This window comes from Neodiprion pinetum, chromosome 6 (assembly GCF_021155775.2).
Source record: "Neodiprion pinetum isolate iyNeoPine1 chromosome 6, iyNeoPine1.2, whole genome shotgun sequence".
Lineage (NCBI taxonomy): Eukaryota > Metazoa > Arthropoda > Insecta > Hymenoptera > Diprionidae > Neodiprion > Neodiprion pinetum.
The window spans coordinates 5670328-5812954 of NC_060237.1; the positions used below are offsets into that span (position 1 = coordinate 5670328).

The 142627-nt window shown below is 42.6% G+C and overlaps 11 protein-coding genes across 28 annotated transcripts in view; 2 read left to right on the top strand and 9 right to left on the bottom strand.

Annotated features, from left to right (window-relative positions):
- Positions 1-16223: 16223 nt before the first annotated feature.
- LOC124222245 (paired box protein Pax-6) lies at positions 16224-82791 on the top strand. Of its 3 annotated transcripts, XM_069137356.1 has the most exons (11): positions 16224-16748; positions 17211-17691; positions 22769-22893; positions 40770-40935; positions 41838-42018; positions 56585-56772; positions 57341-57450; positions 77509-77768; positions 77951-78180; positions 78824-79125; positions 80084-82791. In XM_069137356.1, exons 3-11 carry the CDS (start codon positions 22881-22883, stop codon positions 80176-80178), a joined length of 1545 nt encoding a protein of 514 aa, XP_068993457.1. In that variant the 5' UTR covers positions 16224-16748; positions 17211-17691; positions 22769-22880; the 3' UTR covers positions 80179-82791. The 3 variants fall into 3 exon arrangements, 2 of the variants coding, with proteins under 2 accessions (XP_068993457.1, XP_046488981.1); XR_006883978.2 differs by lacking the exon at positions 16224-16748 and having other exon boundaries at positions 17071-17691; positions 78824-79229; XM_046633025.2 differs by lacking the exons at positions 16224-16748; positions 17211-17691 and adding an exon at positions 22407-22692.
- LOC124222246 (glutactin) lies at positions 65268-67413 on the bottom strand. The gene is made up of 3 exons (XM_046633027.1): positions 67315-67413; positions 66567-67166; positions 65268-66376 (listed from the first exon to the last, which is right to left on the bottom strand). Exons 1-3 carry the CDS (start codon positions 67396-67398, stop codon positions 65891-65893), a joined length of 1170 nt encoding a protein of 389 aa, XP_046488983.1. The 5' UTR covers positions 67399-67413; the 3' UTR covers positions 65268-65890.
- Positions 82792-83077: 286 nt separating the features above from the next.
- On the bottom strand, positions 83078-96927 carry LOC124222243 (zinc finger CCCH domain-containing protein 11A). 3 transcript variants are annotated; one of them, XM_046633022.1, is made up of 6 exons: positions 96820-96927; positions 96409-96468; positions 95703-95822; positions 95391-95568; positions 94595-94735; positions 83078-85129 (listed from the first exon to the last, which is right to left on the bottom strand). In XM_046633022.1, exons 2-6 carry the CDS (start codon positions 96466-96468, stop codon positions 84123-84125), a joined length of 1506 nt encoding a protein of 501 aa, XP_046488978.1. In that variant the 5' UTR covers positions 96820-96927; the 3' UTR covers positions 83078-84122. The 3 variants fall into 3 exon arrangements, with proteins under 3 accessions (XP_046488978.1, XP_046488979.1, XP_046488977.1); XM_046633023.2 differs by having other exon boundaries at positions 96409-96508; positions 96820-96916; XM_046633021.1 differs by lacking the exon at positions 96820-96927 and adding an exon at positions 96629-96759 and having other exon boundaries at positions 96409-96508.
- Positions 96928-99473: 2546 nt separating this feature from the next.
- On the bottom strand, positions 99474-110455 carry LOC124222242 (bridge-like lipid transfer protein family member 3B). 4 transcript variants are annotated; one of them, XM_046633020.2, is made up of 19 exons: positions 110285-110455; positions 109411-109612; positions 109096-109287; positions 108786-109011; positions 108510-108676; positions 108294-108453; positions 107939-108196; positions 107553-107795; positions 107408-107434; positions 106639-106731; positions 106372-106559; positions 106016-106253; positions 104534-105750; positions 104233-104367; positions 103724-103735; positions 102399-102764; positions 102189-102336; positions 101767-101780; positions 101086-101235 (listed from the first exon to the last, which is right to left on the bottom strand). In XM_046633020.2, exons 1-19 carry the CDS (start codon positions 110326-110328, stop codon positions 101224-101226), a joined length of 3942 nt encoding a protein of 1313 aa, XP_046488976.1. In that variant the 5' UTR covers positions 110329-110455; the 3' UTR covers positions 101086-101223. The 4 variants fall into 4 exon arrangements, with proteins under 4 accessions (XP_046488972.1, XP_046488974.1, XP_046488973.1 ...); XM_046633016.2 differs by lacking the exon at positions 101767-101780 and having other exon boundaries at positions 99474-101235; positions 110285-110453; XM_046633018.2 differs by lacking the exons at positions 101767-101780; positions 107408-107434 and having other exon boundaries at positions 99474-101235; positions 110285-110453.
- A 1054-nt stretch (positions 110456-111509) lies between these two features.
- Positions 111510-114090, bottom strand: LOC124221764 (uncharacterized). The gene is made up of 2 exons (XM_046632049.2): positions 113773-114090; positions 111510-113532 (listed from the first exon to the last, which is right to left on the bottom strand). The coding sequence occupies exons 1-2, from the start codon at positions 113808-113810 to the stop codon at positions 112269-112271; spliced, it is 1302 nt and encodes a 433-aa protein (XP_046488005.1). The 5' UTR covers positions 113811-114090; the 3' UTR covers positions 111510-112268.
- A 2843-nt stretch (positions 114091-116933) lies between these two features.
- Positions 116934-120299, bottom strand: LOC138190332 (uncharacterized). The gene has a single exon (XM_069136987.1). The coding sequence runs from the start codon at positions 118650-118652 to the stop codon at positions 117408-117410; it is 1245 nt and encodes a 414-aa protein (XP_068993088.1). The 5' UTR covers positions 118653-120299; the 3' UTR covers positions 116934-117407.
- A 147-nt stretch (positions 120300-120446) lies between these two features.
- On the bottom strand, positions 120447-122810 carry LOC124221285 (uncharacterized). The gene has a single exon (XM_046631151.2). It carries the CDS (start codon positions 122381-122383, stop codon positions 121136-121138), a length of 1248 nt encoding a protein of 415 aa, XP_046487107.1. The 5' UTR covers positions 122384-122810; the 3' UTR covers positions 120447-121135.
- Positions 122811-123797: 987 nt separating this feature from the next.
- Positions 123798-125958, bottom strand: LOC124221421 (uncharacterized). The gene has a single exon (XM_046631398.2). It carries the CDS (start codon positions 125541-125543, stop codon positions 124296-124298), a length of 1248 nt encoding a protein of 415 aa, XP_046487354.1. The 5' UTR covers positions 125544-125958; the 3' UTR covers positions 123798-124295.
- Positions 125959-126598: 640 nt separating this feature from the next.
- Positions 126599-129795, bottom strand: Oscillin (glucosamine-6-phosphate isomerase Oscillin). Of its 4 annotated transcripts, XM_046631399.2 has the most exons (8): positions 129753-129795; positions 129432-129670; positions 128812-128877; positions 128550-128684; positions 128140-128424; positions 127610-127968; positions 127291-127372; positions 126599-127002 (listed from the first exon to the last, which is right to left on the bottom strand). In XM_046631399.2, exons 4-7 carry the CDS (start codon positions 128671-128673, stop codon positions 127295-127297), a joined length of 846 nt encoding a protein of 281 aa, XP_046487355.1. In that variant the 5' UTR covers positions 128674-128684; positions 128812-128877; positions 129432-129670; positions 129753-129795; the 3' UTR covers positions 126599-127002; positions 127291-127294. The 4 variants fall into 4 exon arrangements, with proteins under 4 accessions (XP_046487355.1, XP_068993168.1, XP_046487356.1 ...); XM_069137067.1 differs by lacking the exon at positions 129753-129795 and having other exon boundaries at positions 129432-129742; XM_046631400.2 differs by lacking the exons at positions 129432-129670; positions 129753-129795 and adding an exon at positions 129097-129347.
- Positions 129796-136632: 6837 nt separating this feature from the next.
- Positions 136633-141325, top strand: Rtel1 (Regulator of telomere elongation helicase 1). Of its 2 annotated transcripts, XM_046632195.2 has the most exons (12): positions 136633-136884; positions 136962-137385; positions 137507-137762; positions 137892-138152; positions 138266-138579; positions 138666-138872; positions 138960-139122; positions 139244-139501; positions 139575-139814; positions 139912-140424; positions 140599-140743; positions 140836-141325. In XM_046632195.2, the coding sequence occupies exons 1-12, from the start codon at positions 136752-136754 to the stop codon at positions 140913-140915; spliced, it is 2994 nt and encodes a 997-aa protein (XP_046488151.1). In that variant the 5' UTR covers positions 136633-136751; the 3' UTR covers positions 140916-141325. The 2 variants fall into 2 exon arrangements, with proteins under 2 accessions (XP_046488151.1, XP_046488152.1); XM_046632196.2 differs by lacking the exon at positions 140599-140743.
- Positions 141081-142627, bottom strand: part of LOC124221850 (T-complex protein 11-like protein 1) — a 4735-nt gene continuing 3188 nt past the window's right edge. For all 7 annotated transcript variants that reach the window (XM_046632207.2, XM_069137116.1, XM_069137117.1 and 4 more), the window contains 2 exons: positions 142407-142573; positions 141081-142298 (listed from right to left, as the gene is read on the bottom strand). In XM_046632207.2, the coding sequence (XP_046488163.1) occupies positions 142072-142298; positions 142407-142573 (394 nt within the window). In that variant the 3' untranslated portion in view covers positions 141081-142071. The remainder of the gene's footprint in view (positions 142299-142406; positions 142574-142627) is intronic.

The following is a 142627-nucleotide window of genomic DNA, read 5'->3' on the forward strand; positions in this document are numbered from 1 at the left end:
ATCTCAGTTTTTCGACAAAAAAAAAAAAAAAAAAAACTTACCATAATTTCTCGCGATATTTGTTTCATGGACAATTTTTGTTTGCGAAAGTAAAAAACAGAGACGTACTTCACGAGACATGCCGGATTATCTGATGGATTAAGAAAGATCTCGGCAAGAAAATCTTTTCACTTGGCTCTGTCAAATTTGGAGCGAAGAAGTAAACAAATTTAGGAATGAGATCCAGAGTCTAATTGAGAAAATCGTACAACCCCGATGTACCGACGCACAAAGAGCGATTCTCGCCCCCAAGGGACCCTTATATAGGCAAAAACCCTGGTCTGCCACCAATAACGATTCCGTTACGCTAATACCTACGGCTGCACACTCGCGCAAGACTGTCCCTTTCGCCTTTTTCCCTGCCACCCCCCTCTCATTTTGTTAGCCTGCACGTGGCAGCGGAGTAAGCAATTGCGAGGATTAGGGCACACGTGCGCTCAAATGTGTGCCTAATTGCTGCGTCTTCGCGGTGAAGCGGTGCCTAACCTGTATGTCCACACCGTATTTAACCGCGCGAATTACCCGAGGGTCGATGCGTTTTCTCTGATCTTTTTTCGTCACCGTGGCTGTTGCGCAAAGAAACGGTGCCGTTGAAAAGTAGGATACGATACGTGGACGGAAGGTTCGAGGTTTGGGATTGTAATTTCTATTTCTCGTAGTTACTCTTTTGGAAGAAACGAAACTAAATTCAGGCTTGTAAAGAAGGGGAAAACATCGCAGCGATCTAGTTTCATTATTTTCGGTTCGGGATTCGCTGAGAGGCTAATTTGAGACTAACAGCGTTGTATCGAAACGAGTGACATCTGACATCGATATTGTAGGTCAGCCGATGCAAATATCCGCTTAAATGTCGAAAGCGGGGTAACGGAATACATTTTACGCAACGTGCCAACGACAATATTTGGCACTTTGTAGAGCCTTTGAATTTTCAAGTGGGTGTTCAATTTCTGGCCCGTGTCACAACCGTGGGTTTGGAAAGGCAGCGACGACGCGACCCCGTCACCGTATCTCCATATCGCGCATAAAATTACTCCTTTCCCGGAATTCGTTCGCTTCCTTGACTCTGTATTTTCCCCCACCTCTCTTTTGCGGTAAATTAAAAGTAACAAGTAATTACCCAACATCATCCGCAGCTCTGTATGTGTACGTGCATCTGTTTCACATACATATTCGAACGTCATTTCCATCCCATTTCAAGAATGATCTAATTTTTCACCAGCTGGTTTTCATCCAAGCTGAAAAACCCGCATGTATAGTTCTACCCATGATTCCGCACGCGGTACTCGGATCAAACCACAAGTTTCAAATAACATCATCAATAATTCCTCAGTTCGCCGATGTTTAACCGATCTGCAATACCGCTCGATAATGAATTCTTCGCCAACGACACTACAAGATATAACGTAACAACGCGTCGAAAATCAGTACAACCATGAACAATGATCGCACAGAGTATCTCCAATGATTCGTCATTGATTAGCAATAAGGTTTATGTCGAAAATAGACGATGTACACGAGGAGGTCGCAGGATGTGCGAGAGCAGCGTAGCCAATCGTCGACGGGGTTTCGCGTCGGAGGCGAGGGGCGGAGGGGGTGTGGGGGAGGGGGGCAACCACCCGTTTAGTGATATTTCACGGGGTTCGCCCGCAGAGGGTGGTGTTCGTTCTGCCAAGTATTACCGGAGGCAGTCTTGCAGAGTAGAGATAAGGGCTGCCTTCCCCAACTCCTCGCGGGTTCTCAGGACTTAAGACGCTCCGGGAGACCCGGGTGGTGGAGGTTGTCGCGGGGTGGTTTGGGGTTCGTTCAACGGTCCTGCGACCGAACGCTAACTCCGTATAATATACCCTCTCCTTTACCCTTTCCTGTTCGGCTCGGCCAATCTCGGCCATCCGAATATCTCTCGCAGACCGCGTCTTCGGAATGTCATAAGCAGATCGGCGCATTTTTGTACATATAAACTTTTAGCTTGACGCGGAGAGAAATGAATATACCGAAAGAAATTTCGTATTCGTATAGTGTTTCAGTTGGTCAATTGCATTCTGAATTTGTGTGACATTTCTTTACGCAATTTTGAGAACGCGGTGGCGTTGTAGTTTATAAAAATTGACCGGTGTGGACTGATGTACAGAAAAATCGTTGCGGTCAATTCGGAAATTCGATATCAGATATCGTCAGATTAATGCGAGACTCGACTCTGTTACGCAGAAGTCCCCGAGGCTGTTTTTTTTTACACCGCGCCTTCGTCTAGTTTTCTCAATGTTTATCTGCACAGCCTAGCAAGTTCTTTTTTTCCTTCTTTACGGAGAAATGCGAAAACTAAAAGATCAAAAAAATAAATTTTCGCTTAAAATGGGCTTGTATTCCGTATACTTGGATTAGGAAGAATTTGTAAAAGGGTTTGCGGAGACGTCACGAGACGAGAGTTGAATAAACGGGACACTGTCAAGAGCATGTCAGCCGATTGTCCGACGACTCGGTTAATTCACGCGTGTCTCTTTCCGTCCGTTTTCGCTTTCGGCGTTGGACGATGTACAGGCGAAGGGACACGAATTAGGGATGCTCAACGTTTTGCGTAGGTATTACACGCGGGCACATTCACCGAGAAAATTCGGCACACCTCGCACCGCGTTTCCCAGCAGATCGTTACACGCCCGACTAATAAGAAGCTCCGTCGGCACACGGTTGTTTTGACAAGAAACGGCGGGGCATCTTTCACGGTCCGGAACTTTCCGCCCGCGCTTCGCCGAAAACTCGAGGGGGACGAAAGAAAAGACGGAACGATATCTCGATGAGGAAGAAAGAGACAAGGCGATGGCGCAAAATTATGTCTAAATATAGAAGGCGCGGAGGGCTGCCTGCCGCTGAACGGAGCGGCGCCGTAACGAAATGCCGGAGAGAGAGCTTCATTATACGCGACGCCCGCACGCTTCGTTTGCCTCCGGAAGTCGAGCCCCTGCCGCCCCCTCGGGGGGGAGGAATTAATACAATCACGGTCGCTTCCACTCCCGGTCGCTCTGCACGCTTCCCTGGCTCGCGAGGTGCCGGTTCGGGGTCTGAACACCCCCGCCCTCCGCCCCTGTCCTCAAAAGTACAACCGAACCCCTATACGTTGGTATACGTGTGTAGGTGTACGCTGCCAAAGCCGAAGGAACGACACTCTTAACTTTCGGGCATTGCCCCGAGCGCCGATCAAATTGAACAGAAAAACGTGATCTGATTCGTTTTCACGGGTTTCGGGGTTTTTTCTTTTTTTTTTTTTTTCCCCTTCTCAGCATCCCTCGTGAAATGAAAATTTCTGCAATCCAGATGCGCACACATGTTTCTTTCCAAATTATCGATTCGTTCGAAATTTATCAGAGAAAATTTACTGCACTGTATACGAGAAAGTTTCACGAGAGAACATCAGATTTGTAGGATAAAATACGATAATTACTTCCTTTCAAAATTTTCCTTTTTATAATATGTGGCATTTGCATCGACATTTTTTCAGTTTCAAAGTCGAGCTGCATACGGTGACATATATGTGTGGACAGTTTCGTACCGGTATTTTCTTTACGTCTTTACGTTTCTTATTATTTTGGTATTTTATTTCTCATCCGCTCGACTCGCCCTTTTCCTTTTTAATAAAGAATAAACGATGGGAAAAAGAAGGAGGGAGGGCAGAGGTGGCAGCGGTGAAGAAAAGCATCGAAGTGTGGCAAATGAAAACGCGCGGCGGTGGCGGAGGATCTGGTCGCGCGGGTCCGCGTTGTAAAATGGAACGCGACCCGGATAAACGCGCGGACCGATAATATGAAATATAGCTATCTTTGATTATTTTCCCCTCCTTTCATTCTCGAGTTTCTTCTTCGTCCTCCTCTCTCGTTGCCACAATAGCCACACCGGGACGCCTGCGACCGACGATCAGATAACTTTATACGTCACATAGGTATAGATATAAGTGATCGAGGAAGTATACCTATAACATAAGTGCGTGATAAATTTCACCCTTGTAAGACACAACCGATCTTCGATTCTATCTAGTTTAATTGACTTTGTAGTTGAAAAAAAAAAAAACGGGGGAAACGGAATTTCTAACTCACAGACAGCCGTTTCATTTTTCTGTATCCAAAACTCTGAATTCTTCACAACTATACATATAGGTTTCGTTCCTTTATGACTAAATTTCCCATGTATAGGTTGCATGATACTTTATTATAATCGATCGTTTTCCGCACTGATGATGCGTGAGCGAACGCGAATCCGTACATACTTTGTACCAACACCGCTGCGAGTAGGTTCGAAGGTAGGTGTAGGTGATACGTGGGGGAGGGGGGGGGGGGGGGGGGATATCGTAGTGGATGCCGGTACACCGCCGATAAGACACCCCCGTAAAATAAACGACGTACCGTGAGTGTTTCGAAGTTTCCGAGGGGCACACAGAGCCGCGGTGCAGTGATGGGACGTCGAATGTGGACCATTTGTCTCGTTTATCGTCGAACGCCGCGCAGCTCACCCGCCTTTTTACCTCGCGGTTAAACCGCGCAGCGGATACGCAAACGGTGCACAAATATAGGGATGCGGTGCTTGATCAGCCTGATCTCGTGCCCCGTGCTAATACCGCTGCAACCATGACACAGCTGCTTCGTTTCTTCGGCTTTTTTATTACCAATTTTTTCGGCAACCCTTCATTTTTCGTTTCGTTGACGATGTTGGTCGGCGAAATCCGGCTCGAGGGTCTCCGTATGCTTACGTAATACAGCTTTGATAACAAAAAGAAATGGACAAGAAGAAAAAGAACAAGGAGAAATGGTGGGGAGTTTGAAATGGGACTAAGCTTGTATTACATACATAAATTCAACAAATAATCCTTAGGAAGAAAACAATTGACAGGAAAAAAAGAGTCTTTGGCGGTTACGCAGAAAGTGAGAAATGTTAACGATTCGCGTTTTAACTCGGTTCCCTTTAATAAGTATAATTACCCAATTCTAAGTTCCGGGAAGAAGTTGGGGTAGTAAATTTTCAAAAACCCATTTCGAGTATTATCGCAGTTACGGAGTTTCGAAAATGACTATCTATACATCTACCCTCCGCGGCCCTCTCCCTCGCTCATTTTTTACCTCTCACGCTCTCTCTCTCTTCTCTCTCTCTCTCTCTCTCTCTCTCTCTCTCTCTCTCTCTCTCTCTCTCTCTCTCTCGATCTCTGGCAAAATTTTGTGCGAGGAAAACTTAAGGCCGCACGCGAGAAAAGACGAGAAGAGAAGCGAAGAGAAGAGAAGAAAAGAGAAGAGAAGAGAAGAGAAGAGAAGAGGAGAGAAGAGAAGAGAAGACTAGAGGCTAGGAGAGGAGAGCCGGGGCAGGGTGAAGCCCCCCTTTAAACCTGATTGGATGCAGAGTTATCTCGCGTTGCGTTACTTCCGGATGATTGGTCGCTGTGGTCGTCATGACTACCTCACCACCCACCCACGCCACTCACTCACTCACTCGCTCGCTCACTTTCCGGCTCTCTCCCTCCCAGGACCCTCTCGCATGCCTGCATGCCACGATAACGCGAGCTGTGTGTTCCACCTCACCCTGTTTCCGTCTCCGTCTCGCTTTTCTAGATATACCGTATACCCGCCGCGCTTCCAGCATCCACCGCCCTGCTGAGAGAGAGAGATAGAGAGAGAAAGAGAATGAGTCTCCCCGTCCTCGCTTATGCCTCTATACAGCAAAATTCCAGCATGAAATAATTTTCAACACATTTTCCACTGTTCGGTCCCTTTGACGCCGTTTTCCTACTCGTCGGCATGGGCGTACGCATCGCGTACAAGGTATGTGGGTATGTTGTACGTGCGGCATGGCCGACAGATTCTTGTAAACTTTAATCGCGGAATTCACTTTTCACTTTTACTTTTTTCTCTGCGGTGTATACCACGTACCATACACCTATGTCCAGTGACAATTTTGGCGTCGGTCTTCTTACGACACGTCCCCGCCCGTGCGTGTCGCCACTTCGGTGCACACCGCGCGGAAAGGCCGCAGGACTTTGGTGTGTAGGTAAAAGGTGCAAAAATTGGAGAGGAAAAAATAAGGGGCAAAAAACGACTCCTCCGCACGTCGATATATTCGATAGGAAAAATATTTCACGGTGTAGGTACGTACGTACCTATACGAAGGCACGCCCTCCACCCGCGCCTTTGAATACGTGCGTCGCGGTATCGCCTATGACTATATACCTACTCCGATCTACGTCCGCGGCGAGAAGCCGTGTTACGAGGGCTCTGGAGCCGAGATAAGCCCTGACAAAACGTGATAAATACACGCCATATTTTATATCGCTATTGTATGTACGTAAAAAATCGACACCCCCCTCCAACCCTCGCCTCGCTCAATCGCTGCATCGCTCGTACAGATATTACGTACACCTCCGCATAACCCGAAACTATTCAAGTTGCACGGCGATTGCAGCCTGGGATGTATGTGATATACCTATGTCGAGGATGACGAAAGAACAGGATTGTCGGTGCTTTCTTCAATTATTCTCAAGATTTGCTGGAGAAACGGAGAAAATATCAATTTGAATCGACGTGTCTTTCTTAAAAGATTTATTAATCGTAGTTGAGAGTCTTATTGTTAAATAATTAAAACACAAATTTCGTAAGTGATAATTGGCCATTCTCCGACGTATATGTATATTGTTTTATTTTTTTTTTTTATGGAATATTAAGTATACTGCCATTGCCAGCACTTTTTATTACAGGTACCGAAGACCGTGCACAATTGTTGAATTTCGCAAAACACTTTCAAATTTTAGTCAAAGTAATGCTAAATAGAGAACTTATGCCCTCTGATTTTCAACTGGCAAATTATATCGGCAATCGAATGTTTGTCAAACGACGCGTGGTCGATGAAGTCACGAAGGGAAGAGAATAACGCTGGTAGATATGCTAATCGTTTGCGTGTAACGGGGAGAACGCTGTAATGGCGGGCAAACCGGAGGGCTGTGTTAAGTGTCGTTGGTGTAACCAAGGATATAGATATAAAGTAATATGCACGGTGCGTTACGTCGGTTGAGCGCCTTGAATCGAGCGTGAAAAATGAGTAGCTGCGTTGCATTTATGCTGGAACTATAAATCTGACAACGAACGACAAAAGTTTGGGCCCTATGCAGGGTGGGGGAGGGCGTGACCGTGTCCAACCCTGTTCCAGGCCGTTTCGCCAAAGCGATGAAGACGTCGCTACGCCGGCCATTCGTCGCGGCCCGATGACAACCGTTTCGGGGTATTTCGAACCGTTCGCTAAGTCACGAGTGCGAGGGCGAAACTGTCTGTTTGTTCAAAAACAAGCGCGTGCTCCCTCGAAGGGTTGAAACAAATTCGGGGTCCGCTCGCACTCCGCAGACCCAATCAACAACTCACCGACACTTATATATGGGTCTGCGCGTGTAAACCATTCGCCACCGCAGCCATGCACACCTATGAAAGGACGCGTGCCAATTACACGTTCTCTTGCTGCGGATCAGGAGTAGGTGGTATAAGTGGGTGTAGGTACGTGTGTTCTTTGGAAGGGTCTACAAACGCTGACTCATGGGTCACAGCTGACCATCGATCACCTGGTGATCATGCCGATCACTCGCTCCTATAATAACCCACCCCGAACTCAAACGAACCACGAAAAATTCCACGTCAACAGCTTCTGCGCTTTTCCTGATCGCTACGGATCAGTCACCTACGATCCTTCTTTGGTTCCGTTTGACGGCGAAGTTGTACAGATTCGTGCGGAAGAAGAATTAGTTCGACTTATCCGATGGTCGATCCTACCGTTCCAGTTTCAAATACGCATGATGAAGTATTCCGACTGCGATTGATTTGGGTGAAGTGGAATGTCGAATCTCGACGGTTTCTCGAGTATTCCATTTTATACAATCTTCGCTCGATCGCTTAAAACTTATCTCTAAAGTGGAAACTTTCACCATTGGATATCGGAAACCTCCGTAGGTTGTTTCAGACATGACAAACCTCGTTCCAACGGCAATTGATCCGATTTATAAAGTTAAAGAGAGCATTTGGTGAAAGCTACCTTGACCCGATGAATCGATGTCGATTGCGCTAGCGAATACCGCGATCGTCTCAACGGTTCCGAATAGTTGTCACCACCCAAGTGTAGCGTAACTCTAGCCGAGTATTCGACGTCCCGGAAAGCGAATGGAAGGATGTGTAGGTGTACGACGGGTAAAAATGTAACTTGGTACACAGTGTCCTAGGCTCGCCCCGAGCACCTGTCCGTCGCTCGTGGTATACTTTTTCAAATTCTCACACATATACCGAACGGCGAACTAGAGAGAGTTCGTGATACGGATACGAGTCAGACGGCAGTCAGTGTAACATGTAAGCATATACCTGACCCACGGTACTCCGTGTGTGGAACCTGTCCGCTTGTACAAGGCGTGTAATAAACCAGTCAAGGATAGAATGACCGCTTATTCGCAGGACATCGGAGCGTCGTTTTACCCAGTCCATGACAGCTGACGTACAGCTGGGAAATGGACCACCCTGAAGTCCCGGAGTGTCTTCGAGACGCGCTTAGTTCGGCGCAGCGTCATGGGAATTGATTGGGAATCCGGGTGCCAGGAGTTTTCGAGAAAAAAAAAAATTCATCGTTATCTTGAAACTCTGCACATGTGGCGTACGCGGCTGTTGGTCATGTACTTTTTCCACAGTAAGTACAGGCCACGAGAGATTATACTCGCGAAGGATAAGTACAAGGAATTTCGTCCAAGGGAAGTACGAGTCGAGTATTTGAATGAATCGCGGATCCTTTCGCGGTGAGATTATATTCCTAATCCTAAATTGAGAGTTTCACAACAATGACAATAAGAAAAAAAATCATTCCTCTTCCATCGCACGAAAAAAGCCGGATAACATTTCAATGGAAGAGTCGGTTGAGCCTCGAGTGTAAATACCAACGCAAGGGTCTCTCTCTCACTCTCTCTTGGTTTTCACCCCCGCACGTAAGACGGGGAAATCCCTGTATCCCTTCGCAATGGGATCGTATGGGGGTAGAAAAAAAAAAAAGAAAGAAAAAATGGAGTGGCCGTGCACGTGAGATCCCAAGGATTATAAACTCGTCCGGAGGATGAGTGCACGGTGCAGGTTAGGACGGATCGAGGTCCTTGCGGTCGTGTGACTGCATCCCGCGGTCTTGCTCGTGGTCTTGATCGTGAGGCGTAAGCCGCAGCGTTATTATAGACACGTTCGACCGCTGTGCCTTTGAAGCTCTTTCAGCCGTGACAGCGGAGGGACAGCAACGGCGGGGAATCCGTCAAGCGAGAATGCGAGCGAGCGAGCGAGTGGACGGATGGATGGATGGATGCGAGTCTTTGAATGCGTACGATCCACCTCCGCACAAAATCGCGTTACTGAATTGGGTCCTTACACTTTCCTGCCCCTCGACTCCCTTCTGCCAGTGGTTTTTCCCCGTGTGAACGGATTAAGTATCCTACCAACCAGCATCCGATTCACATTCGTTATACAGCTTCGCGGTATCTCTTCTCCAGATGAACACTCCCTGGGTGAACGGAGGAAAACTCGTGACAAGAATCGATGACTGAGGTGTCGAGCCACAGGTGAGGCGACACTTCAAAGCACTCGATGATATGCGTCGATGCGCTCAGTCCACGCAACCGCGTATAATACAGCCGCAACAATCCTGCCAATAAACAACGATCACAACCACGATGACAATCGGATCGGCTCATTTCTCTCCCGGAATAAAACCTAGATCTCAAGTGCTGGACTCTTCGCGCTTGTCCCCGTAGCTCGTTTCCCTGTGATTCTACGATCGAGGATTTTTACGGATCCAGCAAGCCGGCGTCCGTGTAACGAAATTTGTACAACGGTCGGTTCATTGACGAAGCGACTGATCACCGGAGCGGATCACACAGGGTGCCATTAATCACGCGTTTGACCCCCGAAGCAGGAATTTAGCGTGCCAGAGATGCATCGTCGCCTGGCACTGCGAGTTCTTTAGCGGCACATATGGCGAATATCCGATCACCAAAGAGGCGAGCTTGCATATTTTCATCGGACGATTAGTGGGCCACACTTGACCCGCCTGACCCCGATGTTCCTGTCGAAGCATCCCCTGCGCGAAAGGTCGCAAGGCTTTGTGCATTGGACGCGTGGACTGCGACTCGACTGTTCGGTGCGTAGAACTAGCTTTATTACACTTTTCCACCCCCGGTCGAGGCTGAAAGGACACGCGGAACTTGTGAAAGGAAAGGGACGCCGGTGAACATGCAAAATTTCAATGGGATGCAACCAATGCTCGAATGTCCATGTGCGTGGTTTTGATTCTCTGTGTTCTCTCTTACAATTCCGTTTCCATTTGTTTCTTTTTGTTTTTATGCTTTTTCTCCCTCACCAATGGCTGCAACGCACACAATCTCAGCATTTGCAGATTATTCGCGAACGAGAAACTCCGCTCGGCCAGCTCGCGTGTAAATCCGTTTAATTACGGATAAATTAATTGCCGAATCCGTAGATAGACGTCAACGCGGCTCGGCGTCCGCTAACGGCCATCGCCGGACTTCTATGGCAGCACTCTTGCCCGCCCCATAAACACCATCAGAGTCACTCGTATCTAATGGCACGAAATTTTCAACGCCTACACCGCGATAGTGTATAGCTGATGCTGGACGCGGTAATAATTTACGACCTTATACTACATGGCGCGTCAGCGCTTCCTACGTCAGCACGCCTTCCACCCCCGCCCTCCTCGCACCCCTCTGTTAACTAGTAGTATGCATCAACGCTGCCTACCGACGACGCCTGTAGATATATATATATATATATATACATATATATATATATATACATCCTACGTTATACGACAATCTACGAACAGGGCAGCATTTTCACTGGTTGAGAGGTAAATTATAAAGATTTGTTACAGTCACGTTGCTGGTATTATTTGCGGAGAAATTGCAGAGATTTTTTTTTTTCCCCCCGGAATTACGATCAAGATCAGCAGATTTTTGGCCGCAACGGAAAGATCCAGAGATCACTGACTCTTAAGATCGTAGCCGATCGTCTCGTATAACGCCCTGTACATTACTTACAACAAATTTTGATTACAATTTTTTTTTGCAGATTTATCGATTGGTGAAGCAGAATCCCCACCCCCGTTAAAAAGGTCCGAGTCGATGAGATCCGGTGACTTTAGCATTAATCTTCTGCCTAAGTTGTAACGATCGAAGTCAGGAAAGGCTGCATCAATTTGTGCGAAAATTGCGATGAATTGTATAATCGTGAAAAAGTAGAATCCCGCTCTTCCGAGTCTCGTACACGCGGCAATGTTGTCGGGCAGAGACCCGAAACGCTGTAGGGTTGAACCGGGCGACGAACAGGTAGGTTATATTCGTATCCTCGAGCGCGTATCCTCTCTCACGGTCCATTACTGCCAACTTTGATCACCGGGTCCGGTGGACGGCGAACTGTTATAACCAGTAACCACCACCGCCACGTCATCAAAGCATGAATTTCCCTCTATCTGCGGGGAGTTCTGCCTCCGGGATTTCCTCTCCGCAGTCTCTGTTTCGACATGACTACTTCGCCACAGGTCATCCCAAAATATATACCGTTATATATACGTCAACGGTTCATTCGCAGGCCGGCATCGGATATCATTCGGCCAAAATTCGAGTAACTCGATCATTCGAAATCACTCGCACACATCTCGCGTGATGCTGCTGCCAAAAGTTTAAAAGAATCTGTTTGACAATCGCCATCGAAATATCTGTAGTTTGCACAGTTCGATAGATCATGGATCCTTGATCATTCGTAGCACGCGCTCGGAACTGGAGAAAGATTTCTGTACGTTCAGTTGTCCAGTTAGGAAAACCCCGGACCGGTTGCATTCCATCGAAAAAATAGTTGGCGCGAAGTATATAATTCCTCGAGGGAGACGCCTGTTGCATGCCGGGTGATCGGTGGTGGTTTTCTCGTGACGTCACCCCTTCACCAAAGGTACAATGCCGGAGCCGTGGGTGGGGGTTAAATAGGGGAAACGGAGGGGGGCGAATGGGTGTGCCGGGGTTAGGCGTGGCCTCCGAGTCGCCGCCCAGCATGGTTCACGTGGCGCAAAAAGCTCTGCATGACATTTAACGTGGTAGAGGTGGTACGTACGTACAACGTACCTACGTGCATATGCCTGCCACATACAATACCATGTACGACACGTACCAAAAACGGTATCGAGAAGCCACGACCACGTGTCAAACAAACTTGGAATATTCGAGCTGTTCTTTCGGTGGATTATCGGTATTCTCAGAGTCGATGTTAAGTTTATCGTTACCTGCATAAGACTGGCCGAAACTACCAGACAGATAATTTTCATTCGCGTCAAGTGTCGCGTACTCAGCTGCTCGCTTGAGGAAAAGTCAAATTGGCGATCGCGTGAGAGGCGGCGACTATTCCCGTGGCGGTGGTGGTGGGGAGACTCGAAGAGATATGGAGGGGAAAAGGGTGACGGGGAGGGGGGTAATCGACGTAAAAATTACACCACGCGCTAACGGGCTAACGGGCAGAGAGGAAATGGATTGTATACATACGACGCGGTTTTGTACCTTCAACTACGGGATGGCAAGGTGGTCGCGCCGATTACCATGCTCATCCGTGTTCCTCCGCGTCCCCCTCCCCCCTTTTTTCATGAAGTTGATGGTGATACTGGTTACACCGTCATCCCATGCATCAGATACGTTTTATCCCTCCGTGACATGCTCTTCGTCTACGTTCTTTGGTCACATTTTTATTTAACCATTTTTATTTAACCTTCGTCAGCCTCAAGTGCAGAAGTACGTACAGTAGAACATCGAACATGTGATATTCTTATTTGAAAATTTTATCAGGCAAGGTCTAGGGTTCAGAGTCTGTGGACTGAATTGATCCCAATGAGATACTGATGTTCGCAACGTCCGACTACGCCAATATTTTTACACGTAAATAATTATATGTACGCTTGGTAAAATTTTCCACTCAACAAATTCCGCCGATTCTCCACACGTGAGTATTAACGCGCAGGTGTTTTTCACCGTCTTGACAAAGTGTTCCCCTTACACGAACGCGGAGGCATAAGGAATAGGCATGTAATACAGTATGCTGAGAAGTACGTGAAAACGGTAGAATTCGGTCTATATTTGGACGATACATCGTTACAAAATTCCTGACAATATTTGCTCCCGATAAGCCGCATTGACTATTGAGTATATGTACTCGTATGTAGTTTTATATATTCGGTAACATTGTCAGGACAACTGTAAAAATAAAAACAATAAAGACTCCAGTGGCGCCCAATCGTCTAATTATACGATTTCACCTGACTTCCGTTCCCGAACATTTCGCGTGCTAACCCAGCTTAATTTGCTTACTTTGTGTCGCAAAAATATATTTCGAGATGAGAAAAAATTGAATGAAAAAATTAATCTCTAATTTTCTCCAACTCTTGTACGTTACAATTCAAGTAAAACCTGAAAACAGAAATCAGCCGTCGAATATTACGAGAGGCGACACGATAGTTGTCGTCGACTTGTCAAGGAGTTGTCATTCCTGACCGAGCTGAATCCACAAAAGCATGTGCGTCAAACCTTTATAGGTGTACCTTTATAGGTGTAAAGTTGGTATTTGACCGGAGTTTAACACGGTCTTGTGTGAACACGTTGTGTGCTCAAGTGGCCACCTTCAAGGTATCCGTGCACGAAATGTTTTATCATACTAAACGTTCGACGTATTTGTTATGTACAAGCGAAGCGTACTGCAAAATATTACAACGGTTTACATTTACAGTCAACGACTCCGTGAAAATGAAAAAAATAACAACCCTGGAGGTTATATTATTTGCACCTATCAGGCATGAATAATTATTAATAAGATAAGAAAAATTTGGATACACTGATATTGACTAGGCATCAAATCCACGTATCAGACGTAAGTTATATACAAATGTCAGCGAGGATTATTAGGTAGAAAAGTTGGTAGCTAACATTTACGCGAGATCAGGGGTGGGTGAGGTGTTCGTGTATTACAAGTTAGTGAAACGTGGAATAAGAAGACGCAGCGACGATGGGTATTCTTCAGGTACATCGAACCCTGGGCGTTTATCTATCTTCAAAGATTATATATATATATATATATATATAGTGATACAAGACGAGGGGAGGAGAACAACTTGACCTTGGCTGATTCACGCGTAGCTGAGCTAACGCAAAATCGAATCGCGTTACTTCCACCCCCTGGATTTCCTAAAGCCGGGTTTACACGGTTTATACTTCAGCCGCTGCAGTACATTACGTACCGAGTATAGGATACATGTAAAATAGTTTGCGACGCGTACGAAGAGATCATTGGCCAAATCCCACCCGGCGCTACGTCGCGTGTTAAATATAGCCCTTTTAAGCGCGATTATACATCGCGGGGAGGATAACGATTAGACACGTGAACAAGTGTGACCGTGCAGGAGTAATTTACCAAAATTTCCAAGCGAAACCTATACCTACGTGTGAATACCACGCTCGACGGGTTACAGCGATGTGTACAATGTAAATCCAAGTGAACAAGCTTGACTTAACGTCGATTGTGTAAACCAAAGTTACACACAGAGCCAACTTGAGCCGATGAAAAAAACACACGGACGAGAGAAAAAGAGAACAAGAGTAAGAATTAAGTGGGAAGAGGAGAAGAAAAATGAAAAATAAAAAACTTTACCGATGAACGCGCAAGGTCTTGGGCAAACATCTGGGTGTCAATTGCGCGATATAATCATAGACATACGCTCGCATCTATGACATGTATACCGTCATTTCCGCAGACGTTGTTGATTTTTAAAATCGATCAAATATGCCCGTTTCGTTGTATTCCTGGTAAGTATATCTAGCCCCTGTACAATACCATCACCGTCGGAACAACTCGACGGTGTCGAACCGGCTCGACGCGGTACCTCCGAAGCGAAGCGTAAGGGATGAGTGCAGGGATACACGGGGATACGTAGAAAGGGATGATAGAAGAGAGGAGCCGAGGCAAAAACGGAGAAAGGGCGACGAGCTCGAAGCGAGGGGTTGCAGGCGAGCAGCGCCGAGCTCGAGCCACCCTCCGAAGCTCCGCGTCGAACGAGCCGCGAGCGAGTGACTCACCCCCAGCGCACTCTAGCGTTCATAACGCGAACTGCCAGCCACCCCTCGTCGACTCGACTCCCGGCACCCCCTCCCACGAAACACATTTTGCACTCGCGGGAGGCGCGGCGACCTCCTGGGGGGGAAAATGCCAATTATATTTTAATATATCTTCTAGTCCGGCGTAAGAAACCCGTGCACAGCTTCTGCTCGTCCCCGTTTCTGCGGGAAACTTCGAAAACTCCTCGTATAATATAACTGCGGACGATTCGCATCCCCCTGAACTCGGTGGGTATATTTTTTATTATGTCAAAACTTTGAATTGCGTCTAGTTTTCGATAACAATACGGATATAACGTTGCAACGCGTGTTGTCATTATACTTACACGTTGAAATGATCTGGTAACGTTAGGTACTGTTTTACGCAAAGCAAATGATGATCCGTGAGTTTCAACGATCGATGTAAATGTAAATCGATTCTTTACACATCGCGTTTCAGTAACCGTACGATAATAATCTACACAATCATACACATGTTCAGATACGTTAAACATCGGGCAATTCGACGATGCTTGCGAGGAATAATTTCTTACGCGTTGTAATACATAAACGAGCGCATGCGCCTTGCACCCCTGATCGAGCTGCACCATATATACGTATACGTACGCACACAGGCACGCGCGCGCGCAGTCATATTCGTACGTATATATACGCATACATGAACGTACACACATATACGCGTAAGTACGGACAAAGTTGGGGAGCGTCGGTGCCCCCTCCGCAGCCGGTGGGTATTCCGCATCGCTGAGCATTTCCACCATTCAGAATCGATGATGTCACGTGAGAGGGGTTAGGCATCCCTGCAAGGGATCCTCGCGATCGGTGGCAGGGGTTGAAGCCGGCGCTGCGATTGGTCGAGGGAGCGTCGCCCCATCCCTTCGTTCCGAAAGAGGGTGGCCCGCAGCCCCTTTCCGCGCCCCGCAGGACGTCGAGTCAGTCTGAGCGCGCGGCTGTACGTTTCGAGGGACAAGGAGCCGAGCGCTTGCTGCGCTCTGCGCTCGCAGATAGAGCGGCGGAGGCCTCGGAGGTGCGAGCGACGCCGACTCCCCCCAACGCCCTCTCCCCTCCTCCCCACCCTTCGCCGCCCCGACGACCGCCGACGTCCCACCTCCTCGACGAAAGCGAGCCCCAGCCCCAGCCCCCCGGCACCGGCGTAAAACTCGAAAGCTTTCGCGAGCTCTCAAACCCCAAAGAACATCGCGCGCGCCCAAAGACCGAGCACCTACCTATAACGTGGAAAGAGCGGCGAGCCGGACTAGAACATTGCGAACCGCGTCACATCCACTCACGCCGCGAGCGCACGCGGTACGTTGCGTTTAAATCGCTCCGTCTCGGCCGCCCGTTTTTTAATCCCCGCTAAAAAGTATAAAAACAAAAGTCACCGTTTCAGTTTTATTATAAATTAATTAACCGATTCGTTACGTTGCGTTCGTTGTGCGGTATTTACTGTTTCTGTATGTAATTCCCTGTGTGCATGTATTACACGTATGCAGGCTGCGGTTGAAAAGTATTATACGTCGATACCGTATGTGTATTATTTGTATATCGTGCAGCGCATGGTTCACAAAATGTGCACGTGTAGGTTATGTTATGTATGTACGCATTTGACGATTTGATTATACCGAACGTGCCTCGATGATTTCCGAAACTACCGTATGAATCGCACACTTTATTATATATTATACACGTATGCGTAAATTTGCTCACAAAGTATACGTAAAAAAATCAACCTAGACGAGTGTCGGTATTTGTTATAAAATATATATATATATATATATATACATATATTTATATATATGTAACATATTATACATACAAGCGCGGTGTAAATTTTTTTTTTTTTTTTTTATAATTCAAATTCTATAACGAACATGAGAAATTGTTGTAACTCGCCGACTGCAGCTGATGTGATTTAGTCATACCTTACGTACAGTGATCGTAATGAAAAAATTTTTGCTCTATCGTCAAATGTTTTTCTTCGCGTCAGTGAAAAGTAAATAGATAAATAAGAAGAAGAATAAGAAGAAGAAAAAACAGACTTATTCTTTAGATTATTCAAGTTCGTTTTTGTACCAACACAGTGAACCTGCGCGACATGTAAACGCATACATGTACGCAAGTTTCCCTGCAGTGACAATAATCATTTATCTCTCAAAAGTGAATCTCGTCTTTCGCGTTAAACTGGTAAACAAACCATGGACTTATGCACCGAATTGTACACATAATATGTATCATATTCACGGGATGAAAAATTGTTCATCAAAATAAGTGTAAAAGGAAAAGAAATCAAGAAGAAGAAAAAAAAAAAAATTACAACTAAATTACGAGCAAAAGAAATTAAATTTCACGCAGCACGAAGTCGTCGTACAAGCCCTTCGTAACTAATATTACACACGTACATAACCGCAGTGGTGTTCGAAAGCAGTGGAACAAGGAGTTAATCGCCGTCCGACGGGAGAAGTAAATTGGTACGTACCTATTACGGGTTAATTAAAAATTACGCCTCAAAGTATGTGCCCAGACTAAAATTGGTCAGTCCGTCGCTTAACTCATTCTCAATGCACCCCCGAAATACGAGAAAATATATCCACGTGACGGAGTTTAGAATCGATTATACATACGCATTACTAATTCTGCACCTGTCACAAATAGGCACCTATTATATTACATCCGTTAATTTTTCCACAATCAATTTTTAATCCAACACGGCTCCGTTAAATATGTTTTTGCAGTACGGGTAAAAAAAGATAAATCACCCCTAAAGTAGTGAAAACGAATTACGCAACTTGGCGTGAACTCGCGACGCGAAGCGGAGTGAATCAGCTAACGTGGCAAGGAGAGTCAGACGGTATGTGATCAGACGGCGAGGCCCATCGAGTGTGCGAGTGAAGAAGCGCGCGAGGGTCCAAGCACGCGTCTGTTTATCTCTGCAAGTCTGTAGCCGAAACGAGCTTTTTCATTTTTACTCGCGAATACAGAGATAAATCGGCTCGCTGAGTACGTGAGAGGATCGGTAGGGGGGTTCGGAATCAGGGAGAAGAGGCCAATCGAGCCGTAAACAGATTTGACGCGCGTACAATCAGCCGACGCATGGGACGTGATTCCGAGTTTCGGGGTGAAGGGTGGTGCCGCAGAGATATCTATTGTGGGCGAGAAACGATTTGCAACACAAAAGGAGGCGACCTTCTCCGCCTCCGTTGAGAGAGAGAGAGAGTGAGAGAGAAGGGAAAGAGAGAAAAGAGGAAAAGGAAAGGGAAAGAGATATCGGAGACACGCGGAGAGAAAGGAAAGAGAGCTGGGAGCGTATCGGATCAACGAGCGACGCTAACGGGGAAGAATCGGAAAAAATATCAACGAGGGTTCATCGCCGTAAGTTAATAACGCGTAAAAGTCCGCACGTTAATATACAATCCGCCGATTATTCCGAATCCCCGCAATCAGCTCATTGTGCCGTCGGGTACATTATACATATTTCGTTTTCAGCAAAGTCTAGTCAATAACGTCAACAATACGCGGCACTAACGACTCCGGGACAGCCGAATACGTCCGTACGAACATTGTTGAGGGTATAAAAGCTGCGTGTATTCGCTTATTTATAAATGCGTGATCGCGTGAGTTATTTCGGCAGACACCTGCAGCGACGTCGAGGCAAAAGGTGCCGCGTGAAATCGGCCTGAATGATCGTCAAGAGAGTCTGAATGTGCATTCCCGCCGCTGACGAACAATGGCGACAAGGTCCTTGAGCTAAGTGTACAATATGCGAGGCGCGAGCCGAAAATTATATTCTAGATTTTGTTCACGGTTCTTGATCCGTTCTGAGGACCTGTTTTTTATTTCTTTATTTTATTTTTTTTTTCATTTTTACTCTCTTCGCCGTGCAAAAATTACGATTATTATTTTTCTGCTTATTCTTATTCTGTGTTTCGGAATGAACAAACGAACAAACGAACAAACAAACAAACAAACAAACAAGCGAGCGAGCGAGCGAGCGAACGAACAGAAGTGAGCATCGAACGTCGACGAGACCGTGATATACAAAGCTTTTCTATAATTGCGCTTAACGGCTTAACGCCTCCGGAGGCAGCCGAGCTTTTTGTACTTCGAATTATCCTTAAGACCGGATTGCAGTGTGCGAAGGGAATAATGGGGGAGGGGGAGGCGGACGGACGCGGACTTTTTGCGAAGAGCCCGAGATCTCGAGAGCTTTTATTTAATCAGGACCGTGACGACGAGATTTAAATCTACCGAATGACTCACCGTTAGTTGGCGTGGAATATACGTATAAGCATACATACACGCGTCCTGAAAAGTAACGAACGAGCTGCGAAGAATTACCCCTACAGCGTTTATTCCCGCCTGCATTATATAGAAACGAATATCGAGATAGAGGAAATTAAATTGTGTACGTATATGTATATACATACACATATATATGCCTAAACGTGTCGTATCGTCATACATGTTAAACGCGTTAACGTACAAATAACACGGTATAAGGTATTACACGTATAATGAGTTTTATTCCAAGCCCTGCGTCACAACGTAATTCACACTGCTTATAAAAAAAAAAAAAAACCGACGACACGCGGTACAAGTTGTCAGATACGCGAACGGTATTATGCAAGTTTTTCCGCCAACGCTCCACCCTACGGTAAAAAGGCAGAACGACGCCAGCTTTTTACATTCTTCGTATAAGCCCGCGTACGTGCAAGCTGATACAATATTAATTGACAGTAAACTACGCAAGAACTCTCGTCGGGTTTGGTTCATACTCTCAAGGATAGAGGATACAATTAGCATGTATAATCATTAGCATTGGTAGGGGAGGTTGTCATTGAAGCACGCAACGCGCTTACAGCCTCAGGTGTCATTCAGTTATATTCTTATCTTTTTTTTTTTTGTTAATTAGGTTTTTTTTTCTCATACAATTTTGCGCTTCTATGACGTTAATTATGATCTTTGTTACTTGTTGTCAGTCGCGTTTATCCTTATATATCTATTTATTCCCCCCCCCCCGCAATGTTTTAAAATCCGCTTATATGCAGACACGTTTCGCAACAAGATAAATTTGCGCGCTTAATACCCCGACTGTGTAAACTGTAATTATACTTGCAGGCATGAGGAGAAATCTGATTATTTTACAAGCTTCAAATGTTCACATTCATAAGTATTCGTTCAAGCGTCGAATCAATGTATCGTAAATTCGGTGCAAAATACACACGTAATTATGCACTTGTTATTCCTACGTAAATTGTTAATTTTCTTTTAAATACGGAGGTAATAATAATAACAATAACAATAATAATATATTATTTACATAGAATTAAATAAAATAACGTTAGATTTGACATGAAAATCTCCAATTAAAATATACCCATGCTCCGAACTGTTACTGAAAAAATATCTACCCATGTCATGCAAAAAATATGCGTGTATTGCAGTTGAAAATAAGATTCACCTTCTAGATTCGTCCATGTCTTGTGCAGCAGCTTATTAATTCCAGCAATCACCCACGTATCGTACGGAAATCCGTGGCTCTCGAGTACTCGGTGTATACACAAGCTGATGATGTCCGTAAACGGACCGGAAATAGTGCGGGAAACGAGTCTTGCAGGGCATCCGATAATCCGTCCGTCGTGCCCGGCCCGATCGAGTGCAGTCGTCCAGATTCGTCGTCGAAAGGGTTGTAAGACGAAGAGTAGCTGCAGGTATCGAGCCGTACGCTTCAGGGCTTCTTCGTCGCAGCAACCGATCCGCAGACAGCGGCATTACACGTGTCACAATTTTCCTCCCTGAATAATCAATCATCGCATACATAATTACGCTCAATCTCGCTAAATTATTATACACCCAAAAACTGCAGGATCGTTAGATTTGTACAGAGAATTTGAACGTTTAATACGAAAAAAATTAACGGAGCCTACAGCCGTCGCTGAGAGACCAATTTCCACCGGGTTCAATTCCATGTTCAATTCCATGTTTCGAGTACTCGCAAACGTTGGTATAAGGGTAGGTATGTATGACTGGTAAAAAGGTGTACCTTGCAACCCGCAACATGTACGTACGTATAATACGTATATCGAGAAAGTCGAGTGTTGCAATTATCGCTCTCCGCGTTGCAGCGGTGCACTCCCAGTGCAGAAGATGCAGTGGTGAGCTATAGCTATGCACCGCATGAATGTGAGTGTGTGTGTGTGTGTTTGTGCACAGAGGTGCAGAGTAAAGCTCGGGAAATCTATAAACGTCCCGGTGGTGCTGCTACAGCCTGCTTCACGCACGGCACGACGACTCGACGTCCTCGTGCACGTATGCAGCCTCTCAAAGTGCCGTTGGCAAAGTGCGATAATTAGTGCCCCGATGACGGTGGCAGGTATACAGTCCTCCCATCCTCCCTCGCCCGTGATCCTGCATCACCGACGAACTCGGAGTAAACTAAATGCGGAAGCCCGGTATCCGTGTAACACCTGCAAGCACGTCTCGAAAAAGTAGTAATATCGAAGGAAAGTAGAATGTCGATAAGAGGGTGAGAGTGATTCACCTCGTTCTCTCCAAGCTTACTGACGATTGCATTTTTTGCTATTCGGTATTGAAAAGCGAAATCGATCTCGATCAACTGTGAGAAGTTGAAACGATATTTCGATTACTGTTGTCTAAGCTCGCTACTTTTCGTAAAATCATTTGACGATTCTTTACTCTGATCCCGACGAGTTCACCGAAGCATTAAAATAGCGAGTAAACGTATCTGGTATAAGCGTAGTCGTCGATAGAGTGTTAAGGTCCACCAGCTGGGCCAACTGTGACAATTGTGACGCGTTTAGGTATCAAGGATATATGTATCTGTATATATATATACACGCGCGTACAGTTTCGGATCGTCGATCGTGTGTCGGTGAGTAATGGAAACGCGAAGGCGTTGCGGGATGAACGCACACATGATACACCTCGTTACCCAATTGTACAATTGTACAATTGCACAATCAGGCGGAGTTGGGTAAACAGGACCGAACACACACACAGACACACACATATATACGCACGCGAATGCTTTACTAATTAAAATAGCGGTCGGATGTTGCACCTCGCGAACGCGTGTATAATAACGACAACGATATACCTGCATCTCGACAGCTGGAACAAGCTCACCGCATACCGAGTTCGAACGTTTGTATCGAGCTAACAAGTAGAACAGCCAGAGTACGACGACTGGTCGACTGATTTGTTTGTACATACGTACTCGTAAATTGAAGCAAAACGTCTTCATGCTTCCTACACACATGCGTTTCGAAAGTTCAAATTTCTTGTAATCCTGAACGAGCAGAAATCACAGTGCAAAACGATGAGCAAAATTATTCCCGTCGAAAAAGAAATTTTCAATCCGTTCAGGTGAATTTTAATCGAATCGAGAGTACGATAAGACAGAAGGATACAAAAAGGGCAGAGTAAATTGTACTCGGAACGTTCAAGCCGAGGTAATTCAATACCGTCGTCTGCGTCTCCCTTGTTTCTTGCCACTTGACTCAAGATCGGTTTAATTTCTGTTGACAGAGACCCGGAGGCTTCGAAAGGCCCGAAGATTCTGCCTTCCCAGCAGCTGGGGGCTGCGGTCGCTCCATGGCCGGGCGCCACCGGCCTCCTAGCCTCGGTGACAGCTGACGACATGGCTCACAAAGGTAAGAAGAATTGCGTTTCGACGGACCTCAAACGTATTCTGAATTTTTCTTTCCCTCCCATGAAAAATAACGCGTCAAATCGAGAGTGACGCAGAGGAAAAACGAAACGTCAGAGATAGCAAGAGCGATTTTTGCCAGTCGGCTGACGATAATTTATCGGCAATAACCGTACAAACACCGTCAAGATTAGCGTTTCGGTTTTACGACGAAAGTAAGTCGCGGACAGATGTTTTAGTCGCGGCGCATGTACCTCGTATTATATACCGTTGACAGTTTGTCCTGCACCCTGTCCATACGGGTTTTATCATAATCGGCGTGAGTTGTATATGTGGATGAAGGGGGAACGTTCGAACCATCGTCGTAATCGAACGTCAGATTGGAAAATGATATACGACATCGTACGGTATACCGTACCATCTATATATAAGGTATCTGCAGAGGGACGAAGAAGCCGACCTGCAAAGGAACGCCGTCGGATCGAATAAGAAGATTGCGCGGAGGACCGAGGGAGAGAAAAAGTATAACTCGAGCGGTTATTTGTTTTCCTAGGGATTGCCGTCGGCCGGTTCGACCGCCCCTTCCCACCAAAGGGAATATAAATCTACGCCAGCAGCCTTTCGGCCCATCGAGTGGAAGTCCAGTCGCCGTTTAGGTCCGCTGCAATGCGTTACACAATTAACGGAAAGAACGTTAACTCGAAGGGTTCCGTCGTTCCTCGAATCCGCGTTACAAAAGTCGAATATCCTCAGCGGGCAAAACGCGATTCAAAGTATCGAAGCGGCACGCTGCGGAGCGAACGGGGCGTTTAACCCCATTAGCCCTGAATGGAGAGGAGAGGAGAGTCGTCTCTTCCTCTTAGCGGCGACTTCCAGGGTGACTCGAGACTCGGGGGTGTTTCGGGGACGCCCCGTGTACCATCGGAGGGTGACTCTCCGCGTCTGGCAGCTCTCCTCTAAAACGTCCCCCCATCCTCCCCTCCGCCGTTTCATCCTTCCTTCCTTCCTTCCTTCCTTCCTCTCGGCTCCTCCGCACCGCCACGTTAAGAAGACGACCGGCAGCCCGCCCGCACCCCCGGTCAACTTGGTATTGATTTCCGCGTTTCTCTCACACGGTGACGGAGAGAGTCTTCGAGGAACTCGTCGTCGAGACGGGACCACGGGTACCGGGTTCAGACATCCTGGAGGACCTTGCTAAGAAAGCCTCCGAGACCCCTGAGTTCACCGCTCATGGTTCGCCAGTCCTGAAATCATCCGCAAAGGTTATTGTTGACGTTTACTGAACCCTAAAAATTTACCTGACAATGCTCGACTCTCGGCCATTTGATCAATCACTCGGACAAACGACCCTCTCTGTCTCGACGTTCTTCGTGCTGAGGTCCTTGGTCACCGCCTTTTCTAGATACCACGGAATTCAATGAATTCGAACATGGTCGTAAAGTAGACTCACTGCGATCCGGTCGTACACGTCAAGCTCGAGATCTATATGAATGTCCTGCGTGTGTTTAAATTGAGGAAAAAGTTTCGAGTCGTAGAAAAGTATCGAGCAGCCCAGGAACAATAATATCACAAAAAATACGATACCTACAGTGGTTGTCGAATAATTACCAAAGCTGGAGAACTTTTCGATGTTCGAAGCATCCTCGGTGCGTGCACTCGAGTACCCGAAAGTCGTGACGGGCTCAACCTGTTGGCGTTTGGAACTCTCCTCCACGGTGGAGAATGAAGAAGAGAAGAGAAGAGAAGAGAAGAGAAGAAGCGGGCGAGCCAATCAGAGGGCAACGAATGCCTAATGGCTCGGTCTCGGTGTTTGCGCTCGAGTTAACTCCGCCACGAATCCTTCGAGTTGGCGCTCAGCCGGCCCGCCAAGAGCCAACCGGGGAGCTCGAGCCCAACCACCGGATCGAGTTTCACACCTCGCCGAGTCCCGGGACAAAGCCGATGACAAGGAGGCACCCACACCGCGGGTATCCTATCTGCAGCCCTCGTCGCATCTTTACTCATCTTGACGGCGGTCAACCACAGCTTGCACAGAGAACCAGAGACACTCGGGTTCGGGGATATGCCGTCAACCAAGGCTTTGCTAACGGCTCCGAGGAGTTTTCCAGATCTGCTGAAATCGAGAAACAGATACCTATAAATAAAAGCAGGTTGGAAGCGATACATACGCTCAGGAATCGTCATTGTTACCGGATCTCGTAATACCGAGCAAGAAGTCGCGCATATCGGTCGATTAAGGACGATGGTGACAAAGTACCGGTACTGCAAAACTATGGATGGATGAATAATTTATTCCAAAGCGTTAAATGACGCTCGTCAGAAGAGTGACGTCGGCTGTCAGCTAAGCCATCAGAGACGCGAAGAAGAGCGACGCGGAGGATGAGAATGTGGTGGAATAAGGAAGGGTAAGGAAGGAGCCCCCGAGCATTGATCGCTTTTCTGAATTCCAAGTGGATATGCGAGGCGCTTGTACAAGTACGAGTATAATACACAGAGAGGGTCGAAATTCTCTGTCTCGTATATTCGCGAAAAGTGTGCCGGCAAAGCGTCGAGTCGCGTACCGCGCCTGTTTTCTCACAGTAGAGGGAAAAACCGACCGACGATATCTATCCTGCAGGCATCGTGCATGTCTTACTTGTAGGTGTACGCGTAGGTAAAAGTATTTGTATAACCAACAGGCACACATTCGCAGGCCTATCACGCTCCGCTGCAAAAACATATCTTCTTCCGCCCCTCCGTTCCATGCAAAAGAGCAGAAGAACGAGAAAAGGTAAAAGCTCGAGAGCAGGAGGCGAGCCAACCTCTTTTGATCTCTACAGCCTACCTCGCGAGATTCTCCAACCCATCCATCTCTCCTCCGGACGCGCTACATTCAATTAATTTATGCCGGTTCTCTGGAAGGTGAAAATATATTATTCGCATCGTTGTACGCCCTCCAGTTTCTTTTCCTTTGTCTGTCGCGGTAAAAAAAATATCCGACTCCTAATTTTTTAGGAAAAATAAATTAGAGCTAGTGTACAATAACGTGACAAAAGTTTTCACGTTTTTTACTTTTTCAACTTTCGGCTTATCGATCACTCGCTCAAAACAATTTCAAATTGATAAATCTCGGTATTCGCAAAAACTCTACGAATCTGACGATGAGCGTGGTAGTTTAAAAAACACGAAATATTTGTGATCCGCACTTAGCGATCGCGTAAGCCGAAACGGTTTTGCCAACTTTTGTAAGCTTAAAATTCATAACAATGAATTATTCAGTTTGATAATTTCTGAACAACGTCTTCGTGTTTCAGAAGCAAAAGATTCGCCGAATCGAACGCAGACGAACATGTTAATTCGACAGTGTTACGCTTACCATCGATATTGCGTACATGTACATATAACGGGTGTTTTTATCGCGCCCAGTTTTATAGCCAACTTTATCCAAACAACCGAAATCTTTCGCGTACCCGTATAATTGTTAATTAAATAGGTATCCACCGAGAGGACCGTCGTCGAAACGGTGTTGAAGCGCAGGTAAACGAAGCGTGTGTCTGTCCGTGATGGCGAATTTATCACGCGGCAGCTAGCAGCTACCCGCAGCAAGAAGAGCAGACTGAGTGCCGTGGCGAAGTCTTCAAAGGAGCGTGAGAGAGAGTGTCTGATCCACCTGCACGCGTGCCAAGAACCCTGAAGCACTGACAATGAGCTGTTTACCCCGGTAGCTCAAGCCGGAGGAGCTTTCTCTCAGAGCTCTGACTCCCTCTCGGTTCTCCAATTAAACTTTTACCCGGCACACTCGAGGAGCCCGCAAGGCCGGAGGGCGGAGGACGTGAGGGAGCTTTTTCACCCCCGCCCGCCATCTTCTTTCGAGCTCGGTTAGCTCGGCGCTCTTCCCTGCTCTCTGACATGTTTAACGAAGCTCTCCTCGCCTTCGACCACCGCGCGGCACGCGCCCACCCCCGGATCTCCTTTTCTCCCTTTTTCTTTCTTTCTTTCTCTTTTACTCGCGTTCTCCAGCCAAGTGTCCGAGGACGTGTCCTGCCTCGGTAAAAGACGGTCTCGGGACACGGAGATGCGGGGGACTCCGTAACTCGCATCCGCGTCAATTCGACTGTAAAATTTAGCTCTTCAAACAGAATCGGCACCCCGCTGGCGAGTTGGATCCCTCGGGACTACGCCTACGTATATAGAAGGCCGTCGATTTCCTTCCGAGGGACAACTCGGACCTTACAACCAAGAATACCGAACCCTTCACCGTGTTGTAGAGAAATTTTTACTCCGCGAAAAGATGAGGTAACGCAAAAACTGATTTAGCTGACGCTTATTCGTTTGTTTTTTTTTTTTTTTTATTTTTTTTTCTCTCTGGTTTCCAAGTTGTATCAAACGTTGAAAAAATCAACAACATTCGGTCGTAATTACGTTACATACATCCAAAAAAAAATTGTTAAAAAAAAATTCCCTGAACGTTCCTTCAAGTTTTCGATTTCACAAATCTCCTCGTAATTTACAAACTTTCGTTATAATTTACACATCGTGTCGATCCGTTGGTTGATCCTTTACTTTACCCGTAAATATTACAAGAGCCAAAATTCACGTGCAATTTCTGCAGTCTGCGCAGTATCTGTACGATGTTGCAAAGACCATTTATCTGAGCGGTCGTTGTTCGGAAACAGCAGGAGGGGGGGGAAGAGGGGAGGATGCTGCCCGCAATGTGGAACCTGGCTGTTTCCGGTCGGTATACAAGAAGAAACAGGCGCGAAAAGAGAGATACGACCGGTGGAGGGTTTATTGCGAATGAGAGAAAGGAGCCGCAAGGGTGTGAAAGCGTATACCTATAACACGCGGCAACTGATTAGCACAAGAAGACAAGTGGACGTCGTAATAGCGTCGCGGAAATAATGCCGAGTGGCAATTTAATGCATTTTAACGGGCTCGAGCGTCACGCAGGCGAATCGGAAAGGACCTTTCGTCGGGCCTTTCGCCACCGCTGATTTAAGGCCCCCCCCCCGGTTGCGACGTAAAAAGAGGAATTAGATTGCGGCCACGACGCAGCACGGCTATCCCGTCTCGTACGGGATTTTGTCGCCGTTGATTATAGGGCGAAATACAACCTTCGGGACTTCGCGTCCTGCTCGAGTGATCGCGTAAAAATTTGACGAAACATTCCGCGTATACGCGAAAAGATCTATTATTACGATAATAATAATAGCAACAAGAAGGTGTCGGCGAACATTGAACAGTCAGTCATTTGTTTGATGTACGCAAGAAAGGCGGGGGTGCAGCCATCTTTCATTCGGGTATATATAGTACTTATATAAGGGCGGGCCGCGAGGGTGGAACGAGATGTGCAAAAAACCGTTACGAAGTCGTGGCAAGAAGTTTACTCGAGAGGCGTCTTTGCAGCGACGTGACGGCAAAAAGCTAGACGCCATCTTTCCCCTTTGTCTCCCGGAATACGAAATGATAATAACTTATTGTGGCGAACAGTTGTTACTTCATTACTCGAATACTCGCCCTGCAAGCTCAGACTTATTATTCGTCGGCATGAATGTAGCCAATATTATGTATTATTCTATTTATAAGGCTGAGTACGTAAAAAAAGTTTTATACAGAGCTTGCACGGCGAAAGATGACGATAAGAATATATCATACGACTTCCGTATCGTTGCCATTAAATTATTTCTTGCAATCTAAAAACTTGACCATCGATCGATGTTTAAGCAAGTAAAAACACGAGCACTCATTTTCGCGTATAGAATAACGATGAAAAACATGCTGCAGGTATTTTTGTGAAATGATCAGGCACGGTTTGAACAAATGCAATTTTTCCTTCACTAGTCTGTAAATTTACATGTTATTGTTTCTGCCGAGCAGCATAAATTCGCTGGAGTCAATTAAAAATTATTCTGCAAATTCGTCTTACTTTACGTACCTATTACAGTTGTTGGTAAGACAAAAAAAAAAAAAGAAAGAAAAAATTCTATGATGTGAAATTTATCACGTTTCGAGTCATTTTCCCGCGCAAATATTTCTCTAGCACCGCAGTCGAGCCGCGCGCGTGCGAATGAAATAGGAAAAAAGGTATGGAAAAATGAGAAAAGGGAGGGAAAAAAACATGTCATCTGGGCTAAATAAATATTTTGACAAAGTAAGGGAGAGCCTTGGCCTGCTTTCACAGCCTCCGTTTTGCCCAACGTATCCGTACGTTGTATAATAATAATAAAGCGCACACATGTAGCCTGTGTACAACAGGGTACATATATTCTTACTTAGTTTAGATCCGGGCCCTACAGTGGTCCCAGAGTCTCTAGGTTTAGGGCTATAGCTATGCGCTGTGGGTACGCAGCAACTGTCGGCCTAATTCCCCCTAAATGTTTCCGGAGATTACATCAGTTGTTCATTGTACACTCTCCGCTTATACACATGTTCGAAGGGCGAGGAGAGGAGAGGAGAGGAGAGGAGAGGAGAGGAGAGGAGAATACAAACGTGTCGTTTTCTCTCTCTATTTGCGCGCATGCTTCCTCGCAATCGCGATAGGTTCACTCAAACTCCGATGTCTACTGATATAAAGCACCTAGTGTACCTAATACGAGTTATTTTTACCTAGAAAAATGCGTGAGACACACCAGTTGGTTGCATAGAAATAGAACGCGTAAATGATTTTGTTCCATTATCCTAAATAGTAGCGTTTACTTATTTTTCAAATTGCCATTTTGTTTTGGAGAGAGAATACACAGCCAAATATTGAATTATTGTTTTCTTTTCCTGCCTACAAAGCTTAGATTTGACTGTCGGTTTATAGAAATTTGATGATTTGAAGCGAAATATTTGTGACTTACGTATTCAAAGTGCGATTGGGTCAAAGAAACCGTATCCAAATTAAAACGAGGCTCTATTTAACCGTGTTTAATTTTCTGGAAAAAATTAGTAGCATCGAGAATCTTGAACGAGAGATTTTGCGAAATGATAACGTGACCTGACGTAAAAATATTCAGTTCGATATACGTGAGTAATTGCGAGAAAGTGTTATTTTTGAAATATTGATTCAATTTAGAAAAATATGCATCTGCTTTTACAATTGCTCAAACCCAGAGCTGAAATCGAACGTGAAGTTACAAATTCGAACACCGAAAAAAATCACACGAAAAAACTCCAGTGTAGACACATATTATACATGTGAGATTGCGGGAAAGAAATTTACACAATTTAGTCTAGGATATAACTAAAGCGAGCTCATCGTACGTGTATTGCGTTCTCTTATAACAATCTCTGACAAACAAAACCGTGCACCCTCTCCGATTTTTTTTTTTTTTCTTTAGTTCCCACTGCTTTATCTTCATCTTCATTTCTACAGGTTTGTTTTTCATTTTATTTTCTACCATAAGATTCTTTCCACCTCTTTCTCTCTCTTTCTGTCTTTACTCTCTCACCAGGACATTACCACCGTGCGGAGATGGAATATACCATACCCTTGCAGAGAGACGTTATACACAGACACACACACTCGGTCCAAGATTTACCCGGACTATATCTTGAAAAGCCCTCTCAAGAGGCACTTGAACGAACGACCGCCCCCGCACAATGGTTGTGCGCGAGCGCACACCTGCCGCCTCTTCTCGTAGGCTGCGGGATCCATGGGTCGCTATGGGAAGAGAGAAAGAGAAAAGGAGAAAAAGATTTAGAGAGAGATAGAGAGAGAGAGAAAGAGAGAGGTAGCGGATATTCGTAGCCGTCCCCATAAAGCTGACCCATATTCTCATCTTCGTAACAAGGCCAAATAAGCTGTGACACTTCTGATGGGATTACGGTCCTCCGTCCGGAAAAAGTGGGAAGAGGGCCAATTACCTTGTCGAAAGTCACAACTCCGCCTGCCTGCCAGACTGCCGCTGTGCAGCGAACGCTCTGAAGAACCGTTTATGTATACACCTACCTACCTACCTAACTACCTATACCTATAGACACACCCTTGCCGCAGGCCTTCGGCCTCACCTCAACTTGCCATCCAGGATTTTTCCCTCTTTTCCTAACTCGCCCCACTTTTCACTTCACTTTTCATGCGGTTTGTTATATTTTCCTGAGGAATTTGCCATTTGTATAAAGGAGATGAACGTTTGATCTGCAACGCGATCGATTGAGCGGAGCTACGATTGAACAGTTTCGAAAGACAATATTTTCCGACGATCTGACTTGACGCGTGCAATCAAGTCGTACCTATTGCCGAACGCTGTCTCATCGACGCGATAATTTTTATAAACCTACGAATTTACATGCAGGAAAATTGCGAGAATCGGTAGTGCGCGGATATAAGTTAGGAGAATCCCAAAATCGTATCGTATACGTAAAGTTTTGAAAAATTATTACTCTACTCAGTTCGTAAATGTCTTCTCTACGAATAGCCAAAGATGAATAAAACATTTTTCAGCTCATCTGCTGATCGCAAAAACGTATTACGCAAAATCAATTAAAAAAAACTCGGGCTTTATTTACAAAAAAAGCGAAAAAATTCAATCTCATTGTCAACGTATTTGCACGAATTTTATTTAGAAAGCAAATAATCAGGATCAATAATGTAATTTTTCTGAAACGATAAAAGAACAGAATGTTCTTAACATAAATCTACGGCGTTTAATTAAATTATCTGGTTTCTTCCGATATCAAGGATAGATTTTTACGTCGCAAATCTAGCCCATTCAACCGGAGTTATATTTTTCAAACGAACGCGTTATAACCAACTTTTCCATGCCGCATAATTCGTCGTAAAGGGCAGAGAGGCTTCTCAACCCGCGCTTAACAATATTCCCACATGTTGATCTCGTTCCGATATGATCCTAATTACGAGCTGGTTTTCCGGGTTCCCCGGTCTCCCGGGGATCGGTTCCCATGGGACAATCCGAGGCACGGCGACGTGGTCGGCGAACCACAATAGCCATACCTATGTTATGCGCGTGAAGCTGGTGCGGATATTCGTGGAGGCTGCATTGTGCTCGCACAGCGCACGTCGATCGCGAGTGATTGTGATCCTTATTAAGAGCGAACGGGGCAGCCTGGACCGCCTGCAGGGGTTGCAGGAGCGACGCGGAAGCCGAAATTCCCCTGCGAGGCGGACGATCGGCGGGGTGGGGTGGGAGGGGGGAGCTTCTCGGATTCCTGCGTTTTACAAAAATATCGGAAAACCCACCGTGCGCAGGGTGTCTCGACCCCGAGCCGGCTTAAGGATGAACCGGGCGCGTCGTCTGAACCAAAAGTTAGGAAAAGAGAAAAGTTATTGCACGCGGCGTATCTGTAGTCGGGATATTGTTTCGTTCCCGGTTTTTCGAATATATTTTCTCACTTCTCGTAAGGTAAGTTTACCAGTTATTGACGCGTTTAGAACAAATTATCAACCATTTTAGTTTTCCAAAATTACAAATCGATATCGCAAATTGTGAAACTCTCGATGATTAAATGACTAAAACTAATTGCCGGACGGTTGGACGTTACAAATTTATTTTTTTATAATTTAAGAACTGAGAATCGTATAGATACAAACAAAAAAGGTCGATAACTGGTACACTTACATTAACTCTTGATTCAGGCTGTTCGGCCGATTCGTCTTTAATCTCCCGTACACGCAAGCTGCACCTTGCATTTCCGTTCAGCACAGTAGCAGCGTCGAGAAAAGAAGGCCAGTTTTTCTACGGCTCGCTTTGACGAGTAAAATAAGGGAGGGGGGCAAGAACCCCACGTCACACTCACAAAAGTAAAATAAACAATACAAAAAAAAAAAAATATCGCTACTCACCCTCGAGGATCGCATCTCTAAAGTCCGTTCGTGAAAATCACAGGCACAGACACTGCACTTTTAAGACTATATTTGAATTTACGTAACAGTTAAAACGCCGAGTGGTTATATGCGAATTAAACGCAGGATTTATTATCCTGCGAAGCGCGGTACGGATTGATTCTGAACGATGTTGACGACGCGACGTCGCAGCGCTGACTGATTACGTCTTAATTTTGACCTCGCACAATCGACGTTCGCATCATGTCAACACGGACGCTCGCTCTGTTTACATCCGACGGTTATCACGGACCGCTTGGAAGGAACTGGCCGAGCTTTTCGGAACCTCAATTCCTGTCGGTTTCGTTGATATTATCCGAATCTTGGTCGCATGCAACCTCCTTGGATGCGGCAATAACTGCGATGCGCTTCGTTCATCCCGTTACTGCAACTCGAGTGCATTCCGAGGAATTCCATGAGCGGTTTTACTTGTGCTGTAAAATATCTTAGTATACATTACATCAATATTCTGTGCGTCTGTTAGTTGTGGTACAATTTTTCAACAACTTGACCGATCGAGGTCATATTCGTACGATATATTTTTATTGTCGAGAAGATGTTTCACAGCTATGCAGAGATTAATTTTTTTCAACCGGGGGATTAGATCAGGTTCGGTTATAGATTATATCGTTAAATTTCGACGCAGGCGAATCCACGATGATCAGCTGTTATATTGTACAAATTCATGACGCAATTTTGGGACGAAGGATCTGCTCTGGTCGCATTTTTTACCACCCGACGAAATCAACTTGGCAGACATGGCCCACTCAAAATCGCTCATCTCTCTAGTCCGTCAGGGAGTTTCCTTATCGAAAATCGCGCCGCACGCGGACTCGGAGAGTTTTCGGAGGCACCTCGTGGCCGGGATACCTGGTAGCGGATCCTTTCGTCGTAGAATCGGCTCTGACATGTCCGTTGGCGTGGAATAACGCGTTTACGAGAGGTCTTTGTCCGTACGGCGCTCCGAACTCGTCTCGGAGGCTCGAGGAGCGCCTCTTGCTCGGAAGATCGTACCGGCCGACGGACAAACGAGACGAGGAGAATTTCCCGGGTGTTTCTTAAGCGGCGGCGTAGCAAGCGGTGGCCGGTAGTAATTGGATAATCGTCCGTCTTCGAGGCCCCCGGTTAGCTGTAATAAGGGATGATTTTTAAGGTAAGGTATTACAGATGCCTGCACATTGCACCCGACCCCCGAAAAATACTTCCCGTCTACCGATCGCACGCTCAATTTACCCGGTTCCTGAAAATTAGCGCCGCTACATTCGACTTGGATGCGCTTTTCAAAGCTCGATATTACAAACGCGTGCAGTGTGGTAACGCGGATCGAAAAGTAGAAAAATCCTGTGCATGTCCTACAAGCTATAACCGCGGACGATACGGGGCGGGAATTTCTCGCTATGCGGGGATGAGAATTTAACATTGGGGCAAGCGAACCGAGAGGAGACGGAAAATTGTGCAGGAAAAACGTCGACGGTCTGAAGTGCAGCGTCTCTGCAGCCGCGATTCAACCGCCCGTCGTAAGTTCGCTGCTACGTTATGCACCGCATCCCCAACCCTTCACCCCCTCCCGCCACCCTTCTTCGCCCACTTCCCGTATTTGTTACCGCCGTATGCCCTCGCCGCTCGTTTCACAATGTTCTCAACCATTAGCCGAATTGCAAACCTGCAACTTCTCGTCGCACGTCGCCTCCGGCACGAGACAGTTTATCGAGTGATTGTCGCAGGGATGTATGTAGGTTCATACACATATATACATATATATATACATATATACACACACACGTATACATATACCTGCCTATAAAGGCCGCGTTCAGAAAAGTCAGGATAAAAAAATGTGAACCGGCGCGCGACTTTGTACGGGCGGTTTTGAGCCGTGTTTTTTTAAGAGGCATTCGACGATTGGATCTCGCTCTCTCTCTCTCTCGGTCTGTAGTATTTTCAGAAAATGCTGAAATCAAGGAAGCAGCTAACGGAGCGGAGATACCTACGGATTTTTCAGACGGGTAGGGGGGGGGGGGGGTTAAATCGAATGAAAAGTCCTTCTCTTATACGCGGTACGTGGCAAAGTGGCTAGGATCGAGAGTTCGAAAAAATCAGGGAGTGAAAAAAAATATGTATTGCGAGTATGGGGGCAAAAAAAAAAAAAAAAACGGTGAAAAGGTTGCCATTAATAACTTTAATAACCGTCGAATATTTTGAAGAACTTGAAATACATTGGGTGTTGCGAGAAGAAAAAAAGAAAAGAAATATTGGCGTGTAAGGTATTATATGTATTGAGAATCGGGCGCCGGGTCAAAGCGGCTTCTTTTCCCTGTGTTGTACCCGTGCACGGATGATGGGGTGTCTATAGAAGTAAAGGCGGAGGGGAGGGGGAATAACAAAACGCAACAAATATTTCGGCAAATAGTAGAAATAGAGGATATTTCTCTGCGCGTTCGTCGGCATTGTCAGCAGCCCGCTGTCAGAATATCTCCGGACTACGAGGTCGGCACTGCGGAGGATCGCAGGAGGAAAGTTAGGGAGGCCTCGGATTTTCGAAAACATGTCCGCAACAATGAGGGTATGATTATTATACAAATTTTTTTCTTCCCCATTCTTCCCCTCTCTTCCTATATATCCCATCTCGCCGCCCTTCCATAACGCCGGTTTATATACCTGCGGACGGTCAGCGAGACCGGACCCTCGTCACGTCGTCCACAGGAGCATCTCAATATAGGACGCGAGACATAGACTCGAGTCTCTCCAGGTCGAGTCCTCGTCTCTACTGACCCTTCGTTCACGAGGTGAAGTCTCCCCCGTTTCACGGATATATTTTTTCCCTCAAACGCCGCACCGACAGCTCCTCCTACTTCTGATCCAGGATTCCCGGATATGAATCCAACACCTGGTCACCCCGTAACGATCCCGCAGCTATTTAACGCTCCTTATTCTCGCAATTTTCACTCTCCCGAGATACTTCGGCCTCTTGTTCCATCTTTCGAGCGAACGGTTCGAAATTGAGAGGATAAGTGTATCCGTATAATTTCGGAAGCTTATTATAATACAAAACACCGTAAGATTTATAGAGTTTCTCCTTGTCACGTAGACCTAACTCAAGTTCACCGCAAGTATTCTCGGTCCTGTCGTAAAAATCGATCCAACGTCAGCGCAGGCTAGATTCGTTCGATAAAACAAAGCTCCTACTATTATACTCGATAAGAATACGAGATCGTGATCTGATTAATGCGGACGTGAAAAACACAAAGGTATGTGTATAATGTATATATATATATATATATCGGGAGAATAAATAGTCTGAAGAGAGAGAGAGAGAGAGAGAGAGAGAGAGAGAGAGAGAGAGAAAGGAAATAAAGGGATCCGAACGGAGCAATTTTCCTTTTCATCGTTTGAAATTTGTCAAACAGCAGAAGCGGAGCGTTATGGTCTCGGGCATATCGAAGAGGGTCGACGCGTTACGGGAGGGCGCAAAGTTGTCAGGGGCGAGGCGGAGGGAAGGCGTTGAGGCGTCTCAGGTCGGGTACCAATTTTCAAACGCGGCACGTCGCGAACGCGTTATTGAAGGCCGCCGAGCGGGTATTGAGCGCTGAGTATCCGAATGATCGGTGTGTTCCTGGGAGAATAGGGTGTATGGGGTGGGACTCTCGGCAGGGTACGCGGTAAATGGCTCCTCCGGAATTCATTCATCGGCCGGAAACTCCACTTCTGAAGGGTATGCATAGGTATGTACGTGTGTACGCACCTACCGATCGAGACGAGACGCTAACCACCTACAACACAAACACACGACGACTCCGATGCGGAGTGCTTACAATATCTATGTGGGTATACATATAGCGCAAGTTCTGCGGAGGTGAAAGCTCACAATCGGACAACCGCCCGGGATGTCGTTTCAATCGATGCAACTGTGTTTACCGTACTTAGAAACTCGCCGGGTTTCCTACTTTATATATTATATACTGGGACTTTTGCCCCGCTTTTTACTCCGCCGCTTATACGTATGGGTGCGACAAAGGAACGCGGTGTGCATTCTGCGACCTGCGACGACACGGCTAATTTTGTCAGGCTGAAGAGCCTCTCTTGTGACGATGATGCCTCCTGATATTTCCGACTTCTTCGGGATCTCTCAATTCCCTTTCAGTACAACTCGAGCTATGCCTGCGTTTCTTGAATACCATTGTTGAACGCACAATGTATATATACATACATATACTCTCACAGCAAATGTGGATAATATTGCACTCGTTCGTACGTGGTGTATTAGATTTTCAATGGTTTCTTGACCATCCAGAAGAAAGAAGTCATTGACAGGTTTAAACCCAGTTATTGATCCTTTTATTTTCCAATATTATTAATTGATGGCATTGATTGCAAATTTATCGATGACTAAAACCAATTGCTAGAGGATTAGAAACGACGAATTTATTTTTTTCGTAATTATAGAATTAAAGATCAAACAAATACAACCAAAAAATTCGATAATTCGGACAGGGTCAATAACTGGTACACTTACCTTAACGAATAAGCGAATAGGAAGACTATATTATATTTCAACACATATTCGATTACACGATAGACATTCGAATCGTGCATAACGAAAAATTATCCACTCCACTGCGTATCTCGAAATTTGTATAACATCATCGCGCGATTCCTAATATATAAAAATTGAGCTCTTTAGCTCGTGGATGATACGTTATAACAGAAAGGAGAGGAGAGACGAGAAGATAACAAGTGCAAAATGGGGAGGAATGGTTTACGCGTATGCGTTATCCACGGGAGAAACGGTGACAAGTAAAAGTGAAGAACTCGGAACGCGACGGGACGCGATATGTCCGGGGGGTAGGGGTGGATAAAAATGTGTGCGCGAGGGTGAGAAAAAAAAAAAAAAAAAGAAGAGAAAGACGAAGTAAAAGAAAAAAAAGAAAAAGTGGAATACATAAAGAAAGAGAGACTGGGGAAAAAAATATACAAAAAGGGAAGAAAAAGATTCTTTCGTCAAGGGGTGAAAAGGGGATGATGGATGTGCTGCGTCAGTCGCTACGTCAGCGAACCTCTGTCGCGTGTCTGTAAAGCACCGTATGTATCCACCTCCGGCTTCTTCTTATTCTTCTTTCCGTCTTCACCCTCCCCCTCCCCCTCCCGCCCTTCTTCCGCATATCGCATATAATACATATCATCGCGCCTTTCAGCGGCGTCAAAACTCCCCGAACCATTTTCCAAAACGCTTCTGGATCGATCGAACGGTTTCCATATTTTTATCCCTCCAATTTTTTCTTCCAAAATAGGAGAAGTTTCCAAAAAAAAAAAACAGAAAAACACGCAAACATAATTACCGAGCTTCGCTACTGCTTGCCTGAGGATGCAAAAAGGTTTAATCAGTCTTTTCCTGTAAATTCGGCTAAACTAAGGCGTAAAAATTTTGAGATAAAAAAAAAAAGCAAGGTTCCCCTCTCGCGTGATCCGCTCCTGCAGAAGGCGGAAGAGCCGAGGGACGGACGCAGCAGCATTTGCGAGGCTAATGAAGTCGTAATGGTCGTTCATGACGGGCGCATACATACACGCGTATTATACACACGGAGTACGGGTGTAAACCCGAGTGAAAAAGGGCTCTGGGTGGTGAATTAGGGCTGCGGAATAGCCAGTCAGTCTCCTGCACACATTTTCACAGCGTACGTATAAGGTACTTGTGTAAGGTAGGGTCGCGGGGCTGATATTAAATGCAAACGTTACAATATCAAAACAACTCTAACGCACGTAACGCGCGCGTCAGAATGCCCACTTGAAGACACCCCTCGGATGCAGCAGAGCACCGAGCGCTAAATAGCCTGGTATATACCGTATACATAGGTATATGTTTCTCTCGCTTCGATTCGTTCCTTCTCATTTCAACCTAGAGCCGAGCCTCCTAGGGCGGCCGATCCCCCCTTTCGAAAGCGTTAGCTTTTCTACCGCGTGCGTTATACGTGATAGACACAATGGAACCGACATACCGATCGGAAAACACGATTCGTATTCGTAGGTATACCGTATCTGAGAGTTTTTCCTCTACCCCACGATTCACCCCGACATTTTCTCTACGTGTTTACGCGTCGTAATAACAATAATTATTACACTATCCCGTATTCACACTTGCAGGTGATGGTGGTAACGTACAGTAATGACTGTCTTCTTTGACTCCTCGTCTCGCGATTTTACGGTACAATTTTCGTACGCGTGAAATCGAATACACGGATTTCAACGAATTTCTTAATCAACGTACCGAAATACCGATCTTAATTATTCAGCACGTGCTACAAAGGACGTAAGTAAGGACGGACAAGAAAATGTCGAAGTTCAGTTAGATGAATATTTTTGTATCAGGGTATGTATGTGTAAGGTGTAAAGTATAACGTAGTGCGAGGTCGTTTTTACACGCTCAACTTATCGCGTATGCGAATAGACTATACACATATATATACAGTATATGTATAAGCTGTTGACGCAGGATAATTCCAGTAAGTACGAAAAGCGACAGATTTCCCAAGAGTTAATGGAGCGTGTATCGGGCATTTATTGCGACGCGAGTGATTACCATAATTTTTCCATATTTCCGTGCAAAGTTTATTGCGTGACACACACAGAGCATCGAAGCCGTGATTATTCGTCTGTCGCGGGACGTCAGACATCCTCTCCCATCTGCTCGGCAGCACCCCCCCGACGCCTCGAGGATGACTAGGCAATTTGCGAAAAGCTCATTGCGAGACCACCAGGATCACTCGAGTATCGGCGCGAAGGTCGCGACCTGGCGAAGATGCAGAGGAAGAAAAAGATCGAGCGCAAGTTCATATCGTGCGACTGTTTTCCGAACAATGATACGAAGCCTGGTGGGAAGAGTGCGTTTGAGAAATCGAGGTGCCGGTGCTCCACCCCCAAGCTTCGAGGAACGGCGTCCCGACGCACACAGAGACGGCAGCGCCCTTACACCGAGTGGTAAAACCGGGAAAAGAACGACTCGGAGTGACACCGGCAGAATAGGCGTGGCCGCTCAGCCGCGATCTTATACACCGAATAAAAGAGACTCCCTTTTGAATAATATAAGGACTGCGAAGTCGTCGAGGACGACGGCCACGAAGCCTGATACAGCCGCCTTGAATGAACCGCCCGGCAAGGAGCCGCTCGAATCTCTCTCGAATGGCTTGTGCGCCTCGCCGCCGTGGCTGGCTTGTCAAGGACACAATGAACCGAGGTTATCTATTACAGGGACCACGCTGCTCGCTCCCTTTCCCCCCGCCTCCGAGCCTCTCGCTCTCCTCGCCTCTCCTGCCGCTGCGCAGAAACTGATTTAGCGATTTTTTGCCAACTTTTCTTTCAATCGAAAAGGAACTTATCACTTTTCTTTTCATACGGTACGAGATCGCCATTCTTCATTCCTCGTTTTTGCCGGCCGCAAGCTTCACTCGAGCAAAGCATCGGCGAAGGCGAGATTTAGCCGTCCGTATTATTCGGTCCTCGATTCGAAGCTCGAACACCTTTCCCGACGAGAAACGAACGTTGTCGAACGAGAACAACGATGCCACGATGATATTTTTTTTAAGGATCCGTTAATCCCAGATAGCGTTGAATCAAACGCCGAATAGGATTGATCGATACAACGGAGCTAAGTGATTTGACTTTGAGCAATGGTGAAACGAAGATTTCGTAGTTATACTAGAAACCACTGATCGGAAACAGCGATAAGAATAACAAGACAAGCTTACAGTTTTTACGGCAAAATCACTGATCAAACGGCCAAAATAAAAATGAAAATAATTCATCGTTAACAATCGTGGCTGTAACTTCGGTCGAAATACACTCAACGATCAGCCATGTGCCGGCATGGTTTGATGATGGAGGATGAGCGTCCTTGTAATGGACGATTCGATCAGCGAATATTTTGTACACAGTCTGTTCGTCCCTCGACTTGCTCTCTTCGAGTCTCTCCATCTAATTCCAAGTTTGCTTTCTCCGTATACTTGCTAATTTGTACTTACGGATGACCACCCTCGTGTAACGAAACATGGTTCCATCTATCTATCTATCCCAATGTCTTGTTACAGGACACAGCGGGGTCAACCAGCTAGGAGGAGTCTTTGTCGGAGGTCGACCTCTACCGGACTCAACGAGGCAAAAGATTGTCGAATTGGCGCATTCGGGTGCGAGGCCGTGTGACATCTCGCGGATACTTCAAGTGAGCAACGGATGCGTCTCAAAGATCCTTGGCAGGTTGGTTGAAATACTGCACACACGCACGCACACACACACACACACACAATCGAATAACCACGCGCTGCGCTAAAAATCGACATAATTATAATTTAGAAAAAGGCTTCTGATTTTTCACTCTCTCTTCTTCTTCTTCTTCTTCTTTTTCTTTTCTTTTTTTTTTCCTCCTTTACTAATCAACGGAGCATAGGCAATGGAATGTACGCATCTTTAACCGCGATATTTTTCGTCAAAGAAACTCCCCTCTTTTTACCCGTCAGTTTTGCGGGTTCGCCGATGCGACTGTAATTAGGTTTTCCGCTTGACCTTGTCGATGCGGAGACAAGCTGCTCTCGCCTTTTCCAACTTGTGTAGGTACCAGCTCGAGTATTTTTTTCCACGAAGCTGTGAGAGTTCGAGGTGAAAAATAGAGAGGAAAAACCGTTCCGACTGTAACGATATGAGAAAAAAAAAAAAAAAAAAAACACCAAAATAGCAGAAAAAATGAAAATCTTCGGCGTACACGCGAAAATCTTGATACCTTCATCGTTCGCTTCGTCCTCGTTACCTCCGACCTCGAAACCGTTGGCCACAACCTGGCTCAGCACTGCCACGAAGTCACGGCCCGGGTTAATCCACCGGTATCAAGTAGATTAGCTCTGTTCGTAGTCGGACAAACGATTCCGCCCGTCGTTCCGAGATTCGGGGAGTTCGGAGGTCGGAGGCTGGTTATATCCGCGAGGTCGAAGAGGAGATAATCCTGTGCCGTGGAAAATCAGTAGACAAAGTAAATTAAAAGGAGGGGAAAAAGACGAAGAGAAAGTTACGGGGAATTCGGGAGCGACGCGCGTTATACGCGCGCACTAGATTCACAGACTCTATCTCCGTCTACTAAATTGTACCGAAAATTCTTATTGTTGCAGGTACTATGAGACGGGCTCGATAAGACCGCGTGCAATCGGCGGTAGTAAACCGCGAGTGGCCACCGCTGAAGTTGTCAGCAAGATTTCCCTCTACAAGCGGGAGTGTCCCTCGATTTTCGCGTGGGAAATCAGGGACCGTTTGCTCCAGGAAGGCGTCTGTACCAACGACAATATACCCAGCGTGAGTACGATTGCATTGTTCGAACAATACCGCGCGTCGGCGTCGAGGAAACGCCGATAAGGGGGTGAAATTTTTTCGTCGGCGAACCTTGACGCCTTGGCGAATCCGCGTTTCGTTGAAGTTATTCACGTGTGAGACAACCTCTCCGACGTGACGTCCCGCTCGAAGGGGGAAGGTAAAAATTGATCCTGCCTCCGGTCGCGTCTCAAGGTCTGTCGTAGGCTCGGAACGTTAACGGCGAGGCGGCGGCTGCCGGCGGGTGATGAGAAAGGCGAAGAGAGAGCGGATCCGGACGGAGGAGAGACCAAGAGAGAATGAAGGCAGAGGAGGGCTGCGAGAAGAATAAAAGTGTCCGTGACTCGCGAACCGGCCGTTGCCATGGTTATTTGCATGCGTCCAATAAACGGTGGCTAAGGGGCTCTCGCCCGCTCCCTTCCGCCATGATGGCGTGGGTGGCGATGGGGTGAAGGACGGGCGAACGGGGCGAAGAAAGAGGGTCGCTAAACTCCCCCTGCAGCCGCCCTCCCGTAATGGCTTCGAAGGAGCTCCGAGGAGCGAGGAGTTAAAAAACGGAAGAAGCGCGGCGCGGGGTGTTCCAGAGGGAGGGATGGTCGCGAGGTTTCTATCCGTTGGAATCTAGATTACGGGAATGCGAGGTTGTACCTACGAGAGATGCGAGACGAAGGGGGGGATCAAGTAGCAAAAAAACTCACGCTGTGCACCGGTTACAATTAACGACGAAGTGTAAATTCCTTTTGACGTAGTTTCGAAACCGTTGTTACGAGCACGGTTCTGGCTCAGGTCTGGAAGTTCGACCCGAATGTCACAGGCGATTTCGCAAAATACATCTTATTTTCGATTAATATACCGATATCGGGTTTCCTCGCGATCGTTGGCCTCCAGGCTGTAATGATCCGCTAAGTATACGCGAGCCGGCCTCTTGAGTTGCCTAAGAAGCCGCTAGATTACACGATATACAATTCTTTGTTCAAAGCTGAAATTCACCTTAACGTCAATATTGTTGAGAAATAATATCGTTACGTAGAAGAGTTACGTACGTCGGGCTTTCTAGTTCGCGGTAACGAGACCGATCCTTCAATTCATTCGGATTCTTATTTTTTTTGGCCTTTTTCTTTATAATTATTCGAAAATTCTCCCCCTATCTTTCTCTCTCTCCGTCACTTTATACACAGTCGATATTTTTCCTGATGGAAAAAACCACGAAGGAAGTGGCTGATTGGAGATAATCGTGAATTCGGTCTGATAGCGAATCTGCACACGTGAATAGGTACGGGGTTCAAGTCGAGGGGTTCCTGCGGGATGCGATATTAAATATAAAATTTTATAAGAGGCTGCGGTGGGCGGAGGGGGGAAAAACGGGGGGTGACAAGGTGGTAAAAACAGCGAAAAATCAGGGGAGAGAATCTGGGTAACTCGGGGTAGGTATAAGGTATACAGGAGGACCGGCACCTGCAGCGTTGCTGCTGCTGCTGCTGCTGCTGCTGCTGCTGCTGCGAAGCGTATCCAATTTGATGGCATTACAATAACGGGGGTAATGTCTGAGAATAATGAAATTTCCCCCAATCACGAGGACTCGCTCGGAATACGTTTCCCGAGCGCTCACCTCATCCTTCTCCTTTCCTTTCTTCCTCTCTCCCTTTCTCCCTTCGTCTCTCCCCCCTTCCTCCCTCCCTCTCACTCTCTCTCTCTCTCTCTCTCTCTCTCTGGCTTCCGGCACTATTCCCGAAGCCTCCATTGTCTACGCGACATGATCGCAGAGTGTGTACAGATCGCTTTGGAATTATCTCGATTAGCCGATCTATTTCTAAATCGAGTTTTAGTCCTCCATATACACGGAAAAAAATGTAATGCAGATTTTACATCTCCTAAATGTACACGAATTATGGTATATCCACGTATAAGCATAACGTAACTCTTACCGTTGGTTCCTTGACTCTTATTATCGGATTTGTAAGTCTTGCCACAAATTGCTGCAACACCAAAAAATGTAAAATCTACAATATATTTCTTTCCCTGTAACTTCTGACGTATTTCATCTCGCGCATATCTTACCGCCTTTCTCAATTTTTACGTTCCAACGACTGCAGCATATACAGCTGGAAACAGGCATGCGTACAGTGTTTTCCAATCAGTTCTGAGACTCACCCCGAAATTCGTTTATTTCTCCGCACCCTTCAACCTCTCGATCGTGCCTTTTCTTCTCGTCGTACTTCTCGCCCCGCATAAGCTGCGCGCTCTTTCCACTGTATCATCACGCAATTTTCTAGCGAAAATTTGAATCCAGTGACGCGGGCAGATCGCTCGCGCCGGGTGTTGCCGCCGGCATCGGGAAAGCGGGGCGGCACGGCGGGGTTACGTTCGTCCAGCTCGGCGTTCTGGTACCCGGATTTGAATCTGGCACCAGGCGGTGGAGCCGAACCGTTATTGGTTTAACCGCGTCACTGATTCTGGCTTAAATCCAGCGGCTCTCATTCCTTTTTCCGTGCCCAAACTCCCGTCGACACTTCGCCAGGCAAATCCCGCGGTATTATTATATAATATCCAGATGTTTGAAGGCGGACTGCTGCATTTGAAGAAAAAAGAAACAGGCGGAGATAAATTTAGCAGCGCCAAGTGTGTTCGTAATTCGATATACCTGTACATTCCTCTTATATATACTTCTGTATTACTGTATTTAGAAAATATGGTCACGGTATAAATATATTAAATATGTAAAAGAAAACTTATTTCATTCGACTCTAACGTCATACCTATAATAGGTATAACACTTTACACACAGCTATGTAATTATTTTCGCAGAGATGCGTTATCGGCGAAAAAAAGACGTTTAATATTACCCGCTTGTCATTTTCTACGAGAATATTATCGATTTATAAGAGAGAAGCAGAAAAAAAAAAAACGTTTCGAAATTGAAATACGAGTATAACGACGCTTTTCCAACGGTGTAAGTTTGATCGACGATTTCCGAACGTTTAAACCGCGTTCCGGTACAAATTCCAGGGAGCACCGCTGTTCGGGAAGATTACAGTTGTCCAAGCGAACCTCGGCGTGCAGGCGTGATGTTTCATGTCAATAATGTCCCGGGACACCGGCGAGGGGAAGCTGAGGGGGAGGGGGAGCGGAACGCGGGTTCCGCGTGGGCGGCATTTCGACGCGGCGTGGACACTGCGTAAATTAATCGTCTCCCGACACCCCCGGCAAACCCGTCCCCGTCCTCTTCCTCTTCCTCTTCCTCTTCCTCGCGAATTGTTTAACTGAGTGAGATCCGTGCGTGCCGCGGGACTGCGTTACGAGGTCCTCGGCCGGGCCGCGTTCCGCACCCTCGAACAACTGCGGAGGCATGTAACGCACGCCCTCGGCTCGTGTTCTACACGTTCGAGATTGTCGCCAGTGTCCGGTACCCGGGTAAGCGATGGGTGAAGGGGTGAAGGGACGAAGGACGGCAAAAACGATTTAAACGGTTTGACGCGCCCCGCGCGATTCGACCGCAACTCCGATTCCTCCTACAGTGCTGCCTACGTTTTACGCCGCGCTCCTCCGTGATGTATTAGCAATAGGGATGAAACTCGCCGGACCGTCCGAATCGAAAGTTCGGAGAAGAGAGAAAAGTGGTTGAAAAATGTTTAGATCTGCGATAATGACGGTGAAAGCGAATCGAAACACATCGACTGTTACGTGTAGGTAATAGATATGGATTTGAACAAATGCGAATGACACGAGCTGCAATAATAAAGTTAAACGCGTAACTTGAGAAACGATTTTTTGTAATTAGAACGTTCGGAGTGATTGAATTCTCGTGTTTTTCGGCCGATTCTAACGATTTTAGATACAGATCTCCAGAGATTGCTTGAAATTTTTTTTTATACAAATCTGTAAGTTGTCACCAGACTGGATAAGAAATATATATTTGTACAAGTACGGTACAACAGATTTTTGTCAATATATTGTTTTACATATTTCCGCCTTACGTGTGTTCCTGCAACGTTATACAGACAATCTGTGAGGACATTATCGGCAAGCGAAATGAGTCAAAAAACATCAAAATCGGATCAAAGACACGGAAGTTGAATAATTTTGGACGTTATAATTATAAAACCTCTCGACAAATTGTCGATATCTAAGCTTGCGTTTTGGGAATCCTCTCAGATTAATTTCTCTAGCGTAAAACAGAGATGTTGTTTCCATAGTTCGTATTACGATTCGCTGTATCATTCGTGCAGCTGATACCATAGTATATTTTCCGAACAGTTTTTCCTCTCTTCCCAACTTTTGATTCGGACGGTCCCCGGCCGATTCATCCTTAACTACACTACACGTACATTCGCATCGCGGTTTATCTCGACACCGTCCGAACCCCGAGTTGTTTGTCCCGCGCTATACGTTCAATTACGTATTCCGTCCGCGTGCTCCAGGGGCGTCAAACACACTCGCAGTATAATCGTGGGATTAGATTCAATTCTTGTCAAACGATAGAACGATTAAACCTCTTTTATCATTCGTTTCTTTTTTCCGCTCTCGAAAGAAACACTTGCATTTGTAACGTTTCTCTCCCTCGCAGACGCCCGCAACGGAACAGTTGCACGCTTTAACAATCGTCGTTTCCACGCAGGTGTGGAGAACTATCGAAGGTGAAAGGTGAAAGGTTTGCAACGGCGAAGTGGGAAAATAATAAAGCGCAAGTCTCGAGCGTATTTCTTGACCGCAAAAGTGGGACGAGACGCGTCGTTCGAGTATCATAAATCAGGGGAAAGGGGCGTATAGCCCCCTATATACGCTATACCTGGTCTACTACGACTCGTTGCCTTAGAGACAAAGAGAGATTTTCTCGCTCGCGGATATATCTGAGCAACCGAATATATTTAGCGGGGCTCGATTTGTGAGGGTGAGTTTCGGGGTGACAAAGCTCGGCCGGGAAAAAATACATAATGCAGAAGCCGGACGTCTACGCGCGACACCCTCTGACTCGGACCAAGTCACCGAGAAGCGCGGAGAGACAGAGAGAGAGAGAGAGAGAGAGAAAGAGAGTCAACGCGGAAGGCAGAGCCGAGAGAAGAGAAGAGTTGATACTCTCTCCCTCTCTACCCCTCGAAACCCGCGAAGCTCCCTCGTCGATCGTTCTTCGTATCGTAACGGGGGTGCATTGATTTACGCAGGGTGAAACCGTTCGCTGTTTTGCCATAAGAAAAAATCCTACCACCTTCCCCTCATACGGCACAGAGGACGATTCACTCTACTCGCGTGGAGAGTTTGCGCCGTTTTCAACCGTACGTTTGAACCGGATATCCGACATTTTTTAAATTATCATTTTTTTTTTTTTTTTTTAGACACCATCTTTAGACTTTTTATCGTAAGATTCGCATCTCCGAGAGCTTTGTCACAGTGAATAATTACCAGATCTGAGAACGGACGTAAAATGCAGGAAGGAACGAATGAACCGTATAATCCAATGGAATTAGTTAGAGCGTAAAATTTTCGAACCCTTAGTGCGCAGGGATTTCCAAATCGAGAATAATCGCTGCAGGTTCTCTCTTAACATTTATCTGGCACCTTGGGGCCGTTCTTAAACGTTTCTGTGATGTAAAAATTTTTTTTACCATCTTGAAATTAAAAATTATTGTTGCTATTTTTTCTATCTTGTAAAAGAGACTTGAGTGAATACCCAAAAAAAATAAAAAATAAAAATCAAGTCAGAATATAAAATTGCTTCGGTGCATGACCCCAAGGTGCCAGCTAAAGGTTAAGAAACCAAACCACTTCGACAATACCGATGCCAAAAAAGCTCGTTTTTTCACCGATCGAAAGTTTCGCGCAATATCGGTGTATACGATAATAATATGAAATAATTACAGGATAAATAAATGAAGAAGCAAAGTAAAATTCCAGGATCCGATCGCCACATAAAAGAAGAACGCTCGAGCGATTAAACGGTCGAATATGTAAGAAACGGTGATAGACGAAGGGAGACAGGCGGTACATCGTACAAAAACGGGCGGGTGGCTCGCCGTCCGAGAATCGAAACCTGCGGAGGACTCGAGGGCCGAAAGATCTCCCGGAACGATAAACCGCGTTGTTATCCACACGCGGAGGCAAGATGGCGAGCTGCTGTCCGAGCGGGTAACGTCAAAGTCGCTCGAAAGCACTTCGAGCGGGCTGCAACCCTACACCGGTCATCGGGTTCACGGTGCGTGTATGGTTACGCACACGCGGAGCCGACGCGACGGGGCCCGACGGGGCCCGACGTCAGAAAAATGGGTCCGAGGCCCGGTGCGGACTCTCCGAGTTGGACGGCTCATTGTCAGCGGCTCGTTTAACGCGATTTCACCGAGCCGAAGGGACACCCGCGATCCATTTTACCTCTCTTATTATTATTGTTATTATTTTTGTCGTTGTTGTCGTTGTTGTTGTTATTATTATTTTAACCAACTATCAGACGTATCGACTTACGCCCCACGTCGCTGCAGCCTTTTCTGACCCACGCAACGCCGCTAAAGTTTCTCTCCGTGATCAAGCCCGAGCTGCTTTGCCCCTCCTCTCTTATCTAGTAGCTACCATCTCAATTCGTTTCTGGGAACTCCGGTTCACGCAGACCGATTCCTTGAAGTTTCACGAGACATCGCATTATTTTCTCACCTCCTGATGTTGATCGTTTTACCGATTATATAATCAATATATGTACTCTTCATCTTTAATTTCTCAAAAATGATCGATGAAAATCGTTCGGGTTTAAATCAAGTTACGCGGATCGTCAGAATTATACCGTGATGCGAATTCGCCGTGTGTGCAATCTCGAAGGGTTGACAGTTTGTTCTGCAATTAAAAAAAAAAAAAAAAACATCGTACCGCCCCAGCGTCGCGTCCGTATCGTCCATATCACAGCAACTCAGCTTTCGAAAGCTCGAGCCCCCGTCAAGTATCGGTTCTGCCGACCTATAGCTGGTAGATAAAGAAGCGGACGGTGCAGAAAAGCGTAAGTGCGAGTGAGCGTGTCGGATGAGTTGAGTGTACCAGTTATTGACCCTGTCCCAATTGCTGACCTTTTTTCATTGTACCTGTTCGATCGTTGGTTACAAAATTACAAAAAAATAAATTCGTAGTGTCTAACCTTCCAGCAATTGGCATTGGTCGTCGAGAAATTCACAGTTTTCGCCGTCAATTTATAATTTTGGAAAATAAAAGGGTCAATAATTGGCACGCTTACCTTACGGAATCGGAGGAAGACCTTTGTTACGAAATATTTTTCGCTTTTCTATCAATCCACGCCGCGAACCCGACGTAGGTGGACTTGAATTGTGCAGCAGCAGCCATTCAGCCAGCGAGGCAATATCGCGCGACGCGTGGCGCGTTTCCCCCGCTTTTTACTTCCCCGGCTTGACCCCCTGGGGTGCTTTCGTTAAATACTCTTAGCGATGTTCCCCCGTCTATGCAAGTGTGCGTTCGTAGGGTACGTAGCCGTAGGATAACCGAGAGTGAGAGAGCCAGCTGGCAACGGATTTAAATCCGCGATTATACACCCCCGGCATCGTATCTCCTCGCCCTTTCACCGCTCTCTATCTCCCTCGCTCTGTGTTTAAATTGCGAATACCGCGCGTTCCTCGCGTTCTATTTAAATCTAATTTGTATCCCGTGAAGTTCGGTTCAACCAGTGGTGAACGACTCTTTACCAGCAGCTATGCCGGCACGAGGTTTACGTTTCGCGGTCACTGCGGAACCGGCATCGCGATGATCTTGAAACACTTTTCATTTTTTTGTTTCTAGTGTTTCACCCGTGACCTCTCGATTTTTTTTTATACTCACTTTTGGCCGCTACCAAAGCGGCTGCGTTTCTCCGTCGCGACGAAACAGGAACTTCGTTATTACGACGCCTTACTTTATACATATAATAAAACGATATCTCTCCGGGGTGCAATTTACACATGAAGTGGCGGCGAGGGAGAATAAAGAGCCTATAATGTAACTGCTGGGGTGACAAAGTTCAGGTTATAATGAACACGAAGACAATAAAGTACAGTTATATAGATAAATGGAAGTTGAAAATATGATTACATCGAAATGAGAGTAATCGAATATATGTTGAAACTCCTTGAATTACAGAAAAAATAAAGTGAACAAAATAAAGAATAAACGAATATCGAAACAGTCTGAAAAAACACCACCACAAGTTAATATTGCAGGGGGAGAATAGAATAGGACGAAACTCACGTCGTATCGTTCGCTACAATCCTACACGCGGATCGTGGCGAGAAGAGAAATGGCGGGGTGAGATTGAGTCGTCGTCGTCGTCCGGGTCGCGGTCTGCAGCCGATGCCCGAATTTTTAACCCGGATGGATTTCCCACGCCGAGGCCAAGTCCTGGCGATACTTCACTCGAGCGTCACGAGCCGGGGTGACACGCGGGTCGGTTGCAGGAGCGGCGGCGAGAGGGAAGCTTTGCAAGTCGCGTGCCGCGTGCTTCGGATCCGCGTAACGAGTGTAATTGCCGGTGATTACCGGAAAATTGCCATTTTGCCCTCTCCCTCATAATTCATCAACTTTTTTCCCGCAAATTTGTGCACGTCGTTGAGGTCCTCCGTCCAACGCAAGTTTGAATTTGATGATCGGAATTGGAAAAAACGAACCTGCGGGAATTGAGGTGGATTGGATTTGAGAAAAATTACGAAGGTTCTTGGACCGAAATTGATAATTTTACACAGTTTTATCTCACAAACTGTTGCGTTCTTGAGCTACGAAAATGTCTTGAGGGATTTAGAAATAGAAAATAATGGAATGGTGGAGAAAAGTTTGGATATCGATGATTTGCTTTGCGTCGCTTCGAAATTTAAAAAAATTCAGTACGATCGTTTGATCACTGAAGCAGAATTTATTCTCTTTTACCAGCATTCGATTCGATACTGCTATTAATTTATTGATCGTAATTATCAACAACATCGGCGAAATGTAGAATCTACTATTTTACGATACAAGAATGATATAATAAGATAAGCGAATTACAGTGAATTTTTAGGAAAAAGTCTTGCGAATAAAACGAGTCGTGATATCGAACGAATCTATCAGACTTTCAACAAACGAATCCTCGATATCTACAGTATTACTCTACGACTTAAATATCTTCAACCATTTTCCATTATCCCTAGAAATTTTCGTAGTTTACGAGGAACTGCGCCAAGTGTAGGACTCTCTCGATTGACGTCCAACCCGCCTCCTGTATAAAAGAACAATTACCTGCGCACAGAAAGCCCGATTCAATAAACTCAAAAGCGGCCAACCCACCGCTTGATCCGGCGACTGAAATTGGCCGCAGAAAATTACAGTTTACATGGTAAAGGTTTTGCGAGGTGAGCAATATACAGCGGTGGCTAAAAATTCGGGGGGTTTTTGATTATTTGGTTAGGCGATGGGGTGCCGATCACCTAGCCTGCAATTTCCTCGGGCGCTTACCGCGGGTAGTCGAAATCGTTGTCGAGGTCGGGGTTGGGGGCTGGCTAATGACAGGTTGCAGACCCGAAACCCGGGATCCCGGTGCCTGCAAGCCTGCGAGTCGAGGGCGAGACACGTGCTCCTGCTATCATTCGCACCCCCATTGCGATCTGATTCCGATCGAGAACGATTCCGTCCCGTTCCCGTTCTCCCGCACGCCGCGTCGTTCGTCAAGGGCTTTATAAGCCGTGACCGTGATCGTAATTCGCGATTCGTTATGCCACCTCACCCTCCGTTCAAATCCTCTCTCTATCGTCTCTCGTTCTCTCTCGATTTCTTTCCCGCACGATTCCTCCCATCCCTGGATTATGTCATATTTAAACGCGTGCCGCGTGTTATCCACGCCTCCGCGACTTGAATAAATTTCAAGAAACACGTCCGAGTCTCTCGCGAAGTTTCGAAGTTGGGATCGTATTTCTTGTACAGCGCGCATCGTCTGAATAGTTTATCATTTTTATCGCGCGAACAACGACGACGAAGGACACGGATTTTAGCCTATAGTCCAGAGACCAAGAAAAACGAGAAAAAGCAAGTAACGACACGGCTGAAAAGTTGACGAAAAAAAAAAAAAGAAAAAAAACATCGTAGCAATTACTCCCGAAGCGCGCGTCATCGTCGTGACTGCAGAAACAGCGTGGATCAACGGAGAATTGCACGGAGTGTACGAGTCGGAACTCGGCTAAGATTACACGCAATACGTGTGAGGAATGGAATGAGGCTGCAGATACACCGCGGCTGGGGGATGCTGCTGCTTATCCGATCCCCGCGCGGCAACCGGAAGTCGGTGAATGGCGAGCCCTTACGCCGTGCATGCGCCCCGTCACAGCGCGTGTTTCCGCCCGCCTCTTCCTCCGGGCTTTCTGCTATTACCCCGGCTGAGCGGGGAGAGAGAGACAATATTATGACGTCTCTATCCGGCTCTCCGGCTCTCCGACGCCCCTATCGCTGCTTTTCCTTTTGCCACTTCGCACTTACCACTTCACGCTTCATGCTAATTTTATTGATCGAGCCTACGAGGCCCTGGAGACACCGGGGTGCGGGTACCGCGACTTATTATTCGCAGCCAAAACGCGGGGCGACGAGGAGGCTGATACGCTTTTCATTTGCTGCAGCGCGACTGAACGCAGCGCTGATATTCGAGGACGGACGTTTCGGCGAAACTTACGGAAATCGGTAAACGCGTGCAGCTTCGGAATTCACTTTTTCTCTGTAACGTTGAAGCTTAACTTTGTAACAAAGTTGAACGGCTACGTGTATGTGGAAGAAAGATCTCCTGGAAAGCTTGGCGAAAGCTCGAGGTTCGCAAGCGTGTTATCTTTGCGTATCACCGCGATTCCGGCGAGTTTAAACTTCGCTTTACGCCCTCTGAGCCCAGAGTTCAGGATTCGAGATTTGGCTTGACGTGAAATGTAAACAGTCAACGGTAAAGGCTCGCTAATGTCAACTGTCCTCACGAGTTAACCCTTCGAGTTACACGTTATTGTGTGATGTGTATAATAAGATTCTTTTGTTTTTTGGAGTCGCTGATTACGAATATGAAATCAGGTTGAAAAAAAATCAAGACGGTGGATCCAATATTGTGGACGAAAATTTCAAACGTGATCGAATACGGTCAAAAAACTCTATGCAAAGGTCTTCGGAGTCGCTGATCGGATTCGCCGTACTGAATTTTCAAAATCTGATTACAGATTCGTAATCGGCGACTCCGAAAACTTATAATTTATGTAAAACATGTATAAGTGTGAAGGGGTAACTTTCTCGAAAATGAATTATTCCTTCAATTTTCACGATTTTTTCAATCAATTTGTTTCTAACAATAATAATTTACGTTATAACGCAACAATTACTCTCAAGAATTTAAAACCTATTAGTATACTATCGCAAATGTTGAAAATAGAAACAAAAATGTTTTCACAGTTCTCTAAACATGCAAAAAATGGATGTAAAATAGGTGGTAAGAATACTTACCACTCTGACTCGAAGGGTTGAGGAGCGTCGCCGCAGCACGAGTTCCGGCCCAGCTTGACATGTAATTCCACGCACAGCTGAGGGATCCTTGCGGCTAGCGGTGTTTACAATTTCCTCATCATTCACGGGCATTGAGGTGATCCAATTGCGCGACAAAGCGTCGGATCCGGCGGCACAGGGGCGGCAATAAAGCGGCAATGAATCGCGACGATCGCTTCGATTCAATTCGTGAATCCCAAGTGCCGGGGCAGCGCAAACACACGAAAGACTCTAGAGTCCGGAGTCTAGGGTCTGAGCCAAGGCAGCCGGATCGGCGCGCTAGAGCGACCTAATGGGATGAAAAAAGGCGGAAAGGAGAAAAAAAGGAACGAACTGACGTGGATCTCGACTCGGCGAGTGACGTCGAGTGCCGCGCGTGCATTCGTTCGTTCTTTCGTTTGTCACCCGGTGATTGACGGCAGTGACAAATAAGCCCTTTGTACAGGGACTCTGGCTGCCGCTCCCTTCGTCCCTGTTCCTGCCATTCTCGCACACATACCTGCACTTTCGGTTCCTGCGCGTGGTCCAGCTTTCCCTAATTGTCCGCATGCCCGTATTTATATCGACGCGTAGAGAGGGACGCGGTTCGGTTCGTTGAACAGCTACGCAAAGTATAGTGTCAAAACACTCGAAGACTCCCCGGATCGTCTCAAGTGATTTCGAGTTGTGGTAAAAGTCTCTTCGATTCCTGTAACCGATAATACACGTGGTTTCGATGATTATTCTATTCGAAATTGGATAGGTTGAAATTACCGTAAGTGCAGTGGGCATCCATTATTTAGTGGCGTGACGCGAAATACATGAACATGTCAAATAAATTTGAAAAAAAAAAAAAAAAAAAAAACACCTCACGTAATTAATGGACGCCTCCTAAGTCACTGCCTTGCGAATTTAGAATCGGGGTGGAGATTTGGAGAAATCGGAAAATAAAATGGGTCGCTATGTCGAATATGCAAAGACGCGAAAATCTGTTTCTTGTACAACGTACTTGAAAATGTAGAAAGACAAAATGTAGAAATGTCGAAACGTAGACGGATCGAAGTAACGAAAACGCAAACATAGAATCGCTGGAATGAATCGAAAGAACGTACCAATCCGAAACATAGTGTGAAGTTTGACAATTCTATATTTTTGCTTCTTTGCTTCGACCCAATTTCCACGATTCGACTATTCAACGTTTATACATAGTTCTGCAGTTTGTATTTCTATGAAATGGACATTCGCGTTTTTCGAAATCCGGTATTGCGACCCTTCTGTTCTCTAATCCTTATACGCTATTAGCTACGCCCATGAATTTACTCCCATCGAGTTTTATAATTCTGACAAAAGTTGCGTTGTACAGAAACATCGAGGCGCGAGTAGCGGCATAAAAAATATCTAGAACCTAGGAATAATTCGAATTCGATTTTCCGTACCGCACTCACAGCACGAGCCGGATGTTGCGGATACCGAGAGGGTGAAAACGTGGCCGGGGTTCAGGGCTGTCGAGTCGCATCAACGCCGTGGGCCGGTGACACCGCGACGCCTCGGCGTCGGGTCGTCGGGGCGCCGGGACGCCAGGACAGCGTCGTCAAGGAGCCCTCGAGAGCCGCGACGCAGGCGGAGCCGAAGGATAACGCGGCTTGCCGTCTCTCCTGACCAATTTTAGATGTAATCCAGAGCTTGTCTGACTCCCGGACACCTGGGGGGTCAATCACGTGACGCTGCAGAATCCTGACCGCGGAGACTGCGCCTAGAAAAAATAAGGAAAAAGGATTAGAAGGAAATAATAGGACGAGTAGAGGACGGACCGGGGAAGATGAAACTTTTCAAACTATCAGACGCGGAAATAAGGAGCCGAAGGAACGCGGAAGCGCTTAGCTCTCGAGCTTTTAGAATTATTTCCTACGTAGAACCGCGTCTCGCGATTCGTGTGAATTACCGATCAGAGACGCGGCTGTGCACGAGCAGCAGCTTCACGCGGTGAATGCTCACCTAACGAAAAGTACTTTGGAAGTGGAAAGATTTGATCCCTTAATGCCGGAGTGACAATTTCTCTTCGATTTTTTTTCTTCAATTTTTCATCAGATCTTGATTAAATCTGTGCACAGAAAAGAAACATTCGCAGATTGGAAAGATTGTCTCTCTTTTTTTCTTTCGTCTCGAAAATCTAAAACCCTGTAGCAATTAGTCGGTTATGATTCTTGTGGAAGAAGAAAAAAATATATTTTTGCAATCGTTTGAATATTGTATAAAAATACTGTAAAATTTAAGTCTATAAAACGTCAAATTTTATACTCTGGGATGCAGTTTGCCTCACTCATATTTTACACGTCGGTTCCAATTCCGTAATAACAAATAAAGTTAAGAATAAAGTCACCGACCGAAAACAAATTTTTCTCCGAAAACCGCGAAATTGTCGAAACGCGTAGTATCTGTACATATAACAAGTATACTAAGTAAATTGCCTCGAAACCGGGAAAACTCTTTTTCACCGATATTAAAACGTACCAACACACAACGGCACCTGGCGAAGGGTTTTATTACCTTGGTACATACGCAATTTGCAATATACACGGAGTGACGCGAGAAGATTTGAGCCGCAGGCCGTCGCAGTCTGCCGTAGAGTGTGAGATGTACGCTGTGAGAATATGCATTGGCTTGAAAATCCCCGCAAGTCCCCGACGTACTGCGACAGGAAATGCAGTGTATCCGTAAAAGTCCCCTGGTGCGGTTCGACGGCTGCAATATGTGCCTGCGAATAAAGCGAAAGAGTCACCGAATCCCCCCCAGCAAAGCGAGAATAACGTGTTTCTTTTTAATTACCATACGCGTTGCGTTTCATCCACGCGTGCTAATGCCCGTAATAAACCCCAGGAGGCGTTTATCAATCGGCAAACATCGTCCCAAGGTTGGCGTCTCAGCGAATAAGGCTGAGTGCCTGCGGGGCATGTAACGATTTCAACTTCCCACCAATTTTTTTAAAAATTTTTTATTTACTCAACAATAATAAAATAATAATAAAATTATGTATAATGAAATTAGATCTAATCCTCATTTTTTCTCCTCTCCCGCTCCGCTACAGGTATCGTCTATCAACAGAGTGCTGAGGAACCTCGCTGCCCAGAAGGAACAGACCCAGCAACACCAGCAGCAGCAGCAGAGCGTCGGCGTCGGCGTTGGCGTGGGAGCCGGAAGTCCCGCCGAAAGCGTCTACGACAAGCTCAGGCTACTAAACGGCCAGGCGACCGGCTGGCCGAGACCTAATCCTTGGTAAGTAGTCACGGTACCGGTAGCGTCAGACGGGCGAAACAGCTTTCAACGGTTCGCACAGTTCCACGTTGATTGATTCGATTTTCAAAATTGTTCTAATTCCATCGCAAAGTTCCTCCGTCTACCTAAAAAAAAAAAGGGCACTTGATTACTCGGGACGAAATGACTGCGGTAAAAGTACCTCCGTCAATTATTGCTTCGGGCATTGTTATTTCGCAGAAATATTTCTCGAATTTCATCATCAGTACATCCAATACATCCCCCTGCACTGCATCGAATCGTAAAAATCACGCATTTAATCGTCAATTTCGTACATTTTCATTTAATTCAATGAAATTAGTTTTTCAAAACCGCGATACTTTATCATTGGCATATGCAATTATAGCAACTATTTAAAGATTATCAAATCGTTTCCAATTTGTCATTCAAACTTTACGAAGTAATTATTTTCCAAGGCCTTTTTTTCTCCACAATGCAAATGTCCAGTAATTGTTTCCGAAGTAATCGAATGCGCTAAAAAAAAAAAAAAATATTTAGACCTCGCGATCTTCAAGTCCATCGATTTCAGGTACCCTTCCGGTCCCGGGAGTCCGTTTCCGTCCTTGCAGCCGAGCCTGAGTCCAAGTCACTGTTCAGCGCTGCCGCCAGACACGGCGGACATTCTGCACGCGAAAAAGGGTGAGTGCGGATTATACAAATCATTTTGCGGATAGAACGGATTGATTTCAATTGAACAATGACCGAAGGTGCAAGGGGTATAACGTGCTGCACGATTCGTCGGGTGAAAAGTGTGGAATAATTTCTACTACGCGTGGGTGTGCGTGCCGTGTAGTCGGGCGCGTGCACATGGCGGAGCTTTTGGAATATAATTGTAATTTGGTGGGCACGGCGACCGCGTTTCCCCAGTTTCCCGTTCCCTTCGCCGGTGCTGGGGCACATCAAACGCGGAACTCCTTTGGGGGGAATTTTTTTCCCCCTCCTCCTTTCTCTCTCTCTCTCTCTCTCCTTCTCTCTCTATCCCGCAGCAACGAATCGGGGGAGGGGGGGTCTGTCACGGACAGTGGCGGTGGTTATTAACGCGTGGTTAGCCACCGCGCTTCATCCCCACGCGTTCAGAACCAGAGAGGCCGAACACAATCCCGAAAATCGTGGTCAAAATTAATACTGGAATCGAGGTGATAACGCGCGATAAATTCGTGCTCCCGTATAAACGGTGGCGATTTGACCCGAAGAATTTTTTTTTTTTTTTTTTTTTTTTTGTTTTTGTGTTATCGCGAATTCTAGTGCAAATGTTCAGAGCTTGATGTTCGAAACGACGTTAGGTAAATAATACAGAGTTTAGCGATGCGGAGAAAAGCCCTGCGCGTAGATTCGAATGAAACTTCCGCCCGTCTGCATCCGACGAGGGAATATCGCCTGGAGGTTGAGGGGGCGAGTAAAGTGGTATGGGGGCAATCAAATATGGCAACAGTTTCGACCGCTCAGAAGCACGTGAGCCCTCGGGGGGGGATTTATCAGCGGTGTTTGAGATCGGGTGCGGCGGCGCGGTGAGCGGGATCGTTTTATAGGATAACCAGAAGCCGGTGTTCCGCAGCTTTGCCGTAGGAGTTTGCGAATTCGGGGTGGGTGGCGTACCCGCTGCACACTCGGAAAGCTCGAGTGCCCGGGGCGTCGAGTCGTCGTCGCCGTCGTCGTCGTTGTTGTTTCGGGGTCAAAGAAACCCCGGCGAAACAGATTATCCCGCAATCATAGCCGCGGCTATACCGATAACTTTGAACGTTTGTTTGCCCTTTGACGTTGGCGAACTGCATCGCAACGCTGCATCGCAGTTGGGAAACGCACGGATCGCAATCTTCGCTTCTACTTTATTAATCCCAGCTGGTATCGCACGCGCATAGACGCAACGTGCCTCGGTGGATCGCAATCAAGATTGCCGTTACCCTCTGGCATTGCGATGCATCGCGTCGAGACGGAAGGCACCGGCCTTAACCGGAGTGCAGGAACTGGACCGAGAAGACGAAGCAGAAGAAGAAGAATAATATGGCTGACAATGGAGGCGCGTTGTCGGAGGGTGCAGCGGGAACAGCGAAATTTTTCTCGGCCTGCGGAGGAGAAAGGGGAAAGTTTCCGTTGTGCGATCATAACGGCGAACGCGAGGCGTACTTTTTCGTACCTACATCAACGAGATGTGCTCAACTATTGTATTCCACCTTCGAGACTCCGGCGGAAAGTCTGTGCAGCAACGACGAAAAATAAAACAAAAAGAAACTTATTCCTAGGTCGCGGAAGCCGGAGTCTCGATGACGCGGTGGACGCATCCGGTCGACTTCTCATCATTCCCGCGAACATTCGTCTGTCGATACGAACATGCGGCTTCAGCCTCGGATAAGAATGGAAACAAAAGACTGACGCCCTTGTTCGTAAACACCGACACGTCCTGCCTGTTCCGACTGCTGTTTTAATTATTTCTGATGAAAATGCGACGGGAGATCTCGCGAAAGGGTCGTCGATGACGGTCTCAGTCTACGTGCAACGATACGCGACGATGAATTTTTTCAACGGTTTCACTCGACTCTCGATCGATGATACCTATATACCTACTGGTTTTTCGATGTTAATCTCAATGGAGAATCGAAATTTCCGAGACATTCGATGAAAGCGATGGACAGCTACGGAATTCGAACCTCTGCAATAAGTGCGAAGCCAAAGAACGCCAGCGAAACTTGTACGTATAAGCCGGGGAATAAATTATCGAGTCGATTGTTCGACGCATACCGGATCTATGAATTAGCCGCGCTTCAAGAACGCGTTGACAAACCAGACAGACGTGTGCGGAGGTGAAGGTGGGCGCGGAGATCTTATCGGTATACATACTCGATAGAGTCCGGTTGTGGACACAGACGCTGTGATAAAAACGTATAACCTCATAGACAAAGAGAAGGCGAAGCGAATCGACGGAGCGAGGGCCCGACTGGCCCAACTGGCCGGAGGTAGAACGGACCCCCGACTAGCGGTGGGTAACCCGAGACGTGGCGGTAGGTCGGAAGATTGAGGCCCGAGATAAATGTTAACGCGCGACGATCGCCGAGTGACGGGGTGACCGACGATGACGACGACGACGAGTGACGCGAACCGACGGCCCACCGACCCGCGAATCAGGGGAGAAACGGAGAACATCGAACGGGGACCGGGGAAAAAATTGAAGAAAAAATAAAAGGAACCAAGAAAAAGATATCGAAGAACGGCGAGCCGAGAGGAACAAGATCCACTCGATCGATGCGTCGTGGGAGCCGGCCGAGCGTCCGATAAACTGGAACTGCTCGCCGAGGGTTGTGCGGGTATTATTTTACACCTCTGCGTCGTCGGCGAAAGAATTAACCTCCTTTGACGATCGGAGAGTCGTATAAGGATCAAGCCGCGTGAGAGACGAAGATCCGAGTTATATCGTTGGTGTAAACAGTTCCTTTACGCGTTACACGATAACTTCGCACTGCGTAACTCGCAGGATCGATGAATCAGTCGTGCGATTAGATTGTCGAGGAGGGGACTCGAGCAAGCCTCTCGGCATCTTTTATGACGTTTGCAAGGCAGGCGCGGTGTGGATCGAAGATTCGATCGGCGAATATGGCAGCGAATATGCATCCTCGCGTGTGGAACGAGCGGATAGGCAAAGAATAATGGCGGAAAAAGCGTCGAGTCATTGTCAATGAAACCTTGAACCTTCGTTCGGATGTCCAAAGCGTTACGCGTACAGTAAAGGTACGCGTGACTAGCTACTCTCGAAGCTGATTGTGAGTTACGGTGTTTGACAGGCTTACATACTATTAGAAGTAATTCCGTGGGTGTGATGTGTATCGATTGGCATTACCAAGCGAATAAGCAGCCCGTTCACCCTTCGTCCTGCAGCGGTAAATCGCAGGGTGACGGGGACGGGGATAAGTATGAGAAAAGACACCGCACCCTAAACCTGCGGCGAAACTCTTTGTCGCGTATCGCCCCATAGCGTCGCAAAACAGCTATCCGTTATAGGTAAGCGGAATGATCCGTGATAGGTGGCACGTCGAAGCGGACGCAAAACGCCTCGAGGACGCGAGGCGTCGTATTTTTATACATATATACACGCATACATAATATTCATACGCGAACGGATCAGCAAAGCGGAACGAATTTGAAAAAAAAAAGAAATAACATCATTGCTTTTGCCACTCGGTGAATTTAATTGAAACTACAAAGGTGGAAAGCTGCGAAACGGGCCGCGCCGAATGCGGTCGCATTCTTGGCCGCACATTGAACACAACGTGATGGTTTTAAAGAGGCGGATTATTCCGACCCGCCCCCGACATCCACCCATTCCCGTGAATCCCTCCGCCGGGAGTGCCGAATGCCAAATCCCTCATTGGCGGTTTTCCCGAATTTCAGCCTCAAATAAACGCCCGCGGTGCCAGACTCTGATGCTGACCGCAAAGCGCGAACGCCGAGCTTTGAAGTTTGCGTTGCGCGTTTTGTTTCCTCGGATTTCCCGAATTCGTTGAAATTTCTCCACCACGCACGCCCTGCAGGAATTCGACTTGTGTACGTTCCGATTGTACGCACGGCCTATCGCGGCGGTTTTCAACTCCGTTCGAGAAAATTAACCGATCGAGATTTCTCCTGCTGTCGGAAAAAACTTTTCACTTGTTTGACAAGAATAGTGGGCATTTTTTTTTTACAAAGTTACCTAACGCCGTAGAATGATTTACAAAATGTAACTTACTTATTTTGACGCGTCGATAATCCTATCTCTAGTGAAATAATGAGATCTAGTAAAATCAGCGCGACCAAATCATTGGTACAGGTAAAAACTTGATTCCGAGGTTTTTCATAACACCTCGAAATTTTTGTAAAATTCAAATAACACTAGCCTCCGTTTTTTGACGAGTCTGCTACGCAGATCTGATTTTGCAATTGCAACGAAATCCTTCGACTCGTGTTAATACCAAACTTTTTCGTAGAAACTACTAAAATACTTCTGTTTCAGGCGTAAAATAATTCAGGTAATTATTATATCGATCTCTTAAACTCACTCATGACGGCGTTGCTTTGTCCGTCAAAACTGAACATTTTAGTGAACTAACGACGAGTAAAAACACATTTGAAAAAAATACTGGTTTTCGGAACGCTCTGTGAGGACTGTAAAAGTTTAGTACACTGTCCGGAATTGCGAATACCGTAACTTTCGTCAAATCCCTCTCAAGTTTCCTCCTTGGGCTTTTGACTGCAACAACCCCGCACCGCATCAACGCAAGTATATTTCTCACGCGACGTAATTCCCGAAGAGACCCTTGCACACCTACCAAAGTCGTAGGTATGCGTGTAGATGTATAAAAAGGACTCCCACGATCGGATCGTTGATTAAGACGGTACGAGCGGAGCTCTGTTGGCCTGCGAAACTCATTGTTCGACTTTGGCGAGCGTATATTGTATTCTCCGTACACACGGATGCGACTGCGTATAGTTGCACGCGTATGATATCGACGAGTTATTTGCGCGTACGACGTGTAGGTAGGCATGCGATTGTGCTCCGCGTATAACAGGCGGCACACAGAGTCGTCCGTTCGCCCCGTGGATGCGAATAAGGCCCGATGGCTTCTGCCTTCGCTCGACGGGCTACAACAGAGCTTGAGCAAGGAAGGGGTAAAGAGGGCAAATTGAGAACAAAAGGCTACCGTGAAAGCAGGTGCCTCGCCAAAGGCAGAGTTCGACGTATGCGTCAGCGGGAGGCCCCCAATCACACCGACAACGGCAAAGACTCGCTAGCGAGGGCATCGAGCAGCTTCCGGAATTCGATCCTCTTCCGATCCTTCCTCTCCCGGTCTCCTTGAACTTGAACACTCGCGAACAAGTTCGGAAAACCTGCACTGGATCAGACGAATAATACGTGTAATCGTGAAAACTTGAGCCTGATACGGGAAAGAAGTTCCTTGAAAAAGCGCGAAGACTTGACTTGAACCAGAAACCACTCGAACCCTTCGCTGGAAGCTTCGAAAGCCCTTGCTGAGGTGTGTGAGTGCGTTATACCTGTAAACGGAGTTTGAAACGGCGGTGACTTTGGCCGCGGGATAACTTCTCGGCTCTCTGTGTGCGTCGACGCTTTTCCCACACACCGCGGGGACTCCCGCTATTTTCTTAATCTCAGAGCCAGCCCCTTTCGGAGAGGAGACAAACGAGGCAAACAACCGAAAACAACAGGAGATCGCGTCCCCGTTCCTGCTCCAGGGGTCCTCCAGCCTGCAGGATTGACTCCTGCCGCACCGACTCTCAACACTCCTGACGCCGAGCCGCGGCGACAGATGTCGAATCGAGGGAAAGATCGTTGCACTGTTCGTTTTTTCTCTTTTATTTATTTTTCTCGTCGCTGCGAAAGAGCTCCGGTATTACCGCATTTGCGTATTGCTGGGGTACAGAGAATGGGGAATTACTTTTCCGCCTGAACGTTTTCAATTTCTTATAATTACACACGGATTGAAATCTGAAAAATTAATCGATTCACTTCGGAGCGTATCATGTAAATTTTCATACTTTACCTCCTGTGCGGTGTGATATTCGTTCAATTTCGAAAAATACTCATACGCGACGTATAAATTTCAATTTACGAATCGACCGCTCGAATCGTTATCGCGTTGATTCCCGATACTTACTATGCACGTTAAAAACTCCGTCGTAGCCAATTATAGTATAAAAACCATCGAAGGGCGGTATTTTCAATACGACGAGAAAACATAAGAGTGAAAAAACGTTGTGTTTACGGATTATGCACAGTCGAGAGGATAAAAATGAAATTTGATTTCGTTTAATACGATATCATGTATAGGCGCAGAAAGAAGGATCGATATACCCGTATTATACCTACGGACAGATTATACTCTTTATCCAGGATAGATATAAGTGATGCGAAGTAAGTGGGGTGGGAGGTATTTTGTTGAAATTATTAATTAAATTGATGCGAAAAAATATAGTCGCTATCTGCTGCCCTCTGCGGAAGCTAACTTCCGGAAAAAATTAATATCCTCAGGGATATGGTGCGGCAGGAGTTTCAGTCGCGAGAGTGATGGAGAGAGAAGGAGAGAAAATGGGAGAGGTGATTGTAAAAGTCTGCTTCTGGCCTTGCATCTAGAGCTCAGGGTATGAATTTTGAAATTTAACTATCTGTTACAGCAGCTAAAAATTTGTTATACATTTCCTTCGAGTGCACTGAAATAATCAACTTTGAGATTTTTACCGCAAAACAAGAAAAAAACAACAACAAAAAACACCTATTTTACTTCGATATTTTTTTATCAACGGATTACAGAGTCGAGATGACCGAATCCGAAAGTATTGAAAACAAGCAGAAAAAAACAACTTTTTCGCGATACTCTTCATCACCGTGAAAAAGAAAGAGTTTGTCGGTCTGTCCGACAAAATCGATATGAATTGGCAGCCAAATGAAAAAGTTTTGAGAGAAAAATTGGAAAAGAAAAATAATTATATCTGAACTGGGAAAAATATAATTGTTTATTAAAAAAAAAAAATAATAAGGAAGAAAAATATATGTTCGTCGATAAAACGTTGAATATAGATTTATTTCCGGTAAAATCAGAAGTTCAAATTAAACGGGACATGGCAATTTTTTACGCCCATCATTTGATTGTAAAACCCTGTAAGTTTCAAATTTTCTCATCGAGCCGTTTCCGAGATAATCGCGAGAGTTTGCCGGACAGACCGAAGTTGTATTAAAAATCAATTTTTCGGATTCTAGAGGTTCGAAAATGTCGAAATTCGTATAAATTAGAAAAAGTGATTCTCGACCGAAACCGATACCCTTCCCCGTACCACCAACGGTGACGAAAAGTAGAAAATGAATTACAGCCACGTGACTGTAATAAATAAATACTTGTTCAGGTTTAGATCGAAGAAAAGAAATGTAAAAATTTGGCAAATTATCGTTCGACGAAATCGCTGTATCGAATAAATTGCGGGGATACAGGTTCCTTTTTTTCTTTTGTGAGCTCGAGCATCTCGCTGTTACTGATTTAAACGGGGATGTAAGGGGGTATAAGGATGAGGCCGGGAGGGAGGAAGGTTAGGAGGCAACTTATGAAACGCCTGCGAATCCTCGCTGCCTTCGCGCCGGATGAGCGCGATATTAAATTTCTGGAATTTTGCGGTGCGGTAGCCGCGCGCGCGCGTCTACGTGCCAGCGGGTCCCCCTTTCGACCCCCGAAGGAACCCTGCGGGTTCCCTATATGTCTACACGTACCCGGGCACATATATTTCTACATATGTATAAGCCTGCGCCATGCGTCCGTACCTTGAGAGCATGTAAAAGGACGCCATCGCTCCGTTGTTCCGCACGCGACTCTACCAAGCTGCCGAGGAAAAATTTGTCAAAACTCGGCCTATGGGCGAAGCTTTCGGGAGTTTGGATACCGGGAATTTATATACGAGGGTCTGTTGCGATTTAAAAAACCGTTACATTGTTTTTTACATTTATTGTACCCTTTCATTTTGCTTCTTATTTCTCATAAGTTATACGAAGTTATAGACATATATTTATATATACACGTGTGTATATATGTATATTGGGGATATTTTGTAAGATTTTCATTTAAGTAAGACATATATTCGAGATTACGGATACACGGATAAGAGGATATAATATAAGAGAGAAGAGCGCGGCGAGTTAACGGAGTGAACGCTTGCTTTTTTTAAACAATTTTTAAACTGTCGAGTCGCCGATAAGTTCGTGAAGTGTATAGTGCAGGTTTTGAGGCCGAGCGTCGGAAGACAGCGAGCGGTATGAAAACCGGTAATTTTTACCGTATTCACGGGGATTCTGCGTCGATAGATTCAAGTCGCTGCTCAAAGAGAAACAGAAACTGAAGAAATCGAGACTGACAAAATTCAAGTTACTTTCAGGGTGCGTTATAGCGTTCAAGATCATTGCAAAGTGAAATCTTAAGTACTAAAAATCGAACCAAGACATAAAGCTGTACCACAGAAAATTAAAAATTTCTTCGCATCGAAACTCGCGTAAATTGTAAAAAATCATCCCCTTGAGCATCGAAAAATTTGAGGAGGATGGGATTCAATTACCGTATTAGAAGCTGAGAAGATACCGAGTCTCGGGGTTCGGGGCTTTGTAGTTTGCGGAATATCTGGAGTCTCGGGAGAGTGGAACAACGGGCGAGGGTGCGCCGTAAGAGTACCGAAGAAGGGTGGCGGCGAGTGGAGGCGACGGTGCAGCCTCTTCCTGGAGCTCGATCTTCGCCGGTGCCGACGCCGAATCCGCCGCGGGTGAAACGGGGGTGTAGCGGAGGCTTGCGGGGGCGATTTGCAGCTCCTGGAGCGGCGAGTAGGAGTAGATCGGTCCCCGCAGGGGCTCGACGTTCTCGGCCTGAATCCTGGCGAAGTATTTCATCGCCTCGAGGTCCTGGCGGCTGACGTACTGGATGCGCTGCAGACGACCGTCGGGCAGAGCCACGTAGTACTGACCCTTCTGGCGATCCTGCTGCTGCGCCTCGACCTGCTGCTCGTCCAAGTCACCCTCCTCGTCCAGCTCGTTGACGGAGTTGACGGGCTCGACCTGACGGAAATCAGAAAAAAAAGAAACTTGACCTAAGACGCCGTTCTTCCTCCCGGTTTCACGGGTGATCATCGCTCATTTCGTGTTCTCAATCTTACATAATACGCGGTCGGTAATTCTCCGGTAACAACCGATGAAAAGAAAAAGACCGAGTCAGGCACCTGAAGCAAAATCGAGAAAAATAACTCACCTCGGAGTCTGTCTGCGGTGCTGAGGTCGTCGTGGCGTCTTCGATTTCGGTTGTGGTCGACGGTTCCTCCGTGGTCGTCGTCCATGGGGCACCGTATTCCTGGTCGGGACGCGGGGGCTGGAATTGTTCTTGGGGTTCGGGAGGGCCGTACTGAGTGTTGCGAGGTTGGGACACCGGGGCCAGGTATTGACGTTGCTGGTCCTGGTTCTGGGCGGCCGCGAATTGCTGCTGCTGTTGCTGCTGTTGTTGCTCTTGACGACTCTGGAACCGCGGCGAGTTTACCGGGAATCTCTGTTGCTGCTGATTTCCCTGCACCCTCGAACCCTGAGTGTCGTACTGCTGCTGCTGATCGGTGGAAATAGGACTTCCAAACGACTTCGGGGGCCCGTAAGAGTCCTCGAGCTGCCTCTGGGGTAGCTCGAAGGATGGACCAGCCGGCTTCCATCCCGAGGGTGGATACGGCGCGTCCGCCTCCGCTTGAGCCGGAGTTTCCACCTCTTGGCGGGCGAAGTAGTACCTCCTCTGCTGCTGATTCTGACCACGATAAGCCGGGGGCTCGGCCACGGCCAGAGCCACCAAAACGCTCAGAACTACGAAAACCTGGAAGAAGATTTGGGGTGGATAGAGTGAGTGGTCGTGGAAAAACTACGGTGCTCTTCGATTTGAACGAGAGGGTAACTTCGGCGTGGATTTGGAAGGAAAACGGGAAGAGGGAATTGATCGAGAATGTAGACGCTTGGTGTACTACCTTCATGGTGCGCTGTGCCGGATTGTCGGAAACTGGTACGAGGTGCCTTGTAGTGTTCGGGCAGAAGACTGATTTGTACGGCATCGCGTGTCGTTTTATACCCAACCGAGAGGCGCGCGATCTGCATCGTTAAACGGGCCGAGACGTACGCAGCGAGTCCTCCTTCGGGATGCCGGGCTCTCAACGATGACCAACCACACGCTGTCCGGTGACATTGGCCTCCTAAAGAGGCACGATATGCGACGACGATGAATCCCCAACGTTGGCCAACGCCGCGGCTAGTCGTCATCCTCCGTTCTCGGTCTCATCTTTATTCATCGCATAAAGAGGGGAAAAAAAAGAATCATCGGTGCCAACAATAAACGATTGTGAATAATCATCGGGCGAAGGAGAAGCACCGATATAAACATTTGTGCAAAAGGGGGAGGAATGGTACTGTTAGCGTCTTCGAGTTTCCTTTTCGTGTGTTCTAAATACAGAAATGAGATAAGTTCGCCTTCGTAGTTCGCCTAACGAGGATGGAAACGTTACACGTAGAACGAGTGCCGATTTTATCGGCGCACTGCACGCGATTCAAATCCGATCCAACAGACTCGGTCTTCGGATTCGACTCACGTCCATCCTTGGCGCGTGACGCTTTGCACAAGTGAATATAATTCTGCTGGACTCAATCCACGCGGACAGCATCCAATGAAAGTGATCAAGGCGCACCGCGACATGACTATAGAAAAAACTCGGCCCTCGGGTTAACGAAATTTATTTGCGGGTCCGAAGATCAGCAATACCGATTGCTGATCAGGGCCGAATGACGGCCCTCAAAATTCAAGCAGATTCCTTTTGCCAATTGGGTATGTGCGATGATATAGCTTTCTTGATCACGTCGCATCGCTGTCGCGTTTATTGCAATAACTCGCCACTCACATACAGAGTATCTTCTTCTTTCGGTATACTCATTTTGTTACGCACAGTTATTTTTTCTCTAGTCATAATTGGGATGAACACTGGATCTGGGATGAAAATTATCGAATCAACCTTCTTACAGTTTCCTACAAAACAGTCGTCTTAGAGGATTACGCGATTGATTCGAATTCCCATTGCGTACAACCTCTGCTTGTATACATACAGTGTATTACGGTGGAACAGTTATCCATCCATGCTTCGGTTACAAGTAGAATTTTCAAAGTTAGCCTGTGTGGTTTGAAAAAATATCCTCTCGAGGAAAAATGCACGTGAAAAGTGAGCAACGAACGTGACTTAAGACCTGCAAAAAGAAAGAAAATTTTCAACTCCTAATTATTCGGTACGAAAAATTTTCGAGCAATATTCTATCGCTTGAATATAATAAATCCGTGGTAAAATTTTCGCAAAATACCTGCAAGACCGTGATATTGTACATTTAAGTTGGCGTTGTCTGCCGCACGTACATATCGACATAATATACGCACATAATACGTTAGTAGGAATTGTGGCGAAACCTGGGGATCGAGTCGAGAGTGAGAGAGTGAGAGAGTGAGAGAGAGAAAGAGAGGGCGAAGGAAGGGGAGAAGGGGGGCGAGATACCGCGCGTACAAGCGCTGCAAAGCAAATTACTCACAGTTAAACGACTCCATTTCAATATCGGGTCCTGCCAGGGACAAAAGAAGGGTGAGATGCCTCTCCCTTCTGTCGCAGGCATCGCCGAGCCCGAGTAGCTGCTGGCTGCTGGCTGCTGGTTGCTCGAACCCACGGGATACGGCCCTGCAGTTCGCACCGCGTTGCCTGCACGCACGTATACAGGATACCCACCAATCTCGATTCCGACAACAATCCCTCTGCAGAGCGCGTGTGCGCGTCAACACCCTACAAAGTCATCCGACGGGACCGGGTTCCAACTTCGGCAAAACATCGCGTAGATACTGCGAGTCATTCGCAGAACACCGACGATCGCTTTATTCAAGGGAACCGTCGTCGTGAGTTCACTTTGACGAAACGGAAAAATCATCGAGACTTTACGAGCCTAGGAACTTCTAACGGTGACAGTCATTTTCCTGCCTAACTGTAATTTACTGATTTTTGTCGTGCCGATGCCAAACCGAGTGTGACAATGCTTGGACCTTGATTCCGATACCTGATTTCTTACTTCTCGTGATTCGAGGGATTGTAACGTTGCACCAAACAAATATTACGACAAGGATTACCGAACCTGCATTTCCTAAATTATGAAACGTCGTTCTACGCCGATCCAACTCCGTATAACGGGAGATGGTAGAAACGGTATTTGTTCACAAAAATTCCAGATCACGCTGAAGGATAACTGCAGTTTCGAAGCGTTCAAATTTCATAGATCAGCATCGTCGCCGGCATATAACAGGTATGCATGCGCGGGCGCGTGGAGTTGGAAAGAGACAAGAACGCAGAGAGTCAAGCCTGTCTTGGTATAATTGAATACCCAGAGGTATGTTTTGCGCCCGGGGGGCTCTTGTGCGGGTTCTCCGCTCCGGGCTTCGCACCCCATGCCTGCCTAGTGGCGTCTACAAACCGGATTAATTGTCTATGAAGGGGGAAGGAGGGGGGGGGGGGGGGGGGCAGCGGGCGGTTGGGGGCAGCTTGGACAACAGAAAGGACAATGAACTACATTCCTCGATTCGCTTGGCGATTAACCCTGAAACGTGTAACGTACCGCGCGCGGGTAGCTTGCATATAAATGTGGAAAAAACCGAGCCTATGCGACAGAGCAACAGTTACGTAATTTACGAGGTGAGGAAGAGACGATCGGCATTCAGCAGCCACTCGCTGGTACATGAATAATCGACAATTACAGGCCTCGTGCAGAGCCTTGCGCAAGTGAATTTATACGTATTATATGGTCGATTCGTCGAGTGGAAAACATCGGGGGTAACGACTACCATTGAGCAACGACGCTCGAGACTATCGCTGGTATTGTTTTCCAATTTCTTTTCCAAGGCCCTTCGCTCCGCCGGGGGGAAAAGGGCGCGGACTTGAAGACATGTTTGAAACGTGGAACGTAGCCCAGAAACTACATCGCGCGTGATAAAACTGCAAAGAAATCGGTCAGAAACGTATAAACGTTAAAGATCGAAAGCGTTGTACGCACATACTTATAAGTATAGAGAGTGCACGCTCACGCTGTAATGTAGCCGCAATGAAATTATCATCCCGTTTCGCCCAAGGACCACCCCTGGCAGCTCGGCTTTCCCGCGGGATAAACGGGGCCAACAAACTGTTTAACAACTAGTTGCTCCTGCGGACTCCCCGAGGACTTGTTCAGCGCTAGGTATATATCTACCTCGCCGCGAGTTCAACAGCGGCAAACTAGCCGAGCTCTCCCACCCCTGCACGTATAAACCGCATGTACGAATGTCTGCCGCGATATAGAGAGTCCGGCCTAATAGCTGCGGGAACGGAGTCTGCGTGCACGGAGTACCAACTCCCTAAGGACTTTACGTCGGGGAGAGTCTGGCGCGTGGGAAATACCGCGTAAGAGGGTGCAAATTTGTGTACGAGTAAAAGACAACATGGCGCTGAGCGGACCCGTCTCGCATATTTGCAGGTGAATTTAGGCTGCGAGAAGGAATACGCGGTTGAATTTAACGATCCAACGTATTCCTCTCGTGTGAACAAACGGTGTGGGTGCAGGGTACGTGTGTAAGGGTTGAGGGATGACGATGCAGGAGAAAAGTTAGCTTGGGTATTTCCCACCCCCGCGCAGGCAGTCAATGTTTGCCAGTTTAACCAACCGTGAGCGTGGCTGCCAAGTTTGCTCGGGATATTAGCGCGCGTTGGCAGTCAGGTTCGACTTGAAACTTCTACTCCGGAGGAACTTTTCGAAACCTCTTTTCCCGCGCTTAATCACTCTTCAGAATAAAGTTCTCCCCTTTTCCCCTCTCGAAGAACCTGCACCAGCCTGCGGTCGAGGAACTTCCGTAAAGTTGCTAAAATTTTCTCGCCGACTGTTCTTTTTCCGTTTAAACACGGATAAAACCGCGGCAAAGCCTCGATTAAAACGCCCGATGTACCCGCGTGACGCAACTTTCTTCTTCCGTTATGGATTCCTATCACAATATATCAGTTTTCAGACCTGCTTACGGCTTATATAATGTGCTCGTGCATATAGACGCTTGGATTATTCCGGGCACTTGACGCGCCGCCGGGTCGAAGGGAGCGACGGTATTCGGAGTATCAATAAACCATATTTTCCCTCCCCCGGAGCTTTCCCTCTCGTCTAACCTTCGCCGCAGCTATTACCGAAGATCGCTAATCGGGTTAGCGGAATAGGATGCTGCAGGAGCGAGAGAGACGGAGTTTAGTTTGACGAGTGGGAAGAGGAGGAGCAGCGGCTACGCGATACCCGGGATGGAAAAGGGAAAAGGGAGCCGACGCGGCCTGCGTATTGGAAACTCTATTAGAATCGCGGCGGCGAATACAGACGAGGAGCCGCTCCTGCTGGCTGTGCCGACATTGTACATGCACCTCTTTCGTACACGCGTGTATTCGCGTACGGAAAAGGTATATAGTATATAACATATACATATGTACCGAAAGGGGGGTTATTACGTGATTCGTTTGTAACTCCCTTCGCCCCCGTTTTCCCAACGTGCGCGTTCCCCGGCTCCTCATCGCAAGGACTCCCAATCCTCTTTGCCAACAAACGCTCGAGCGAGTTTCGCGCTGCAAATCTACTTAGTCTCGAAACTCGATCAAATTTAGCCGTTACTATATCGGGACTCCTACCCCGCCGCTCCCCCGCCCCTTTCAGCGACGATTCTTAATGTGCCCGATTCAATTTTCACGAGGACAAGAAGAAGGATTGATAAATATCTATCGCGGGGACGGCGAGACGACGATGACGATGAGAAGCGCCGACGGAACACGGAGGCGACAAGTCGGAAAGTGCAGAGCGGTTTTATAGCCGGCGTGTAGACTTAATTTCGCCTGCCTCTCGCCTCGACTTAACCGTTATATTAATAATGCGGTTGCAGCAAAGGGCGCGGGGCGATGTTTCTCCGTCAGCTTTGCTGCATACATCCGCTAAGTAACAAGACCTGCACACTTTACCTTTCTCGCCGATTCTACCAATTATTCACGGCTTCTCGAGCATCCGCGCACGCGATGTACTTTTCAACCGAACATTATTATTCAACAGCAGAATCCAACAACTTGTAGCGCGAAGTTATGACGCGCAAGGTGCAGGGATCCCGTTTCTCCTTTCAACTTCCACAATAGATGAGGATTGAGGACTGTGTGTAAAATGTACATTACAAAGCGGGGAGAGCCGGCGATCTAGATTTCGAGTGGTCTGAACGGACAATGCGCGGCGGAACACGCACAATGAAATCTAGAGACTCGAGCACCTATCTGTCGGATATTACGCATTATCAGATGAGATCGACGCTGCGGGAAAATCGAGCTCCGGGAACGGGATGACGGACACATCGCGATCGGTGCCTCGGTGAATTATCTACGTAGAATTTACTTACGCGTCAGTCTGTGTATATGTGTATATATTACATATATACGTATATGTACACATGCTGTATACATTTTACGTTACATTCAACCAGCATGTGTGTATAACAGAACTCGCGGCTTAATCCTGTTCAGCCCGACGCCTAATCCCTGGGGGTAAATTTATATCAGATCTCCCCACCCTCGAATTTAAGATTACGAACAGCCCTCAGATGCATAGCGTAGACAGGTTCAGCTGTGGATTGTGCGATGCTCGCTCCTGACGCTATAATACATGCAAATTCGTGATTGTAATTGGTACGTCAGCCAGTCGTTGTTCAAACAATTAGACGCGATTACACATACCTAGTATTATAGAATTCATAGCGATTGTAGGAATTTCATGCTCATATAACAAGCAGTAGCACGTTGAATTTATTTAAATAACGTACTTCGTATTATTTCCCACAATATCAATATATATCCGTGAATAAAAATGACAACGACGATACATAAATACCTCCAGATCCGGCGATATTTGGCCCCCCTAAGACGAGCCGACGGTGGGAGGGGGATGGGATGTCGCCTCGAATGAATGGCCGTTACTAACAGCTTGAATGGCCGCTCGGTGTCATCCGGGGTGTCTTCTGGTTGAGCTGGGAATTATAATTCGCCAGAGGGGCTTGCAGCGGCGCGGCGGCGCGCTCATTGTGCCACGGCTAATATCAATGGCCAAGGGTGTTGCAGCGGAACGTTGTCCTCGGCGACGGGCGCCTATCCCGTCTCCCGGATTCACGGATGCAGTCAGTTCTAGTCTCCCTCTCCGGGTGTAAAAAGCCAGGGAAAAATCCGCCGCATCCCCTAATGGCCGCCACCCCATTTAGCGGCGTGCAGCGCGAGGTACACAGGCTATGTAGGTAGAGATGCGGGTAAGAACCCGTGTTACGGGCACACCTTGCGTCACGTGCATTATATCGCGCGCAACTCGCAATACAAACGCTCCAGCGTTATGCCGTATGCGGCGTGAAACTGGGAGACCCCCGGCTGACATCTGTATAATCATCGTTGCCCTTGCCCGAGCAGGACCGTTTTAGGGACGTTTTAGGGGCGTCGATTGTCGAAGAAAGCCCATCAGTCGCGGTGCGCGGGGTTCAATGTCGAGTGGTTCCGCTCCTCTGCCGATCACAAAAAGAGTCCTCGAACTGTTTATTAGTTTGCTGCGCTGACACTTGGAGTCCCCGAATTGCTGAAACTATTTTTTTACTCGTTTGATTTTTTTTTTTTTTTTTTTATTCCAATTTTTCCCCGCAAACAGTGCTCGAAAATAAAAATTTTGCACAGTTTAGTATCTACTTTGGACGCACGATGCGGTTTATAATTTGAATCGTTAGGGTTCGTTAAAAACGATTCCATTCCGTTGTCGGGCGTTCTTTTTGGAGCCCTGTAAGTGATCATTGGATCATTTTATTTTTGAATATCGATAGATTTAAATTTTCAAAACCCCGTTCAACGATGAGTTGACGTTTCAAACCTTGTGCCTAGTTTGGTTACAAGTTTGGGCTTCTGAAAAAGTTTGTCTGAAGTCAGGCATACCAGATCCAATAGAGGATGAATCCCATCTGTGCACACATGTGTAATTTAAACGCGTTGACGTACCAACTGTAGGTAATATTCAACTTGGCGCGAGCGCTTAGAAACGGGAGAGCTGGGAATGGCGCACGAGAGGCACTCGATCTTGTGCCGCACGACGTATTATGTCGGTTTACATAACGCATTGTGAACTTGATTGTGTTATATTATATTATAAAATCATCGAGGTATAAGAGTCGAGTGTCGGCGGCCACCTGCTAGGCCACGCATACGAGTGCCGTACGTCGTTGCAACGGAGTAAAAAGCTCCGAGGCACGCGTCCGCCGTACAACTGATACTCTTCCGGCGTGACATTATAGCTGAACACCGAAGTACGTATAGGCACGACAATTGAAACAGGGTTTCTTTGACGCGTCGCTGCCTCCGCACACACGTGCTCCGTGCGCATGAGAAGACTATAGGAAATCGTTCGAGCCGCAACAATGCGTAAAAATGGCATTATTCCCGTTCCGTTGTGCAATTGTTTCCTGGGCTACAATTGAAACAATGAAAATTCAAGTTTTAACGTTTAGTCAAGTCCCATTTCGCTTCGAACACAAATGCGATGGCTCAGCTTATACAGCCTTTCGAGCTATTGGACCGATTATACCAAGCGCGACGCTCACGAGACGCGAACTTTTCAATGCGCGGCTTCGATCATCTCGACGAGCTCGAGTTGCAAAGCTCCGACCAAACGGCCTTCGATACCAGCCGCGTGGGTCGCGCAATTGTCCTCGTCGCATTCGCGTGTAATCTGTAAAGAATAATCCCGTGTCGCGCGAACACGGAATTCGACTTCATTCGGTGCGTCTGCGCTTTCTATAAATACAATTGTTCAGGGCTCTTCGGTATAAATACTAACTTTGAAACGGTCTCTTCAAACGCTCGCTTTTCGCTCCGCCATCGCGACTCGCGGTCGAAGATCATGGACCGAAATCCAGCCTCTCTATTCCCACTCCAGCCGGTATCTCTCGCGCCGTTGGTCTCCGGAGGCATGACGGAAAACCTGATTCAGGCTCGACGGAATCTCTTCGCGTGCGCAAAATGGCCACTCGTATCTCCGAATCTGGCTACGCGTTTGTAAAATCTGGCATCTCGAATCGTAAGAGTTGAATTTTCCTCGTGGAATTATCGCGGCGAGTCAGTAGAAAACGACTCTCTCAAGTAACCGGATTCAAGATGTGTCCGAAACACGGCGAGAGACGACGAAAATTGCACCGAGTATGATCTTTCACCGTGTCGTAACAGACAGCGGTTCAATTGGTTCTTGAGACGTGCAGCCATCAACTCGTTAACCCGACTTCCGGCGGTGTTGCTCTCGAGAACCGGAAACGCGGTTGCAGCGTACCTCATTACAGAACTCCATACAACGTACGGTCGTAAAGTGAGAGTTGCGTTCAAACGTGGATATGTCGGATATGTGTTGAACGATTGTCGTCGTCCCCACAGACGCATGCACGAAGACTCGACGGAAACAGCCAGGCGTCGTGGTACAAAGCGACAAGGCGCGGGAGCAAAGTTAACCGCAAAGTTCTCGTAAACCGAGTTTATCAAGTTTATTGCCGACTTCGCGGGGGTTTCGAGCCGCGAAAGCGTGATTCCGACTCTGCTTGTAGGTACCCATATACCTCCCTACCTACCTACGTTCGCATATGTACAAACGTACCTGCTTGTAACTTCGAACGTTGCCTCGAGTCTCCCCAAAACTCACCTCAAACTCGATTGTGTTTACAACGCCTACACGCACTTCTCTGTCTACCTCGATGTATTATAACACAGCCCGTAGTCAAACTCGGTGAAACTGCTGCACCCTCTGCCTAGAAACCCGTAATCTCGAAACAACAGACGCGGAATTAAGAAATCGAGTTGTAACTGCGTGAACATCGTCATGTGTGTGATCCGAATATGTTTCAACCGAGCGAATGAATGCGGCGCGTGTAATATTGGAAGAATTTAATATCCCACAGCCTTTGCTCCGTCGAAATCTGAGAAAGTGGATCGAGCCCCCTCTCGTTTTTGACTGCTCGAGGTGTAACGGCAAAGGGGTGGCTGCTGCCTCGCCTCCCGCCATGCCGAAGGTAGATAGATACTGACTCTTGGCAGGGGTTGGCATATATTGGATCGCCCGACGACGATAGAACGCCTCTCCCTCACTGTGCCAGGGGGGGTTGTTATCAGGTTTCCATTAGCGCAAAGGGATGAACACCGAACACTGCAGGCATTGCGCGCAGGGCTATCCTTGTCGGAGGGTGAGAGAGGGACAGCCAGTGGCGTCGGGACGTTCGGCGTCTTATCGCACCTCCTATACCCTGGTCCCCTACCTTCCTTCCCCAACAACGACGCCTCGACGCCGCGACGCGCTCACCCAGAAACCAACGATAAGACTCGCCCGGCGACGCCTGCCTGCCTGCTTGCAGCCTAAGTGCCTACGCCTTTCTGCCGGCCTACTGTTACTGTATGCGATTTCGCATAACCGTCTAGATACGAGTCTCAATCGCTGCGAGAAAATTTGCAAATTGTACACTCGCGAAACGCGCCTAGAGAGCAAAAATTTATCGAAACAAGTAGACAGGTCGTAGTGTTCTTTGGCGAAGCGCTATATTTTATAAACGAAAGTGATCAAAAATCGTTTTGAATTATGTATTCTATTTGGTATCGCAGACTAGGCGCCAAACAAAGTCTCGCGATATTTTTGTAGAATTACCTTTCAGCTTTAATCGCGGGGTGCCGATTCGTTGTTAACACGTCATTAAGTTCTCGGTCACTTGGCCGGGTGGCCGAGTGGAAGAAAAATCCTGCGTCACGGGACTTGGAAATTATTATACCGTAATATTTATTATTCAAAGGTATAATCGTAACCTCGCGTATCTCGTTCTCACAATCCGTGAAACTTAGTAAGCTCAGCGTTTTGTCATCGCGTAACAAGGAATACCGATGCACGGCGTGGATGTGCTACGTAACATAGTCCACAGTGACACACGTGGGTGTAACTTTCAATCACGGTGCTGTAATAGCCGAGGCTCGTAGTAGCGTTACGTCCTCGTGGCACATTGACACGTCCTCTGGGAGTACCCTTCGGTACATTCGGTGACGCCCCGGGTATCCCGGTCTTAATTACAGTGGCGGAATTGGAGGGCGGTGCTCACTCGGACGAGACAAACAGCGGCGGAGACAACAGCAACGCCGGTAGCATCTCGGGGGGTGGAGAGGACGACCAGGCCCGTCTTCGGCTGAAGAGGAAGCTCCAGAGGAATCGGACGAGCTTCAGCAACGAGCAGATCGACGCCCTCGAGAAGGAATTCGAGCGAACTCACTACCCGGACGTCTTCGCCAGGGAACGACTCGCGGCGAAAATCGGCCTGCCCGAGGCTCGCATCCAGGTGAGTCCCATCAAATCGTTCGCAAAATCCACGCCGAGTCCGTCTGCTTGATGGATGAAAATCGGGAGGGGTGGAGAACGACGCGTGAAAGATGGCGAACTCTCCACCTCAGTCTCTGCGTGCGGCGTTTCGTGCTCGTATAGCAATTGATCTCTGTCAATCTGTCTGGTCCACTAACTCAGGTGTGGTTTTCCAATCGACGGGCAAAGTGGAGGCGCGAGGAGAAGCTGCGCACTCAGCGGAGGGACAACCCGCAGCAGTCCCACACCGGAGGCGTCGGTCTGGTCAGTGGTCACCCGACGCCCCCGCCGCCCCCGCCACCTCACGCACCTCCCTCGCCGCCCAGGATCCATCACGGATTCGCACCGACCGGCGTATATCCGGGGATTCCCAGCATGCCGGATTCCTACAGGTAAATATCGCCGTGCCAGAAATTATTGGTATCAGTTATGTGATACGAGGGGTAGAGGTAAGGTGAAGTATCTCGTTCGGAGTTACAAGTGAAAAAGTGGTTGAACGAGTCATCGGAATGGTGCTCATAAACAACAGAAGGGTCACAATCCGATCGGCGCTTAGCAATCAGAGTTCAATCGGGTTCATCGTGATTGGCGCTTTGTGGAACTTTTACTGCAGCAACGCCACCTTGATTTTCCCTCTAATTTACGAACACTTTTTACACACGGAGATTTTCCTTCTTACCTCTACCCTCCCCAGCAGGGATGGGCATATTTGCACTTTTCAAATTGAAAGTACAGATAAGTAAACAATTACTTAGTATGGTTCAAATTATCAATTACCCGGTACAGATGGATTCTGTATTGAGCAATGCAATAAGTACTAAGTACTGATGTAATTGCTCATTGTCAGGGTAATTTAAGAACAAACGTACCTAAAGGCTGTCCATCCCTGCTCCATATTACACATATAATTATACGTTCTTCGCGTCTCAATGTCGAAGTTCGCGGTCATTATAAAAAAAAATATTGCCGTTTATCGAACTTGTCGAGCCGATGTTCAAAAGATCAAATTCTGAGCCACCCCCTTCACTCTTCCAGCCCCATGACGTCGATGCCGAGTTTCGCGATGTCCTCGCCGAGTCAGCAGAGCCAGCACACGGGCCCCGGGATGACCGGCGGCGGCGGAATGGGCCCGATGGGCATGAGCGTCGGGATGACGGTGGGCCCGAGTCCCGGGGCCTGTCTTCAGCAACGGGACAACGGTTACTCCTGCGGCGTTGCACGTCCGCCAAGCTACGAGCCCCTTCACCTGGGCTACGGGGCGAGGCCGACCTGCAGCCCTACGCAGCCCTATCACACCGCGGGCCTGAATCAGTACAACCAGAATACCAGCTCGACCGGTGAGTGTCTACCACACTCGCTGCACTCCCTTCATTCGCTGCTCGCTCTCTAGCCACAGGAGAGCTGGATCTACCACGGATCCGTCGGGACGTACTATTGAGCGGTAATGATTTGACTGATTGATTCATTCGTTAAGGTCCCCTTATCCTGCGAGCGGAATTCATGTGTATAATTATGACGTTACACTTTGCTACACAAACATTGCGGCTCGACTATAGCAGCATATGAACACCGCGCTGATGTCGTAACGCTCGCCTGTAATCTGTCTTTGAGGTATACGACATCAGGTGAAGCACGTTTCTGCTAGATTGTTAAAGTCGAGCCGATCGAGTGGTTATACGAGTTTCAATTGTCCGATAACAAACGTTACCCTCAGGCTCGGCCAGTCAGGCCTGTTATGAGGCAATTTCTGAATTTCCATGATCTTTGCAAAGTCTTCAACTCAGCGCGTAGGCATAGCTACACCGTGATACCATCTCTAGACTCGCTTAGTCTTACTTTCAGCACAGCCGAGCGAGTCCGTAATAATCATACCGATTCAAGATACTCTGATATAAAGAAACTCTTCCAACTATATAAGATTAACTTCCAAATCCACGGTGTATCGTACTCATCTCTATATACTCATACACAAGTATACATATTGTTATTAACGAATTTTTCTTATATCACGAGACGATTTGCGTAAGATTGCATTATATCAGCACGATAAATTGCACCAAATAAGTAATACAAACAATAAGCATCAAACTCACGGAAATTCCATAATTAATCGTACCTCCAAAGATCGTCAAACTCTCACCTACATTGCAGTATCAGATTACGCATCAACAAGAAACGTCCACTCTTTGAATATCACACCACCGATGCACCGGCTGCAACAAGAAAATCTTATATTACAACAACCCGACGCGACAATTGGTCGTCTAACGATCTTGGCGTATTCTCACCTTCCAGGTCTGATCTCGCCTGGAGTTAGCGTGCCGATCGCGGTACCGGGTCAGCCGGCACCGGATATGACCGCCCAGTACTGGTCTCCGAGACTTCAGTGACCGTGGTGGGCTTCGACGTCGACTTCCGGCCCTTAGGCGAGACGAGGCCCCGCCCCAATGCCACGCTGCCATTCCTACCTCCACAGCCCCATCCCACCTACGGATCAGATCGTCGAGGGACGAGAAGAAGCTCTGCTGAAGTAATCTCGCGGTGATCTCGAGTTCCGACACCTTCGGAAAGAAGAAGAGAAGATCGGGGAAAATCGGGAACTAGAAGATGCAATCATAATATCACCACGCTCAACTCTCCAGTCACGCTCGACTCGCTCAAATTCTACTCTTCCACGCTCTCTCCTCCCTCTCTCTCTCTCTCTCTCTCTCTCTCTCTCTCTATTTCTTTCTATTTTCATGTCTATTTTTCTCTTATCTCACTCTGTAACTCCCGTCACTTTCACTTTCACTCTCCGCTTAGGGATATATGAAATATGTATATATATACATTATACCATAGTTATATTATAATTAAACACATACCTCTGTAAGACAGAGCTCAAACTTCTCGGTATGTCTAATTATTATTATTATTATTATTATTATTATCATCATCATCATCATCATCATTATCATCGTCATTATTATTATTATTATTATTATTACTCGGACACAATACCCAGAAAGTATACATACATTTACGAACATTTTCATGCCAAGTGGCTGACATTGTTCAACGTCAAGCTTTTGTGATTTCCTTTTAACTTTTCATACATGTTTTTTGTGGTCCGCTAAGTACGGAGGCGTATTTCGACGTAACTTTAGCTTCAGTTTAATGATACGCAGTGATATGGACGACTTAATTATTGAAGAAAATTGTGAAATACTCTGCGCAAGGATTTATAAATTTTTGAACACCATTCTCACTATCAACCGCATAACTTATTTTCATGGAAAAAATTGTAATTGTAATCCATGGGGAAAATGGAAAAAAGGAAGATGACTGCGCACGATAATCGTTACAATTTTTATCGAAACTCGAGTTGTTTGTATCATGATTACTTTGACAATATCGAACGGGGGACGAAATTATCGAATTTCACAGAAAATGGTATGGGAAGTTTACACGGATTCGAAAGCCACTCGGTCGAAAAGCCCTGCTTGTACGTATAGCACAGTACTTAAGTAGATAGAATGGTATTTTTGGCCCCAGCGGCACACGTTGGTACAAATCCTGATGTTATTATTATTTTCATTATTAATATTATTATACGACTATTATAATTAATCTCTGTATCGCCACGCATTATTACCGCAAATCTCAACTATACGTTTATTAGCGTAATAATCGGTTTATTATTGTAGCGAGCACTCCCGTTATTATATTTTTACTGTCATTGCACGATGACGTGCCGACGCACGATCGTTAAATTGCCATGATATATATATATATTGACTATATACGTGAAAAACATGTCTTCTTTCATCAATACCGAAACCGAAATTGATTTTAACATTGAATTTTAAACTTTACCGATTATTACACGATCCGTTAATTCTATATTTAGTCATTAAAGAAGGCGAACAAATTTAAAGAGAAAAAAAAATCATTCAGCTGAGTACACAAAATAATCGGTAAAGTGTGAAATTTAACACAACTAAACATCATTATTATTATAATAATAATATTCTACGACCGACGACCGGTTATACCGGTGATTTACAGCTTGATCGGTAAACATAATACAGAGCTTGCAATAAATTGTTAGCATCGCGCTGTTCGTATGCCATTCGCCTGATTAATTACGTCGTACATTTTAACATCCGCACATGTAATAATTGCCAAAAAAAAAAAAAACAAAAAAACATATACCGTTGAACATGTACAATGGCATTCGTCTTCTCCCCCACATAAATAGATAATTATTATTTCATAAAGTTATTTATACAGCCAATACGAAATACGGGAGTCCCTGAAAAGGATATTCACGCGTTGCGTGCAAAGCAACTACACATACATATTATACACAAGTGCGCATCGCAGTCAGCATTCCGATTAGCGACATCTTTGTATCATATTTATATAGAGAAAAGAAAAAAATAAGCGGAAAGAAACTAATCAAATGTGGAATTTAAAAAAAAAAAAAAATTTTTTTAACATCGGCGCAATTATTGGGAAGGAGGGAAAGAAGTAGGGGAGAAATTGGGAATTTTCAATCCGTAAGTTATCGGTATCAAAATACCTAGCCGCGTATACATATATAAATATATATTATTGATAAGGAAGATATTATTATTATTATTATTATTGTTTATAAACTTACCTAAATAAAAGTCGGGCTATACAGCTATAACTGCAGCTGCGGGAGTTTCTTGCGGGCAGTGCAGTATCAAGTTACACAACAAATATTATATACATAAGTGAAATGATTAATTACTATCATTATGATTCTTATTATTGCTATTATTATGGTTATATATTATTATTATTATTATTATTATTATGGTTATTATTACGATTATTAAGTGTACTTACCAAGTAACCGGTAATTTATATTCGATGCAAGAAAACCCGAATGTGATTTCTCTTTATAGGCCAGGTATGTCAAACGTATGAATTAAAAAGCAAACAAAAAAAAAAGTATTTAAAAACAAAATAGTATATTAAAATAAAATAGTGTGTGCATTTAATTAACATTATATAAATCTGTCGTCTTTGCATTCTATTAATTCCTTAACCCTATCTATTTTTATATCACATTTCTTCAAATTTCTTTTACTCCTTGCGGTGAAAATTGAACATTTTTCCTGCTGAAAACAAGATTTTGTAATAAGCGTTAATGTTTGTTAAAACGAAAACAAAACTTACTTACCTGTGATAAATTTCAATCGTACACTCCTAGTTAACGGTATAAACAATTGAGTAAAATGAAAAAATTTGGAAATTCAAGAAACGTGACAATTGATATGGTTTTTAGTAAATATAATAATCTTATATTTTCTCGTATAATATATGCGATGTATATATATATACGTACGTACTAAATACAGTATATATATATGGCAATACGTTACTATATCCAAGCAACGTAAAGGACTCATTTTTTATCTTATGATTTTTAATAAAACGTTATGAATTTAATGAATTTTGCGTGTGTGTGAGAGTGTTAGATAAATCGCGTGAGAGTTTGTAAATTCTATCAAAGTTTCGCGTTTTTAAATATCATGCATTTATCCGTACGTGTACTTGATGAATAATATCGAACGATTCAATTTAATTGAATTGTCAACTTATACTTTACTCTTTTTTTTTTTGCCTAATTTCCGAACTATCCGATAAATATAGGTATGGTATACGTATATTATTAGCAAATAGAGAAGAAGAAAAAAGAAGAAATAATAATTGAAACAAGAGCGCGATGGCTCCGAATATAACAACGTTTCCAACAGATTGTCGAGTCTTACTTTTTCTTTCTCTTTGCATTGGGTAAATTGGTGAGTGAGCCGTACACTACATTTACAAATGTATAATATAATAACAAAACTTACAGGTTTAATATTACGCGTCACATGTGTAACGATATTGTATCACGATATCATACACGGACAAATGAGTCAAATGAAACAACACAAAGTCTCGACGCACATGTGAGTTTGAACGACAAGTAAAGAACAGAAGGCAGCAATAAGAGAAAAAAAAAAATAATACAAAAATAGACGAATATGATTACACCATTATTCTTCAACGATAAAAAAAAAAAAAAGAAAACAACAAACAAAAAGAAAACAACAAACAAAAAGAAAAAAAAAAACAAACAACCAAAGTATTGGTTTCGACAACGGACTTGAGAGACGAAATTTTCCCCAATCTCTCTTCTTTCTTCTCTCTCAGTTTCTCATGACCTTATCAGATTTCCGATTTGTGTAAGTCAAGAGGGATATTTGTACAATACACCGGTACCTAGGCAGGGACACAGATTACTCTCGTCCAACATTTTCTAAACGATGGGAAGTCAATCGTTGAGCAGCTCGTCTATGTCTTGTAAAATATCCTCAGCCCCGGCAGCTGATACGGATTGATCGACGGCGGAGTTAACGTCCATCATCAAATAATCGTCCTCCGAAATACTGCGTAAAACCGAATTCCTCGGTGCTGAATTTCCGTTAAAAAGTCCCTCCTCCGGGACAGAAATGCCATTTTGGTCCCCCAGCCGGGTCGCGGCGGCGTGATCCTCCACCTCCTCTTCCTCCTCCTCCTCATCCTCCTCCTCGTCCATTTTGATCTGATTCCTTTCGTTCCTCGCCGAAAGGGAAGGCCTGGACGCGACGAGGGTAAGTCGGTCAGGAACGACGGCAGCATCCTGGCTGCTGTCGCTGCTCGTCATTTCCGGTTGCTCCTGGATAATTTCACCGGAATTATATCGGGTTACTTTTCTCCTAGACGACGACGTTTCCATCGGCGTCGTCCGGTTCGCCCGACGAAGTCTGACCGGCGGCGCCGTCGCCGTCGCCGTCACGGCTGTCCTCGGCCCCCGGTTTGCAGGGTCGGATTTCTCAGTCTCCGAATCGCTGCAGCAGTTACGATCGTTCGTTTTCCCCGCTGTTCGAGACTCGGCGGAGGACGAGGCGTCGTCCGCGAGGCGAGGAACCTTCGTTCCCGACGGGATATCCGCCGCCGACGAGGGCGCCATCCTCCGCCTCCGTTTCCGTATCTCGTCGAGAGACAGGACCTGGAAGTCCAAGTTCGTCTTGAGGCTCGAAGATCTGGCGGTCAGGCGGTTAGCCAACCTGTTGCGAAGGTTCCGTTCGAGGGTTGACGAGCCGACTCCTCCGCCTCCGCCTCCGGCCCCGATCTCGACCATCGGGACGTTGCAATCACCGGCGGTTTCTTCGGTTGTGTAATTGTAGTAAGCCGCACTCTCCGCCTGGATTCTTTCAAGTTTGATCTCTTCGAGGGTCTTAACGTGTAGCATTCGCAATTGCGGCTTTGTTGGCGACGGTACGCTTTCATTGTCTGACTCTGCAAGAACACACCAAGAAAACGGGAGCTGAATTATTATGCGTCGTGCTGATGATTGTTATTTTTTTTTCTTTTTTTTTTTATATATACATCATCGTCTTTAAAAAAAAATATGTATATACATACAAATGTGTCTTTCGATTATAACACCACAAGGAGACCCGGCGACTGTTTGTTACATTTTTTTTTTCTCTCTTGCTTTTCCGTCCCGTTTTGTACGCGTTTGAAGTATTTTCTATTCACATTATACTCGAATGCCGATCGATTAGATGCGATCGATTTAACGATAAGAATTGAAAATTCTTATCGAAATGGATCTGGCATTGAATTTAAATTGTATTATAGAAAAGCCGAGAGACAGGCAAATTGCGTATTCCAGAATTCCATTTCATATTACTTCGTCAATGTATTCTCCGTTGCCTCATGCTTGTACAATGAATATACTTTATATATCCGATGTATATAAATGTTTTTACAATTGATCAACTGTTTGGATAATCTGATTTAGTACGGTTTTATAGCGTTTCTCTGTCATATATACATATATCTGTGTCATACCCGGTAGGAACTGCTATTATTTTCTTTTGTGCATTCTTGCAGTTTCTTGGCAAATGACTCGTTTTATTCTTATATCCTTTTCACTTCCTTCTTTCTATTCCCCTTTTCTTTCTCCTCGCTCTCTATCTCTCTTTCTCTCTCTTTCTCTCTTTCCCTCTCTCTCTCGCTCTCTCGCTCTCTCGCTCTCCGGCTCTCACTCTCACTCGCTCGCTCTCTTTCTCTCTGGCTTTCTTTCACGGCTCCTCTATTCGTTTCACCGTCTCTTTCCATCCCGGAAATCTCCACAGTACAAGATATATGGTAAATTCAAATTTTCTTCAATAACATCACACGTTCCAACAAACATTATTCGTTCAAAGATGAAATCAACTTGAAACGATGTTTCGGAGAACGCAAAAAATAAAAAGTTTGGAAAAAAAAGGGAAGAAAGAAAGAATGAAACAGTAATAATCCAACACTTCACAAAGAACCGAGGTGCATTATCGATACTTGTACTTATTTTATCCATTGATCACTGATAATCGTTCACCAATCACTAAACCACTGACCACTAACCACTGACCACGAAGAAAAAGCGATGAACCACGACAAGAGAAGGTCCCAAGGTCTTCTTGGGCACCATCCAAAGCCACGGGGAATCCCCGTTTCTTCCGGCAGAGCGTGAATTTTCTTTCGTGGGCAACGTAAAATGTCTTTCGGAGATATCGAGAAGTTGTTAAGAGTTTCTGGCTGATAGCTGTGAGAAAAGCGATGCGGTTTTTTTTTGTTGTTTTTTTTTTATAGGCATTGCATTTACCTTGACTTCCAAATTGTTTTACTTTTCTTTTCAATTTTTTATTTTTTGGTTCTTGCTTTCATTGCGTGTATCCAAAGAATGTGCGACTCCCATAGATGCATGAACGTTGACTAGAGAATCAGGGTTGTTAAACCCTGATCTGAAACACAACTCGTTACTTGTATGATATTTATAATATACATAATACATCTATATCTGTATTTAAGATATATATGCGTATAGTATATAATAATTATAATTACGTACGCACGCAATTATATGCGTATAAAGTATATCTTATACTGTGAGACGCATATACATGTACGTGAAAGAAACTGAATACACTTGCGGCATGTCGTCTAAATGTGATACACAAGTATAATAGTAATAATATGACGAGAATATATGAGTAAACGATAAAATAAAAAAAAAATAAAAAAATAATTAAATAAATAAACGATTACTAAGTAGAAAGAAAAAAAAAAAACATAAACAAATATTAATATTCTCCGAGGTATCAAGTTTTATTGAAATCCAAATATAGTTTTTCAATTAAAAGTATCAATTTCATTGCTTACATCAATCATATATTATATAATAATAATGTTTCGTGTTACTTTATTATCTCTTAGCAGAAGTAGTAAGTTGAAATCGATCTAATAGCAACTGCATTCGCCAATATTACAATATTTATGATCGTTTCTCACTTATAGTTTATATTCATTATTATTAATTAATCAATTAATTTTTTTCTCCGTGTTGTCTTTTTTTTTTTTCTTTTAATTCAATGATGTATTCTTAATTACTGACTCGCCTCGACTTCTGTAAACGTATCTTTTTTTTGTTTTATCAGTTGCTTCTAACTTTCCGAAGCTACTTTTCCAACTCTGTTTCTTCTCTCATGCTCGCGGTCATTCTTCGTTTTCTCTCCTGCTCCCCCCCCCCCCCCCCCCCCTCCCACCCACCCACCCACCCACCCTCCCTCCCTCCCTCCCTCCCTCCCTCCCTCCCTCCCTCCCTCCCTCCCTCCCTCCCTCCCTCTCTCTCTCTCTCTCTCTCTCTCTCTCTCTCTCTCTCTCTCTCTCTCTCTCTCTCTCTCTCTCTCTCTCTCTCTCTCTCTCTTTCTCTCTCTCTCTGACTCTCTTGCTATCTTGCTATCGGTTCTTTGTCTCTCTTCTTGTTCTTTTACATAGGTGTAACTGTCATTGTTGATATTAATCAATTAATCAATCAATTATTACCAAAAACACAAAAACGCTAATTATATAGAAAATGATAGCTTTCTCACCGGGTAAAAAGCAAATACAATTGATAATACCAGAGTTGTACAATGCTTTTGATGTACACTTGTATAACATCGCTAACAGTCACATAGATAGTGAATTAAAAAATTTATAAACCAACACTAGATCATATAGAATGAAACAAAAAATTAAATAAATAAAATTAAATGGGAAGAAAGAAATATCGAAAACCATTATATCAGGAAGAAAATCATTACAACGTGTCGTCGAACCCAAAATGACGACACTGTAGAATGAGCAAGAAAATAAAAATTTTTAGGGAAAAACAAATGAGAATGACGCTACACGTATTTAGAGAATCGAAAGAAGAAAAAAAAAAATAAATAATGACAAGTAATATGGAATAGATACAAATAGTACAAACAATAACAACAAATGCCAACGATTTTGAAAGCAGAAAATAAACTGGAACAAAAAAAGTCTTTATATTATCTAACTACAGGCCTAGATTTGTCATGGTAGCATTAATAACCCTTTCGTTCGTCGCAGTCATCAAAAGGCAGAACAAAAAACGAAAAAAGAAAAACAAAAAAAAAAAGAAACAAATTGATAGCTGAATTTACATACTCTAAATTTTTGTTTTTCAAGTCATCGTTAACTGAAATCAAACTATTGGATTGACATTGCCTAGACATAGAATCGGGTTAATGCTACTGGCAGCCATATTTTTATCTCTCTTGTTTCTTTTTGAATCTTTTTTTTTTTCTCTCTATTTTTATATGCGATAAATTGCGTTTGAAATATACAAGATCTTTTTGCAATACGATAAGATTACTAACTACAGTTTGCAAACTACGTATTGCATTTTGCGAGCTACCTGGGATGTTACGTGTTAAAATTCTAGCAGATTATAAAGCATGTCTAATTATTCTTTATCGGAGTATTTACACTCTCAGCTGAGTGAAATCAAATAATGTGGAAGATAAATTGTTTGTTGTGTTTGTTTTTTAACAGGTCCAGATCGTCACGATGTTTACCAAAACGTTTGCTGACAAAAATAATAGAAAAATTACAAAATGAAAAAACTTCAATTCATACAAATGTTTCAAGAGATCGTCGAATAGCATCGAGTCATTGAAAATATGACAGTAAGTTACAACTTGTAAATTCTTCGAATATGTTTGGCGCTTCCAAAGAAAAAGAGAAGAAAAAAAAAAAGAAAAATACGCTATAACCTTTCAACACGTAATCATTCCTGCGTGCCTCGCAATGAACCAACCAAGCAATCTGATAAGCCGCAAAATGCTTCGATAATCGTATAGTTATACAATATATGTTATATTTATGTACAGAAATTCGACCAACTATGATTCCTTTTTTTTTTTTTTATATCATCTCCATCACTTCTCTTCGATTGGTTAATGTTTTAAATACCTATTATGGTTACTCGTTATTATATTCAATAATATGTATAATACAAGCTTCTGTTTACGTACGTAGATTTATCTGAAACACGCAAGTGACAGACACGTGCGTATCAATAAATCATTATGTATCGTACATACACACATACTTATGATAACTACGTACGTATGCATAGGTATGTATTCTACAGTTATGCTGATAGGGCATTATTAAATACAACACCTGCATCATCACACGATTCGCTTCACTACCTACTACCATCTTTTTCATTTCCAATATGAATTATTTCAAAAGATAGAATCGCACGATTCGAATACAACGAATAAGTTCAATTTCTTCAATCAAATCTGGTCATTTAACTGCAGGTAGCTCGATATTATTTGATTCAATTCGATTCGATGCGACTCTATCTACTGTCTGAATTTTTCTCAGATTCATTCCAGGATATTCACAATGCGCTTTTCACAACAACACAACGCGTAATCACGTTACGAAAATGAAATGTTAAAGTTTAAAGATTGAATAATTATGATAAGAGACTATGGATAATAATAAATGTGTTGTTAATGTTTCTCAGTGATTATCCTGGTTGCATCGCTTTAGTAATAATCAATATTGATTTATTCGTATTTTGTTTCTTCTTTGTTATATAAATATTATTAATAATTAAATATAATATTTCGTTATGCTTAATACACCTCGCATTTAAGATGATTACTTTACCTATGTGGTGTTGTAAGATTGTGTCTGCGAAAATGTCTTTGTATGAATGTATCTCCGTTGCGTATGGTTTTCTTAAATTCTATGCGTGTGCATACATGTGTTTGAGTGTGTACGCTATCTGTATATGCATATAAACACATAATGTATGTATATACATATACATAGTAGTTGGCCATTTCCTTTCAGGCTAATCTAGTTCTGTCATTACTTTATTTTTTTTTTTTTTATATGCTTATGGTTTTTTTCCGTTTTTTCTGTTAGTTTTCCTTTTCTTTCAAATTTTCTTTTCATTACTTATTTCGTATTATAGGTGTTCTGACCTGAGGTGCTGACTCCGAATTAAAAATTTCGAATTCATATTCACCTGAGCTTGTTTAATATGTAACGTTACAAGCGTTATACTCTCATTGGATGCATAACAATACTAATGTTATTGTATAACGATGATGAATACAAAGCTCAAGAATCAACAACGCTGGTATTAATTTACCAGTATACCGCAGAACGCTATTTTTGTATCGTAAGAGAAAAGAAAAACTTTTCTTTTTTGTTAATTTTCTTCGCTATAATCTATACTTCATTCCGCAACTACTGAATATAATCAATATTTATTTCTCATTTACGCAACAGAAAGCAATGAGGAAAAAGTTAATTGAAATGGGCAAAGATCGTTTTTTTCTTTCTTTTAACCAACTAAATGAAATGCAATTAAACGCAATTTTATAAAAAATGAAAATGCTTAACGCGATTCACGCCCAAAACCTGATTATTGATTGTTGCATAGCCTAAAACATTTCTGATCTTCAATTGCTTACAGCGTAAATAAAATTTTCCAAATATATACTGTGAACAACAATAATAATAATAATAATAGTAATAATAATAATGTCCATAATATTATTAATAATAATAATATATAACAGAAATATTCGAATAAATATAAACATAAATCGGCGTTCGAATTTACAGATTCTTATATAATTACCTATCTCGACTATTTCCAATTTTCCACTAACACATGTCTGTATGCATATATATATATATATATATATATCGCGATGCCGCATGCCTTTTTCCGGTATCTACCTGCCTGTCAAACTCGGAAAACGTATTGCATCAGAAATTTCATATTAAAAGTTCAATAATTTCAAATTAATATTTATAGTTGACTATTTTCTTTTCATTCTTGCTTTCTTTTCTTTTTTTTTTTTGTTTATCATTCATTTATTATCTACTAAAGCCTAAAAACGTTGTAAATTCTACTTCTCACCGAGTTTTAACGACTACACATTTATAGAATCGTTTATGCTCGTACCTTTTTCAATTACAATTCTATAATTACAATTTGGTTTTTGTTCACTTGTTTTGTTTTTTTTTTAAATTTTTTTTTTTTTTTGTTATTTTTTTTCCATCATTTTATATCATCATATACGGGAGATATACGATATATCTACGAATACATAGAGAAAAACTTTCGCAATGCCGCACACAAAAATTTAGCTCGTATCGATCCCAAGCCGGAGTATAGAATTTGTCAAAAGCCAAAACATATGAAGGCATTTATTAGTATATAAATATACACACACAAGCGCGTATACGCAGCTATATATGTGTATGCGTATACATATGATACTGTGCATATAAAGACACACATATATCGACGCATAGAGATATGTATATGTGTATATATATATACATATATGAAAGAGGCTGGGGTCTAGTAAATATTTGTTCTCAAACAACTTGAAACATGGTTGGACAGTTCGCCGTTGTTCAACATGCTTAGAAGAAACGACATTGCGACCTAAATAATTAGAGTGATATTGACAGGTGTGATGTTTTGATCGCACGCATGTGCAGGCTTGAAACTCGACCAATCAGAGTGACAAAACCAGAATGGTTCTTGAATAGATATTTTTTTTTGACGAAGAATTAATTAAAAATGACCAGTTTTATTATACTTTGTAGCAAAGACGGTGAGCGATTAGAAATCGATCGAGTCTCAAGCATTCTAAAAAATTTAAATAAACGTTTGTTTAATGCCTTCTTCTTCTTTCCTTTAGTGCATTACTTAAACTATGACGACAACGGTTGTCGGCTACACATCAAGCGGTCTATATTATATCTATACTTGTCCATAGAACATCTAGTTTTTGTTTTCATCCGTTCTTTACCCCCTGAATATGAAATGATTTTTGCATTGCTTTGGTAGAAACAAAAATCTGACTAACTGGGAAGAATGATTTTCGACATTTTATCCCACGTACCATGTTCCTATGATAATGCAGCCGCAATATTTGCGTGTGACGTTTAATTAATCTATCCCATCGATCTTGCAAATACGAAGAATGAACAGTAAGCTTGATAATCTACTTTAATTGATAAAGACCTAATTTAGTTTGCCCTTGGTGGTTATCAACCACTGAACGAGAGTACGGCTTTAACTTCGATATAGATGCATGCAAGAAGAGGGTACGACAAGTTTTGACCGTCAAATTCCAACATTTAGGTAGTTTGGAAACAATATAGGACAAAGTTTCGCCTTAAGCAAAGATGATGAAAAAATTCCAAAAGAGCATGCAGCTTCACAATTTTAGCTGTGAAATGAAGGATCTAGACGAAGTTGCAAGTTAAAGAGTCTCTCTCTTTGACCCCTTATTTTCCTTTTACAATTAATTAAACTTATCGTAATAACAGAATAAAGTTCTAAAAACAATCGAACTAATATAACATAATTCAAAGAAAATCAGCTACCGAATATTTCGTAGGTTTCTTCATAATGTTTGAAACACAGAACGAATACAATAAAATGGAGAAAAAAAAAATTTCGAACTCAAGATCAAGTTGGTTATCAAGAACGGAACTATTTCCAACAGATCTTATAAAATATGAAAATGGAAGAAACGAGATATGAAAAAAAACACAAAAAAAAAAAAATGTATAAATATTGCCAATAGACGGAGCCATGGAAAATAGAAGATAAAAAAACTCTCGATTTACGGATTTTAGGAGAAAAAAAAATATGTATCGAACGTTTTTCGTATTAAACGTATAAGCCAAATTTACACGTCCAAGTACCGGACATCGAGTAAATTTCACATATAATGGCTCTCCAAAAAATGCTACACGATTTCAGAGCTCAATTATTCTTCCTGACAACACAGACTCGAACCGACGTGCATATAATAATTAGTTACCACCGCATGTGTGTAACAATTTTAATGATTGTTCTTTTTCTCTTATTTTGCTTTTGCCAAATCATTCATCTTCATTCTTTAATAAATTTCTATCTTCACTCTATGTAACATCTGTGTCATGCATGGTACACATCGCTCTGACCACAGACTTTCTACGTGAATACTTTCAGTTATTACTCGTAAAGCTAATAAAACCGATTTAGCTGCGGAAAGCTGCGTGTGACAGTTGATACGATTGAATAATTATGTACCATAATATTTTAATGCGCATTCTAGTTCTGCAATGTTTGGTTATTAGTTGCCAGTAATATGAATGTGAATATGAATAATAATATTAATAATAATAATAATTAACGTTATATACATCTTCTTAATAATGAAACTGAACGTACGGTTTAAAACAATTGAAACGCAGGACACTAAAAAAGGAAAAGAAAAAATTGATTCGTATCTATAGAATTCTTAAAATTTACCACTATGTCCACTCCACTAATACAACATCCAACGCCATTTTTCTTCCTATTACTTTATGCTATCAGCATCTTTTCATCAAGTAATCAACGAATTAAAAAGATACGAACATTTCGCCCCTTACTTTCGACTTGGTTGTTATTTAAATTGATATTCAAATCATATTCTTTTGAAAGTAGAAACAGGAAACTACAGGCTACAGGTAATTGTTTTCTCAATAATTTTTACCATTTAGAGATCACGTTACATTTCCAACAAATAAGGATAACAATTAGGAACGCTGTCTCAACTCTAAAAAGAGTATTTGCCTGCAGAGGTGGAAAGACAAAATTGAAAAAAAATAAGTAAATTTAGTGCAACGGTGCTCTCATAGATATCTACCGCTGCTTTATCTGCGCAACCAAGTACCAGTAACATCGTTTTTAACGAGTAACCATTACCTCAAACTCCGCCCTCAAAAGACAATATGATATTTGCAGTTCAATGTGAATAATTTCCAACCGCTCAGCTCGTGAATTATATAGTAACATTTAAAACCTTCCATATGACGCAAAGCCTAGGAAGGGAAACGGAAACCTTGGTGTTTGCGTTTGTGTTTGTGTCTGTGTTGGTGTTTGAATTTGCGTTGGTGCTTGCGTCTGATGCTGCTGCGACTGTTGCAGGCGAAGAGACGAAGTATACGGAGGCCGCTGGAGTAGCGACGACGTGGTGGCGTTTTGCAAGGATGCAAATGACTGTCCTTGATTATACGAACGCAGATTTGAGCGACGAGCAAAAGACAAAACACGAGGAGGACATCCTCCCTGTGCCTGAGCGGCAGAACCTCGCGGGATGTTAAAATTTCCCCCAACGTTGGTCGAGCTGTTTTGAATATTCAGCACATTGGCAGGTAGTCCTGGGATCCCAGGGATCCCAAGGGAGTTTGAAAGGCTTGGTAGAGTTGGTAAATTCGACAGGGTTGACAGATTTGACAGATTTATATTAGCTTGTAGATTATGCGGTAGGGAGAGGGCGCGTGGCGCGAGGTAGTGTACGTCGAAAGATGGGCGGGGGGGCTAGTAAAGCCGCATACCTTCCTCGAAGTTGACGACAAGAGGGTCGACAGCCGGACTGCCAATGAAGCTTCCAGCTTCGCTGCCTCCACGGCCTTGATCAGATTCAGTGCTGCTTCCATCGAGCGTAGTGCGTGGATCCGAATCGTACTTGCCATCATCTGTTGGATACAGAAAGTATTAATAACAGTGGAAAAATGAGTTTTGTGTATACATTTCTTTTACCAACTACTTAAGTTTTGACCTGTTGTAGCTGTTACAAATACCCACTTCATTTTTAATAAAAATAATACTATTACATTTCACAAAGCTGCAAATTCTGATTTGCGTCAATAGAGTGTTGTTTAATGTCACACCTGACGCACATTCAGATTACCAATTAGTTGTGAACGAACTGTTAACATGTTTATGACAGCCTCACAGTGTCCAGTTGGATCGAGACTAATAATTCCACGACAATTACACAGAAATTTCAGATTGACAGGTAAAAATAACAAACTACTTCTTTAGATCATGTTCAACAGCACAAGAAAAAAAATGCACTATACGGTCGGATGCATAAGTTAAAGTTTATTTATCACAAAGTTGAAGGTAACTTTTTCAAATTCTATGATGGACATATAAATTGAGGCTCACGTTACAATAAAACTGAGACACGGGAATCAAATTTCCTGATATTGCCAGGTATTTTTATTTATTTTTGAGGAATCTCCATAATAATTCGAGAATTCAAGAATTTCCATTATGACTGGACACAGTGAGTATATTACTCAGATAAATTAATTGGAAATCGATTTGGGCTGATAATTTGTATACCCTGACGGTTGGACCATTCTTGATTAACAGGCTTTGCAGTCAGCTCGTTGTTTCTGCCAGGATTAATTGGCTCGGCTGTTGCTGGGCCGCGAGCATTCTTGTGCATGAAACAGCAATGAGGTTTTCTACATCCACCCGGTTGCGTCTCCCAGTAGCATGCAATCGATTTGCGATTTTTCTGGAACAAAATTTCACTTTTGATTAAGCTTACAGGCTTGATAATTGTGCAAAGTCCTTGATACTACAAGGCATCAAGAAATTAGGCGAAAAAATACTGAAAACCTATTATAAAATTTGTGCGATCATCGATACCTTAAGTTCCATGTGTCTGAAGTTGCAATGCTCGTTGAGACAGTTCCCCGATTGCCAGTACGAGCACATCGTCTCACAACCCAAGGCAGAGGGCTCATGTCTAAATGCACAAGCATCACCCTGAGGGAGTAGAGACAGGTACCATTTTGAACAAATATTTATGTAAAATTGGCAAGTATGTGACTTCATAATTTGGATTGCTGTAAACTAGCTATTAATTATAACTGATGGTAGTGACTAGAAGTAAAAAGCGAAAGAACTGACCGAGGCTCAGTCAAAGTGGAGTTGGATTGAAGAAAATCTAAATTTAGCTTGAGTGTCTGAATAAAAATCAGAACAAGAGTGCAAAACGGGAAAATCTCGTCAATATCTTTAATAAAATAGAGGAGAATATTTCCGGATGGAAAAAATTAAGGACAAGTGTGAATGGCGGAGGAATTTAAAAGCAAAAATTTAAACATCAGATAATACCAATTTCAACAAATATTTCGTACGCGACGAAAGTATTCCGGCGTTTACTCTCTCGTTACAAGTGAAAGGGGATCAAGAGCGAAACATACGACATGGCTACAACATGGCCGACCTAACCTTACAATTCGTTTGGCTCACGCAATATGGAATCGCGCGTGTCAAAAACGTCAGGGTACGATAGCTCGTAGAATGATAAAGGAGATAATAATTGTTGCCGTTATTAATTAAATATTACCTTTAAACATGTCGAATAGTAGAAAAAGTAGCAGTCGGTATTTTTTTGACTGTGCTCCATCTGCAAGAATTGGTAAAAAGATGAGTGGTCGTGTTCCTTGCTGTAAAAGAGAAGAAAAATGATAAAATATGCGGAAACTTTTGTGGCTTTCCACCCCGGTATTATCCTGCGAACTGCCGAACGTTACGTTTGGTATTGATATATGTGATGAAAAAGTTACCATTTCGTCCTAAACATGATCGTGATTTTCAACTCTCCGTGCTTCGCTTCGGAACGGTCAAATTTATACTGGAAATTCGTACCGAATTTCGTGGGGTAAACGAACGAAAAACTCATTGCAAACGATAGGGGATAGTTTGAGGACAATTTTTTATTACCAATATTATGAATATGTCATATTTATCTACTTACGTCCAGTCGTGATGCGTCGGGTGATGTCTTCTTTTTTTGCTTCTCTCTGCCCTCTCGCCTTGCCTGAGAATATCCGTCTGGCGTCTGCGTTCACGAAGATACACGAACTCGGACGGCGAAGAACCGAATTGACGTTCGCGAATTTTCGCCAAGCCGAGGCCGCGTTGTTGGGAAGACTGAAAGAATTTCGACGCGGGAACTTTTGAAACGAGCGTAAGCTGCGTAACTTGTCACCTGGCTCCCATATGAATTTTTATCATGCGTATAATAGGTATGTACATGTGTATTATTAATGTATTTTGAATACAATTAACGCAATGCGACAGGTTCGATTTCACCCCTCAAAAATAAAATGGTCATAAATGCGTGAGGTATTGAATTACCGATATTTCCTGTCGACTTGATCAATTAATCAAACATGCACGATCATTAATAAAATTGCCTGATATACTGTAATGAACCGGCAAAAGAGATTGTTCGTTGTACACCTATAATGAGACGTGAAAATGTATTTTTTTTTTAAAATGCAGTCAACAGATTTTACTCACAACTTTATTCAGTATGTTATAACGCTCATATATCTTCGCACAATTGATATGCTTACGAAAAACAAACAAAAAGTTATCACAATATGGACAAGAAGAAGAATAAATAGTCCACAGCCTATAAAACATGGCGTATAGGTAGTTATCATGTATATATTATATAAAAAAAATAACGTACAGAATTTCTATGTAATTAGTCTTATAAATAAAACATAGATATAAATTTTCTCATCTAAGAAGTGCTACGTAATAAGGAATCAATTGTGTAAAATTAAATGCGCTTGATAACAACCGTTTCGCTTTTCCAAATGATAAATTGTCTACAAAGCGTATGTTTCAAATTTTAACAATTTGTACAATTATCGATAATAATAAAATACTAATTGTCAACTGTGATGCTTTAAATAATAATCACTGCTTTAGCAGCATCGCTTAGCTGCGCTTTATCTCTTTACCACCCCATCTCAAATTCTCTTCTATTTTCAACAATCATGGTAAAACGACTTATTGCGGCAAATGGAAAAAAAGTAGAATACAAATGAACCGTACAGAGAGTATCTGGATTGGATTTTAATATGCTCAAATCATTTTATCCTAAAAAATTCTTATATATAAATATTTGGTTGCTCGTGAAACTAATAAAGGGAAGGTACCTCATACAGGAAAGCCGAATAATTTTCCTTAGCATTTGAAACTGAAAAGTATTTAGAATGATTTATAAAACACACAAAAGATCAAAAGAGTTCACAATAGGAAGTAATACTATAGTACTGTATGTACAAGACAAATAAAGAGATAGTCTTTTCAAGATAATTAAAAACTTTGTGTTATCTGATATTAACTCTTTTTTAATTGATATCTTCAATCTCTCTCCACTGCCTTCAACACAACCATAACTGAAAGTAATTGCAGGCCTAAAAATATTATAATCACAAAATTCCAATGTCTTTGGCAAAACAAGAATATCAGTACGAATACAGTACAAATTTGTTACGTAAGAAAATATTACACTTATACATACCTATAAAACCATTTTATTAGATTGAATATAAAAATCCAAGTACGGGTAACGAATTTAGAAAAGGGCCTTTAAGTTGTACGATGTAAAAAAAAAAGTGATCATTTGTAAGAAGATATGTGATATCGGCCTAGATTTAGGATACGAAATATGAATATTTAAGCATATTTTATGATATAGATAATATTTGAAGAAAAATCGTACTAGAGTTTAATCGGAAGTATTCTCTTAACTAATGGTTATTAATTTTTTTTTTTTTATAACAATTTTTTCTCCCTGATAAATCTACGCCCCGTTGTGCCTACTCAGTCGATGTAGAAGTAAACTTCTAAAAAATGAGTTTAGAAAACCGATTACCTAAATAGGTTTTAAAACATTTTTAAAAACAACCCGACAAATACCTTGCATTCACATACATATTATTCCCGTATTCAAAAATAACACACTGTGTCAGTTAAGTATTCAGTTTTTAGTTTATGATATGAAGGAAAAGTCCCTAAAATATTCATTATAAAAAAGAATTCACCGCCACTGCAATTCGACAGAAGATCTATAGTCCTTGCACGATACTCGTTATCCACTATCAGTTCGTCGTAAAACTTACCGCGTGCATATTCCAGCAACACAAATGTAAAACTGTAACTGCAATGGTTTGCTAAAATATTAAAAAATGTTAAAATAGCCAGGACATAATGATCTGATGTAGAAATTAACTTTTAACAATGAAATGTCTCAACTCATAAGCCACGTCACTGATCATGGCCGAACAATACGTTGTTATATGTAATGAAATTTAAATGCAATAAGACAAAGCAAGTAAATATGTCACATCACTTCTCTGTGATGGCAGTAGCCCACTTGTTCAAGTTACAAACAAGATGATGTCACCAAAGGCATGCTTGAAGTTACCTCTAATGTTTCACAAATATACTGGAGTTTTTAGAGGTAAAATGGTGAACATGTTTAATTTCTATTATTCTTAAAGTTTTTCATATGATGATCTACGCTCATACAGGTATAATCTATTCTTAAATCATTCTTTTATATACAGTTAGTGGATTCAATTCACGCTTTACAACAGCCCAATTCCAATAGCTAATAGTTAAGGAAATAAAGTCAACACGAGTAACCCCAAAATGATTACACATATTTTTTTGTTTTTTTTTTCCTGTCTACGCTCTGGATGCAACTCAAATTTGTCAATAAATGTTAGCTAAATATATCCTATTTTTTTTCTTTTAAATATATTTTTTATACACTATATCCTTTGAATATATTCTGTAAAAAGGGAGTAGATCCAATGTATGTACGAAAATGTTATATCTCAACACACATCTCTGGAATTCTTATATCCAACATGCACAATCTGCAAATGAAATTTTCATATATTGTTCAACTAGTACGTCTTGGCTTGTTATTCTCAATTTCTCCACGAAGTTATTCAACAAGTAAATATATTGATAGAAATCACTATTGCGCTTAATTGCCGCTTTTCAGTTTCCTATAACACAGAATTCAACAACAATTATATATTATTTAGCAATGCACAACCCAAACACGCTGTTAACATTAAAAGGTGAAAGATCTACCTTGTAGTCACTAACTTAGTAATTATAGCATGTAGAAGATAGATACTAACTAATTCTGATTGTATTTAAGAAAGATTCAGTTTTCAGATCCTTAAAATACCAATGGCTGAAGTGCAATACCGATTTTGGCATGTCTCAAAAGCAAAAAGATCAATTATTGGTAGTAAGAACTTCTAAATTGAATTTGAGACTAGCAGGATTATCATCTTTGCTCGAAAATAAATAATAGCACCCTTAGACAAGGTGTGTAATGCAACAGATGCTTTTTTACATTGATCACCTAATGGGAAAAAGTCAATTGCAAAATAGGAACGGGACGGCTGAGAAATTATAGGTTAGAATTATCGAAGTCGATTGATTATTTGCTGTTGCGCCTTAATTTTGATTGCTTATCGTTACACTTACTTATAAAACTACGTACATGTATGTTTATATTTACACGAAAAATTCAATTGTAATATCATCAACAAATGTTGCAAGCATTATGTACGCAATATTGAAAAATAATATTCTACCTGTTATTTTTTTTCTTCTTTGCTAATATCATCTAAATACAGGGACCACATGGTCACTCGTCATTGCAATGTCAATTATTGGTTTAAAAAGTAACGAGAGGACCATCTTTCGTTTGTACTTTTCATTTTTCCTTGATTCAAATGTACACCCATTCAATATTAATGAACTCTTTTATTTTATTTTAAAGCCGGATGATATTCTCAATATCGGAAAAGCACATGGTATTTTAGGATACGCGGAGTTGAATCTTTTTTAATCTACAGTTACCAAACGTCAGTGGTCAGCTGCATATTGTGCGACTTGGCAAATGATGAACTATCTAATCGTTACGATTTATCAGCACTGCAGCACTTGGAACAGTCAAAGCAGCCGGTGTGCTATCTTTTGATGGACCAGGATGTTCTGTTACTGTTTCCAGCTGTTCCTTGGTCGAGTTGACTTTGGAGATCCCTCACTGTTTCTTGAAGACGTCTTTTTTCTTCCAGCAAAACGCTGACGTCTTCTTGGGCAGCATTCAGACATGAACGCAAAACTTCTGATTCTTCTTTGGTACGACGCAATTTGGAATTTTCTGCGGATAAGCGCTCGAACATAGCCAGTCTACGCTTCAATTCTTCATTATCAGACTTAAGTTGTTGGGTGAATTGCCGCAAACTGGTCAACTCCGATTCGGTTTCTATCTCTTTGGCGCTTTGAATATTCCCATTCGATATCGTAGCTGCCGAGCTGCTTTCCACTAGAGTACCAACTGTTGGATGGAATGTCCGGTTTATAACGAAAAGCAACTAATAGCTACAAAAAACACACTGACCCAGCACAGCTATTATACTAAAGTCTCGTATGCCATGCTTGCTCTATCACTGCTTTTTAAAACAATTTCGTGCTAGAGAATATTTTTCAGTGAATTTCTTCAAGTCCTGTGCAATAATAGTTAAATTCTCCTTCGATTTAGAAAATAAGTTTGAAATTTTGACAGCTATCCAAAAGCTGATGAAAGTCCTCGGCAAATAGCTAGAGTATCGCGATTTTAACTGTTGTATTATCGTTCAATCTGCACTAATTTTTTGCTGCCATTCGATCCCAGATGACCGAAAAACAAGGACTTTATTATTATTGCTAAATTTCGCAAAAGGTGATGACATAAAACAACATGCACTAGAATATTCAGATAGCAGCAAAAGTTTGAATACGACCCAACAATGCTGCTGAATTTGTGCCGAAGAAAGCTCTACATCTAAATAGCTATAAATTGCTAAATGTGTGTTTTTCCAATGCTCACATTCGAGAGGCCTTCTGAGTGCACAGGACAATAATGCAACATTTATTACCAATAACTGCAAATGAAAATGCCACTTGATATGGCGAATATGGCAGAGAAGATCACTATTTGTCATAGTTCGCATGGTTACAATAATATATACATATCAGTTTCAGAGGTTCCAAAATTAACTTACTTTTACACTATTACATGTAATACATAAACAATGTGAAAACACGTATGAATACTGTTTCAACATAAAACCACGACGTAAATGAGAGCTAAGATTTAGAATTGAATTGAAATTAAGAGTGAATGCTACCTTCACACCTTGTTTAAGAAAAGTTTTAGTAATTACTGGACCGTCATTACCACTATATGCTCAAGGGCTTTCACGACAAGTAGACACTAATGAAAATTCAAAGTCTTTTCTCTCAACTTACCAATAGGTTCAATATGGAAGACTCCACTGATGTCCCGCGAGATTCTCAGTCTAGAGATATCCAAATCTATTGGAATCGGTCCAGGTGATGTTATGTTATTTGGTGGACGATCTTCGTTTAGATGCAACGAGATATTTTCCAAGTATATCTGAGTAACGTAAAATGGAAATCCTTAGTATTTGGCAAGCTAAAACCAAGTGGTCAATTTACCTGCATGGATATTGGCTTTGGTATAACTTCGTCCTCTGCCAAGTCAGTCAGGCCAGTAACTGAGCTCATGGATAACGTCAGTGGAACATCCGCCACTTTAACTTCTAATCTATCTTCGAACAATGCCATCACGTTTGCTTTGTCCTGCATATCTATATTGTCACTAGATACTTGAGGTTCCAAAGGTGCATTTCGATCCTTTGAGGATCGTCTGCTGCTTCCGCTGGTACTTTGACTGGCTCGTGAAAGTCTGCGATAGTCTTCTTTATTTTTCAAACCGTGTTCCAATCGAACTTTTATACGTGATCTACAGTCAGAATCACAGGGTAATTCAATCCATCCCCGAGACCGAGAGCTGAACTTGGTCTGTTTGATAAAATACATTAATAGCAGAACTATCGGAATATCCTTTGAAGTAGGTAAAATTACGCTACCAAGTCCTAGTTTCTTAAAAACCTCAAAAACCTTATCGTATCGCGCGTATAATTCAAATAATTCTTTATCAGAGCTGATTATAGCAGTCCTTGACAAGATTTCAAAATACTTCAGTAATTGATGATTTTAAAAAATTTACAAACAAGCATATTATTTATCTTACGACAATTACATACAAGGTACAATACACTAAATGGGGGGAGATTAAACAAACGATGTTTCCTTTGTATGTATGTACATTGTAGGTAAATCAATCTCTGCAAATTCGTATTCAACAACTTGAGACAAATTTAAAAAGTAAGGGAAACCCATGCAAATTATTATTCGCCTCTGCAATGTTATTTGCTCAGCCAGGGAACTGACATGCAATTATTATACAAGCTATATAGCCCATATGTGGTGTGAGTTTGCGGAATAAGCTTGTGCCTCTTGTTGTAATGAGCACTACTATGGTTACATGCCAATCCATGAAGCATGCCGACCTAACGATTACTATGGGCCATTTTTAACAATAATTGTGATAATTTTGATTCTCTACTAATTATCAGTGTCAACTGAAATATTTAAATATGATACGGATAACAATGAACTTCCGAAAAGTCGTTAATGAACCTTTGAAATTAAATAGATTTTCTAACACTGTAAAGCACTTCTTCGATGCCTAAGACGTATAACTGAGGCTTTCTTTTGTGTTATAATTATAGCAAAAGTATGAGATAAGTGAATAGTGATTATTAGATCAGTGAGTCGTTATCAGTTTGCGGTGGACTACCATGTACAATAGACTCCTGATTCTAATTAAGATATATTAATCTGTAAAACCGTTCTACCACATGCAATATTGCTTATATGCTTAAGGTAGGTAAAAATATAAAATGATTTGCCAATACCTTTCTCTTGGCCTGCCACAAGTGCCACACAAAAACATTCACAAGAGAGGGAGAGACGCGGGAGAAGGCATGCAAAAAAGTCAAGAGACAAAAATTTGTATAAATATATATGTATGGTCTTATAAATTAGTATTAGTTTGATTTGACGCAAACATTACCACATAACTACTTTGAAAATTATTTCAAAATGCAACGGTATATCATGTAGGAACGGATACACCAATGCATGCACTCGACTAAACGAATCTTCCAATTCAGACTCATTTTTCGGAATTATCACACAATTTGTAGTCAAAGCAGTTATGTAGTTCCGAAGTAGATGTAGAATGAATGTTATTTGAACAAGCTCGAGTATAAAAAGTTGTTTGGCTAGTGACATGTACCTTCCCATTGCGTTAGTTTGTAAAGCTCTTAGTATAAGAGAATTGATTTTTGTAAATAACTGGAAAAAAACTGTACCTGTTTTATAACGGTTTAATTGCAATTATAATTACAAGAAATAGTCTCACCTGAAATTCATCCCATGGTATCGACGGGCATTCCTCGCTACCTACATTCAACACTTGAACTTTGATTGCCGACGCGAAACCAGATGACTGCTGGATAAATTCTACTTTTGAAAGTTTGAACGTGGCAATGGAGACCTGTGTAAATCACAATTATATCTTTGTGAGAATGTGTAATTTTTTATAAAAAGCAATAAGTACCGAAGCTCAAAGAGACATCTATGCAATATCGAACACAGTGCAGGAAATTGGGTGAAAAACATAACTCTGATACAATGTAACACGAATAGAAAATGTAATTTACCAGATCTCTTCTTCTGCATACACTATCCATGGAACGTTCACTCTGCGTATCCGGAGTTTCCTCTACGACTTCACTTGCTTCTTCAACGGTAGTGATTCGAATTGTATTGTCCACGGCAAACGCCGCGTCGAGCCTTTCCTGTTCCTCTAAGCTAACAACAACATAGTTTTCACTATCCGAACTGACATCACTTCGCATTGAAACTGTGTCGCTACTTCCATCTTCTGGTGAAGGTTTCAGGGCAGAATCAATTGAAGTCATTAAATTGCTGAATCCTTTTTTCATCGATGAGAATCCAGCATTAAAATTATTTGGCATAAATGGTGGGGTAGAAGCGATTAGTATGGGTTTAGGCAGTGGCTGTTCGGTCTGCGCCTCGGTTTTCCGACGATCGTGAACTCGGAAACTCGTAGCTATTGGTTGGGCTTCAATTGATATAAGTTGTTGTGCAATGGGTACGGAATGAGGCTTGATAGATTCAGTACCATTTTGTTTAAAGGTAACTACAGGTTGCGTGACAATATCAGTTCGTGGAAAGTCCATGGATAAAGATGAGGAGACTTCGCTTTGCGGAGTTTCCACATCATTCGACGTGTTCATTCGTTTAGCGCTAAAATCCACTCTATGATTCACAGCGCTATTCTGCCACGGACCAGATCCGCCGAGATCATCCGCTATACTGGATGAGTCGGGAACAACGGATTCCAAATCTCCCCCAGAGTTTTCTTTTCCAGGTGTTTGTGACGGCATTACGAAAGTAACCTCTAGTTGCGGTATCAGCGCGCCAATAACTAACGATCCTCCCGACTCTACTTTTAATATCTTATTTGAATCGACTGCTAAAAACGTTGCCATTTCGGACACAATCTCAGCCAGTCTCAACAGGAACAGGTATTGATAATGATTAATTTGTACGCTAACTAAATTGCTGATATAAGCAAGTCCATGAATATCTGCAGTGGGAGGAGCTTCAACATCAGGTGACGATTTCACTTTCATGTGTAACCAAAGCGTAAGAGGAAACGCATCCAGGAATGGAACTGCCCGATTCTGACCAACGGCTCTAGCACCAAGAAAATCACCCCAAACTGGCTCCAAGTGACAACACCAAACGTCTTTAGCTTCGATCCAGAGAAGCTCTCTACTGAGCTGACGAACCATTTCATTAATGGAATTACTACTGAAATTCTGAGGTGGATTCCTGATGCCATCCGTACCTAAACCAAATAATGGAGGATCTTAGCTCTGATATGAAATAGCATTGATAATATAAACACGAATGCACAATATTCTGTCTAAGGAATATTGTTTGAAAGATTACGGCCCATTTCAGATTGTCGTTTTCTTCCAATTCTTTTTGCACTCGACTTAGCAGACCATCCAGACAATTTTTAAGACAGATAAATGAGAATTTAAATTTTCTAAGACACCCAAGCAAAAATTTACAATCATCATATTCCCAATTTGAATAACTGATAGTACCTGCACAGTGACGAAGGAATTTGTCGGTAACTACATGGTAGTCTCCGGGTTGACTAGGAAATTCAGCACCAAAAAACATTTGACCCATTTGAAAAGCATTCAGGCACTGGGCCAAATCTGCTCTGGAAGAACGCTCAGTCGATCTTACGTTCGTAATAGATGCTCTGGATGTTTGGATATGAAGAGACTTAGGACGATCTCTTTGATTTGGGTGGTCTTGTTGACTTTCAAATATAACCTATTCATATGTTTATTCACATTTTAATTGCATACTTGTGTGCAAACGAATTATTCTATGTGAATTGTCACATTGTGAATTGTCACATTATGAATTCGTTTCACTTTCAAATACTCACCCTGGGAAGGATTGCTTCTATTTTAACGTCAAAGTACATCAAGTTGGGTGAAGCAGGAGGAGCTTCTTCGCTTCTGTTTATCAGAGAATGATGTAGATTTAAAGCAAACGAGTTGAACCACAAACAGGAAGAAGTATCAAAGTTAATTTGAACAGGATTAAGTTGTACGTAAAATTTCGGTGGTGGCACTGGAAAAAATGCAAATTAAAGTATATCATTCCATTGTTTGTGCAAACTGTAAATTCAAAATTGGACATGATGACCTACGTGGAAATGGTATGTCTCCTGGATAGTAGTAGTAGGTGAATTCCGCATGTAGAATAGTCACGTCCTCCGGAAAGCAAAATCGGTCTCGATCCCCTAATATAAAATAAAACTATAAGGAGATCAGTGTTCACAAAATTTCTACAAGTCCCAATGACATGCTACTGAGAAATACTTTATAATGATGATTTTCAGTTGAATTCGTTCAATCAACACACGTTCGTATACGTACACATATAGAAAATGTCCTGAAAATTCTTTATTCGATTCATGTTGCTGTGTTCAACGACAGACGCCTAGAAGTTCACACAAACTATTGTAGACCTAAAACAATGACTACTGCTCTAAATTCTCAGATATTTATCATCAAGACAAGAATTTCTATCCATTGTATGATTTATACATCACACTTGCGTTGAAAAGCAACTGAAAACAGGACATCTACATAGACAATGTTTTTTGAGTTTCAGAAAACGTTATTTCATTATCTTTCAACGGGCAATACTGATGAATGTTTTTATCTAAGTGTTTCGTAATCAGCACTTTCTAAACACTCCACAAACATTAAAGGCTACCAGACAATCGTCAACATAAAACCATACTTATTACGTGTATATACTTATAATCAAAGGTGGCTAATGACTTTATTAAGATAACTTTGTACATTTCTATTATCTACTTGGGCCACTCTCTCATTATTCGTCAACATATAATAAAAATGGTAACCACTACATTTATGAACAAGCATAAGACAGCTATTTTTCAATTATACCTGCAGTATGCCTCTTCCTTGTTTGAGCTACGTATACCCAACGAAAAATATTATCAACGAAATCGTCGGAACAATAAATAGAAAATACCAAATAAATAAGTATATACTATTCTTATGTTCTTTGAAAATTGTCAAGATATATTACCTGCGATGAATTCTTTTGGCACAGGTTTCCGAGCAGACGTTGTCACCTTATAAAGCGTAAAATCGTCTATTCTAATGATCACACAAGTTGTCATAAGCTTGGCCAATTGTTCCAGCACATAATTTTTCACTGGATTACCACTGGGTTGATTCAAAGTCTTTTTTTGTTCCTGGACACTGGCAGATTGCGATTGTTGTTGGGCACTTTTTTCAAGATTATCCGAACTGCCCTTAGCGGAGTTACCTGTTTGTAGATCAGTAATTGAAGTTTTTAAAAACCACATATAAGTATTTAAAAAAATGCATGATCTCATCAGAGTAAGACAAACTGATTTTTCCTTTATAAAGCCTTTATAAAAAATTATCTATACCTATTTTGTTATCTACCTGTAACATTGGCTTGACTCCTAGTCAGAGGTGAATGCTGCGTCCTTGTCGAGTCAATGAGATCCATAAACTGGCTGCGAAAGGCATTTAAAGACTGCTGCAGCCACTGGCTGTGCGGCGTTGCCCCTTCCCTGTACTTGGCCCAATGTTTCCTGTCCGCCATAGCCAGATGATACGGATAATAATCGATTTGAAACTTGACCAAAGATACTTGGAGTGCACCACCATCGCTGAGCTCTGGATATGAAGATCTGCCAGCTGTGAACATTGAAATAAAAAAATTATGTAGTTTCATCATGAGCCAGAGAGGAAGAGAATTAGCCGTTGAAACATGAAATTATGCATCAAAACTTACGCCCTGGATCGTCGCATAAATGTAAGTCAATTCTCTGAGATAGAAAGTGATAGGAGGTTTCGACAACGTCAAATCTTGTGAAAAGTCTAGATATTGCAGTATGGGCTTGAGTCTTTGTCCTGGATTGCTGAGAAATTTGTGCTTGATACTCTGGCAAAACCTGTAAACAGGAGAAGTTTTTCAATTGGCCAAATAATAAATAGACATGTACTGTACCTCTAGCTTTCTAGCAGCTTTCGTCTTTCTCTCCAACACAGTAGCCTTTTCAACAAGTCCACCAAGAGAGTCAAGAAAGTGGAGCGCCGCTTTCAATTGGGAATCCGTTAAAACCCACAAAAGATCATCAAGTATAACAACCAGCCTACATCCCATTACAAAACAATCTGTAATACACATTCATTGTTACGAACAATTTCTGAAATATGCTTAGAAGAATTATCTCCATCTCTTATAAACAACTGAAAGTAAGAATTTTATTCCTGATCTGCTCACCAGATATTCTCTTTTTAATAGTTATTCGACACCTAGCTTGATTGGTAAGCAGCCGCAGTGGTGTTAGTTCTTTATCTTTAGTACTACAAGCCTCTATCCTAACAGTCTGCCATTCCAGTTCCTTAAATATGAGTAATTGTCCTCTATCAGGATCTTTCAGGCGTGTCATTCTGAGATCGCATCGCTGCCACTCTGGAGATTTAGACTCCACCATGATACGAGACATCTGTATAAGATTCGGTCGGTTACCATAGGACAAAAATATGATGCCAAGCAAAGAAACTGATAGATATCATCGAAAAGTTAGTACCTGAACAGAGGCAATAAACGCTGGGCTTTTGAAAGTGACAGAAACTGTATTAACAGCAACAGTCATTCCATCGATCACCTTGTGAATAAAGGAATACTTTGCAGGTCCTGCATAGGAAGATAATCCTTGAGGCGTTGACATGCTCCTCAAGTCCTCGCATGTCTCTACTTCGATATGAACCTCGTCCAAGCTCTATAATGAAACCAAATTTCAAATTCTCATTCTGTCTGAACATAGTTTTGCCTTCCATGAGAAATTCAAATAGTTTCTGCCACGCGTAAGAGGAGAAAACAAAGGGCGAAGGTAATCCCTTACCAAGAATATAGGAACACTTTTGAGCTTGGTCCATTGTATTCTAAAAGTGACTCTATTGCACCAGGCGCTTGTGAGTCGCAACCAAGAAGGCAGCTCCAGTAGGTCTGTTAGTACAATTTCATCGAGTTCCAAGTTAGTGAGTTCTCCCTCACCCTTGAACGTGCTCAGATTAATTTTATCGGCGGATAAATTCTTGGTGAACCTTTGTAAAATAATGATAATAATTATAGATTATAGGATAAGAACTTTGGATGAGTTTTTTTTTTTTTTTTTTACTCAATTTCAGGGATAAAAGTTCACCAGTAATCATCAGGGATCTGAATTTTTCTGGGAATTGATACGAGTTATCGCATTGTCAAAAATAGATCTGTATTCTTGACCTGCTCTGATATTTCCGTAATCGTATACGTGATAAAACGACAATTAAGATACATGTAATGAGATTAAAAACGCATGAATGCTGAATCAAAATGCATTCGATCTTGTAGGTTTATTAAATAAGTATCACAATCTAATCGCGGGCATAAATATAATCAAAAGGACAAAGAGTGTTTTGACAGGCTGCAACGTAAGAAAAGATCGGTAGACGTGATCGAACTGCAATTAGCGTAATGACGATAAGATTGCGTCGGACAAGGGATGAGATATTTTCGAAATTCAACCTGTTCTTTATTAATGGAAATAGTATTCGCACATTTGACGTTGAAAGTCTCTAAAATAGATGTGAAATATGCCATGCGACATATGTACGTGATTATTCTCTGCTCATGTCATGGGCGGTGCGCAATATTAAAACTTGGTGACTAGAAAATATCCAAGAACATGCAGACGCAGGGGTGAATTTGTCGGATAGGAAGGAAAACAGCCAACATACCTCGACAGGTGTTTCAACAACTGGTTTTTAATTATTGACACCATTTTCGAATGGGTATTAGTAAAATTTTTCAGGATCAGTGCATTTTCACATGGTTAGATTTCGACCATTTGTAACACAGCCGACATATTTCCACGACCACCACGACGACTATCGCGCCATGCGTCACCTGACAGCCCTGCCCGCAAGATTACGGAGGTTGCGCACTCTGCCAAAAGCGCCAGAAGTCTGCGCGATCGTCGGACCCGCGACGTCATCGCGCTGCGTGTTGGGTTGCCGTTTTACCCTCATCAGGCGCAGCAGTGCACGCACAGAATATTGTTTCAATCTACTTATGCACCGCACTTGGCGAATTCGATTTTGATTAACCATAGATACATCGGCTGCCGACTGAGTAATTCTACTTCAACGTATTTACCTTCGTGTAATGAGGATTGAAATCGTAAGGGCGTATTTTTTCCTTCCCATTTCGGTCATGCCGGAATTGGTCAAAATTCATACAATCTGTTGGTTGTCGTATCGAATTTTTATGTACCGTAGTAATTTGTTTAAATCTTCGTACCAGACAAAGTCCTTCTTTAGTACATAGATAGTGCTTCTCAAAAAAGGGTAAGGGGAGGGGGGAGGGAGGCAGGAATACAAATAAACGTGATTCACTTTACGCTTGAATTATGTAAGAACAATCTATAAGTGCAAATATACGCGCACGATAAGGACCTCTAATTATAGGTAATCCAGGGTACACATGCACTCCGATGTCGCCCCGACGAAACTCGAAGCTGCTCACATAAGATCGGTTTTTATGGTGTGCATCCGCCTAATGTCCCGGTATGCCCCTTTCAGATATAGTAGATTAATTAGAAGGATGCGTATCTTTGGTACTTCAAATCAGGTAATTAGCTTATTTCAATTTGTAGGCCTGGCTATATTGTGCATATCTTATCAGCAAGTGGCTATACGATATATTTCAACATCACTACTCTACCCGCAGGCTCAAATTGAGATGAAAAAATGTATATTACGAAAATGCTTTCGCAAAATCGTGCTCACTTATTCCGATGTATTAATACGTCGAAATTCTTGTATTGAAGGCTAGCGTTTGACGATAAATATTATCTCAGGTAAAGGAAATACCATTCCTCAGACTTATACAAAATGCAGTTGCGTAAATAAAATAAATTCTTACGATCATAATAAAGAAAAATGGGCAGAAATAAATGGCATGTGGCTGTTTGCTGAAAGCTGCTTTTACACTCAGACGAAATTTATTCAAGCATACCGTACCAAGTACCAGTTCTGGATTTTCATCGCAAGTAATGATAGTCTTACACTCTGCGTATGCAAGGGATAGCATTTTCTTCACAATTAGACACTGCGTTAATCGGCGAACAAATTTTTACGCATATAAAAAAACTGGTTTTCAGATTAACCAATACTTTTCCGGGATGTAATTAAATTCCGACCGGAGAAATTCACCATTTTATTGCAACCGTATACTGAAATGATTACGATATCTTAATCTCGAGACCAAAGTAGAATAATTTCGTATGCAGATCGCAATGCCGAAGTACGTTTATTTTTTTCATCATCTTTTTTTCACGTTTCAAACCCAACATTTTCTACTGAAATTTTCGATTCTATCAAAACGTTACCTAACTTGTCTTAACATTATTACGCACGCTTGATATCCAAGTATTTGAAAAGTTCAATGTGTAAGTTACGCGAATCACTAAAATTCGCACAACTTGATTGAAATAAAAAAAAAAATAAAAAAAAACTCTACAAAGACAATTAAATCAAAAGATTCTTAACATCGTTAAAACGTACTTTTAGATAATCCACGTATGCCTTATAGATCGATATTGGTGACACAAGTAGCACGACAAGACTGAGTTGCTGGATTGCAGTTTTTTGAGTATGAAATAACATGATCTGCATGTAGAATGAAACTGGCGATTAGAATAGAGTAAAAACAAATACAGTTTCATATCCAGTCTCTTTCCAAGAAACTTTGAAACATGATCGTCAGCCTTTGCCTGTACGCTTCGAAATCAAGGTTGTCAAAATAGTCGACAGATTGTATTTCAGGACCGTTCCCCTCGATTGCAGCCTCAGCCTCCGGCAACAGAATGATTTTAACCATCAAGCAGCAGTGAAGGGCCTCGGCGCCAACCCATTCTTTGCACTCGGCCAAGAAGTGGCTTCTCCCGAAGTTACCAACGTCACAGTTAAGCTCCTCCAGGGTTCTGACAAGCCGATCATGGTACATGTTCACCAGGTGATCAAAGTGGCATATCAAAACGTTTTCCGCGGTGCTGGCGATTAGGAAATAGAGAAGATCCCTCACTGGACTGAGATGGCTGTAAGTCTGAAAATCGATGAACTTCACCGCCTCGACGTTACCTTCGCTGTCGTTACGGAACAACATGTTGTTAATCGAGAAGTCGGTGTGGCATATGGTCCCAAACTGATTAGTCGGTGGCGTGTTGATAGTATTGACGCCGTTGTCCAAAGCATTGGCTATCCGAGCGTAAAACGGATTGAGCCTCTCGTTCTCCATGACCATGTTCTTGCAATTTTTAGCCGCACGAACTATGGAGGTCCACGGATGGCTGAAGGTAACCGCCTTCTTCGCGAACTTGGCAAATACTTCGGGTTTCTTTTTTCTCAAGGCGATCCCGAGGCCGTGAAAGGTCGCCAAAGTGCGGACCGTCATCTCCGATTGAGCCCGATCCAAGCCCTTCCACCTGTTCCCACATTTGTAACCAGCTGCGACGAGGTTTTCCAGGAGTATGACGGCGTCGTCGTCGGCGGCCTTGGTCTTCAGATCATCGGGTATCCTGGCGCCGAAGAACCTGGGAAAGTGGTTGAATACCTTGGATTTCGGGATTCCGTTCTCCAGCTGAAGCATCTGATACGCCGGCAGTATCTCTTCGTAGGCGGCGACTTCCTTCGGGAACGTTACGGCGCTGTTGAAAACGTCCTGGAAGAACTCGCTCGGCAGCATCTTCGCGACGACGTTCACCACCTTCGGCGTGGCGAACTTGTTCCTCCGTACCGTCACCTTCACAGCGAGCAGCACGCTGCCGTAGTTCGAACCCGGGGGTGTCAACATCTTTGCCTCAAAGTCGTCCACCATTACATTTTCACCGTAGTCTCGTTCGAACAGGCTTTTTATGACTTTCCTCAATCGCTCGGCCGAGTTTCTCACGATTTCCTTCGCCGCGATCCACTCGTCATTGTCTTGTCTGAATAAGTAAGGATCAGTGACTAAACGCTGCCAAGAAAGTCTGACGGCAGTTAAAAAAGCACAGGATGGTTTTCTCTATGCCAGGTGACCAGCGAAAATATTCATTTCAAATGATATTGGAAAATAAAGAACGATCGAATCATTAGTCAGTGCGATCAACACATTACTGGAATTATTTCAGAAACAGGAGGAGAATCGCAACTAGGCTAAATAATAATAATAACTGATGATGAATTACTCGCTCTCCTGATGTGTCTGCACCCTTTCGACTCCCATCGTAAAAAATTCAGCGTCGTCTAATCCAATTACTCTGCACTTGAACCGGCCAATTATAGATTCCTGCGTAATTTACAATGGCTATGCAGTTATTCCAATCCCAGATATCTTAAGATACAGTCGACCTTGCCTCGAAGGTATCAAATTATCGGGTGCAATGGCCGTTGCACGTAATTCTTATACACTCCAATAAATTATAGACGTGGTGATGAGAATTCTTGGACAGTTCCAAGTGGCGTTGCACAGACCTGCCGACTGCAATCAGGCAATTGTAAAATTCGGCTTAGTCTCCTATATATGCACTAGTGAGGCTCACCCGACACGAGTGACTTTAGTCGGATTTTCTTTATCTTCCGCATAGAACAGTGCCGTATTTTGGGATGCAAAAAAATGAGCCTCAGTCATTGTTTCTGCGTTCCAGTCTTTGTCGAGCATATGAATGTTGAATAATTTGCCAGATTATCATCTTGACCCGTTCACTTGAAACTGAAAATATTGACTCGGAACGTCTTTATTTGAATGAATAAACACTTTTTGGGCAATTTTGACATGTTTCGGAAATTGAGTATTTTGTTCAAAATTTGCGATTTCCTCGCAATGTGAGAATAGTTCTACAAAATGAATATTGGCTATAGATTTGTCAGAAAACTTGATCACTGTTTTATACATTTAATAATTATTTAAAATGCAGTATATCTCGAGAAAACAAAAAATTAAGATTGTACACTGTAGTGTACAAAAAAGAGAACTGGTTAATCGACAGAAGAATGTGCAATCTTTATGGCCTTAACAATTGTGATTCTGATGACTCTGATTTGTTTAAACAGCAATTCTTGGTCAAAAGGTTGCAGAGATATTTTTCTCTCGTGCGGTGGAGAATTTCGGATTTTTTTGTTTTCCACATTTCAGAACTATTAGGACTGCAAGTGTCTGTCAGATATTGTTAACGAATTCAACTGAGATTATATAATATTTCTGACTGTTGATACGATTTTGGCTGGTTTTGATTTTTATTCTCAGAAAGGATTTGAACTTCCAGTCCATGAATTTTTTCAAAAGCTATTTAGGTCAAATCGGATGAAAATTAATATTATCCGCGTATTTTCGTTCAGAAACAGCCTATAATTGTTACGAACGAAACAGCAGCTGTAATTCCATAGAAAAGCTCACAATCAGTCAAAATCCGTGGAATATATTCTATGCCCACAGTTTTATGTGAAAGCCAATGATTTCGCTTGATCATATACCGATGTGGAGAAAAAAATTTCGACCGTGGAAACGGCTGTGTAATGTAAATTATTAGAAAAAAATCTTGACAAAAAAAGTAATCCAATTTGTCGAGAAAATTTTAACGATATAAAAAAAAATCACTTATTCAAGGGAGAAAAGGATCCGAAAATTCTTGGTACTACGCTGAGATATGAAGATTATCACAAGTAAATGTTGGATAACGCCAGTATATTGCATTATTATCACTACCTGCATTTTATCTTCACTTATCGCCATCCACATAACGACAATACTTGATCTACGTACGTACAGGTGAGCGATTTTAGCAACTGCAGGTCCAAGAGTACAGCTGTTGAATTTAAAAATTGCAAAAATTTCATTCGTTTGCTGTCACTCGGTCGATCGTCTTGATTTCAATATAAATATTCACGGGAGCGTAATACAGTGCAACGTGAAAAATGTCTTAACAGTCATTGTATAACTCAGTTAATGCGTGTACTGCATGTAAGAATAGCAAAAAGAAAATGAAATAAATATTATTCCCACCAGAAGGTAAAAATTTTGTTAAAATTCCGTAAAGTCGTTAATCGAAGCTCAGTAAACGGTCCCTTTCGACTGTACTGTACTTGTACTGTATGAGGAATTTTGATTGAGGATTTTGAATTTTGTACGAGGCAAAGGTGAAACTGCATAGGTATAACCAATCAATCAAATCGCTGTATATATTTCGTGTTTAACTTGTGGATGACGTCAACGTACTTCTAAGCAATAAATAAAAAGCACGAATGCTTGTTACGAGCAGAGTTCCGAGATGAAGACTATGAAATTGAAATCTGACCACATTATTCAGTGAAAATAACGCGAAGAATACTTGTGGAATTATCATATACGATGTAGAGAATCGAGCTACGAATATATAAGTAGGTACGATTGTTATTGTATGGTTTGAGTTTGAAATTTGTGATTTCAGGGCCTGGAATAAGATTTACAGTTGATTATAATTTTAATTTCTTCATTTTGTTATTATATCTTTATGTACTTTCAATATCAGTAAGCGAATGAAGCCGCATACGATTACATCGTGATACAGATTTATACTGCAGTCGTAATTTTATGTACCCGGCGAAATTTATTGCGACTTTGTGACATGCAAAAAATCTAATACGGACTTCGTTCGCAGGCGACAAACCTAACGGACCTTGAATTTATCTGCCAAACTGCAAATCGTCTCAGGACGTACATCACCAAGGCTGCTGCCTTTTGTGCATTATCTTTATTCTTTCGGGTTGATATGTTTTGGCTTTACAGATATCATATCTCTCGAACTTGTGGTCGGCGGGAAATCGTGAAATTAAACAATTAATTAACAAACAATCTTAAGGCTTGGCTAAGTCCAATCTCGGGACGTACAACGGCACGTGAACGATATTGAAATGATCCAAGATCTTAACTGAGCTGTGCTTTTTTTCTGACTGGTAAGTCAACTGAAATTTCTTTCGCGTCCATAACTTTTTTTTTCCCTCAAGTAATCCCGTCACGTACCAATGCAATTCTCACGGAATTAATCATAATGTTCGACCAGCCGCTCATTTTCGATTAAATTTGGAAAAAAACACTCTTATGCATTTTAATTTGACGCAGAAACAAAGAAACGGCATGAGTTCTACGAATTTCTTATTAATATTTCGTGAACCCTTTGGGAGTCGATGATTTCTGAGTAATAGGTTCTAAAGAGGTCATGAAAATCGTCGATATCGAGAAATAAAACTTTATTTCTGTCGTCTGTACGTGTCACTTATTTTGACTACTCTGCAAGCCTACGCATCACCAACGTTGATTCAGACGACGATAGACCCATTCTACTACATTTAGTGAATAAAATACAGAGCCATATAAATTTGTAAACATCATTCGGCGAAAAGTTTATTTACATAATATCTCATAGGTATGTTGTATAGTCTCAGATCTATATAACTATAAGCATTAGACATCGAGAACAGTAGTGATAACAAATCACGATTACATTAAAAAGTCTTAAAGGATAAATAAACAGTATGTGAAACTTTAAGAGATAAACATCTCGCTGAGAGCTGCACGGAACCTTAGAAATTATGTTCACACTGATAAAACAACGCACAGCGCAGAACTGCGTACTTGTAATAATTTATGACGATTTTCCATTTTCGAGTCGTCAACGGAACAAGAGCTTTATTCCATGCTTTACCTCCTTATTGAACGCTCAATGGTCCTTCACGCCGTCAGACGTTGAATGGTCCGCAAGACTTACGTGGCTTGAGTGACAGTAAAATTTTCTAACGATTATTCAGAGAACTTGTTCATACCTCAATGCAACAACAGTCCGACAATTTATATCCAATTCTCATTAACGTATTTTAAAGTAATCTCGGTTAATCGTCTGCGAAACTCATCGGTAGGCTCAACTTGGAGCACTATTTCCGGATTAGCGGTGCTGGGGTCATTCTTAGCATCCGCACAGATAATTCTTGCCATGAACATGCAGTGAAAGAACTCTAAACTAGCAGCAGCGGCGAACTGAGCGTCGAAAGAATGCCTGGGGAACAAATTAACGTCACAGTCGAGCCTCGCCAGATGAGAGAGGAATTTCTCGTAGTAAAAATCAGCGAGTTCTTCCACGTGCAGAGAGACAACTTCCGACTGGCAGCTCGAGATGACGAAGAACACGAGGTCCCGCATCGGGTTGAGGTACATGTACGTCTGAAAGTCGACGAACTTAACGCTCACCGGTTTGCCGTTAGCGTCAACGCGGAACATCAAGTTGTTCGTCCAGAGGTCGGTGTGAACTATCGCACCCCAAGGTTCCTCCGGTATCATGTTCCAAATATCGGAAACAGGTCGTGAAAGGGCTTTCTCGATCCTGGGCAGGTGTGGATGCAAAACTGGAACATCCTTGACGATATTAATCAGGTACGTAATGAACTCCATGAACATCTCCGCCTCGAAGTTGCGGAGCTTAGCGTTCTCCTTAAGCTCTTCAAAGACGTCCGGCTTTTTCAACTTCACCGCGATACTCACGGCGTGGAACCGAGCCAGCTCTTCGATTGCGAATTTCGCATGCGGCAGATCAATGCCGACCATTCTGTCCAGGCAGGCGTAGTTCTTGGCCTTGAGGTTCTCCATCAGGATCACCGCATCGTGATCGAACGTGTCCTCCGTCTCATTCAGCGACAGTCTTCCACCGTAGAAATTTGGAAGTATGTCGAGTACTTCTGATTCGGGGATGCCGCATTCGCGTTCCAAGGCTTGGTAGGCCGGTCCGATTACCTTGAACATGTTCATCTCCTTCCGGAAGGTGAACGGACTGTCGAACATCATCTTCTGGAACTCAGTCGGCGGTGTCATCTTTGCGATTAGCGACAGCTCCTCGGGTTCCGAGCTTTGCCCGTCGCGTCTAACGACGGCTTCAACGCCCAGCATCGAACTTCCATAATTCTCTCCCGGAGGCACAAGGTTACACGTTGTAAAACTGTCAACGATCAGACTGTCTCCAAATTTTTTCCGCAAAAGAACGTCGAGATCACGCAATTCGACTTCGATTCTTCCCTCTGGAAACTTCACTTCTGCATCACCCATGACGGTAACGTATCACGCACGAATGACAACGACGTCTAAGGTCTGCCGCCAAAAAGCGAAGTGACGACTAATTTTATTAACGAAGGATGTTCTCATATTTATTGCACAAGTCCCCTCTGTAAACCACACCGTTGTATGACGTACCGGTAGATAAAAAACACTCTTGATGGTGTACACTAGTTGGCAAACATGTCGGGGTATGAAAATTCTACGTTTACATCCACCGCTAATTTACAAACAAGCGGTATGTATGTTTGATACGTTTTCGCAAATCATTCCAGCTCATCACACGACAAACAAAGGGTTTTTCTCACCTCTTCAAATAACATCAACTTCTATTCTCGAGCATCACAAATGCTACCAGAAATGATTTACAGTTCAGATTACGCAACCGTTAGACACAATTCTTACGTCGTCATACTCATGCAACAACATGAATTTCTTATACCAAGTAATTTGTACTCAATTATTATGTAATTACCAAAACTGCAACGTAATGCTTCTGTGGGATTATAAATATATATATATGGATAATCTTTTTATCCTATCTATTATAATCTATTTACTTCAAACTCATTCCTTATGAACGGAAATGCAGTCATGCTTATAAATTACCAAAGCTCTTTTATTTTTCAATCCATATTCCCTCAATAAACGCGATTACCAGAAATATAAAAACTTCATCAAATTTTTAAAACCACAGTACCGCAAATCCCATAGTTTACTGGCTACTACAGGCAAGTAGCAGTTTTTCGTAAAGCTAGAATTCGAATTCACCTCGCCCAGATAATGGCCATTATACGGACACGTGAAATTATAACGCAAGCTTTGGCAAGTTAGGACGAATTTGATCTTCGTATTCAGCAAGCCGATAACTGGACAGAGCAAATACGCGTACTTCACCTGCTCTGCATATCAACAATTTTTGTTTTCACGCAAGCAAATACTCTGCAGCTATACAGATTATACCTGCGGAGATACCGGGACGTTTGGTAGGTGAAAAACGATTGAAAGACAACATGGATCCGCCTGTTTATAGGCAAATCGCGTTACATGTTGAGCTTTAAAAATACTACTGTGAATTGTTTTAGAGATTGTACAACCGCCGTTTGAAATGATTGAAAGATGATTGTACGTAGAAAACAACGTTGAACGAACAACCAATTTTATATTTTTGTGTTTTACTTACAGCTAAGAATTTATTCCAGGATATGGTTGTAGACCTGTGTTATCCATCACATAATAGTTAAATTTTTTACTCGCTGGCCAAGTCGTAACTTGTGCGAGTAAGAGATTGTTAGATTATTGTATACAAGCTTTGTTTTTCTTTTACTATAACAGTAGTCCTATTTCATGCGGATATTGCGTAATAAAGTAGTTCTGCGAGTACACGCGCTACATTATACGTTTTATCTTTAAACTTACCTCGTATATGAAACGGATTGTGAGAGACATGCTGAATTACACGTGAAAATAATTCATAATTTTTTTCTGGGTCTAAGGTTTAAATTCACACTCGTCCATTACGGAGTTCTTATCTACCGTACGAGTGCGTCTCGAGGAAAAGCTCCTGCAGTCATTATAATTGCGAGCACAGTTTATTTGTGCGTATAATAAGTCACATGTAAGGGACAATTCGACAACCACCTACTGCGCGAAATAGTAAAAATAAACCGTGTGCAACGTGCGTTGTTGTGAAGAAAAAAAAAAAAAAACAGTTCCACCGTACAGTCAAAAATCGACGAGGAATCTGAATAAACATGCGGTTAACGTCACGATTACTAATCGAAATTATTATTTAAGGAAACATCAACAAGATCTGTTTAATTAACACCCTCGTTGGAAATGCTCATCAGGTATGAATTCGAGGAAAGAAAGTTGATTATTACAAGTGGTAGACATTTAATAAATACAATTATTGCATTTATAAAAAAATATAAAAATGTTTGTAATTATAACACGAATACTGTGCTGATACATATATTTGCTACCATGATATATGTTAAAAATATATCATCCACATTCCTGACAGTGAAGGACGAAAACTATTTTTCTTATATCTCGTTTAGTTTGTCTGCGTTTCGTCAATATCTCTCAGTTTCAACGTTATTTACAGCATGTTTGTATTCTTTATTACTCGGTGATTTATACATATAAGGCATGTTGTGGTGCCGTTTGTTTAAATCCACGGAAAAGTTGTATCCTTGGTATTCATATTTCGTTTTCTACGGAAAGAAGTAACTGAAACTGTAAGATGGTAATCTATTTCAGGAACGTAATAAAATGTAAAGGAATCATCACGTATAACAAGCAAAAATATAATCAAACAGGTGCCAGCAAATGTTATAATACTGCATTCGAATGACTGATAGAAAAAAAAAGACCGGAGTCTTGTTTCAAAGGTTAACCGATTAGATCGGCAACGAATGCAATATTCTTTTTAGCCGCCAAGTCTAATGGGTGTTGATACCAATAACAATAGCTTATATCCACTTTTCTTTGGCAAATTTCAAGGTGATCTCGGCCATTCGTTTGCCACACTCGTCCGTAATCTTAGTGCCGAACACATCCTTGAAATCTGCAGCACTGGGGTTTTTTTCAGTATCTGCAGTGACAATTTTGGTCATAAACAAGCAATGCAGATACTCAATTTTTCCGGCTTCCTCGAGCTGTTCATCGAAAGCCTCCCTGGAGAAGGATGTCACGTCACATTCCAATCTCGCCAGATGAGATATAAACTTTTTGTAGTACAAATCGACGAGATCACGCATCCGCGTATCCTGAACTTCTTTCTCGCAGCTTGTAATTATGAAGAATACGAGATCCCGCATCGGGTTTAGGTAGAGATAATTCTGAAAGTCAACGAACTTAACGTCTTCCGGATTGCCATTCGCATCATCTCGAAACATAACGTTGTTCACCCAGAGATCCATATGGGCTATTGCACCCCAGGGCTCGACCGGTTCCTTGAGCCAGTCCAGATCGACTTTTGCATTAAGCAGCGCTTTTTCGGCCTTACCAATTTCCGGAAGGACATCGGAAGCCTTCTTCAAGGCCGTCAACATCGATTTTATTATATCGTCAAATCCGTCGTTCTTTATTGACATCGACTTGGCATGCGCTCTGAACATTTTGAACAATTCTGGTTTTTTCAACTTCATGGCGACACCCACGGCGTGAAACCGCGCCAGTGCTTCAACGAGAAATTTCGCATGCGGCAGATCAACGCCGACCATTCTGTCCAGGCAGGCGTAGTTCTTGGCCTTGAGGTTCTCCATCAGGATCACCGCATCGTGATCGAACGTGTCCTCCGTCTCATTCAGCGACAGTCTTCCACCGTAGAAATTTGGAAGTATGTCGAGTACTTCTGATTCGGGGATGCCGCATTCGCGTTCCAAGGCTTGGTAGGCCGGTCCGATTACCTTGAACATGGAAATCTCCTTGCGGAAGGTGAACGGACTGTCGAACATCATCATCTGGAACTCAGTCGGCGGTATCATTTTAGCGACAAGGGACAATTTCTCCTGTTCCGAGCCCGGCCCATCGCGTCTGACAATCGCTTCGACCTTAAGCATCGAGCTTCCATAGTTTTCTCCTGGCGGGATGAGACTGCTCGTTGTAAAATGGTCGACAGTTAAACTATCCCCGAATTTTTTCCGTAAAAGAACGTCAAGGTCGCGCAAAACGACATCGATTTTCCCCTGCGAAAACTGTGCCAATTCATCCTTCATCGTTTACTCAAGTTAAAGTGGAACAAATAACTAGAAGTAATATCAGTCTATCTACGTTCAGGCGTCCTTGTAATTATCAAATCAATTGAGATGCTCGGTTCGACCAACTATCGCACGTATCCACTTGTCATCCTGCCAATGTGTATCACGTGATTGTATAATCAACTTAGTTGTGTCCGCCTGATGTAATTATCTACGTAAACTTCCGTTGCGCGTGCGCGTGACTTAGCCCCGTTACTTTCCAACTGTACACAATGTTGTTACCTTTAATTAACAATCGAGGCTTGTTTGGCAAAAACTGATTATCTTTTGAAATCACCACGTTCCTATCTACATTGAATTCGCGAATATTATTATCCAATGCGAAAAGCTTAACGTTCTCGAGAGCGTCAGACGTCACTAAGCCGCACACTAGCCGCGTCTAAATCCAACACCACGCTTCCAATTTATCCGGCTATTTTTCTCCTCCCACTCTCAACGTTCGACGACCTTGCAAGTTCCCTCTCTTCTCGTCACTCGTTTATTGTACAATACAATATCGACTGTTTTATGAACATCAGAATGATAGATTAGAATATTAATTTTCAGGAATAAATACGGAAAGTTGCGAGCGAAACGGTCACCTGGCAATTTTCAAATGGCTGAAAAACTTGGAAAATCCAGACCACTTGTATACAAAAAAAAAATATACCACCCACAGATCATATTATTCACACTCAAAATTCAAATATTGTCCTGACGCATTATTCCAGGATATGCCGGTAAGTCATTCTCGTGCATATATAGTTCTAACCCGGAAGTACCAAGTATTCGTTATAAAACCAAGGACAAGTAGATCATACACCCTCAATTCGTTTCTGCAAAAAAGCATCAAGATCACCAAACAATATTCATTCTAAGTAGGTTTTCGCAAATCATTTCAGCTCCTCTCACAACACGTCAACAGTTTCCCTCATATTAGACTTTTTTTGAATAATATCAACTTCTGGTACCTAACGAATGCCACTTTAAATTACTTACAAAACAGATTGTGCAACAATGAGACACATTTGTTACACGATAATGCTCTTGCACTCATTAATTTCTTATGCCAAGGAATTTACACGTAGTTTTCAGGTAATTAACCAAGAATATAACATGAGGCTCTGATCTTATTCGCCCCAGAATGTGGTTGTACCTATTTCACAGTCACTCCTCATAAATTGAAATTCAAGATTATACTTTACATTACACTGCTGGTTGATGTTTTATTCCCTATTAAATCCCTGTACTTGACTTGATAAATTTCACTAGCACGGATACGAAACCTTTACCAAATTTTCTGTAATCGCAAAATATCTCGTTTGCTGGCCAAGTTGCAGCGAGCTGACTTGTTAATTTGGGAAAAGTAAAAGCTTCTCAGATAACCGTCCGAAGTTTATATTTTATTGGACATAAAATATGCACAGGCGTAAAATTTCTTACAAATATTATGTGATAAAATAGATTTACGGGAATACATGAAATTTTTCTCCAACACCAATCGATCTAAGTATGAGAAATATTATGTGCACCAGTACTGCATAAAAGAATTGATATATTATGTTTCGTAGCTAGTCAAGGGTGAATCAAAAATGTAGCTTCAAGAGATTAGGCTACTTAAAAATCTCGACAAAATTATAAAAACGCTTTATCAGTGCAAAGTTCAACATTAATAAACCAAACAGATGGTATACAATTTTGCAATTCTTTCTTTAGATTCTTCAGTAAAATGATGATCAGATGCACGTAATCCTCGCTCTGCGGATTTCACCACGAGATCATTAACCACGTGAGCTGAAAGCTAATATATTGTCTGTGAAGCTGAAGGTTCGATAAATTTTCTCCAATCTCTAAATGCAGCTATTCCAATTTTCGCAACGATAATAATAGCTCACAACCAATTTTTTTCAACAAACTGGATCGTGATCTCGGTCATTCGTTTCCCACACTCATCAGTAATCTCATTGCTGAACAATTGCTCAGGACTACTCATGTTAAGGTCTTTCCGAGTATCTGCATTTACAACTCTGGTCATAAACATGCAGTGCGGATACTCGACTTTGGCGGCGGCCTCGAACTGCTCATCGAAAGACTCCCTGGAGAACAACGCCACGTCACATTCTAATCTCACAAGATGAGATACGAACTTTTCATAGTAAAAATCAACCAGTTCGCCCATGTGAATATCCTGTACGTTCTTCTCGCAACTCGAGACGATGAAAAATACGAGATCCATCATCGGATTCAGATAGAGATAATTCTGAAAGTCAACGAACTTGACGTCTTCGGGATTGCCATCCGCATCGTCACGGAACATGACGTTGTTTACCCAGAGGTCTGTATGAGCTATCGTACCCCAAGGCTCGTCTGGTTCCTTGGTCCATGCCTCCGTGTCAAAAGTACGCAACGCCTTTTCAATCCTGTCGAGATGTGGGACTAGAAGAGAAGTCTTCTTCAAAATAGCCAATACCGATTCAGTCTCATCCTCATCAGGCATTTCTTCGTCGCATTCCACCGACTTTGCACGCTCTTTGAGAACCTTGAACAAGTCCGGTTTTTTCAACTTCATGGCGACACCCAAGGCGTGAAATCGCGCCAGGGCTTCAACGAGAAATTTCGAATGAGCCAAGTCAACGCCGACCATTCTGTCCAGGCAGGCGTAGTTCTTCATCTTGAGATTCTCCATCAGGATCACCGCATCGTGATCAAACGTGTCCTCCGTCTCATTCAGCGACAGTCTTGCACCGTAGAAATTTGGCAGTATGTCGAAAACTTTGGATTCGGGGATGCCGCATTCGCGTTCCAAGGCTTGGTAGGCCGGTCCGATGACCTTGAACATGGAAATCTCCTTGCGGAAGGTGAACGGACTGTCGAACATCTTCTTCTGGAACTCCGTCGGCGGCACCATTTTAGCAACAAGGGACAATTTCTCCTGCTCCGAGCCCGGCCCACCGCGTCTGACAATCGCCTCAACCTTAAACATCGAGCTTCCATAGTTTTCTCCTGGAGGAACTAGACTACTCGTTGTAAAACTGTCGACAACGAGGTCATCCCCGAATTTTTTCCGTAGAAGAGCGTCGAGATCACGTAGGACGACATCGATTTTCTCGTGGCAAAGTTTCGCTACTTCATCAGTCATCGCTAGTTCATACGATCAACAGTGAGCGCAGGGTTTCGGCGAAGCTGAGAAAATTGAGTAGCAATAATCTCCGTCCCTGTCCAGATTCTCTTATTTATCAATGAAATGCCCACTGTGAGCTAATATGGATGGTTCAAAACGAAGTTCCACCTGTTTATACACACTGGTATCCACGTGCTCACGCAACGCGTGACGTATCAGCAACTTACACACGTGAATATGAACTCACAGTGTATGTACCCGAGAGTAATTCCACGTTGCTGTTCTACTGACGCGTAATTAACGTGATTTCTGCGATAAGTCATTCCCTACCGCTGATTGTGAAAAATTTCCATCTAACAGTGGAATCACAAAAACTTTTCGCAGAAAGGCAGGGTACGTTGTACGGGTTGATGGTCGCACGTAGCTGGCCGCATTGCGCATTCGCAACTTACACTGTGCTGCAACTTCGTTCGCGGTATGTTCTTTCTCTTTTCCCCCTCCTGTAGCTCCAGTTGTCCGCTGCTTTTTTCACAAGTTTCACTTTGCCTCTTTACCGCAAGTCGCTTATGACTGTTGGAGGATATTGACGCGTCGTTAGCTTGTGGTTTTCTCATTCTTCTACTCACTAAAAACTGGGACTTGAATATAGACATGGGCAGAAGGAGAAAGGGGTGGAGACAAAGCTGTTGTGGCGGAAACTTTCCAAGGATTGAAATTTTTTGCAAATCTCATATTTTAATTCCAGAAGAACACATAACCGCGTACAAAATGTTAACATTAAAATAGTTACTATACATTATATATCATTATAATATAGTATGATTCAATAAAGACAACGAAAAATTATACGTTGCTTATATATATATAAGCTTATATAACTGATAAAAATCTGAAAATATAATATAATTTCTTATATATTTACAGGTATGTATTTTTTATACCTGATCATACTGGTATTGCTCATTATACACAGTAGGTATAATTACTTCTTTTTTCTGTTCATTGTTTTCACAAAAGCGATGACTGAATCTAATGGTAATAGTTGATAATAAAAAAATTTTGCGAGTAACATGGCAGGTACGAGGCTTTTTTATTTGAAGAAAATAGTTATATTGAGCACGATATACTGCCGATATAGAACTATAGAAGTACTGAGAATTGTATACTTTTCAGAGTTTCAGTGAAAATTATCAATTTCTTACAAACAAACGGCCAATTTCTATCCCATCTTCGAAACTTGTTATAAACTACTGCCATAGATTCGACTCACAGTCTCGTTATCCGTAACAATTTGTTGAGTTTTCGCTAGCTGGATCAGAGGCAAGAATCGGTATATCTTCAATACCGTACATATTTAAAAGAGATGTCGTGGTCAGTCTATTTTTTTCATTGCCAAGACGGTCGGAATATCAAATTTTTTTCATTCAGGTAATATGGAGGCCTCCTCTACCAACTTACTGTGAATGCCCCACAAATTCTGAAATAATAAAAACAAATATACCGTTAAAATCAAAAGCTTAGGAATTACCATTCCACTCAACGTGGAACGAACAACACAAATTTCAAACTAGCTTCTGCAACATATCTTGATATAAATTTTGACTGATAGATGAAAAACACTAATGATCAGTGATCGTTAACAGTGCCCTGAGGTGGCGTTGCCTTGAATATCGACAATTGCAAATTACTTAGATTTTTCAAAAAGTGTTTATCTATTACAGGATTGTTTGTTGATCGTTAAATTATTATAGATATAAGTCACTACCGTTTTAGACATCGTTCAAAGATCGGCGAGGGAACACAGCTCCATCCTCTTCGATCAATTTGCGATGAACCGCGCTCAGAGCCTAAACAATATGGTGCCAGTTACAAGGACTACTTCAATAAGCGTAAAAACACACCAAATGAAAATAGCTCTGAAGAAATGCTCGTAAAAGCGTCATCCGGCATTAGAAAGAGATTATTCAATGGATTTATTCCAAAGTCAAATTGTCTCAACAAATGAAATTGTTAATCCCAGTGCAGATTTACGAACAGGTAGAAAAAAAATTGACCCTCATATTATGAGGAAGCATGACTTTTACCTTAAAATATTTCACAGTCTTAACCCGAAGCTCTAAGGTCGCATCTTCGTCGCAAATAATTAGGGTACGAGGATGCTGTTGAAAAGCCGATACTGTCCACATGTGATTAACGCCTTCTTCTATGGCTTTGTAGAGAGCAAACGCCTTGTGAGATCCGGTAATAACAATCATCACTTCAACGGCATCCATGACAGTACCAACTCCGACTGTTAACGCCTGCTTTGGAACTTTGTTTATGTCGTTACCAAAAAACCTAGCATTTGCCTCTAGAGTATCCTGAGCAAGAGTCTTTACTCTGGTTCTAGATACCAAGGATGATCCAGGCTCGTTGAACGCAATATGTCCGTCAGGACCAATACCTGAGTTGAATTGTACAGAAAAACCATAAATGTATTGAATTAATGGTTACTGTTACGGAATAAAAACAAAGTCGTAAGTTTTCATTTTGCATATGGGAAATCAACTTTTCGAAATAGTCAAATACAAAGGTGGAAGGAAGGAATCTATAAGATGATAAAGTGGATTTTTACCTCCGATAAAAAGTTCAATGCCTCCAGCTTCCTTGATTTTTCTCTCATACTCCTCGCATTCGGCTACCAAGTCTGGCGCATTGCCATCTAATATGTGTGCATTTTTAGGATCGATGTCTATGTGCTTGAAGAAATTGTTGTACATGTAATAATGATAAGACTCAGGATGATCTCTGGGTAAATCGACGTACTCGTCCATGTTAAAAGTTTTGACATACTTGAAAGATATTTTTCCAGCCTTGTAATACTCTATCAATTTTTTGTACATACCAAGCGGTGTGCCCCCTGAAAAGCAAGCATAGTTTTTATTCAAAAAGTTATTAAAATCAAATACTTACAAACAATGAACCGTTCTATTCTTTTTATAATCAGACTTTCATAAAAATCACACATCGTTAACTCTGACATACCTGTGGGCAATCCCATTACAAAATACTTATTCTCATTAGGATTAAAGTCTTTGATTCTTTTCATGACATATTTAGCCGACCACTCGGCCACGTAGTCAACTGTGTCACAGATTACCAAACGCATTTTTAGCAGTTCTGAAAAATTTGAAGAAGATAAAGTATTTTAATCTACATTATTATTCAGAATAAAAATTTGCTTTTTATTTGTCATTTACACTCTGTTTAAAAAAGGAATATTTAAAAATTCGTTTTCCACACATACCGTTTATAAGGCAGCTGTAAAATCTTCAACAAAATTGAAATTGACTTCGTTGTCCTCTAGTCTCGACTGCAGTATGCAATGAAAAAGTCAATCTGTTAATCGTGTTTTGAAACTGACATAAACGTCAGTGTGAAATGGAGAGATGAAAAGTAGGTTGTTATAAGTAGATAAAAACATGTTATTGACCGCTTATCTTGGCTGTGGCTGATAAGAAACATGCAGGCATATTAATAATGTACAACCAGTACGATTTGAAAAAGATTGCAGTGAATATTTTACACTTACTATTTAATAACAAGCTATAATAATCAGCAGTTTTGCAGGTTCGGAATAATATTTGCAAGAATGCTAACCGTTTACTGCTTCCAGCTGCACATTAAAACCACTCTGGACGGAAAAAAGACTAAGAAAGACATTTTTATGCTTATTTCGGAGGTCAATAACCGATGACCTGCACGGAATGTGTCAGCTGGAATTGAATCGTTATTCAAGCGTTTCATAGCGAAATTATCACGTTCTACAATTTATACGATAATGTGATTTAGCATATAAGTGCGATAGATGCTAGGAAGGTAACTTAGAATTTAGATTAGGCGTAAAAAGTGGTGAATGTATCAAACCTTTGTTGGAAGTGACAAGTAACCTGCAAGTCGCGGCTCTCAGAACAATAATAATCAACCGGTGTGGATCAGCTGACTAGTTATTTGTAGGACGCATTCGAAAGTCAGTTTCGTGAGGAACCGAAAGATTGATAACTTTCAATAATGAATCATTCAATCACGTTGAACGTATGGCTGTTGTTCAATGGGTAAAAGTTCCGACTGTTCTAAGTTTAGCGTGATAAGTCTTAAGCTGAGCACTGTAAATTTTGATAACTATTATTGAATGTAAATAGACAAATAGTGAATCATTTCGAACAGAGATAAGCCTAGAGAACTCACGCTCGCATTTTTCGCGTCCCCAATTTCGTAGCGCTCTCTGACACGAAATAAATTTGTGGAACTAATGTTCAACATAACTGGATGGTAAGACTCATTTCGGTTACAGATCCCGACTCTGTCGTACTTACCGTCACGTAAGCAGTGAGTAATAGAGAAAATGATTATTACTGTAACGAAGGGCAACTACTGTAGTGGTCGAAACAAATGAAATCAAATGTATAAAAAATGATTCATAAGCTTTGTACATTGGTTAAATAAATTTACACAACTACAACCTAAACTACGAAAATAAAAACAAATCATGGTTATTAAGATATTTACTGAAATTGGGTAACTTACATATGCTCGTTTCCACACCACCGCAAGAGGTAGAGCATCCGGCGCGTTTTTTTTTAACGTGGTATCCCCAGAAGGCCTATTCCACAGAGAAAATTTGTAAGATCGATCTTACGTTTGTCGAAAATTTTTAGATGAATTTTTCTAGCCCGTCATTTTTGAGAAATTATTTTTGCCGATTAATTTGTATTCGTGAATATAAGACGATAAGGCAGTCAGATAAAAATCAAAGAACCTCCACGACGTAAATACGAAAGGGATGCATTTTCTGCAGTAAATTACAAAGCGAACGCGATTCATGAAAAGGTATCCATAAAACAGACTATCGGCAAGTGAAAACAAGAAAACAGACCGAAACCACACCAATGGCAAATAATGAAATATAGATTTGTCAGTGGAGCCAATAAAACTCAGTGACCTAAAACAAATGGGAATACAATATGATTAGTAACATACTGAAACAGGTCAAAAAGTGATTAGTTTTGATAGCAAAGATCATAATTAGCGGTAAAAAGGGGAGAAAATGATTAGCTGAAACAGAAAAAAGGTTTGATTAGCTGAAACAGAGAAAAGGTTCGGTGAGCTGAAACAGACAAAAGTTTGATTATCTGAAACAGACAAAAAGGATTGATTAACTCAAACAGACACAAAGTTGAATTAGCTGAAACAGAAAAAACGTTTGACTAGCTGAAATAGACAAAACATTTGATTAGCTGAAATAGACAAAACATTTGATTAGCTGAAACAGAAAAAAGTTTTGATTAGCTGAAACACACAAACATCTGATTAGCTGAAACAGAAAAAAGGTTTGATTAGCTGAAACAGACAAAGGTTTGATTAGCTGAAACAGACAAAAAATTGGATTAGCTGAAACAGGCAAAGGTTTGATTAGCTGAAACAGACAAAAAATTGGATTAGCTGAAACAGGCAAAGGTTTGATTAGCTGAAACAGACAAAAAATTGGATTAGCTGAAACAGACAAAAGGTTTGGAGACGGCTAATTTTTTGGACAAATCTGTTACGTTGGCAATGTAGATTCAGCCCGCAACGTTACTACCGGCTTGTCGCTACGGACTGTCACTGTGAATGAATCTGCATTGGCAACGCGATTTTTCTTCCGCGCGGTGAGCGCCGACTTGCAAGTGCCGCACTTTCTCTCAGTATCAAAAGATATCAAGTCAACGCGCAAAAGGCGCGGTCAAATATGAAGACTTCATTGTTCGTAACAAAATCGGGTCAAGAGTCAGTCTCAATAGATAAAGAGTGCTTCACTTTTTCACATACCATTTATGAAATGGACGCGCAAAAGGCGCGTCTAATTCCCGTGATTAATCTACGCGCAAAAAGGCGCGTCTGGGACCCGTGATTAATCTACGCGCAAAAAGGCGCGACCGATTAAGCTGTGAAAAAACTTTAATTATCTAAGACTTGTCGTAAAATTCTGTAGAAACCCAATCCACATCTGCGTCTTTTTGAATCCGACACATTGCGATGCGGATTGTTGTTCTTAGATGTGAATCAAATGCGGGAGGGAGGTTGGGGTGAAAAAGCTCATGCATTAGGGTGTGGCGTGACGGTCGGTGGTCCTCTTCGACGCGACGTCTTCGAGCTCAGTATCTCTCCCCATCTAGCGTACCACGGAACGCGATAGATGATCCAGAGATACATTTTGCCCATTCAGACGATCACAGAGATCAATTCAATAAGAGAATTATTGGGAATGACTGGATAATTAAATTGAATAATGACTGAAAGCTGATTGTAGAGCATTAAGAAATGGAAAATTAAACCTCATTAAAATTCAAAGGCTTACAAATAATCTGGAGATTTTTATAGTCTTCCATGTATTTTAGAAGGATAATCTCTCTGATCGTTTGACGCTGTGGATTACAAAAGTTAGTAACATCACGGCAGATCGCGACCTTCCTACCCTCACCTGATTCCCAACGGAACCACCCAACGAAAATGTTGAAACGATAGACACACACACACAAGCATAAACCCCGCGACGGTTCCCAAAACGTCCTCCTACCTACCCGGTTACCTATATTCGATCTATACGATTCTCCATTCTTTCCAACACAAATCATCCTTTTTCATTTGCGCCGTGGTCACTGTGACTTACTTTTTCGTTGATTACCTGTGGAGAGCAAAACGTTTTTGTACCATAGTCAGCCAGTTATTGTAAGATGATACTAAGAGGAGAGACGTTCAAGAAATGATAATACTCTATTCCAGTAGATGTAATTTGAGACGCAGATTTCAATCAAATGATTGTAAAATGTACATTCCATAAGCTTTTGTTAATTTCACCTACAGCGACGCTGTGAAATAGCAGTCATACCTTAACCGACTGGAGTCTGGCTCATCATACACACAATGGGTAGGAAGAAATGGACAATCTACCCTATTATTGTAGGTATGTATTACTTTAATTATTACTGGCGGACTATCGGCACATAAACTTTTTGTAAAATGGATTAGAAACATCCTGTATGCTAATCAGCATTTTTCTAAGCGAACTAAACCTGCAATTGATAAGTACTTGCTCGTTGTTAAAAAATTCAAAATGATTCAAGATTTAAGCTACAATTTGATTATGTTATGATATACCAGATTTTAAATTCAATTGATTAAGCAATTCTGTGAATATGATTATAATATAGAATCGTTGGAATATGTTTAAACCTCAGGTGAATCCACCACTTAAACGACATCATTTGTAAATTAAAATGTAGATTATTACATCAGTAGCTAAACACAATTCGTTCTCGCGTATGCCGAGTAAGTCATGGTTACCTGTCGCGATGCTCATTCCACTTTTGACAACGTGCAGAATTTTTATCTTTAAGTAAGCTATGGTCAAATAAATTCCAAAAAATAACTTGACTGAAAGTTGCCATCGTTGCCATCGCAAATGAGCCTATCCATGCAGCTAAGAAATCGAAGTTTTGTATAAGAATTGTTACCGCCACGCCACGTGACAGAGGAAACCCAGGAAAATACCCGTAACCTAAACACATGCAAACTCACCAACGTAGCCAAGTAATGGAGAAGTCACTTGGATGTCTCTGCTTGACTCTGTAAAAAACAAAAAAAGAAACTCGAATTAATTTAGCACACTGGATTTTCAGTTCTCAAATTAATTATTACTGCTGTATACTTCCACATTTATTCACCGCATGATGCACAAGGACAAAAATTCAGCTTCAAATTACTACATTGAATTATCAAAAAAATTGTATAAAACAAGTATTCTTACCTCCTCTGGGTTGCTCCGCACTTGACAAATAGTAGTTCTCGTAGCATCTCAGGTTGAATGGTAAAGCGATGCACTTTTACACTGCAATAAAAATATAACAGAATATTACTCGCACAATATACTTGGATCCAATTTTGTGTTACTACAGACTGTCTAAAAGAGTAAAAACATTCTCAATAATTATTCGGTGATTTCTGATGTATTAACAGTTGAACTAAAGAAATTATTAATAGAAAGCTGATAAAATAGCACAATTATTAAATAAATGCATGAAATCAGTCAGCAGCTGAAATCATTTATGATCAAAAGCGATATTGTAATTAAAAATCATTCGATTTCTCACCTTCTTATTTTGTTCACTGTAGTGGTTGGTGTGGTTTTTACTTTGTTCTCAGAGATTGACTGATAGGGTTAGTTTTTTCAGATCATTACTAAATGCGGTCAATAGTGCTGCAGTGTAGTCTGTCCCTGTAAACAGCTGAAATAACAACATTTTATTAGTATTTTATTTTAAAAATCAATATAGGCGACATTGAAAATTTCATAAAATATAATCAAAGACTGTGTAGTAATAAATTTCATGTAACTGATACGTTTCTCAAATCGAAAGAAGCGTGATGGTATAATCAAGAATAATCTCAAATGTGTACCTGTTTTTCATTCATCGATAGCGTTGTGACCTATTCAGTTTCTGCATTGTTCTCTAATATATATCGATAGGTCCACTCAATTCAGATATTTGTTAACCTCGATCAATCTTGCTGCAATTAATTTCTGTAATCAAGTAAAACACCACATTTTGTTAATAATTCATATTCAAAATCCACATACTTGGTGTTGAGCGCATGCAGTTTTAGTATTTTACGTTATGCCGAGCGCGGAAAGTATTATCAATTGCATCACAAAGTAAACCATGATCTGGGTTATATTACCTGTTGCTTTTCTGCAATAAATTCGTCTGTTCAGATACTACACAAAGTTTTCCGAAGTTTATTGACAGGGTTTTTCAGTCCAGATAACCACTATGCAAATTTTTTTCTGTAATCAGGTAAGATAACACAGGTGAGGTTAGTAATGTGATTTTAAAATCGATGTGAGCAGCATTCGAAATTTCCTGCATAGTTATTCAAAAACATAATATGAGAAATAAAAATCAATTAACGATTTGCATTGATCGTGTTTCTAATTCACGATCGCTTCGTAATTAGTAAATTGTGTAATTTTATTTGAATTCAGTGTAATTTTGAAACAAGACCTAATTAAGCTACCGAGAAGGTCATGGCATTCGAATTTTTGAAATAAATAACGCTGTAATGTATCAACTTTTGTTACAATTCGTTACGACATAAAGGATTACCATATCAAGCCCTAAAATGAAATTCGGATGAAGATGAAATCGTTGATACGCAATTCTATAAATATTCACAGTGTACCGCAAACAAACCGAGATTCGTTGTTGTTTTCGAACGTTACGCTGCACAATTCGCCGTGATCCGTATATACTATAGCAACGCAGTTAGATGTAAACAACCCACTCATAACACGACCCAGACTCTTCCATTGTTCGTCCAAGTCCGATAAGTTTCTTTATATACATGAGGAACGACGCGAAAATGATGCACACCGTAATCAATTGCCTACAATTGTATTTCACAAATGTGTATACAAGGTGACCCTGGGATATCACCCCACAGGATATCAATGTATTCCTCGTAAAAATCAGCGATTGACCCGATTTTGATTTCTTATAAAAAAGAGCCAGTGGATCGTCATTTGACCTTCATGCGCTCGGCAGCTGTTCTAAGCCATCGGATGCTCCTGGATTGGTCGACTTTGAACGGCAGTAATTCGCAAGCGACAATTTTGCAATCAAAAGTAAAAATTGTTTTAGTTACAAATTATCTCGAGGAAGACATTGGTAGCTTCTGCGTAGCCTATGAGGCAATAGTATTGAGTCACCTTGTATATCCACGAGCGAGAGCGAGAGAGAGAGAGAGAGAGAGAGACGCGAGCCGTGATTCGAAATCCCAGACGCGAATTCGAACCAAGACCACGTTTCGCAGGGTATATTTTACCAGAACATAAGGTCCTCTTTAACGGAAAATTATCAGAATATTGTCTTGTCACTGTTTTCAAAAATTGCCCAAGAGCAATTTCAATCTGTCAATAATGAATCTAGAAAGCCTTAGAAAGTCATATGTATTATCAGCGAATCGGCACCGTAATAACACTAAATTTCATTCTCGGCACTCTCACTTTTTGTGCTATTGCTGCCTGCGAGAACCGACTGATTGAAAAAATTTGCTGACAATGTAACTGCGCATTTACCGAAAATCAGCCAACAAAGAATAAGAATAAACCGACACCTGATGACGAGACGAGAATCTAAATTACTATAAGCTAAGGTTTCACAAATCAATGAAAACTCGAGACACGAAACTCACCTTCGGTCGTTTTTTCTCTGGGCTACAACACGCTGCCGTTCGTGTATTATTCACAGCTGAGTTAGATGGGAAGACTGATCGAATAACGTGACACAACCTGTACAACGCGATCAGAGTTCTGAACTGATCGTGCGTATGTACGTAATTTCTCTCCGGCTGCTCTGAAGCGACTGGAAGCGATTGATGCTACGCAGCGCCCAAAAGCAAGTCTCGACCGGTTAGAATCACTACGCGAGCGGTGCGCAACGCGGTTCTTCTTTCAATTGCGTATTTACTCAAATCCATTGGAATTATGGTTGAAGTATTGGCGACGAGTGGTACGAAATCGAAACAGCAACACCACGGCATGCAACATGCGGGGAAAAAAATGGAAACGAATATCAAAATTCGACTCACACGTACCGCATTGCGACCTTCGAATGCAGCGGGATCGTTGCCAGAACTATATACGTAACCGGGATCCTTGGCAAATTGAAATATTACGACTGTCTCTGGCAACCACCTTATTTCGAATAGGAATTTATTTATCCATATCCATATTGCACATTTTTTTATTTCAAAAGCAGTAAACACATAATGCAATTATTTCTGTCGCACGAAAATTCAGTCTTTGGTTTCTTGGTCTTTGGCAACTCATCATCAAGATGGCTACTCGATCGGTTGTCAAATGTTTATCGTGACGTCACAGAGCCCGCCAAAATATCGTAGTGAACATCGTCCTAATGAAATCGAGATCGTCGAATCGAACCATTGAATGTATCGAAAGTTAGTGATTTTTTTTGCTAAAAAAACTTATGGCAGCGACATCTGTCATCAAGTTTTAAAAGCGTATTCTTAGGTGTTTTTCGCGCGGAAACGTCAAAGATATGCATGTAACTGTGCCATGTGACTTGTTGCACAAAATTAGGCCCTCGAAATTGGTCATAGGATACACTTACTTGTACGAAACAGAAAAAAATGCCGGACATTAATTTGAATGGTATCATCGTTACTTTCCCTTTTGAACCGTATGACGTGCAAAAAAGATACATGGAGAAAGTAATCGAATGTTTACAGAATGCGAAACATGGAGTGCTGGAGTCTCCAACAGGTATAATGGATTTGGTCAGCTTTTTTATAGTTATTAACATAAACTATCTTTTAATAAAATACTGAGAATGTTTTCAGGAACTGGAAAAACTTTGTGCCTCTTATGCTCTTCACTAAGTTGGCTCTTAGTCAAAAAGGCGCAGCTTCAATCTGAGGCTCTAATGGGACCAATTGAGAAGCCAGCTTTCGGAGGTGAATTTTTTGAAGGGCTGACAAAAACCCTAGAGAAAGCAGCTGGGAAGTTGGATCAGTCGACAAACTTCAGCTGGGGAATGCCAAAAATAATTTATGCCTCAAGAACGCATTCGCAGTTATCGCAGGCTATGCAAGAACTCAAAAAAACTTCTTACAAACACGTTAAAGTTGCTGTAATAGGCTCAAGGGATCAGCTTTGCATTCATCCCGAAGTTTCCAAAGAAACTAACAGTGCAACGAAAATTCACATGTGTCAGTCAAAAGTCAAGTCTCGAACTTGTCACTATTACAATAATGTCGATGCTAGGTAAATGTCCATGAAACTAGTCGATAGTTTTTATGCGGATACATCAGACCAGGAAATATTTATACATTTTAATATTACTTCTAATATACCAGCTTTATTTTTTCTGTGTCTCACTATCCAGGAAATTGGATCCTATCTTTGGCCAAGAAATTCTTGATATCGAAGATTTGGTAAAAACTGGACAGAAGTTGAGATGTTGCCCATATTTTTTATCCAAAGAACTAAAGCAGTCGGCAGATATCACTTTCATGCCCTACAATTACATTCTGGATCCAAAAACAAGGAAAGCGCAAGGCCTTGAGTTACAGAACAATATTCTTCTCTTGGATGAAGCTCACAATGTTGAAAAGACTTGCGAAGAATCTGCTTCCCTGCAAGTAAAGGATTGAAATACCTAATCATTTTCAGATACATATCAATATGTCTGCAAAAAAATTTCACCGCTGACATCGAACCTGACTTTTTGTTCAATTTTGATTTTAACCAGTGAAATATTTTACATATAGATAAGCAGTACAGATATAGCTATTTGTATAGATGAGATCACCACAGTGATGAAAGATGTGGCAGATGAGGCATCTTCAAGTGAACCTGCTTTCGATACTGCTAGTGGATCTCAGAAAGACTTTACTCCAGAAGATCTGTGTATTTTAAAGGCAATGTTTTTGGAGTTCGAAAAGGCAATCGATAGTATAGAAATTAAAAAGAAAGACGAGGGTGAGACTTTTCCTGGGGGATACATTTTTGAGCTCCTTGAAAAAGCTGAGGTGTGTATATAGAAGGATCATAATCAATTCAAGAAAAAGATTTCCGCTTCACTGTCTCACTTTTTACTCTTACAATTTTTCCACATTCTGGATTTATTTTCATTTCATTACAGTTGACCCAGGGCAAAGAGACTTTGGTAATTGATAAACTGGATAAAATTGTACTTTATTTATCAACAACCAGCACCTCTCCATTTTCAAGAAAAGGAAATGGCTTACAAAAATTCAATGACTTGCTGCGAGTAGTTTTTAGTGGTGGCCAGGCATCGCCGCTCTACAGAGATCGAGTTAAACGATGTTACAAGGTGCATGTTATGCCAGAGGAAGTAAAGAAAGGTCGAAAAAACGATGGTTGGGATGCCTTAAAAACAACCTCAAAAACTGAGGGGAAAATCATTAGCTACTGGTGTTTCAGTCCTGGTTTTGGGTAAACAAAACTAAATATATTCAATATAAATCGATTATCACCGTTAAACATTCAAGCTGTTATACTTATTATCTTACCAAATACAGGATGCAACAAATAGTAGAACAAGGAATACGTTCTATTGTTTTAACAAGTGGCACCCTGTCCCCATTAAAACCGCTCATCTCCGAACTGGCCATACCCATTGGCGTGCAGCTTGAAAATCCCCATATAGTCACTGGTCGTCAAGTATGTGTCGGCGTGTTGAGTAACGGCCCTGATGGACACCCTTTGAATTCATCATTCAATACACGGTACTTGTTTCCATTTTTTTCTGCTTGTAGAAATAATGAAGCCATAACAAAATCGATCTAAGAATCACCATTGGATTAAATTTTCAGCAATGATCCAAAATACATTGCATCTCTTGGACGTACCATCTACAACTTCAGCTGCTTAATACCGCACGGTATGCTGGTCTTCTTTCCATCGTACCCGATTTTAAAGAAGTGCCAAGAGGAATGGCAAAATTCTGGCTTATGGACAAAGATATGTGAACGAAAGGTGAGATGAAATTTTTGAAATATAACTCATAGCCATCATAAAGCGAAATAAATATAAATATATAACATTACACATAATGTGTACGTAACTATAGCACAACAAATATTTATTGTTCTTTCAGCCAATTTATGTTGAAGGTCAATTGAAACATGTTTTTATAAATACTATGAACGAGTATTATGAAAAAATTCAAGACCCATCATGCAAAGGTGCCATTTTTATGGCTGTTTGCAGAGGTAAAGTCAGTGAAGGCTTAGACTTTGCAGATATGAATGGTCGTGCTGTTTTAGTAACAGGCCTCCCGTTTCCACCATTGAAAGATCCACGAGTTATTCTGAAGCAAAAATACTTGGAAGAAAGTAGAAGCAGAGATAAAGAGGTAGAATGACTCTGAAATAGTATTGCACTTAAATAAAACTTAGCTCAAGTCATTATAATGTCTTAATTTCTAGTCACTAACAGGACAACAATGGTACCAGCTGGAAGCATCTCGAGCAGTAAATCAAGCTATTGGCCGAGTCATACGGCATAAAAATGATTATGGTGCGATAATCCTCTGTGACTGTCGCTTTGAAAACCCTGGATTCAGAAAACAGTTGTCAGCTTGGTTGCAGCCTCACATCAAAAAGTTCACCAACTTTGGAATGATCACGAAAGACTTGAGGGAATTCTTCAGAGCAGCAGAGCGTGATGTATTTATCTGTAGATTATAAAATGGACAACATTGTATCATTTAAAATCCCTATTATTTATTTGCATACGTACTTATTTCATTTACACTGCTTACAGCTACCACAGCCAAATATGAAGGAAGCAGCTACTATGAGTAGCCCGGATTTTTTTCCACGAACTAGTGATGGTGCGTTTGGTGAAACTCACTCTCGAATTGCAAATCCTGGTATAAAACAAGAAAGAAGTGTTCCATCTGTGGTTATTGACGATTTTAGTATCGATAAATACACAGAAACTAAACCAACGAAGTGGCCGATCACTGAAGGAAACGAAAAAGACATTTTTAAATTGCTAGAAACAAAATCAAAGCCTGTAATAGATTTCAGCAATTGTAAATTAAAAACGGATTGGACTAGATGTGAGCTGACAAAGGATGTTGAACAGCCAATTGCAAAAAAGAGAAAAATTCATGTTGTAGGAGTAAAACTTGATGCATTACCCCAGCCGTCAACGTCTGTTGAGTCGCCTTCAGCAAACATTGAGGTGCAGACGCATACAAAAAATGGTACTGCATTAAAAAAAGCAGCATCCAGTGAAAAAAAAGAAATTGGCACGGTATACTTGAAAGAAGTGCGTAAAAATAATCAAACGAATTATTAATACTTACATTCTTAATTAAAGTTGATGCTATCAATTCAAGATTTGCGGCAGCAAATTGCTTGCAAGTACCTGTAGTCCAATGGGTACTATTTTATTCCTTTTTCTATTTCGTGGTACAATATCAAATCTAACGTTTGTTTGTAGGTCAAACGATCCCTGACGAAAGAAAACTATAAGATATTTTCAGTAATGATTCAAAACTATACAAAAAATGCTGATTACGACCAGCTCTTGAAAACATTGGAATTTCTTTTCCCAAAGACGAATAATCTACGGCACTTATTTAAGGGTAAACATTATTTACTTTAGTCATTTGTACTCAGTCGATATTTCTTTCTCAATCATAGAATTGCGAAACAATTAATTTTATTTTTATTTCAGGTTTCAGGAGTTTTTTAAAGAAACAACATATTAGTGACTTCGATAGTCATATTAGGCTTCTGGAGAGGTTAGAATTATAAACCAAATTAATCCGTGATCCCGAATGAATATCTATTTATATGTGATTTGTAAGTAATTGCTATGTAATTTATGTATTAAGTGTTACGTGCAATCATGCAAACTAACTCAATAAATTCACCATTTATTTTTACAAATCCGGCTATCATTAATTAATGAATCATCAATTGTTCTTTATGAATATTTATTATTTTTATTCATTCATAGGTACAAAAATTGTGAATTACTTCATAATTCATGATTATTCAAAGTGCTACTTTCGAGTGTTTGTTCCACAACTGTTCCTGTCCGTAATACAATATAATCATATATTCTAATTTTACGCTTTCAATTATGAACGTCCACACAAATATTGTGTAAGAATCTATCAATTGTTGGCTAGCACTTGTTATGCAATTCACAATTTAGACGATGGGCAGACTAAAAAAATGCCTGCATACAATGTGTAGGCTAGTATCCATCTGTTCTATTTTAGGAACTACAGCTTACATTAATTAATTTGAAATTCTGTATATTTTCTAATACTTTTCACGTAAACGTATTTCTGTATCTTGTAAATTTTTTAAATCAGTACCGCAAATGGTTCAGATATATATTTAAAGATATAATTCCAGTAAAGTGTATATATAATTATATATATATATATATACGTATATATATTAATGCGTGCGTATTATTAACAGTTAGTAAATGAATTCATTAAAATTTACAATCACCGTGCTCTTTCGTTCTTTCCACCCCTATATGTTGCAAAATTCGAAATTTATCCAAAATTTTTACGACTAACAAGTACTATTTAAAATGAACTCAATATTCCAAGAGTTTTGCTTGCATAAAATTGATTATTAGTGTAAATATCCATTTCAAATGATAAGGCACGTCAAATTTGCTTTTGCTGTTTTCCATTCCTCTTTCTAGTATTTTCTTGGATTACAGTTCACGCGTTTACAGTTTACATCGAAAATATATCTACGTGTTTTTTGGGGTACTACTGTCAGTGAAAATGTTACACGAACGTTAATTCGGATGTAGTGTTCCCAGCATTCTACAGCCAAATATTTTCGAAATCAGCCGCCTTCTGTTCAAATTCTAGTAACATACGTCTCAACATATGTGTGAACGAATTCCTAAGTTAAAGCTACACATGCTTCTCTGAATCTACTCAGTATTCATGGGAGTCGCAGCATTTTCGCCAGTAATTGCCGTGGTCACGATATCAAGATAATATTCGCCAAATACACTGCGATTATGGGATACAATGATCAAAAACTGCGCTGCGATACCAGCTAGTTCTTCCTGAAGAGACGATAGCCCTGGAGGTATCTGCTGCGGACCTGCCGTTTGTGATTGTATGATTTTTTGTAGAAATTGTCGGATTCTTATGTCTGAAAAGAGAATTTCATTTGATTAAATCGAAAATACTCAAAGATAATAGAATATTATTATTCGAGCATGTCGCAATATTGAATCTACGATAAATTGAAGATACTTACTGACAAGATTTCGAATCTTGTGATCAGGCTTGACAATTTCTAATATCTGAGCACTGAGAAGAGACTCCAGCTCTGGAGACAATTCTGAAGCACCAATTTCCTTCAGTGTTTCCTTGACATCGGCTGTAACTTGCAGTACAATGTTGACCATCACAGTTGCCAGCTCCCTGAAATAAAAAAATGTTGAGAAACTAAATCAGACAAAGTTAACGCTCCAAAAT

Excerpts from the sequence above, each read along its gene's own strand:
- LOC124222243 (XM_046633021.1), bottom strand. The coding sequence starts at position 96,744 with ATGAGTTTTTCGTTCGTTTACCCCACGAAATTCGGTACGAATTTCCAG. Across the intron at positions 96,509-96,628 it reads ATCATGTTTAGGACGAAATG|CAAGGAACACGACCACTCAT; the intron begins GTAACTTTTTCA and ends TCTCTTTTACAG. Across the intron at positions 95,569-95,702 it reads TCAGACACATGGAACTTAAG|AAAAATCGCAAATCGATTGC; the intron begins GTATCGATGATC and ends ATTTTGTTCCAG.
- LOC124222245 (XM_069137356.1), top strand. Across the intron at positions 57,451-77,508 it reads CATTCTGCACGCGAAAAAGG|TGGCGGAATTGGAGGGCGGT; the intron begins GTGAGTGCGGAT and ends TCTTAATTACAG. Across the intron at positions 77,769-77,950 it reads TGCCCGAGGCTCGCATCCAG|GTGTGGTTTTCCAATCGACG; the intron begins GTGAGTCCCATC and ends CCACTAACTCAG.
- Rtel1 (XM_046632195.2), top strand. The coding sequence starts at position 136,752 with ATGCCGGACATTAATTTGAATGGTATCATCGTTACTTTCCCTTTTGAA. Across the intron at positions 137,763-137,891 it reads AAGAATCTGCTTCCCTGCAA|ATAAGCAGTACAGATATAGC; the intron begins GTAAAGGATTGA and ends TTTTACATATAG. Across the intron at positions 138,153-138,265 it reads AGCTCCTTGAAAAAGCTGAG|TTGACCCAGGGCAAAGAGAC; the intron begins GTGTGTATATAG and ends ATTTCATTACAG.
- LOC124222242 (XM_046633016.2), bottom strand. The coding sequence starts at position 110,328 with ATGGTGTCAATAATTAAAAACCAGTTGTTGAAACACCTGTCGAG. Across the intron at positions 108,454-108,509 it reads AAGCTGCTAGAAAGCTAGAG|GTTTTGCCAGAGTATCAAGC; the intron begins GTACAGTACATG and ends TCCTGTTTACAG. Across the intron at positions 108,197-108,293 it reads TTTATGCGACGATCCAGGGC|CTGGCAGATCTTCATATCCA; the intron begins GTAAGTTTTGAT and ends CAATGTTCACAG.
- LOC124221764 (XM_046632049.2), bottom strand. The coding sequence starts at position 113,810 with ATGGGAGTCGAAAGGGTGCAGACACATCAGGAGAGCGA. Across the intron at positions 113,533-113,772 it reads CAGACACATCAGGAGAGCGA|ACAAGACAATGACGAGTGGA; the intron begins GTAATTCATCAT and ends TTACTTATTCAG.
- LOC138190332 (XM_069136987.1), bottom strand. The coding sequence starts at position 118,652 with ATGGGTGATGCAGAAGTGAAGTTTCCAGAGGGAAGAATCGAAGTCGAA.
- Oscillin (XM_046631399.2), bottom strand. The coding sequence starts at position 128,673 with ATGCGTTTGGTAATCTGTGACACAGTTGACTACGTGGCCGAGTGGTCG. Across the intron at positions 128,425-128,549 it reads TGTAATGGGATTGCCCACAG|GGGGCACACCGCTTGGTATG; the intron begins GTATGTCAGAGT and ends CTTGCTTTTCAG. Across the intron at positions 127,373-127,609 it reads AGACTGTGAAATATTTTAAG|GCTCTGAGCGCGGTTCATCG; the intron begins GTAAAAGTCATG and ends CATATTGTTTAG.
- LOC124222246 (XM_046633027.1), bottom strand. The coding sequence starts at position 67,398 with ATGCCGTACAAATCAGTCTTCTGCCCGAACACTACAAGGCACCTCGTA. Across the intron at positions 67,167-67,314 it reads CGGCACAGCGCACCATGAAG|GTTTTCGTAGTTCTGAGCGT; the intron begins GTAGTACACCAA and ends ATCTTCTTCCAG. Across the intron at positions 66,377-66,566 it reads CACCGCAGACAGACTCCGAG|GTCGAGCCCGTCAACTCCGT; the intron begins GTGAGTTATTTT and ends GATTTCCGTCAG.
- LOC124221285 (XM_046631151.2), bottom strand. The coding sequence starts at position 122,383 with ATGAAGGATGAATTGGCACAGTTTTCGCAGGGGAAAATCGATGTCGTT.
- LOC124221421 (XM_046631398.2), bottom strand. The coding sequence starts at position 125,543 with ATGACTGATGAAGTAGCGAAACTTTGCCACGAGAAAATCGATGTCGTC.